Genomic DNA, 144,179 nt, shown 5'->3' with positions numbered 1-144,179 from the left:
ATAGGTGGGCCACCTGCTTCCCTCGGAATTTTTCGCTCACACGTACCGCCGCCGACGATGACGACGCCGGGTTTTCTGCCGTGGCTAATCCCCCGCTGTGGGTGTGTGCCATTCCTCCGGAGGCCAACGCGGTGTCTAGACGCCGTAAGCAGCGGGACCCTTGATGCTGTCGCGCTAATAGCGGCAGCAGTTAGTGCACATGACGAGACATCGTCCGCCTTTCGCCCGTGAATCAGAACGCGAGACCAGTGAAATGTTTCCGGCTGTGCCGCCACAGGCGCCCCTTGGATGCCGGCGGAGTTTACGAGGAGACTAGCTGTATCGAGAGAGCGCGAACGCGCATTGTAAATGTAAAATTGTGGAGTTTAATCGGCTATTCAAGGGATGCCGTAGTGCAGGGCTTCGGTATAGCTTAGTCCACCTGGGGCACTTTAACGTGTGATGACACGGGCGCTTTAGCATTTCGCTTCCATTCAAATGTGGTCGCTGCTGCCAGAATTCGATCCTGAGACATTGGGACCAGCAGCCGAACGCCAAGCCTCTGAGCCAGCGCGGCGGGTCGAATGGGCTTCGATCCGAATTTTTAAAGCCTTTCGGGGCCTCGCATATGCCTCTTAATATTTTGCAGAGACGATCATAAGGGCCCTCACTACGCATTGGGTTTGTTTAATTGAAATGTCCAAACGGTGTCAGGGCCATCTAAGGTTAAAAATTATAGGTTTTGAAAGAGAAAATAAATAGCAAAACAGTCTGAGACTAGTGGGGCCCGCCGTCGCCCAGCTACAACGTTCGTCCATCCGTCCATCCGTCCAAGACCGATTTCATATCCCTCCGATTAACCCTGCCCTGTGCCTGCTGTGGCCACCTTATGCCAGCAAACTTTCCAATCTCGTCCGCCCACCTGATTCTCTGCCGCCCTGTACCACGTTCACCTTCCCATTGTAATCCATACCGTTACTCTAAGGCAGGGGTTCTCAAACTTTTTTGCTTGGAGGAACCCCAAAAGCCTTCAATAAGTTCCAGGGAACCCCCCCCCCCCCCCCCCCCCCCCCTGCTTTCACTTACCAGCAATGTTGTCGAGTGCATTTTTGCAAAGAGAGAGTTGCAAAAGTTAAATGTTTATTGCACAGATTAATACAAATACTAATGTGATGGGTGGTACTGCTTCCCTTTTAAGAGCAACCCAAAGCGTGGCTCAGTAGCATTCAGAGCCAGTCTCATATCAGCTGCCGGGTCAGGGCCGGTGAGGGTTCTCGCGGAACACTAGAAGACAGCCCGCGGAACCCCTGTGTTCCGCGGAACCCAGTTTGAGAACCCCTGCTCTAAGGGACCGTCGGATATCTTGCCTTCGCATTACATGTTCTACCCATTTCTTAATAAGGGAGTATACTCATTGACATCCACCAAAGCGCAGCCATACGGCTACCCATCTACCCATTTCTTCTTCTTGATTTCGGCTATGATATGATTCATTCGCGTTTCTCGGGATTCAGCATCATCTCTGAAATCCTCCTCTTGAAACCACCTCTCAACAGTCCATCTCAACTGCTTCTTTCAACAGCACATCTCCGAACCGAGCGTCAGGATACAGCTGCAGCTGCTGCCCCAGGACCGTTGTGTGAGCATAGCAATGCGTTTGTATTTAGACTGTCGTCTCACAAAAACTTTCCTTCTTCTCCTTAAAAGAATTCTCTGGTTGGCCAGTTACTTGATGACGTCATCATGATGTCGCTACCCACACTGACAAATCTGAAAGCACCGCGAAATTTTAAATTATCACCAAATTCCCTGATTAGTCGATAGAGATCACGCGACTTTGTGACGTCATCTCACCACCTGCCTACCAAATGACGAAGGACCGCAAAAATTTGAAAGTTGGCCCACCCCCAAAATGAAGGTGGATTAGTTGGTTCGATTGGTATAATCCTGTAAGACAACCTGATGGAAGGTCCTCGAGCAGTCTAGAAGGTGGTGACTCGTGTTTACCACGCTTACGAACAAAACTATGGCGCCTAACGCTGTGGCCGACCCATGAAGCAATGACAACGACTAAGTCAAGGCAAGGAGGAGGAAGTTGGAGCGTACAGGTGAATAGCAACCTCTGCCTCCAGATTCATGGCCTATTCCCTTGTGTGGGTACTAGGTGCCATCTTTTGAGAGGCTAACAACAACTCGGAAGCGGAGCAATGCACGGCTGAGAGAAATGAGCAAGGGCGGACGAAGATGACCAAGTGCAAGACTTTAAAATAGACTATGAGAGAGATACTTGCATAAAAATTAGTGAACGGCATGGACAATGTAAAGATTAAAAGAATGTATCAACTGAACAAATGTGGTTTGTGTTACACCAAACCCTAATCAGGCCCCCTAGAAGGAGCGTGTGGTCGAGGAGTGGTCGGGAGTGTAGCTGAAGTTTCGTGCAAACACGCACAGACGCAAGCTGAATGGAGAATGCGCCATTTATTCGGCGAAAAGTCATTGGGACCACAACGTAGACATCAGAACCTACAATCTAAATGCTATCGCATTTCCTTCATTAAGATTGCGTTAAGAAGACCACAGGTTTTTCTTTGCAATGGAGGGATTCGCTCAAATGCCCTTTGTACCGCACATTTAATTTATCCTCTTTTTGTCCATTATTTGTTGAAACTCTTTAAGGTCATAGATCGTAAGGCGCGGCCGAAATACTCGAACGCTTTCCTCATGATCGCATCACATCCCGCGGGCGATGCGCGATATCGGCAAGACGCCGATGTCGCAAGAGCGTCCCGCGTGAGCCGAAGCAGTTTTCCGGCAAAACTACGCATTCAAAAACAAATTTCAGATCATTCCACCGATAAATCAGGAAGCGATCACATTGCGATATTGTGGAGTTGGCAGTGGGTCGAAGAGCCACATCATGTGCACATGAAGGACGTTCAAAACGCACAGGTGAGACTGAATGAAAAGAAAAGAAAGATCAGTGAATTCAACTGCGAATAATAAGTCATCCAGGCAAATTAACCCAGTGGATCTGCGCTGCTTATCGTAGCTGGGTGTTTTACTCTCGTCTGTGATGGGCACCTCGCGCCTATACGAACTGCATTCTCCCAGATAGCTGCATCTTCTTGAACGGGCTCACTTTACCCAGGGGCGTGCCTTTTCTACACTGCACGCCACAGCGAAAGAATCGGTTTGGTTTAGTTTGGTTTATGGGGTTTAACGTCCCAAAGCGACTAAGGCTATGAGAGACAACGTAGTGAAGGGCTCCGGAAATTTCGACCACCTGGGGTTCTTTAACGTGCACTGACATCGCACAGTACACGGGCCTCTAGAATTTCTCCTCCAAAGAAATTCTAGCCGCCGCGGCCGTGATCGAACCCGCGTCTTTCGGGCCAGCAGCCGAGCACCATAACCACTCAGCGACCGCGGCGGCCGAAAGAATCGAAGGCAACCGAAAAGAAAAAAGAAAATCAGCGCGCTCACGCGATTATCCTCCGGAAACTGCAGCTACCATTATTTAGAGGACAACAACAACAACAACAGCAGCCACTGCCCTCCTGCGCGTCTTTTCCAACACGACCGAGAGGCGGCTTTCAGCGACGTACAGGGCAGGCGCGGACCGCGTGTACAGGGTTCAGGGCAGTCACGTGATAGTGGGCGACCGCGCGAGGCACGGAGTTATGCTACCTTCCTCGAACTCCTTCCAGCTTCCTCCGCGGACGCTGGGGTGCGGAGCGTTGGAAACTAGTCCGATAGTTACAGCTACCATACAAGCTGTCCAAGACTGCGCCCTGTACTCTTGTGTTCGCGGCCATGGTACTGTAATTCACTACCTGATTGCTTGCCGTATACCGCGGGCGTGTACGTGTGCGTGTGTCTGCGGGCGTGCGCTCGTGCGTGCGGGTGGGCGCGGGTGCGCGCATTAACCCAGGAGCCGTAAAGACAGCGAGAGGTCTCTTTATTTTCTCTCGATGAGTTTCACACAGGTGGTAGAACAAAATGACTTTCACACAGAAGGTACAAAAAAAAGTGGGACCTTTCATAGAACTCCACACAAGAGCTTGACAGTCCTGTGGCCCCTGGAGACGTGACGCGTGGTCAGGCCTGGATGATTCTCCCGTCCGCGAGCAGGAGCTTGAGCCTGGTGTTTGCGCGACGCCAGCGTTGGTAGGTCATGTACAGCACGCGGAAACGGATGCAGCCGAAGGCGACCCAAACCACAGTGAGGATGAAAAGCGCCGAAGCCAGCGATGCCGCAGGCAGCCACGAGTCTGAGTGGTACTCGAACAGGACGTACATCCACGCCATGCTCAGCACTCCCACGTTGCCCAAGCTGAAAGCCAAGTTAGCCAGGAACAGTGTGGCGTCGTCTCGAGACTCCTGCTCCCAGAACCAGCGCCACATGGCCTTAGTGCGCCGCCGCAGCGGATAGCGCGCGCCGCACAGCGGGCACGCTGCGTCCATCGCTTCCCGGTACAGGACCCCCTGCAAGCAGGACCGGTGCGCGAATGCGTTCGGGCAGCGGCAGGGACACGGGTAGAGCTGTTCCAGGTACTCGTAGCCTTCGTCCGGGCAGATGCAGCACGTTATGCGCCGGGCCGCCGGCGCCTGGCTCGACGATGAAGCGCTAGTTCCGGTGCTACTAGTGCTTCTGCTGCTACCAGCACTTGTACTGGCAGCGTCGTCTGCCTCTTCGCTACCACGATCAGGGTCCATGGCACCATCCGCGACATCATCTCCGCCGAGGTCGTCCAGTGGCGTTCCCACGGCCAGGTTGTCGTATCCGCTGTTCGTATCCGCTGCCTCAGGGCTGACTGGCTCAGAGTGGGCGTCCGCCAGATCTTCTGCGCTGCTACTCGACGCTGAGCTGAGGAAGAAGGCCATCGACTCCGAGGACGACCTGAGCATCTGGAGATATCTCGAGAGGGAGGCCAGAGGGAGGCCAGAACCGAACGTTCGCCAGGCAATGGCCACCGAATGGAATACGTGGCTCGCGTGCGCTTCCTCTTCATTTATCCTCGCGCCTGCGCGAGTGGGGCGCCTTCAAGTGGTGCATATGCGTGGGAACGAGTCGGCAGGAGGACGAAGAGAAAAACAAATGCAAATGCCACGCCTTTCGAGTAGCTAATATATAATGAATAAATTTGGGAAAGCGTAGCGTCAACCACGAGCACACTCCGCTTCCAATGGTGGCTTTCTTGGGGAAACCACTAGAACTTGCACTACACCACCGCTGTCGTGGTGGATGGCGATGAGCATTCCATGGTCAACTGTGTTCGGAGGAGGAGAAGGAGGATAAAAAATTTAGTCAGATTGGTTGATGTGACCCTGGGGCACTGTAGTGAATGGCGCCCGGCGACCTCATAGGCAATTGTCATCACGCGGAGTTGCATATAAGTGTGGCTCTTTAGTTCTCGCCAGGTGACTTGCTGTGGTTTGGTGAGGGATTTATGCTGCGCGGGGTGTTTGAGGCGGGTGTTACCAGAGTGGAGAGGTTATGAAGAAAGGAAAGAGGCGCTGACTCAGGCTTTGGATGGAGGGAACGGATGAAGTGGGTGAAAAGAGTGCAGAAAGAAGCGCGGGAACGTACTACGCACGAAAAGGTGGGTCCAAATACCCACGCACGCAAGTAAAAGATTTGTAAGGCGCCAATTTTTCGCACCAGCCCTCTCTGAAGACAGACAAAAAAAAGAGACAAAATGCTGTATTCTTGTTTATTGCTATATAGGCAGTCCATACATGGCAGGTTGTACTGAGTGTGTGTTCACCGAATCATATCTAATTTTGATGTGTTAGCATTATAACCCCGATGGCGTAAAAATCCATCCGTTCGTCTAAAGCCTCGGTTGGCGAGTGGAAAAGTGAAGAGAGAGAAGCGAGACAAAGATAGGATGGGAGGCAAGGTGGAGAGAGAGAAATGCCGTCCCCACTTTCAGGAGAGAGGCATACGAAGAGGATGGGAGGCGATTTGTAGGGGAGAGGGGTACAGCGTGTCACATAGTGATGGACAAACTAAATCACGCCACCTGCTCGCACGGTCAGAACCCGTCGACGGCAGCGACTGCCCCGTCCGCAGGGAACACTACTGCTAACGCATACCCTCCGCATCAATCGTGATGACCATCGATAACTTTTACTTCGTTTATTGCTTGGCGTAAAATTATGTCCACATTTCGATAGAGGCGAAATGCAAAAACGCCGACGTACTGGGTGATGTTAAAAAAATACCCAGGTGGCTGAAATTAGTATGAATATATTGACATAGTCTTGAAGATCTTGCCCCATGGTGGCAATAAGGAGTGCACAACTCGCGGTTTAAGCAGGAATTTATCTTTTAAATTGGCAGATACAGTCAGATGTGAGTGGGTGGTAGCGCCACGCTGTGCTCTCTTGTTGCGGGTAACCTGGTATGCGCCTGGAGTGAATACAGTCGTGCCTCTTTAAAAAGAACACTTTGTTTCCCGAGCACAACTATCCATAAAACGAGTCCTCCGTTATCGAATCGCGAAGAAAAAAAAACTTGCTAGGGTTGAAGGGGTACCGAAGCAAACTCTGAAAATTGAACAAAAATGCTGAAAATAGATTCTCGGAATGTCATTACACCGAAATCGAGTCGTCACTGCGCATGTTTTTCAGCGGGTGGTTTTATTTTCGATGTTTTATGGGCGCGCACCAAGCCTTCCCGTCCGGCGCGAGGTGAAGAGCGTGACGTCATGACACCCTCGTGCGACAGGCAACCGGTCGCGTTCGAGATGTCACACTGCAGTTTAGTTAGACCAAGCGATAAATACTTGGACATTCGGCGGCGAGATACGCCACCGCGGCAGAGATTCCGCCGAAATACCGAGCGGAAAGCACGATCGGTCAAGGACCGATTTCTGCCGCCGTGACAAATTTCCGCCGATGCGAGTACCAAGTTGTATTACCACGGCAACAAATATGGCGACGCCCTTCGATGCATGACGCCTCGCATCGGACTGGATTCGTCGTTCTTACTGTCTTATTCAGCGCGTTTAATGACCATAAATGGGCCACAGGTCTTTCGTTTCGTCTTCTGTCACCCATCAGAACACGTACTAGTAATAAATTTGCTTTATTTTTTAAATTTAGACTGACGATACCGCCCCCTTTAGGCTTTTCAGGGGCGTAGGTTCCCCTCCTAACCCCCAGATGGCGCAACAAGTCTAAACATAGTCGCACTTCTGTTTTAAAATTGAGAATGATAGAAGTGGCGTAAGGTCCGAAAAAAATAGCTGCATTTAGCGTACGTAAGCGTGCATACGGTTATGGTATGTTGACAGCATCGATTAACATCTTGCCATGTTTGTGTACGCCGTGAGCAGACGACACACAGACGACGACTGGCCGACGCAAAACTGGAAAACCCGCAAGTTATGACGTCTAGTCACAGCTTCCATAGGCGGCCGCCAGGTGCAAGGATACGGTAATAAATCGCGATAAAAACATGCTATCCGCCTTTTTTCCGCTCAAATGCTTGCCGCATTTATCAATTTTAGCAGGCAAGCTCTTGTTTACATGTAAAAGAGCAGCTCCAAAAGTTTGGTTCAGTATCCCTTTAAGGCTTGCTTCTGTCCACACTGGTGACGACGAGGTTGAAATCAGACGTGATTTTGGGCAGCTCCAAGTCCATTTTCCTGGTCACCATTGTGCTGGAAATAGTGCGGTGCAGCTTGACGCTCCTAATGGTCTATGATGTGCTTGATGGCGGCTCATCTCTAAATTACCTATACCTACTACTACGACAATTACCGGCACTCAGCCGGCTGACAGATGCTGAATGCAGCTTTCTACATTGCTCAAGCTACAGAGGGTGTTTTTATCACAGTTATTCATTCAATCATGACATTCACGCAGGCGCTCTGTCCCGTCTACCTTTTTTGTGTCTGTGTGTGTTTCGCGCCCTTAACCGTTTCCTTTGAAAGCGCACTTCCATCGAAAGATGGGCGACATGTCGCATTTGCAAACTGCGCGCCTGTAATGCAAGTTGCGAACCTGGAGTTGGGGGGAGTGAAAATTGTAACTGCCTCAAGATGGTCACCTCCGTGGCGCTGCGAAAGGGAGAGGGATTGAAATAAAGTAGATAAAAGGAACTGGATCAGGGGTGGCAAGGAGGCAAGGGTCGAGGAAGAGGAGACCGCCTGCTGACCTTAGCTGGCGCACCACAGGGGGAAATTACTTTGCACAGTGTTGAGGACGGGAGCCCCAGCTTGCTGTATCCGTCGCGCAGGTGCGTGAAACTGCAGGTGCGCTGCAGTGAAACTTGGCTCCCCTGGAGAACCCTGCATACGTCTATGCAAGCAGGACGTGCTTTTCCAGCGTTCTCCTTCTTCTTCGTTACCTACCCTTCGATATACAAGCTAATACTGTAGACAGAGCTTCCCGCAGCGTGAGTCCAACGAAATATAAGCGGCAGAATTGCCTGCCTGTGCTTTATCCATTGGCACGCCAGCGACCACCAGCCCGGCGTCGCCTATTTCCATTTTTAAATAATTCGTTTAATCGTGCCGCAAACATTTTTTAAGGCCGCCCACGCTTCATTTGTTGTTTAAACCGGAATGCTTCGTAGAATTGCACACGGCAATCCGAAACTACCGAGTGATATTGCATGGCATGGAGGAAGGAGAACTAAGGAGAGGCCCTTCGTATTCCCAATGCATTGGCGAGAATGTGGCGGAAGTGACGTCAAAATTTAGGCTTAAAAAGTCGGGCCACTAGCAACGTTGTCGTTGTTGCTAAGAAAACTCGGGCCACTAGCAACGGCGTACGGCGTCGTTAGCGTCGTTGTTGCTAGGGGCCCGAGTGTTTCTCGGTGGCGGTGGGCGGGCTTTCGGCACGGTGTGTTCGGCCTTGCGTGTTAAAGTCTACATGCCTGGCGTCGTGACGTTACGCACGCATCTAGGATTGCTTTTAAATGCAGCAAATAACCGCTCATTTGATATTTTGTTCGTCAAACTTGGTGTCGTTACGCGGAGCGATCGATGCATTGAAATGAATCTCGCGAAAAGGTGGCACTCCGGAACCGCGCTTCGACACGCGAAGAAGCGTTGATTGTTTTGATCAGCGAACTTGCGCACCTCACCAAACAGCACAGAAACATGAAGCCGCTCTCGGCGATGCTGAGCTGCGTTTCGAAGGCCACACGGCGGGTGTACGGTAGCCCGAGGTCGTCTTTCTTCGCCTGGCGTCGGAAAAGGTTCACCGCACCTGTGCGCCGGTCTGTGTCTAGGTGCGTGTTTGTGGGGAGGAAGGTGTAGGAGTGTAGCGGCAAGCGGCGCGGTTTTTTGATACCTTTCTTTTACGAAGCGCTTGCGAGCCGCGCGCGATCCCCGCCCCGTAGCTCGGTGGAGAAAGAAGATAGTGAGGAGAGCCGAGCCAACTTCTGGTTGCGGAGCGGCTTCACAAAAAGTGACGTCAGGGCCTCTCCTTATTTCTTTCCTTCCTCCATGTTGCATGGATATACTCTAGCTAACAGGGGAGGGCGCTCGCGTCGCAGCGACAGCAGCGCCACGGATGGCGTGTTTGGCCGCTCGCGCGCGGGGGAAGGCTAGGTCTCTTCTGCTCGGCATCGGGAAGCGTGTTGGACGTTCACGCGCAAAGCTCCGCTCTGTGCCGCGGGCGTCCTCGTGTGGAAACTTGTTCCCCTCAGCTCGTCCCGTCGGGCCTCGGATCTTCCCTTTGCCCTACCGTGGGCGAACGTTCGCTCGTAGCCGTGCTGGTGAGTCGGACATCCTAGATTCCTCAGTGTATTTTGTTGCTAGCTGGCGTTATTGTTGCTATAGCAATAAATGCCTTGTTTGTGTCAGCCAGTGTGTCGTTCCTTTGTTCCCGCAGAGCAAGGCCCGCCGTGGTCGGCGTGCGCTCAGTAGCGTACGCGACCACGGGGTGGGGTAAGCGCGGTTTTGAACTGTGTCAGCCGCGCTTAAACGGGGAGAATGGATTTATCTCCCCGATTTTAAACCCCACAGAATATACCGTTAGCAAAGTCCTTCAACTGAAGGACTCTGCCATATCACTGCGCTTCCTCTCCCATCCCATCACAAAAAAGCTACTTGAAAACACAAAGTATATGTTTGTGGTTTCCAGCAGTGGTCTGCTTCTCGGAGCTTTTGGAGTGAGTGAACGCAGCGACAATTTAATGACGCCTGTTTGTGTATTTATGCTCTTTGGTTTGTGTATTATGCAGTTTGCAGTAGCGGGCAACCTGCGCCATTTCAATGGAGCTCCTACGTTCTGCTACAAACGGAGGCTTCTTTTTTCTTTTGTCAAATTTGCTCCAAAGCTGCCCCAAGACGAGCTCTCGCTAACGCCAGGTGGCGGGAGTTTCGGTCCAGTGCGGAGAAGTCTGGGATTCATTGCTGAAGTGGCAGCTAATAAAATCCAGTCCGATCCCGTTTGTTTGATGGGAGAATGAGTGAATGTGGATCAGTGGTGCGGCCTGTGCGCGCTCATGCTTTCCCCCGCGCTTTTATTCCGGCAGGCTCTGGCGGTACATGGGTAGCCGCGGCGTCACCTTTGCGCCCAGTGAGGTGGCACGCGTTCTTCTCGCGCCCTCATCGGCTTTGCCTCCGCCTCTCGACATCGTCACGATGGCACATTTGAAAGTAAAAAGCGAGTCTTTTCCGCATTGGATTGCACCGCGGCGATGTAGTATGACCTGCAGAATTGAAACCTGAACAATCAGAAATAGCGAAAGGTGCCGCGGCTGCTCGCCGTCGAGATTGCCGGTTACTTCTCATCGCTGCACGTCGAAGGAAGTCCGCATTTTTCCCCCGTGTATCTTTTGGAAGGAAAACTGATCAGTGCGGAAGCCCGGGAAGCGCATCGCGTTGCGGGGTACATCATGCTGCCGCGATCGGTATGCGCCGGATGTAGAGTTACTGAATATGCTACCAAAGCAATGTAGCTGGATGGGGTGTTCAGCGCCGCGGCGCGGCCCATTCGCTTGTCGGTGTTCATAATCCTCATACATCACCTCAGAGATTGGTCGACACGGCGTGGCCCAGGCACGTTCAGTAAACTTGGCCTTTATGCCAGACCTCGGAGGCAGTATTTGAGCAACACTTGTTGTTGGGCTAGTTGGTAATACATACTTCTGAAGGAACCAGCGCACAAAACACAACGGACAAGAAAAAGGTGGTACACGACGGACAGGAGCGCTGAACTTACAACTTTATTTCGGAAGTAAAGATGCAACGTATATATACAGCCATGTCAGGGAGGCGTGTCACACAGGGAAAGCAAGAACAAGTGAAATCTACAAGGTCATGATGAGACAAGCGGCACAAGCAAACCAAAAACCTTAACTAATATAACATGTGAAGGTGACCAGTTTCAATGGAGGCAAGAAAAACAACAGGGAAAAAAAACAAGGGAAAAACGCCAGACCTCGTGAAGATGAAAATTGATACTGATAACAAAAACCGATAAAAACAAAAAGGCAAAAGCCAATAAAAGCGATAAAAGCAATAAAGTTAACAGGGCAATGGAAATGAAAAAGATAAAATGCCAACAAGTAACACGGCAAAAAATACTAACAGCTAAAATTAAGAAAACATCGCGGAAAAAACTAACAGCTAAAAGGTAAAACCCACAGAAACATAAGGTTAAGTCTTGTGTAAACAAATAGCGGAATAAAGTTGGCGGGAAAAAGACGGTTGCATAAGGTGGGAAGTTAAAATGCTAGTGCCTCGAATTTTGTGCCAGATAGGCGAGTTCTTTCTCAGGTAGCGACACTGAAGGCTGGCTAATGCACTTTTCTTTTAACGACGCTATCGTGATTGCCTCAACTATTTCACGGGGCCTCGTGTTTCTGATTGTGGCTATTACCCGAGTTTTTTCGAAGTGTGGCAAACATCCTGTTTCTACATCTTTGCAATCCCGACAATGAATACCAATGTGACGGCACTTTTGAACATTTGCGTTGTAATCATGTTCTTTTAGTCTTTCATTTAAACAACGCCCTGTCTGTCCAATATACTGCTTCCCACAGGACAGGGGGATGGAATAGACAACTGAATCGGTACACTGCACAAAATTCTTCTGGTGCCTGATATTGCATGTACTCTCTTTTTTACGAGTTTCATTGACCTTTCTGCAAAGCTGGGAAAGTCGCTTTGGGGCACTAAAGACGACTTCAACTCCAACACGTTTCCCAATTTTCTTAATGTTGTGCGAAATGCGATGCAAGTAGGGCATAACAGAGACTTTCTTTCTATTGGTGTTGTCAGTCGGGGCAGTCGAATCGGGTCGTTTTGATTTTTTAAGCATTGCTTCAGCGACTGAGGCTAAAAGCTTAGTGGGGTAGCCAGCATTTTCTAATCTAATTGTTTGCGCTAAAAAACTACTCTCAATTTGGTGTTCACACGATTTTACCAGCGCATTTCTAAAGATTCCTTGAACTACATTCCTTTTAACCAACTTAGAGTGGGCTGAGTCAAAAGGAAGTACCGGCTTCTGGCCCCTTGGCTCATAAGACCAGCATAGGTGATCACCTATGCTGGTCTTATGAGCCAAGGGGCCAGAAGCCGGTACTTCCTTTTGACTCAGCCCACTCTAAGTTGGTTAAAAGGAATGTAGTTCAAGGAATCTTTAGAAATGCGCTGGTAAAATCGTGTGAACACCAAATTGAGAGTAGTTTTTTAGCGCAAACAATTAGATTAGAAAATGCTGGCTACCCCACTAAGCTTTTAGCCTCAGTCGCTGAAGCAATGCTTAAAAAATCAAAACGACCCCATTCGACTGCCCCGACTGACAACACCAATAGAAAGAAAGTCTCTGTTATGCCCTACTTGCATCGCATTTCGCACAACATTAAGAAAATTGGGAAACGTGTTGGAGTTGAAGTCGTCTTTAGTGCCCCAAAGCGACTTTCCCAGCTTTGCAGAAAGGTCAATGAAACTCGTAAAAAAGAGAGTACATGCAATATCAGGCACCAGAAGAATTTTGTGCAGTGTACCGATTCAGTTGTCTATTCCATCCCCCTGTCCTGTGGGAAGCAGTATATTGGACAGACAGGGCGTTGTTTAAATGAAAAACTAAAAGAACATGATTACAACGCAAATGTTCAAAAGTGCCGTCACATTGGTATTCATTGTCGGGATTGCAAAGATGTAGAAACAGGATGTTTGCCACACTTCGAAAAAACTCGGGTAATAGCCACAATCAGAAACACGAGGCCCCGTGAAATAGTTGAGGCAATCACGATAGCGTCGTTAAAAGAAAAGTGCATTAGCCAGCCTTCAGTGTCGCTATCTGAGAAAGAACTCGCCTATCTGGCACAAAATTCGAGGCACTAGCATTTTAACTTCCCACCTTATGCAACCGTCTTTTTCCCGCCAACTTTATTCCGCTATTTGTTTACACAAGACTTAACCTTATGTTTCTGTGGGTTTTACCTTTTAGCTGTTAGTTTTTTCCGCGATGTTTTTTTAATTTTAGCTGTTAGTATTTTTTGCCGTGTTACTTGTTGGCATTTTATCTTTTTCATTTCCATTGCCCTGTTAACTTTATTGCTTTTATCGCTTTTATTGGCTTTTGCCTTTTTGTTTTTATCGGTTTTTGTTATCAGTATCAATTTTCATCTTCACGAGGTCTGGCGTTTTTCCCTTGTTTTTTTTCCCTGTTGTTTTTCTTGCCTCCATTGAAACTGGTCACCTTCACATGTTATATTAGTTAAGGTTTTTGGTTTGCTTGTGCCGCTTGTCTCATCATGACCTTGTAGATTTCACTTGTTCTTGCTTTCCCTGTGTGACACGCCTCCCTGACATGGCTGTATATATACGTTGCATCTTTACTTCCGAAATAAAGTTGTAAGTTCAGCGCTCCTGTCCGTCGTGTACCACCTTTTTCTTGTCCGTTGTGTTTTGTGCGCTGGTTCCTTCAGAAGGAGGCAGTATGTTGTTCTGGTCCGTCTCATGCGCTGCGATTTGGCGCTAGTTTATTATATTGCGTTTATCAACGCCAAAAGGTACTACTTTTCCTGTGAGCACAACATGACAATGATCAAGTTAATACACTGACTTTGGGTTGCGACGTAGAGATCAGTGTTGAGTCTTTTTAACAGATACAGCTATAACTGCAAAAGCAGCGCTTCGATGTTTCTCACGGTATCTTATTGAATATTCGCAAAAATATTCGATTCGTATTCGATTCAGTTTTTCGCTAAACCATAGTCCTTCAATCTTTTGAAGCATTCAAGGACTATGGCAAAACTATTCGTATTCGATTTGGAGAAAGTGCTAAACTTCGAATATTAGGTCGAGTAGTAAAGTATTTGATTCGATCTCAATGATGAGTATTCGACGTTTCGAAGTATTCGTCTCGAACGAATAATATTTCTGCAACTCTTTTTGCTACGTGTGGTTTCGGTTCAGCGACCTCCTTCGGGGTGGCACCACGGCGCGCGCAACTAAAGCCGAAACTCCGTGCCGCATGCCTGCTCGCCCGCACGGATGCCGCAGCCCGTCTGCGCATGCTCGCGGCAACAGACGTGAGCAGGTGAAAGCGTGGCGCCCAGATCTGCACCTGCCATATGTCTACGGCCTAGATACCCGCGGTGCGCACGCGCCGTAACCGGCATGGCGACGTGTTTCAATGGGCATTATTATTATTATTATTATTATTATTATTATTATTATTATTATTATTATTATTATTACTATTATTATTATTATTATTATTATTATTATTATTATTATTATTTATTTATTTATTAATAAAGTAACAATTGGGGGTACCTGGCGCACACAAGTGCCTAATAGAGAGATGTAGCATAACGCGTCTGCTTACGCGCACTACCAGTGTGCACGCGCTGATTGGTCCCGCAGGCTTGCAAACAGCTGGCTGGTGCCTTGTGGCGTCCTCTGGGAGATCTGCGCATGCGCAGTGGCTCCCCGCGCGAGCGGATGGCGCTATGCTAAATCTGACCAATCGAAGGACGCGCTGCTCCCCTAACTTCCGCGGAACGAGTATCAGCTGACTGCAGCTGCAGCAGCCGCTCTTCTATGCGTGCAGTTCGCTAAACAAGCGCGACGGCGCCATCGAGCACAAAGGGGAGCAAGCACGAGACACATGAAGATAGGCACGCCCCTTTCTGACGCCTGACGCGGGGTGGCGCTGGGCGCACGTATGGTCTCTAAAGCGGACAATGGGGTAATCTCCCCAAGTGAGGGGGCAACACGGTACAGCACAATAGATAACAGCTTAGAACTGACTAGTCTTAACTGGAAAAAGGCGGAAGCAAATATTCCTAAAACCACATCCGCAGGGATATACGAAATTCCAATTAAGCTGATTAATGAACTTGGCCCAAGAAGCAAGGAAGCGCTGATAAAAGCATTGGAGAGAGTCATAACAAATAAGCAAATTCCGCACAGCTGGCGACAGAGTAAAATGAATTTTATTTTTAAAGGGAAAGGAGATAAGATGAATATAAAATCCTTCCGTCCGATTACGATAACATCTGTTATGCACAGGCTGGCAATGCAGGCGGTGAAATTAAAAATGCAGTCATGGGTAGAAGGTAATCTGATTCTAGGAGAACTTCAGAATGGGTTCAGAAGGGGTAGGCGCTTAGATGATAGCCTGTTCGTGCTTACCCAATGCATAGAAATAGCTAAGGCGGAAAACAGACCTCTGTATTTAGCCTTTCTGGACATAAGCGATGCATACGATAACGTAAACAGGGAACTCCTGTGGAGCATATTAAAAGAGTTAGGTATCGGTCATGAGGTAATTGATTTTCTACAGGAAATCTACCGAGATAATGAAGTTGAAATTACATGGGAAGAGAAAAAAAGTACAACTGTGGGGCTGCACAAAGGATTAAGGCAAGGTTGTTCTCAATCACCGCTGCTGTTTATGCTTTATGTGATAAATATGGAAAGAAGGCTAGAAGAAAGTAATCTAGGTTATAATCTGTCGTACAGATTAGGCGGAAATGTAGTTGAGCAGCGACTCCCGGGTTTAATGTATGCGGACGATATTGTACTGGTAGCAGATAGCCAGGATGATTTACAAACTTTGGTTAATTGTTGTGGAGACGAAGGAGACGCTCTAGGATTCAGTTTTCGCGAAACTAAGTCAGGTGTGATGATTTTCAACGATAGAACTGATCAGGTGTTTACAATACAAGGCCACGAGATACCAAAAGTGGCTGAATACAAATACCTCTGAATGTGGTTAAACGAAGGGCAGATATACACGGAAAAGCATGAACAGGCTCTTAGGGCAAAAGGACAAAGAGACGCCGGGATAATGAAACCTAGGGCATTAAGGGGGTACAGCAAATATGAAGTACTGAGAGGTATTTGGAAAGGAATAATGGTGCCGGGGCTTACTTTCGGCAATGCGGTTCGGTGCTTAAGGGCAGAAGTTCAGTCGAGATTAGACGTAAATCAGAGAGCTGTTGGAAGATTAGCACTAGGTGCCCACGGCAAAACCACAAACGAGGCAGTACAAGGGGATATGGGCCGGGCATCGTTCGAAGCACGGGAAGCTAAGGGTAAAATACTATATGAAGAACGCCTAAGGAAATTGGACGATAACAGGTGGGCAGCTATGGTATTTAAATATTTGTACAGAAGGAGCGTTTATTCACAGTGGCGGAATAGAACTAGAAAACTAACCAGTAAGTATGCCGGTCATGAGGACGGAGAAAGAAAGAGCATTAAACGACAGGTTAAAAACGTGGAAATTAAAAATTGGATTAGTGGAAAAGAAACATAGCGTAGAACTATATCAATACTGGAAAAGGCAGATCAGGAAAGAAGTTTTCTATGATAACTCAAGAGGCAGTGCCCTACTTTTTGAAGCTAGGTCAGGGTGTCTTAGAACGCGCAGCTACAAAAAGAAATTTAACGAAGAAGATGACACATGGCCACTGTGTGGTAGATCTGTGGAATCAATTGAACACCTCAAACTCAAATGTGATGGTATCCATCCGGATGTCGATGCAGGCACAGTCACTCTTCCGGAGGTCCTATGGTTTAAAGATAGCAATGGTCATGTAAATAAATCTGCATTGCAAGTTAGCAAAAAGCGATTGGAGGATTAGTGGCTGAAAAGCAGAGATGTCACATAAGGTTAGAAGTGTAAGAAACCGTAGGTAAAGAAGATGGCGGATCTTAATGATAACTGACAACACAGTTTTAAAAAAAATAAAGAAAAGCTGAGCATGGTGGCAATTGCCACCACCGCGTTTCAAAGGGGGCGCTCCCGTCCGTCCGTCCGTCCGTCCGTCCGTCCGTCCGTCCGTCCGTCCGTCCGTCCGTCCGTCCGTCCGTCCGTCCATCCATCCATCCGTCCGTCCGTCCGTCCGTCCGTCCGTCCGTCCGTCCGTCCGTCCATCCATCCATCCATCCATCCATCCATCCATCCATCCATCGATCTGGATAAGGTTTCTTATCCAGTGACTATAGGCGCACGGTGCGTTCGCCTAGCAAGTGTCATGGAGTCACCGCTTCCCAACTACGCAATCTCATTTAAGAGCAATTGTTGGAGGCCCACAAACAGGTCTAACGTTGGCACCACATGTGGGTTGGCTCCCCCCAATTTCCAATGGCCGCTTCTGCAGAAAGTCTGCACAGCTTCAATGGGTGTTAGAGTTTCAGTGCATTCTTTTTTATATATATAATGGTCTTGTGTGTTTGACATATAGATTATTTTGAAAATGCCTACTGTGGGATAACTTTAAAACTATACGGATTCGCTATTATTTTTACAACAGTGAAGAAACAACTACATTCTTTTAGGAGAACAAAACAGGATTATATTCTGAACTGAAATACATAGTACGTCCGAAGTGGACGGAATACAGTGAGCTTCTCCTTGGGCGGTTGGGCCGAGCACTCGACGCTTGGCCGCTGGCTTCCCCCTTTCCCTCTTATGGTCGGCGACTCGACGCTTGGAAGCAGTCCTTTTTCTCGGTTGGGGTCGGCGCGCAAGCCTCTTCAGCTCCGGGACCCCCCTGGGGTGGAGCCGCGGCCTTACAATTTATGGACGCGCCTGTCACAGTCGAGTGGCGTTGAGGGGCATTCTTCCAGGACCGCGTTTTCGTTTCTCCGTGTAACGGGATACGTTGTTTTTGTCGTCGAGGCCCCACTTCGGCTCCGCGCCTTCTCGGAATGCTGCAGTTTGGCTGCAAACACGGACATGTGGTAGCTGCGCCTGGCTTTCTCGTCCGGTTCCACTACACCTACTGTGCCGTTCAACCTTTTTGTGTGCCAGAAGTATTCGAAATTATGTGAAGAAAATTACTATTCGCTTCAAACCAAAAAACCACTATTCGCCCATGCTATACTTCTACACCATGATATACACCAAGCGCACTCTGCGTGTAAAACCTGCATATAATGTACTTTATGTAAAACCTTAAAAATTATTCTTGTTTTCAATCAAAAAGAAAATAATTCATCATTGCCGTATAAGTTTCGAAGAAACAATATGCACAAAACAGACAGCACAGCAGGAAGACAGATGAAGCAAGAGCACAAGCTTTTCTTAAAACCATGCACCAATTAACTAGCCCCTCAGAGCGTATTACTAAGCCGTATAAGTGGTTTACACTAATGCATTTGAGACCTTCCTGTGTTGCTTTTTTGTATTGGGAAAGTGCCTGCTTCTTTTTGGTTGGTTCCTGTTGATTTTTTGCTTTTATTATAAATGCAATCAAATCTTACTTCACACCTGCGTTGAGACTTCTTCTGATTGTTTCTTTATATAATACGTTTGTCCAGTACGTATGCGCTGATCAGCCTACCCACCCATCCACAAGCACTGTATACTTTGGTGTGATAGCAAATGTGTACATGAAAATAAAAAGGGCAATCAAGATCATTATTATATGATGTATAAGAAGAGTAAGAGACGTCATTTTATAAATATGCAAAGCAGGAAAGCCAACTCGATGAGCTTTCAGATGCGAATTTTTGACCTTCGATATTTCGAACCACAATGCCAATTAAGAAAATTAAAAAAACAGCTCACCTTCGATTCTGACGGCCATCAATGTCGCAATATAATCTTGCCTCCTAAAATAAAAAATAAAGAGTTTATTACATAATTTTAGTTAATTAATCGTTTATTATTGATGCATATGAAGTATATAATGGATACCTTGTTGTATAATCCAGCCAAACATACTACACCAATGTATCTCTCGCGGTTTTTAAAATAAAGGTCTGTAGAGGTTAAAAAGATCATCCTGTATATACCAGCAAGTATATCTTCAAACAAGGAAGTTAAATAAAAATGATTTATTTGAACCAACATGGAGTTGTGGAATAGATGTCAATAATCTGACTCCCTGCACCACCTTCCCATGTGCTATGCAGTGTGCCAGTAATATTTAACCGTGTAACTCTTCAGACAGCTTTCCACAACTTAGGTATATGTAAACCACTGTCCATTCAGCACACTATGCATGGCGAGGCAAGGGTCAACCAGAAATGCTGCCAACACACCCTGCTGTTCATGTGCACAGCACACACATAGCCAGTGAAAGGTTTCACTTCAACACATAAAATATGCTTCCAGCGCTGTGATGAAGCAGGTGCATTCTGTAAATAGCAAAATATTGATCGTGTCAGGAAGACTGACTTGCCAAGCATTTTCACCGTCACCGTAAAACTTCTGCAGGAGAAGCGCAATGGCACTTCAGGTGTTTCCACAGCAAGTGCGTTGATTGCTGTCCAGTCCCTGCTGCAAATGCAGCAGAGACTGCGCATAAGAGTGTGGCTTATGCAAAGGATGATGCATTACATTTCAATGACCCTGGAGTTGCAAATCATTAACTTATGCTTAAACTACAATGCTCTGGCGCAAGGCACAGAAAATTTCGCTGGGCAACGCTCAGTGTGCATTACAAACAACCATGCAAGTTTTACGAAAACAAAAATGGCTGTCAAAGATACTGAATTTTTTTTGCGAAAGTTGAATATAAGGCAGCAACAATACAATTATGAATTAATCTCTGCTGATGTATTTCTTTTAAAACAATAAAATGTCCTAAACTGTGTATAACCACGGTTTACAAGCACTGAAGTCTAGCCCAAACATTGTGTTTTGTGTTGCGTTGCATTGTGTTCGGTTTAATGGCGCATAAGTAGCTAAAAGCTCAATGTATAGGAAAATTCTTTTCTGCAGATTTTTGCTAATATGTGAAAAAACATAGCGGTGTACAGGGTCTAAAAAGTTAGTTCGTTCTACCTAGTAATGAGAGAGGAAAGAAATTATATAAGTGGCTACTAGTAAAAGCTTTCACGAAAGCCGGGTAACCTTAATTATCGGCTGTCCTTCACTGGGAAAGGAAATTTAGGTTCCCGACCAATAAAATAAAGACATCAGCCTTCTTCTCAGGATTGAGTAAATGGCTGAAGTGTACCATATAGCAAAGCGAAGCAGCGGATCAAATTTTACAGTTGCTCAAGAACACCTGGTTCTTTTAAAAAGATTAAAACAGATGATGTGTTAAAAATAGCATTTTCACCTAAGAGCAGCGCTGGGTGTAAAGGAATGCATTCATTATAAAACTTAGTAAAGTTATTTCTTCTTAGTTTTTTAAGGTCTGAACAAGAGAATAAAATATAGTTTCTTGTGAGCTCATCTCCACATCTTTCACAAAGAGGTTTGGCTTGTTTCATCAGTAAGAAATTGTGTAATGTGTGTATGTCCAATGCGGAAACGACATAACATTACATCTATAAATCGTTCCTCGTGCTTACAGGTCTTCCATTCACCTAGGACGGGCTTTACAAAGTGCAGCTTGTTGTTAACTTCGTTGTCCCATGAAGCTTGCCATTTTGCTCTCAGTTGATTTTGGACAAACTTCATGCAGTCTTTATGCGGTATGTTTACTTGTTTTACTTTACCATTACGGCCAAGTGCGGCACATGCATAAGCGCTCTCGTTTCCGCTGATTCCCACGCGACTAGGAGCCCAGCAGAACTAAGAAGAACTTCAGAACAGAACTTCTTCCGACTAAGACAAGCTATGCAAACTTTCATGCCGCGGCTATCTTTGAAATATCTCCGTACATCACCAGATGCAACCTAAACGGGCTTTGTCCCAGAAATCGAAAGAAGCGTGTACTGTATACATATATACCTCCTTCCTAGAGCCGTTCCGGTCGTGGTATATACGTCTAAAGCCCCTAGATCAGCAAAGCTGATCAAAGCTGATTGCTTAGTAAATGGCGTCAAAGCCCCATTTACCAAAACAATTCGCCATAAAGAAGCCGAGCACTAGGCCAGGGGAAATCTTGTACCCATTGTATCACCGGTGGGTACCCGGCGGCACTGGCGATCGAACTCCCCACCTCCCGCATGAGAGGCGGATGCTGAACAACCACTAGGCCACAGCTCTAGGGCGTTATATTCCGCATGCCAAACCCTACCTTCTTATAACTTTATACTAGCTCCTCATTGGTCAGACAAAAAAAAGATAAAAAGGTCGTGCTAGAGCGTTCTGATCTATTGCCAAAAAATGCTATTGAGAATACTGCTAAGCCTGTCGAGGTATGCTTTCCTTCCAAGCCACGACGAAATGCGTTCGTTTTCCCACCGAGGGAGAACATGTTGTCATCAATAAAAAGAGCGATTCGAAAAAAGCTGTTACTTTCTCGGAACTGCCTAGCAGTTCTAGTGTGTCTTGCGCAGCCAGGCACAACGTCGTTTCAGCTGAAAACATAAAACTATATATAGGCCAATTGCAGTAGAACGATACATTTAATGCATTTCAATGCAAAATGTATTCAAATTTAAAAAAAAAGCACTACAGCTAACATCTCGCCGCTGCATCCCATTGTCAGTCATGCTTTCTCAGACCCAGCTGAGTTCTCTCCACACTCGTGAAGCCCATCTTCTAAGTATGAACTGATGGAGCCTGTGCAAGTTGATGAGGGCGTGTGGGCCAGAACATCGATGGCAAAACTTCTCGATTGCGACGAGCTCTGGTAGAAGACTGCCTGCCTTCCATCGCAGGAGTACGTGCTGTACTTGTGCACAGAGGTCTTCCAAGAAGCATTCCACAGGTGGCACAGATTAGTGGCTGTCAGGAAGGAGGAAGCCACTTCACGAGCTACGCTCTGCGATTTCAATGGATCGCAGCTCTCACCGAGTGTCAGAGATACAGCCGCCGGTGGCGCGAGAAGGTAACAAGCGAAACTGTCGCTTTTCGAGTCTGTCTCGTTCACCGTAGTCGCGTTCGAGGAGCGACCGAGGGCTTCCTGCGGTAGTGGCCACCTGACGGCGGCAGCAGTCTTCCAGAAAACGGAAAAATCTGGGTAGAACAGCACGCTGTGTTGGGCTTGCAGGATCGTCTTCAGCTGAGTTATGAAGCGATCGGGATCCGAGAGCCCCTGCGGCAGGAAGAAGCCGAAGCTGTAGTTTTTCTTCTGAAACCGTGCGGCTACATCTGCAGCCAGGCCGACGACAAAGTCGTAGAAGCCGCGTGCTGAGCTTTCGCGCCATGGTGCCAATAGACGTACGCCGTCGAACTTGCTTGCTTTCACGGCGTGGATCAGAGCTCGTGCGAACTTGGCTCTGTCCTTGCGAGTGGCCAGGCGCCGCCAGGCCGCGTCGTCCGCCAGCACCCCAAGGAGTTCGCTCGCCGCGCGGCGGCCTTCCGGCGTGGGGCGCGCTTGTGGGGCGTTCCCTGCAATGTCTCGCACTCGGTTGCTGCTTTGCAGTTTCAGATCCTTAGCAAGTGAGTAGCAGCAGTGAACAATGGCGTCACACTGACGGCAGCGCGACCATTCTCGGAGGCTGCTGTTCTCGATGCAGTCCATTTCTTCCAGCTGCGGTGGTTCGCCCGATACGAGACAGATGTGGTTCAAAGTTTCCGTACCACGGGAGACGTTGAGCTCGGAAGCAGCGTCTAGGTACAGACTCCCGGTCGTGGTGACAGGATCGTCGACAAGATCGCCCATGAGGCGGTCTTCAGCTCGGGCTGTGTACCGAGAGGTAGCGGGTGACGACGACGTCGGCCTTCGGGAGAATGGTTGGAACATCGGGCCCGGCCGGGTAACGAGTTCCCCCTCGAACGTCGAGCTGCCAGGGGTGCGGCGTGCAGTTTCGTCCGTGGAGCCCTCTAGCCAGAACAGAACAGCGACGGCCACCACCACCAGAAGAGAGACTGCGACGCACAGGACGCGGCGCAACCAGCTCACGACCAACCGCCTCTTCCTGGTTGGGTCTCTCACTTCGGCAGATCCAGTCTTCGTATCCAAATCCTGCACCTCCAGGGCGCTCCATGAGATCCGGCGTCCCCTGCTAGGACGTTTGCGCTGACCCTGCGTCCGTGTTCGCACGCACTGGTTAGAAAACTAAACGGAACATCAACATCATGTATACGTGAAGAGAAGATCATCATGGCGAGAAAACTGAAGGCGCCGAGAAGCTCTATGAAAAGTTAAAAGCGCGAAATACAGGTTACTGGGATCTCAGAGCAGTCCGTGACTGTCAATAAAAGCGCAAGAATAAGCGTAGCAAACCGCCTTCATCCAACTTTAGTAGGTTCAATGGGAAATGCGACCAATAAAAATAAATCCAAAAAGGATACGTGCGCCATGCACGGGGCATTTTATATTCATAACTGAATACCACACTTCATGTCTGAGAAGAACCAAATTTATGTGCTGTCTTCTTGAAACATCGTACACCGGATCTATGTTTTACAGCCCTAATAATCGGACAGTATAATTTATTTTGTGTCTGCGCCCATCGAAAGGTATTTTCGGCCTTTACAGATTGACATACATCAGGAAATTAAAGTGCCGAGGGAGGACTGTGAACAGGCATCTCACAAGGATATGTAACCGCCAGCTTTTGAATACATATGTAAACTGTGTTACACTTTTGCATACCGCTTTATGTTTCTTCAGATACTGTCACTGCTTTCCGAACAAACTTAGGATATGTTGAGACCGCATGCATGATCCGGCGCATATATCTCAGCCGGATTCAGAGCATGGTGTGCAATGTATCTTGCGGCTGCGCGAATAATCGTGGACAGAATAGGGAAGAAAGAACGAGACAAGGCGCGGACTTCAACTGAGAACCATCTGCACAACGGACCACGTGTGCGCTTCAGTGGGGGGCGTGATGGCTACGTCTCTTCTCCCGCCCGTTTCTTGCCACCCTTGTCCACTTTTTTTTTTTTTTGCGCGGTCAGACACCAACTAGCCCACATGTACGTGTTAACTATATTCAGCACATCGTTTTTGCCAGTATAAAAAAACTCACAGGACTATAGCGACATTCGGTAATGCGAAATTCAGCGCATTTGTCGAAGGGTAGTTTCCCGTATGCTCACACAAGGACCGTGCACATTACTCTCGGCAGCATGTAGTCCCGGATCCTCGTGGCGGCGGCGGCACACAGCACAGCTGACAGGGACCAAAGCGGTATGCTACCCCACGGTGGAGCATGGATCATTCGACCACCCCACCTGTCCTGCCGCAAGGACGCTTTTTGACGACGACAAACACGCTTTTGCCGAAATTCTGTTAATGGCCCCATTTCTGGGTTGAGCATCGGTGGCAGTGATGATGTAATCGCGAATGAACGAGGAGGAAGGCGAGACGGAGATGGCTACAACGTCGCCATCACCGCCGCTTATCCGTCAAACGGGCCATCAACAGCCGCACTGTAAAAAATAAAGCACAGCCCCGTACATACCCGTTCGTCACGCTCGATCATGATGGACCTCGACGAAGGCGCGGAGGAGGGCGCGGCGCCCTCTGCTTGCTCCAGGTGCACAACGGACCATGTGTGAATATCCGTGGGGCGCGTGATGGCGGCGCCTTTGAAGTCGTACAGCTGTCCTGTGGGAGGCGTCATGACCCCTGCGTAGAAGTAGCGGTGGTACCGAGGGTCCCAGTAAAGCGCCAGTTCCTCCTCCGAAGGCACTGAGGGCGACGTCGCATTAGTCGGGGTAGTTGCCATCAGGATGCCGAACCCCAGGAGCGAAGGAAGACCAAGCTGCAGCACCGGCTGCCTCAAGGAAGGCGTAAAAAACGGCCCTGGCGACCGTTTAGGTGTGGCGCATGCGCGTGCCTCGCGTCGCACTCGTCTTCATCTTCCTTTCAGCACTGCCTGGTGCACCTTTCGCTTTGAAATAACAATTATGGGACGTTTCCACCAATCCAACTACAGTATCCTACCTGGAGCGTACCGCGTTCGCCGTATTCGCATTCCATGGTAATATGCCCTTACTCGTACGTAGTTTCTTGTACTGCACTGCCCAAACAATGCGCACTGAACTTTTTCTGAAATTCAGCACCTACGTGTGGTCTTTCTGGGCGCGGTTCCAACGCTTATTGCTTCCGTTCAGTCAAAATACCAAGAAGGCTATTACAAAATTAATTTTAGCAATTTTGTTTGCCGTTGTCCTTCTTCTTTCAACTAGACTGTCATTAACCCGCGTTTGTTCTCTCACCCGCTCCGCCCGTTTCCAATTTCTTAACGTTACACCTATCATTTTTCTTTCTATATAGCTCACTGCGTTGTCCTTAACTTGAGCTGAACCCTCTTAGTTACCCTCGACGTTTCTACCCCATAGGTGAGTACCGGTAATATACAGCTTTTGTATACTTTTCTCGCGAGGGATATTGGTAAACTGCCATTCATGATCTGAGAGAACCTGCCATATGCGCTGCACCCCATTCTTATTCTTCTAGTCATTTCAGATCCGGATCAGCGGTCACGACCTGCCCTAAGTAGACATATTCTCTTACTACTTCCAGCACCTGTTTACCAATTTCTAACTGCTGTTCCCTTGCTAGGTTGTTGAACATTACCTTGGTTTTCTGCATGTTAATTTTTAGGCCCACAGTTCTGCTCTGCCTGTCTAACTCATTGATCATGCTTGGCAGTTCATTTCCTGAGTGGCTTAGCAAGGCAACGTCATCCGCGAATCTCAAATATCTCAGGTACTCTCCATTAACTTTTATCCACAACTCTTCCCATTTCAGGCCCCGGAATACCTCCTGTAAGCAGGCGGTGAATATAGCATTGGCGAGATCGTGTCTCCGTGCCTGACACCTTTACTTATTGGAATTTTATTGCTGAATTTATGGAGGACTATAGTAACTGTGCAATTGTTATAAATATCTTCCAATACTTTCACATAACACTCTTCCACACCGTGATTCCGCAATGCCTGCATGACAGGCGTTGCGGAATCATGCCCTGCTTGTGCAGGCCGTATAATGCGAAGGCAAGATAACCGCTGACCCTTAAGGGTAACGGAGTGGATTCCAAGAGAAGGCAAACGTAGCAAGTGGCGGCAGAACGTTAGGTGGGCGGATGAGATTAAGAAGTTTGCGGGGATACGGTGGCCGCAACTGCAAAGGACAGGGTTTATTGGAGAGTCATGGGAGAGGCCTTTGCCCTGCTGTGGGCGTAGTCAGGCTGCTGCTGCTGCTGATGATGATGATGCTGTCCTTCTGGATATGGTGGGCAGGCGTTGGTTCCTAGCAATGCACACTGTATTGTATCGGCTTCAAGGGCAAATCCACATGAACAGCTCTGCGGGTTTATCGGCAAAACGGTAAACAGCCTGAAGGCCAAACAAGGAACGGGAAAAAAGATCGCAGAATAAAAATACTATCAGAAGAAAAACGCGCACAATTAGGTCCCTTCGGTATCCTATAGCTATCGGGCTCTACCGACGCAGGAAGAAACGCCGCCACTCGTCGTCATTTTTTAAGAGATCACACTCCCATCGAAGATTAGCTTTACTCCGACGGCGGTCAGGCATCATCCCAGGAACGCGGGACAGCAGCAAATTTCTTGCTTAAAGGCTCGTTAACAGCAGAGCTAAAGCCACCGCGATCCAGCAATTTCGTCACGCTTCTCTCTGCCATCCCCACCTCCGAGCCTGTCTATCTCAAGTCATCCGGGTGACAAGACTTTTAAAGCGAAATTAGCCGTTCTACGCACATCCCGTTTTGCCAAGCTCTCCCGTGAGATTTGCGGCGTTTGAGGTATGCACCTCTCGCCTCGAAATAACGCATTGTGGTACATGTAATAGAACTGTAAGGGAAGGATAAGGAAATTTGCTAGCAGCTTTCTGCGGAGGCAGTGCTCCCGCGAGCGCGGTAAAATAGGGGAAAAGGAATGAGGTGAACGATAAACGAACACCACAGTACCCATACCACGCACAGACATGAACGGATAACGGCTTAAATGCATGTACATTATTTTTTTTTTATGCGAAGCATACTAAAATAGCCCAACCCAGCTCCTCGAGTGCGCCGGTGTCGTTACCATTGACCTTTCGTGACCTCCATGTCATACCACGTGATGCGTGACGTCACAGCAGATGAAAAACGGGGGCCCAGCTCGCGTCGTCGCGCGAGGCGTCGCGACCAAGGAGGACCACGTGATGCGTGACGTAACGACATAGGAGAAACGGGGCCCCAGCTCGCACCGTCGCGCGAGGCGTCGCGACCAATGTGTTTCCTGCTTCTGCCGCTAGGTGCGCTGTAGTGAACACGTGATGTGGAGCGGCGGTATACAAGGGCGGAGGGCGTATTCAGAGGAAGGTGATCCTCGTTGCGATTGGCCAACCGAGAACAGACGTCACTGCTCTACTCTACGTCACTCTGTGGGGACTTTTGGGGAACACTGCGCTTCAACCGACAGGGAAAATCTCAACTCTTCTTGAATATCCTTGCTCAATATCCCAAGGTATCCCAAGGTGCATTTCTTGCTCGCTTGTTTTTTTTTTTATTTTCTTGCCTTGAGCATGGAGACGGACACGTGCGATGGCGTTGCTTCAGCGGTTTGCGACAAGGCGTTCTTCAATACTAGTAATTTAAAGACACCCATCAAGGATATTCATGGGGAAGGACGCGGTTGTTGCTGCGACGCGTCTTTTCTTTTTCTCTTTCCTCTGATCTCTCCTCTATCTGCACGCGGCAGCGGTGGTGGCTCGGCTCCAGCCAGTAGGCAGGCCCATGCATCCTTCTCCCAGTCACAACAACATGTAGTAAGGCACGGCCGTTCTTGTGCGACTTACGTCCGAAGCATTTTGTCGCCCTTCGTGACCTGCGACGGCACCACGACTTCGAGGAAGAGGTGGAGAATCTAGTCTTCGACTCTAATAAAGGTAAGAAACGAAGTCTGCATGCACGCACGCTGTGATTAAAGCAATAAAGGGCCAAAGCGGGATGCAGTCGCGCGCTTAGATTACCGATTGAAAAGTTGCAGTTTATTGACTTTTCGAGTGCGCGCATTTTAAGTTTGTAAACACAAAGCGCGTTCTTTTTTTTTTATTTACGGGCTTACACTCACCTGGGGAAACTTGCACGTGGTTTTGTGCACAAAAACTTAGCGATGACATGCACGCTTTTTAAAGAAACCATGAAGATTTCAATGGGCTTGGTCTACTGCGACAGATCTGCAGAGGTAGCCTTTGCGGGCATTCGAGTGAAATGTGAAACGTAACGTACTATAACCTTTGAAAGCCATGACTTGTCATAGTCATTTTGCACTTATTTGTAATGTAAGGTGTATAGTTTGTACAAAGTTTAGGTAGTCATAGTTTTGACTCCTAATCATTCTGAAGTGTTGCATGACTCAGCACTTTACTAGTAACATAAGGTGTGCAGAGTTTGTACAAAGTTGCGTAGTCATGCCTTGCACTCATGACTCGTCATTCTGCAACATAGCATGACTGTGCACTTTAATGCTTTGGCATTCTCGCTTGGTAAGCAGTCTTATGTGTGTCTGCAGAATTTTTTTTTGGTGTCCTAGGTCCTCCATAAGCAAAGTGACAAGCAGTGCACTCTCTTTCATATTTAAAGTGGCCGCTGCAGGAAAAAAACTGGTCCTTGCAGCAGACTCGCTGCTACAGGCCTTGCTTATGCTTTGTTGCAGGCATCTGCAATGTCTCGACAGGACACACAACATTGTCGCGGCATGCACTGGCTTAGCAGCGCTGAAGCCATGGCAATCGCAACATGCAGAAGTGTGTAGGAAGAATGCCCAGCATTGTTCTGCCTTTAGAAGTCAACAGCGCTGACCTGAATTTGTGGTCAAAGGACAGGGCCATGTAAAAGGTTGCTGTGCAGGAATGAGTTTTTGCAGGGTGTAGTAAAATTGAAATACTTCCATGTAACAGTCCGTGTAATAACTTAACCTGAACTTAATAATTTTCTCAAAAAATTGTTCCCCATGCGCTATAGCAGGAAAAAACAGTAAGCGAATGACTGATAAATTTTTAACAATAAAAAAGCTGGGAAATGCAGTTTTGCACTGCAGGCAAAAGGCTAAAAATTTGAAGCTAAATCTGTGATTGTCATGCGCACTTGGCAGAGGCAGAGCGCCAGTAGTAGTGCGAGAGTACTGCATATGTGCCCACTCCATAGCACATGCATTTTTCATTAGTGTATGTAAAAAGTACAAACTTTAATTTGGCCTTGCTTTTCAAAAATGAAAGTAGTGTGATACACAAAAAATTGACAGAGAAGTTTTGCCGAAATTTTATAAACGTGCAAAAGCAGAATTTCATGAACATTGCCTTGTCTTGTTACTTTACTGTTGGCTTTCTAAGGATGCCTTATGCCGTTATTCATGTGCTATCATTGTGTACACGTTTTTATCAAAATGGAGCCCACCTTTGTTCACGCCTCAATTTTTAAAAATTTCTTTTTAGTCATGAGTGGTCATGGACTTAACATCACATGTTGGCATCGTGTCATAACTATGTTGCAATGCTGCTGTGAGGCTGTGGTTGCTATGTCGCCGTTGCTATGCTCTTGGCACAAACCCACATACACATCGCAGGATCTTGCTCGGGGTTTACCGTTCGGAATTGTGCTTTCACACTAATAATTAACTAATACTATGTGGAGTGCTTAGTTATGTTTACAATCTTTCCGTTTCAGGATTTTGCACCTGGAAAGACGGAGAAGAAAGCAAAACTTGCTACCATTTTATAGCTTCTACAGGAAAGAAGGAATGTGCACCAAGGGTTTTTAAACGCTACCTGCACTGCCACCATTCCGGCTCGTACGAAGAGCTTCCTATAGAACAGCGCCAAAGGCAGGAAAAGGGGCAAGGAAGCTGCAAAATCAGCAAACACTGCTTTGCTACTCTAGAGGTCATGGAGAAAGAGGGCAAGGTATATGTAGTGTTTCAAAACAAACACTACGGACACTTCAATGAGGCCTGCCACCAAAGGCTGTCCCAGGATGATGCCAGAGGGCTTGCAGGTTAGCCACTCCTCTTGTACAAAGCATTTGTGCATGCTGTGTTGACTGTACCGGAATGTGAAAACGTTTAGAAGCTACACTCCACCAACCTTTCATAAATGGGAGACGAAAGTGCAATAGAAATGTATTTTAGGGGGAAGATATTGCTCATTAACTCGAGTGATCATTTCAATGATTTTTATTCTTCTGCGATGCATCTATGGCACAAAAGAGGTGGGACAACACGAAAATGCCTATTGTAAAGTGGGAGAAGGCATGTCCCACAAAACGAGGGGGCGGAAGAAGTTATAGTAGGGCACAGCTTAAGAACCCAGTGGCCAATGCCCCTCAAAGGAAGCCTGCCATCCAATGGCGTCGACCGATTCTCATGATGTCATCGTTAATCCTAGGGGGTAGCACTGCAGGAGGGTGGCAGATGAAAGAGGATTAGTTATGGCTTTAATTGGGTTAACTGATGAAAATCAGCTGACGCCATTGACTGGGGGGGGGTCTTCTTTAAGGGCCATCTGCCACTTCGTTCTCGAGTTGTATCTGACTGTAGTGCAATTCACTTGAGCCTACTTGGTCGCATCGAAGGGTGAAAAACAATTGATCCACGGCACATTGCATGCATAGCACAGTCTGTACGAACTTCATGCCGTTTAGTTTAGAGATGCTTTGTGGAAGGGGTCCAGTCTTTCGAACTGAACATAATTAGGAATGTCGTCTAGCACTGAACTACTCCAATGTCTGTTCTTTTGTTTTTCTGCTGGTTTCATTGACTATCCTAGGTCTGTCGCTCAATCGGCTGACGTTGAACTTCATCCGTAAGAAGTCGGCTTGAGCTCTATGAAACGTGTCTTGAATGACTGACAGTTGCACTCGATGCTAGCCTCTTTTTTTTGGCTGCCTGTCAAAAGCGTAGGCATTTTGTTGCTGATCAAAGCAACGCCACCAGTGTAATGGTTGTATAAGGGCCATGTTTTTTCTCATAAGACAGATCGTCTGCAGTGAACTTTCATTAATTAGAATTATTTGGCTGTTTTGGCACTTCATCAGTAACGCTCGCAGGAACGGCTGTGGTTTGAGTGTTCAGCTACTAAGCTGGAGTACCCGGGTTAGAACCCGGCTGCGGCAGCTGAGTTTCGATGGAGGCAAGAGGTGCCCATGTGCTGCGCAGTGTCAGTGCCCAAAGATCCCCAGGCGGTCGAAATTATTACGGAGCCCTCCACTACAGCACCTTTCTCTCTTGCTTCTTTCACTCCTTCTTTCCTTCATGGCATGGTTGAGGCAGTTACTGCACCATTTCCTTTCCTCAAAAACCACTAACATAAAACACAAGCCTGCACAAGAGTTGAAATCGCAAAAAAAAAAAAAATGAACAAGCAGCATTTATATTTCAGTTTATGTATGACTGGCATGCCCTCCAATTGTCTCTGACTTAGCAGCAGTCATTCAGGTGTTGAAACTGAAACAGCATGAGAAAAATATTCACTTAGAAATTATTCACCTGGCGTAAGTGAATTCTACATTGTGACTCGTGCACACTATTGTCTTGTGCACAAGTCCAAAGAAACAAAGTTCGCGTTCAAAAATTTGGTGTCTCTACTCCTTTAAAGGTTGCTGTCAGGCGAATCGGTGCATTTTTTGAATATGCAGAATGAAATGGGACAGGATGAGAAGCACATGTCCTTATTATTTTCTTGTCCACATTTTCAGTGCTGTTATATTCCGCATTTATAACACGCTGTATATAACTTCCCTGTTTTGCATTGCAGTATGCAAGTTTAAACACTCAAGCTCATAAAAATAAAGTCCATCTGGCTTTGAAACAACCATTTTGTTGTGTGCTTTGCAGTGCCACAAAAGTGAAATGAAAGTAAGATGAACTGTTTGTCACCTGTGAAAAGGAACAAAGTGGAAGACGAAGGAATCCGACCAGAAGTATTTGTCACTTTATTACATGGCTGTAGGCAGATGAACCAGAGATGTTAACAGTTTTTTTCTGTACCATTTTCAGGCCGGTTAGCAGAAGGAGTGCCAGAAAAAACCATTGTGCACAACATCCGAGCAGGTACAAGTGGATCAAGCCCACGGATGCAACTTGTGACCACTAAGGACCTCCGTAACATTGCAGATAAGTTTAGGATTGGAAAAACAGAGCAGAGAGATCCAGACGATTTTAAGAGTGTTGAATTATGGGTCGAAGAAATGAGGGCAAAAAATGAGTCGCCACTGTTGTATTACAGGAAGAAGGGTGACCCCAACAGTCATGATGGTGACTTTGAGCTAGCATTAATGACGTTCCCACAACGAGAGCTCCTTTATGAATTGGGGGCAGCGAAACTGTGCACTGACTCCACCCATGGCATAAATAAGTACTAACTCCAACTGACAACCCTGCTCACAATTTCTCAAGATGCCTTTGGTATCCCGTGTGCCTACTTGATTTCAAAAAGGGTGAACACGGGCACTGTGGTGAGGTTTTTCGAGGCCATCAAAGAAAAAAACACAATACCATGTCAGGCATTTATGTCTGATGATGCCCCTGTTTATGGCAGTGCATGGGAGCAGGTGATGGGTCCCTTGAAGAGTCGACTGCTTTGCAGCTGGCAGGTGCTACACAACTGGAGCACGCACCTGAATACAGTCACAAACAAGGACTGCAGGAGTACAACAAGGGACATGCTGCACACTCTGATGAAGTGGACAGATGAGACTGAGTCTCAACAGTTGCTCCCTGCACTTCTTGGTATCCACTCCAAAGAGCATCAGCTTAATTGCCTTTGGCTTTGTCAGAAATTTTGAGAAAACATACGCAAAGAGGGCATGTCAGTGGGCTTACTGCTATCGGCAGTACATTGGATTAACAACAAATAATCACTTGGAGTCAAGGCACTGAAGTACTCTCACTTTGGTGGCAAGGTAAATGGGTGATTGGATACATTAATCAAAGTACTCTTCAATTTCACATCCGAAAAACTTTACAACAGGTGTCAAAGGAGGAGCAGACCACCGCAAATCTGCCCTATTTAGGAAGCATAAAGTGGGGATTGAGCTTTCTAAGTCCAGTACTGAGAGAGTGGGAGATGGCCAGTGGCATGTGAAGTCACAAAGTTTGGTGTACTCCAAGCACACAGTGGAAAGAACTAGCAAATCGTGCAGTGGCTGTGAGCTTCATTGTGAGCAGTGCGAGGCTTGCCACAACATGTACACAAGTACGTGTTGACCATGCAACGCATGTGCACATGTGCAAGCACGTGCATGCTGTTGCTATAATGGAGCTACACTCGTGCCAGATGCGGAGCAGCCAGAAAGTAGCATTTGACTGTGCTGGCATTTGTAGGCCCTGCCAGCTGAAGATGGCAGATTTAAGGTGAGGGATTAGGATTATGTTATGAGCTAGTTGGCAGGCTATTCTGACAATGTGCTTTAGCATAGCAAGCTCAAGACACAACAGGGAAGAGGAGTGTCATTTGCTAATTTTCTTGAAGCCCACATGGTCATGAGAAAGGTGCGCCATCATATCCCATATCAAGCAGCACCATTGATGGTACACTACAGGCCTCTGGTATTTCTTTTCTAGTCATTCCTTTTTCCCAAAACTTTCCTCCTAGGAATGGAGAACTCATCCCGCCACGGCGCCTCAGTGGCTCTGGCGTTCTTAGACTGCTTACACGAAGGCTGTGGGTTTGATCCGGCCATAGTGGCCACATTTCAGTGGAGGCAAGATGCAAAGATGGCCATGTGCTGTGCAAAGTCAGCGTGCATTAAAGGGCCCCAGGTGGTGTAAATTAATCCAGAGACCTCCATTATGGTGTCCCTCATAGCCCATGTGCGCTCCCGAATGTTAAACCCGACAATTAAGAAATTGAGATATTTCAGGCCCCTCATTCCCTACTCAGAATCTGCTTGTGTGAGTACGCCCTCTCTGGCACTGCTCAACAGAGAACTTCTGACAATTGGCAAACATTTTTCATCTTTGGGAAATTAGTGCACTCATTTTCTTGTTCATACCTGCCTTGCATTCACTATAATTTTATTTCTTCGTCATCCCTGCTTGATTTCATTTTGTCTGCATGTGATGCACTCATAGAGGCATGCGCTCTTCAATAAAATTAGTATGAAGTGTCGCTCCATGCTGCATTCCTCTTTGTTGCGTCGTGCTGTCACAGTGCACCGCCCTTTTAGGACATCTTGAGAAAAACAGCGCTTGCAGACAAAGGACCAGAACAAGAAGGACACACAAAAAAAAAACAGCGCAGTTGTGTGTCCTTCTCGTTTCCTTTGTCTGCAAGTGCTGTTTTTCTCAAGATGTACCCCAACCAACTCGCCCAGCAACACACCTTGCCTTTTAGGACAGTTGACAATATGTGGTTCTACAGTTCTGCAATGCATATGAGAAAAAGTATTCTTGACAAAAGGCTAAGCCGTAGCTGTCATCTTGCACACTGAAAGCTGCAGCGCAAAACTACTATTCATCTTATTTTGCAAAGAGAATACTGCTGCAACAGAAAAACAGTATTACTCATTTTTCAGAACATTGCTGGTGCAATTTGTGACACGAACTTATATTGCCATGGTAGAAACAGCCGTGAATAGCCTTCCCTCACATGATAAAGCACTTTATAAATGAACTTGCTTGGCTCTTACACAGTGTCTCTCCACCAGCCTTCCAAGCAATGAGCCTTCTGTTGTGTGATGGGAACACTGTGCCAACTTTGTTGCCTAGAAATTCTAACATGCCCCTATTTGTCGAGAAGGCAGCTTAGATGAAACATATAGTGCCCAGTTAATGTCATTTCCTTTTTACTCATTAATGAAAAATGCTTCAAAGCCCAACTGCAACGAAATTATAATTTGGCTAGAATGCCTGTTAATGTGCTGGGTGTGTCATAAAACTAATAGTAACAAAGTTTCATGCTTCTGAGAAAACTGACACTGTTGCTACAAGTGTTTAAAAAGCTGTGTAGTAGACAACGTGGCATGTCCATATAGGCAGATACGGATACCCGAGCGCCATACGGCCTCATGTCTGGCCCATTGGGAATGAACAGATTAAGGACAGTGTAGAGTGAAAGGCTAGGGGCTAAAATGTGGCTTGGCAGTCATGGGTATGGTGCTGCGCCAAAGTTGTTAGGAATTTGTTTCAATCCTGCAGATGCTGATTTCTGTTTCCATTCCAGGTTTTTGTACACCATATTTACTTAAATAATGGATGCATTTGCATAATAAATGCTTTCCCTACATCAATCATCAAAATCTGGGGAAAGTTCAACTGACCACACCATGTTTTACACCATGTAATAAATGCACCAAACTTACCATTCTAATTTTTTCCCATAAGAAACTGCATCCATGATGCAAGTAACTGCAGTATTACAGGTTACAGAATGAAGCACTGTCAGCTGTATTATGTGGCCACAAGACTGCCTGGCGCCATGTGAAGAGGAATGCTCCCAAGGCTCATCACATCACATTTACTCCAGTATCCACATATGGCACCCGTTTCATCCTGCACGTCACATTCACCTCGGGCTGGTGATAGCCTGCCAGCTAGATTAAGAATGTCACAAATAAAATGTCTACCTAACTGAAAACTGCGGTTGTATATATCGGAGATTTTTATTGACTTGTGGCAGTCTACCTGGACAGGTTATGGTAATGCAAGGCAGCCCATTATGCACAGCATATGAGTGCATAGGCGCCACAACTTCGCATCTTTTCCAAGGGTTCATGTTTTGCACTATTGGGTGTGACCCGACCCATCTTTCCACAATCCTCGCGTAGTTAATAATAAAGAGCTCCTAATCCTTTTTTGACAGTCAAAATGTATTTTCCTAGGCATATTGGAAATCTTCAATTTGTATTTCTCCACAGATTTGGTACTTCTGAGAAGTTGGACGGTCATTTTATAAATGATATATTTTTAATAAGCTAGCAGATACTATTCTTGATTTAAACATTTGCAGGCATATATACGCTGCCATTGTTTGCCTTGATAAATACTGTGTCCATTGTGTAATCATAATACAAACACGTTAATTGATTCTAAAGGATGTTAATGCTGCTTAATTACGCTGTACAAGCCCAGCTGTGGCTTTGGAAAGCTGCCCTTCCTTGGACTCTGACATTAAATACAACTTGTACTTGGGAAAGACTAATCTTACTGTGAGTGTAACGACAAAATTAAACAAATTCCATTAGACGCTGGTATGACCCCGCCTGCGGCAGTTGTATTCCGATGGTGACACACAACAGGCCCAGATGCTGTGCGATGTCGGAGCACGTTAAGGGCCACTGTTGGTCGAAATTACTGGATCCCTCCACTGTGGCGCCCCTCATAGCCCGAGTCGCTTTGGGACGTTAAACCCCATAAGCCAAAGTTAGCATTATGTTCCTGCCGGACCGAGCAGCCGCTGACAGGGTCAGACTGTACGAATGGGTACCATCAATCACTACGTGACACCCCCACTCCACTCACCCGATGAAATCCCATCCATCAGTGACACATCCACTCCACCCTTCGACTCAGATTTGCAACCGCTTGCCAACCGCCTCCTCCCACCCTCTCTTCTTCCCTCTTCCCTGCAATTTCGTGAAGGTGGATTTCACTCCCTCCACTCTGTCACCTGAGGCTTCAGACCGACGGATTATTCCAACATGGGGGGTTCTGATGCTGATGCACTAAAATGATATTTTTGAAAGACAGCTACAGTTTGTTACATGTTAAGGAAAAGAGTACTCGCTGTACCATGCAAAATGCGAGATCATTCCCTGGTGTGCACACACTGCATCACAAGGAAGTATATTTGGCACCTAAATTGAAATGTGCAGTATAGCGAGCAGTTAGCACCAGGTGCTGTACACAGACACGAGCACAAAATGAACACGCTTATTACCAGGCCCTCTCTGTGCACCCTCCCTATACATAGTGCGAAGACTGCTTTTGAAGCTAAGGTTGGTCACATTGCAAAGAAATAAAGACAGCATGAACATGAGAACCGGACACACAGCACTGACAGAAATCTCGACAGTCGGTGCTGTGTGTCTGGTTCCCGTGTCGTCCCTTTTCTGTTCGGCGACCAACCTTAACTAGAACAAACAACTTGCCCGAACCCTTGCTTTTGAAGCATTGCATGCAGTAAGTAGCACGCAGTACAATGCACAGACTGAGCCATGTGTGTTATTGTATCGGCAGTAAACCACGTGCAAACGTGCAAAAAAAAAAATCAACAGCCAATAACTACAGTCGGTAAAGCGAAATTTGAGCACAGCTCTTCACATATTTTAGTTTTGCAGTATGCTGAAGTAAAGAATTCCAGAGAGCCACCTGCCCCAGCGAGAGGCAGTGATAGGTGACATTTGGCCCTGAGCACTTGGCTATCACATACTTTGTATAGACAAGTTCTGTCCCGCCTCATACGAACACCAAAACACTTTCTTGAATATCTTTTTCAATGAAGGCAAATACACTGGCTTACACAAACATCGAAATTACTTGCTATTACATCTTAATAAAGTGTTCAGTGTCACACTATTACGATGCTATATATCAATTTATGCATGCCAGCACATCATCTCTGGCTGAGAAAGATCTGACAAATCTTGCTTTTTGACAGTATGTGGGCACAGAGTCATTGATTGCAAAGACCAAATATGACTATACCAGCAGAAAGAGAACTCAGAGGATTACCTTAGAACTCATGTGCCTTTGAAAACATGCAGTGAACATGGAAACAATTTTATTTTTAAGGTGCGCCGCCCAGCGTATGCACATGCGTTCAGAGCACTCTTTCTGCGCCATGAAGGACGACTCGGCCCCAAGAGCAGAAGTACACACTGCCAGTGCATTCCAGAACATTTAATTCAGATAGGTACTACATGAGACGTAAGCAACGTATCTGTAGCGTTCGCACCGTGCAGCTTTATTGCTCCGCTCTGTCCCGAGCATTTTTCAGTCCACTGAGGTGGTTGCGAGCCACAGGTGGGTTAGTCTTGCGATTATTCTGCCGGCAATTGCTTCTCTCTGTGATCTAGCAGATCTACGCCACCTCGCACCCACAACAGTCGTCAACTGGTACTGTCACTATTCGGTGTCCAGATCAGTCTTGAAGGATCGAAGGCGGGCTGGAAACGACATGCTGCAATGTTCTCCAACCCTTGCATCACGAGAAAGTCAATGTGACGACATATCACAGCCCACGCACTGCATCATGATGATTATAACAAGAGTTATATGCACAGATATTTTCCAGAATGAGCTGGAAACACCCAGATCAGGGACGCCAGTACTGGACGGCGCGGGCTTGCGTCCTGCTCACTCACCTTTAGGGACGCATGGGAGGTAAACACGCATTCCATAGGCGGTCTACTGGTCACAAACAAAAAAGGGGCAAATTTAAAGAACTACACACGCCACAAAGACGAGACACCGACGAATACTTCACTCGCAACAGCCGCCGACCGTGATTCGAACGTACGTAAACAACCGCCATGTTGTTGTTTTTTTCTTATTTGCTAACTGACTGTAGGGGGCGCTGTAAGAGCGCTAGCATCATCATCATCATCGCGCGTTCCCTCAAAGAAAAGTAAATATAGATAGCCGAAACCAGCAATAAACTAGAAAAAAAAAAGCATTAAACGTTAAAAATTGCAACATAAATAAGAAAGTCATTTATGCAGTTGACGAAAATCAACACACTCATTCAAAGGAAACACCAATAAAATTGATTCATAAAAATAAAACGAAAATATAAATATGCATGTTTTCTTCTCCTTGGTTTTGACTAAAGCTAGGACGTGCGACTATTTTTTGGCAGTTTTCTAAATCGGGTAGCTCAGTGCGACCATAAGAAAATTAAGGCAACAAAACTGAAAACGTAACGGGCACTTAAGGGTCAACATTGCATCGTCAACAATATGTACGCTTTCTCTCTTGTTGCTCATCCCAAGCTTATTAATTGAATGCATGTCAATTTGCTGTTTCAAAGCAGAACGGTCTTCTATCATTGTAGCGGATTGAACCGAACCAAATGTACTGTCATGAACAAAGCGGTCACATAACTTTCACTTATGCAGCTCAAACTCACATTATTTATTATTTGAGTGTAGTTTTAATGACATGAAACCACAAGTACCATTATAAAAGGTATTTTTCATCAGAGCACTTCGGATGGACTAGAAGCCTTACTCCCAACAGTGTACAATAAAGCCATTCACACAAATCATGTTGGCAGCAATGCTGAAACTGTGTGCGTCCACCTTACTTGAAACTGCAACGGATGCAAGACAGACAAAATTTTACCATTCAAAATCATAATGTGCCGAGATATTGCTGCAATCTTGAACGTAACCACGCTTGCCATTACAATCAAAATGACTCAACAGCACATGCAACATGAGAATTTTTTCTTCACAGACATTTTGACACTACATTTAGTTCACTATTTATGCAACTTCCGTTTATTTACACGATGGACACGAATATTCACATGCACGCCAATCTTAGCATGAGTGCCATGCGTACGTAATTGTCGATATGCACCCCGTCACACATTGTGCATTTGCACATAAAAATACTCATGAAAACTCAACAAGTGCTCAGCAATTACTGCAGCTTAAATGGTAAAGCACACAGAACACGTCAAAGTTATGGTATGGTATAGAATATGGGGTTTAACGTCCGAAGGCAACATGGGTTATGAGGAATGCCATAGTGCAGCGCTACGGATTAATTTTGACCACATGGGGCTCTTTATCGAGCACTGATGTCACTCAGTACACAGGCGCCTAGCATTTCGCCTCCACTGGGATCGAACCCGTCCTTGGGAACAGCAGCGGGCACCCTAACCACTCAGCTATTGCGGCGGGGCAACGGCTAACCACATTATAAGCAACCAAAAGTCCAGGTCTCTGCTTTATGTCTTACATGTTGCCTAGGTATCGTCTACTTTTACTATATCTGCAATCTAAAAATTAACGATAGACAACTTCCCCACTCCATCTAAATTACTATAATTGTCCCATGCCCTTCTTGGTTTGCTACACACTTTTTTTTTTTTATTCGAGTAGTCTGCCGTGAGGCATAAGTTGAGAAAAGGGGGAGTGGAATGTAGGTTACAGAAAGTTAGAAGGAGTGGAGACCAGTTTCGGCGAGGTACTCGCATAGGCTGCTGGTGAAGTGATTGTCCATAGTCCACTTCACATAGTCCCCGTCGCGGTTCCACCACAGGCCAACCTGATAATTTTTGGCTAGTTTTATCAAGGTGTCATACAAGTGTAACAGCTGCCACAGTATGAATTGTGGATTCTAAGAGAAAAAAGAACTCACAAATTTTGCACTAATTTGAACAAAAATATTCAGCCAATATATGCACAACAGGCATACACCAATAACATTTCTACCGCAAAACCGTGAACCCACCGTACCGAGGGCCAGTAATAGAAAATCACTGGCCGCCGCAGTGCCTCAGAGGTTATGGTGCTTGGCTGCTGACCTGAAAGACGTGGGTTCGATCCCGGCTGTGGCGGTCGCATTTCGATGGAGGCAAAATTCTATAGACCCCTACAAAAATTCTATTAGTCACCCCTTGTCGTGCTAATATGCAGGTACCAATTATTTCTGTAACATACCTCTTATCATTTCTGTAATACCCATTACTAGGTCTTCAAGAAAACAATAACCTGAAATGTAGCAAAGAGCTGATGGTTGTCTTTTCATAGAACATTCTTCACAGCAGCTCTGCTTCTGAAAGGAGCACCTCATTCTTTGTGGACTCAACTAGTTTTCTTCTATTTTAATCACCATGAGGTCAGAGTACTCCAGTAACACTCTGACTCCTGATATGCTACACTCTAGTGAGCCAGTTTCACAACTCATAAAAGAATGATGAACTCAAAGGTCTGCCACAAACATGTCATGGGCTACATCTTTAATGGAGTAGAGAAACCAAATTTTTGGATGCACATTTCTCTTTACGCTGATGCACTAGGCAATGCTATACACAAGCCACCATGTGGATTTTAACTTTGTCAGCTAAATAATTTACAATTTAATTTTTTTCTCGTGTTATCTGGTTTCGGTTTTTAACAGCCGAATGACTGCTCTGAAGTCAGATACATGTTCAGGTCACATGAGGCATGCAAAAAGAGATATAATCGCTGCCTGTTCACTTTATGTGACTCCAACTCTTAGACAGGTTTGTGTACGAGTTGATGCAAATAACAGTGAACAAAGCTACAACAATACTGCTGTCTTTGTATGCCTCACATGACCTGAACACATCCCTGACATCACAGTCGTCGTTCGGTTGTTTAAGCTAAAGCAGTGCGAGAGAAAAAATGCAATTATATATATATTGCCTCTTGTCGCAATCCATGCAGCTGTCTAGTCTTTCTAAAGTACTGCGCATCATTCTAACCGAAAGAAACAACTAAAATTTTGTTGTCTCTACTCCTTTAATACCTACTTGGCCTTGACAATATAAAAAGCACCTAAACATATCAGCGAACTGAGCTGCCAACCTTCAAAAATGTATCCACAAGCTCTTTTCACATTGTGCTTTTAAATATGTTGCCTCATACTCGTGATATACATATGTTCTGACTGTGCACATATACAAAAACAGTAATTCAGGAACCAGCAGACCCACCCATTCAGCAGCATGGCAAGCGAAGAATGAAAATTAGAATGCAGCTAGAAAGAAAAGGCACAGAGCTTTTTCAGACCTTCTAATTTGAATACTTCAAACTTATGTGGCCAACTGTAAATGTTTCCTTACTGAAATCCCACACTCCTTTAGACGTTTGCCATAAACCAGAGAAAAATTTGTCAAAATGCTTCCCTCTAAAAGGAACAACCAAATATAAGCAGACAAGCCATGTTTACATCTCATGCATTTTTAAGCTCTTCACTGTATGCAGAGAAGCATGTCACATGCATGGCGTGTTGATGTTTGGTTTATGCTGCTTCTTAACTTTATATTGAAAGGTCATGGCTACTCTTTTTTTGTGTGTGTGTCCATTGCCCCACAGAGCTGCCATCTATGGAGCAAGCTTATTTGCATTTAAAGGTCGCTTGCCTAGTCACTGCTGACTCCACAAAAAACAGATTTTCCCCTCATAACTGGCAACGTGCAGTAAAAGCAGGCGTGCAATTAATGTGACACCTCATACACTTCATAATGATGCAGTGGCCTACAAGGCCAAGCCAGCATGCTATTCATGTATGCGCACAAATTATATTCACTTATACAATGCTAATGTCAAAAAGAAACCCTTCTAGCTACAAATGCTAGCACAAAGTTAACGCAGCGCATTACGGCATGCATGGCATCCAACGTCCCTGTACAACATACTTTTACTAATAAGGCTAAAACAGTGCACCTGCACAAGGATGAAGGAAGATGAGACAAAACGCAGCATCTTCCTTATGCAGGTGTGCTGTTTTTGCCTTATTATGTCATACCAACTTGCCCATCAGTCTGTGTTTTCACTAACTGGTGCAGCAGAAAAAACAGCTAGCTGTGAAATTTGGAATGCATTCATGGTGTCTAGAAATTGAAGCTCAGAAAATGTAACACACAGAAAGTGCAAGAAACTGATCATCCCGAGTGTTTACGTTTCTCTCTGTGTTGTGTTTTACTTACCCCTCAATAACCCAACATCGTTCCCAAACAAACCCAAGGGCCACACTGGCTACGCGGATGCTGAAAGCCTAAGTCAAGCCTCCCACTTCATCACAAACCATTACAGAAATGACAGAGCAAGCAAAACAAGTTTCGGCCTTGTCTGGCTTTATTCCAATGCTGAACGTTACAAGAAATACACCAAGAACCACACGTTCTACTTAATGAGTATAAAAACACTTCACCAAATAGATAAAAGAAAAGCAGCTTTCTACATATTCAAAGGTTCGGTGGTGTGACCATACTACGACATTCGCTAAATGCCTATCAGCGAAGAAAGAGGCGAACGGATCGTAGTTCATGTGGCACGATGCGTCGCGTTAAGTCTCTCCGTGGGCAACGTTACGGCGTCGTACAAAGCAGCTGTGGCCGACCGTGTGCTTTGCGCAACATGGGTGTCAACGCGAAGTAATCCATTACAGCTTGGCTAGTTGGTGGGTAGACACTGCAGGCATATTAAACATTAAGACGGAAGATGTGTTGTCCTTTCAAAGGCTAGCGTGTAGTACGTCCAGTCCGCCTTCCTTCCGCATTTTAATTTTTTTTTAGCATAGCTTGTCGCCGGTGGGCATACATGCAGGACTCCAGGAACATAGTTTATATGTACCGCAACTGCCAAATGGCGCGCAGTATCCACCATTTTTATGCATACGAGCTCATCCTATCAGTACGTACAGGTCAGAATCAGTTACGCGCAACACACGGAAACATAATTTTCGACACTCATCCAATGCTTCAAACTATTGCCTCCTTCTAGAGGAGGCAATGTTCAAACACGAGATACAATACCGAAAGGTGCCGAAGAGAACTGAAGTGACCTCAAATTCAGTCAAGCACCGCCTTGCAAAACGTCTCTAGGGGCTTCCGATATCATACCACGGCTGGAACAGGTCGCACTGCAAACTTGCATAATAAAGACAACACTAGGGCACTGGGGCACAAGTCCGGACGTTAGCGCGGTCAATATTACTCGCCATTGCACCAACCTTTGATGACTTTCACGGCAGCACTTACTCCACACGTCAATGCACCGCGCGGTAAACAGCCATCGCAGCCATGTCAACAAACCACCGTGGCGTCGGCGATGACAGCGATGGTCACCGTGGCAACCGTAAAGACGCCAGCGACCTAGAAACTATGGCTAGGGACGTTTCAAAATTTTGCGACGCCATTTTTACCTAATTTTGCAACAAAAAGTACCCAGAAATGTACCTAAACAAACGCCATTTTGGAATGACGTCATTAAAAGTCACGTGACATGAGGATCGTCTTCCTCCATTTAGCCTTACGCATACAAGGGGGTGCGCCTGCCTCTGCTAGGCGTACACGGGATAGAGATGCCTCCTGGAGACAGGGCTGCTCGTTGGAATGAGAAGCAAAAGTTGCGGCGTGCTACAGAGACTGATGAAGAGCGTGAAGAACGTCTAGCCAAGCGGCGTGCTCGATATGCAACTCGGCGACAATATGCTTCGCATCTGACTAGGCTTAACCTAAGCTAAGCCTCAGCCATTTTTTTGCCCGAAAACGAATTGAATAACGAAAAAAAAAGTGAAGGGGACACTTAAACTCCGCCAAGGGTATGACGCCATATCGTTAATGATTTATTGCCCATATGAGCGAAATCGGTCTTTGTCAATAGTTTACATTTATAGATCGCGGGTAATCCTCATACCACTTCTGTCGCAGTTGTGCAGGGTTTAAGCAATAAGCCACGGACCCGGCAGGTGGCTGTTCATCAAACAGAGCCAGCGGTGGGGCTTGCGAGACCGGGTTGCTATAGTGTTCATACACAGGGCATTTCACCTAAGACTTTACACAATTTTTATAAAGAGGCTTTTTGAGTTAGAAAAGCGGTTTTTCTGCATAGCATTGTCAGCGATGTAGCACACCAGAAACCATATAAGTCGTGCTGACTAGCAGGCTGGTTAACTAATACTCAATAGCTGACTTTTTAGCTATTACAGTTAGGCTCTTTAATTATCGAGAGGCGTGTAGCCCACCGCAAGCAACATCTATGGCTGTATTTAGAATTACGAAAACGCGATTACCCTCGGCGCAGCGACCCAAAAAATTTTGGCTATTTCGATGAATTATGTACATTGGAGAGGTTGCTTCGCCTGCAAGCTTCTCGAATGAACACGTATTTTGACACGATGTAGCCATCATTTGTTGGGCCACAGCGCCGGGGGTAACCGCGTTTTTGTAATTTTAATTACTGATATGGATATTGCTTACAATTGGCTACACGCCTCTCAATAATTAAAGAGCCTAACAGCGATACTTAAAAAGTTAACTTTCGAATATTAGTTAACCAGCCTCCCAGTTAGCTCGTCTGAGCTGTGTTCTGATGTACTACACCACTGACAATGATATGCCGAAAAAAGTGCGCTTCTAACTCAAAAAGCCTATTTTTAAAAAGTGTGTAAAGTCATGGGTGAAACATCCTGTACATCGTCACGGAGGGATACACAAGAAGGTATATGCACGTTGCCCTTGCCAAGCAGCTTCTTGCGACCACTGTTAATTTAACTGTCATCTGCTACGGCGGGCACTTTGCCCACATTCTCATGGGCAGGCTGCCACGATGGGCAAGCCATGATGACGTCGCAAGGTTGCTTCCCTCAGGACTTTTCGCTCACACCGCCGCCGACGATGACGACGCCGGGTTTTCTGCCGTGGCTAATCCCCCGCTGTGGGTGTGTGCCATTCCTCCGGAGGCCAACGCGGTGTCTAGACACCGTAAGCAGCGGGACCCTTGATGCGATCGCGTTAATAGCGGCAGCAGTTAGTGCACATGACGAGACATCGTCCGCCTTTCGCCCGTGAATCAGAACGCGAGACCAGTGAAATGTTTCTGGCTGTGCCGTCACAGGCGCCCCTTGGGTGCCGGCGGAGTTTACGAGGAGACTAGCTGTATCGAGAGAGCACGAACGCGCTTTGTAAATGTAAAATTGTGGAGTTTAATCGGCTATTCAAGGGATGCCGTAGTGCAGGGCTTCGGTATAGTTTAGTCCACCTGGGGCACTTTAACGTGCGCTGACACGGGCGCTATCGCTTCCATTGAAATGCGGTCGCCGCTACCGGAATTCGATCCTGAGACATTGGGACCAGCAGCCGAACGCCAAGCCTCTGAGCCAGCGCGGCGGGTCGAATGGGCTTCGATCTGAATTTTTAAAGCCTTTCGGGACCTCGAATATGCCTCTTAATATTTTCCAGAGACGATCATAAGAGCCCTCACTACGCATTGGGTTTGTTTATTTGAAACGTCCAAACGGTGTCGGGGCCCTCTAAGGTTAAAAATAATAGGTTTTGAAAGAGAAAATAAATAGCAAAACAGACTGAGACTAGTGGTGCCCGCCGTCGCCCAGCTACAACGTTCGTCCATCCGTCCATCCGTCCAAGACCGCTTTCATATCCCTCCGATTAACCCTGCCCTGTGCCTGCTGTGGCCACCTTATGCCAGCAAACTTTTCAAGCTCATCCGCCCACCTGATTCTCTGCCGCCCCCAACCACGTTCACCTTCCCATTGCAATCCATACCGTTACTCTAAGGGACCGTCGGATATCTTGCCTTCGCGTTACATGTTCTACCCATTTCTTCTTCTTGATTTCGGCTATGATATGATTCATTCGCGTTTCTCGGGATTCAGCATCGTCTCTGGAATCCTCCTCTTGAAACCACCTCTTAACAGTCCATCTCAAGTGCTTCTTTCAACAGCACCTCTCCGAACCGTGCGTCAGGATACAGCTGCTGCTGCTGCTGCCCCAGGAACATTGTGTGAGCATAGTAATGTGTTTGTATTTAGACGGTCGTCTCACAAAAACTTTCCTGCTTCTCCTTAAAGGAATTCTCTGGTTGGCCAATTAATTGATGACGTCATCATGGTGTCGTGACCCCAACTGACAAATCTGAAAGCGCCGCGAAATTTTAAATCATCACGAAATTCCCTGATTAGCCGATAGAGATCACGCGACTTTGTGACGTCATCACCACCTGCCTACCAAATGACAAAAGACCGCAAAAATATGAAAGTCGGCCCACCCCAAAAAATGAAGGTGGATTAGTTGGTTCGATTGGTATAATCCTGTAAGACAACCTGATGGAAGGTCCTCGAGCAGTCTAGAAGGTGGTGACTCGTGCTTACCATGTTTACCAACAAAACTATGGCGCCTAACGCTGTGGCCGACCCATGAAGCAATGACAACGACTAAGTCAAGGCAAGGAGGAGAAAGTTGGAGCGTCAGCGGTACATCGCGAAAGCGTAGCAACACAGGGAGGAGAGAGAGACCTATGGAATGGACAGCAATCCAACTGTGCCTACTGGAATCTCTACTGAGCAACAACAGCAGACTGCGTCACCAGCCAAACGCCGCGGCCGATCCAAGAAGCATCAACCCGTCGGAGGAGTCGCCGCCGGTATACCGTGAGGCTGCGAAACCGACGAGCCGTTTTGTCTACCGAGGAGAAGGGCCGCTATGCGGGTGCGAATGCGCCGACCCATGGGAGACGCTACGAGGAAGACTCGGAACTACGGACAACCCAAAATTGATGCCGATTGTGAGCATCGCAAAGACAACGACGAAGTCAATGCAAGGAGGAGGAAGTTGCAGCGTACAGGTGAATAGCAACATTCCATTCAGCCCGAGGACATCATCATCATCATCAATAGCAACCTCTGCCTCCCGCATGGCCTCCATGGCCTCCCGATTCATGGCCTATTCCCTTGTGTGGGTACTATAAGTGCCATCTTTTGAAAGGCTAACAACAACTCGGAAGCGGAACACTGCACGGCGGAGAGAAATGGGCAAGGGCGGACGAAGATGATCAAGAGCAAGACTTTAAAATAGACTATGAAAGAAATACTTGCATAAAAATTACTGAACGGCATGCACAATGTAAAGATTAAAAGAATGTATCAACTGAACAAATGTGGTTTGTGCTACACCAAACCCTAATCAGGCCCCCTAGAAGGAGCGTATGGTCGAGGAGTGGTCGGGAGTGTAGCTGAAGTTTCGTGCAAACACGCACAGACGCAACCTGAAAGAAAAATGCGCCATTTATTCGGCGAAAAGTCATTGGGACCACAACGTAGACATCAGAACCTACAACCTAAATGAATCGCATTTCCTTCATTAAGATTGCGTTAAGAAGACCACATGTTTTCATTTGCAATGGAGGGATTCGCTAAAATGCCCTTTGAACCGCACATTTAATTTATCCACTTTTGCTTCATGCTAAGTTGAGCTTCTTTCAAGTAAGCGATCGCAAGCCGCGGCCTAAAGATTCGAACGTCTTCCTCGTGATCGCATCACATCCCGCGGGCGATGCGCGCTATCGGCAAGATGCCGATGTCGCAAGAGCGTCCCGCGTGAGCCGAAGCAGTTTTCCGGCAAAACTACGCATTCAAAAACAAATTTCAGATCATTCCACCGATAAATCAGGAAGCGATCACATTGCGATATTGTGGAGTTGGCAGTGGGTCGAAGAGCCACATCATGTGCACATGAAGGACGTTCAAAACGCACAGGTGAGACTGAATGAAAAGAAAAGAAAGATCAGTGAATTCAACTGCGAATAATAAGTCATCCAGGCAAATTAACCCAGTGGATCTGCGCTGCTTATCGTAGCTGGATGTTTTACTCTCGTCTGTGATGGGCACCTGGCGCCTATACGAAGTGGATTCTCCCAGATAGCTGCGTCTTCTTGAACGGGCTCACTTTCCCCAGGGGCGCGCCTTTTCTACACTGCACGCCACAGCGTAAGAATTGGAGGGAACCGAAAAGAAAAAAAGAAAGAAAATCAGCGCGCTCACACGATTGTCCTCCGGACTCCGGAGACAGGAGCTACTGCCCTCCTGGGCGTCCTTTCGAACACGACCGCCAGGCGGCTTTCAGCGACGTACAGGGCTATTTCAGAGTACCGCATTTCTTTTCCCCGCGCCGCCGACGCGGTCATTGGCCCAACCGTACCACGTGATCTTGGGGTGCCATATACCTTCCAAGCGCCGGTCGGGCCGGCTGAGAAGAGCGCAGGTTCCCGACGTTTCTCGTGTTGCAACTGTCGCTCTCGTGTTTGATGCTGGAAAAATCATGCCTGGCTGCTGCGCCTTCGGATGCAGCAACCGAACCGAGTCCGGAAAGACTTTTTTCTTGATTCCGACCGGGAAAAATGACCGAGAGCGTCGTTCTGCGTGGTTGCACAGAATCGGCCGGGAGAACTTCAAGCCTTCAAAAAACACACGCTTGTGCGAGGTAAGTGCACCTTGCTTGTGCTTTTTGGTGCTGTTTTAGAATGTAAGCGCAGTGCACGCGGTGTTAGCGATAGGATGCTAAGAAAATAGGAGTTCAAATCAAGACCGTCGCGCATGTCGCGCAGGGATCGTTCGCAGCTTGCCCTCTTGACGCGGGTACACGTGTACGCGCTTGTTACTCAACACACGCGGCTCTTCCGACTATTCCGTGCTTGTGGCACGCAAAGGCACATTTATCGCGCGAGAATTCCACGTCCTAACGTGCACCAAGCACTCGCACGATCTTTCCGCGCCTCGAGTCATTCGACCCATGGCACTTGTTTTTCGCGGACCGTGACGATCGCAGTCAATAAAAGCATGGTCGGGCATGTCTTACGTTCACATAACGGCCGCTTTCTGTTCAGTTGTGTTGGGACTGGTAGAAAAATAGAAATGGGTCAAATGATAGCAATCCTTGAAGCTGCGTGTTTGCGGCGACATGCGTGTTTACGTCCAAAATGAGCTATTTAAGTGTCACTGCGTAAACTTTGAAACCTTTATAACGTATTCTTTTTCTTCGCCTCTTTATTTGGGTGTTTCAGCTTATTGTTACAGCTATATTACATGTTTTTCTTGTTCCACATATTTGAAACAGGGCTTCACTCGAAAAAGTCCTGGGAGCCTACTTCGGCAGCCCAGCATTCAGGTGACCAGCATCACTCTTTAACTGTACAACAAACATTTGCAGGACCACTTTTGTGCTGAAGACTTCGAGAAGCCCAGAGTGGATGGGAAGAAGAAGCTAATGTCAAGTAGTTTCGTCCTGCTTGAACGAGACGGCAGTCCCATGGCGGTCCACGATGCTCACTGCCCAAAAGCGCGAGCTTGTCTCTTTGCTGCTCGGAGTGGCGAAATGTTTCCTTCGTGGCTTGCTCCGCGGAAGGGGAAAAAAGGCGTGCACAAGCTCCCGATAGCGGCGCTAAGATGCTGCTCACAATCATAGCACAGTTCCTGCAGCAAACGCAACCGCGGAGCAAAACAACCGCCGGCTGCATTACTTTGCACAAAATAACAATATTTTTTCTCTTCTGAGCAACCATTGTCTCCGAGCACGAAGTATTTGCGCTTCAGTGAACACTCAACCCGATACGTCACCGATTATCAAGCTCTTCCAACACGGCGACCTCCCTGCGACGCAGTCGGCTTGGAAGGTAAATGGCAGCGGCCGCTCAGTGTTGCCAGTCAAATTCCGACCTTTGCGGTACTCTGAATTTTTTTCCAGTTACAGGGCAGGCGCGGACCGCGTGTACAGGGTTCAGGGCAGTCACGTGATAGTGGGCGACCGCGCGAGGCACGGAGTTATGCTATCTTCCTCGCACTCCTTCCAGCTTCCTCCGCGGACGCTGGGGTGCGGCCCGTTGGAAACTAGTCCGATGGTAGTACCTACCATACATGCCGTCCATGGGTGCGCCCTGTACTCTTGTGTTCGCGGCCATGGTGCTGTAATTCACTACCTGATTGCTTGCCGTATACCGCGGGCGTGTACGTGTGCGTGTGTCTGCGGGCGTGCGCTCGTGCGTGCGGGTGGGCGCGGGTGCGCGCATTAACCCAGGAGCCGTAAAGACAGCGAGAGGTCTCTTTATTTTCTCTCGATGAGTTTCACACAGGTGGTAGAACAAAATGACTTTCACACAGAAGGTACAAAAAAAAGTGGGACCTTTCATAGAACTCCACACAAGAGCTTGACAGTCCTGTGGCCCCTGGAGACGTGACGCGTGGTCAGGCCTGGATGATTCTCCCGTCCGCGAGCAGGAGCTTGAGCCTGGTGTTTGCGCGACGCCAGCGTTGGTAGGTCATGTACAGCACGCGGAAACGGATGCAGCCGAAGGCGACCCAAACCACAGTGAGGATGAAAAGCGCCGAAGCCAGCGATGCCGCAGGCAGCCACGAGTCTGAGTGGTACTCGAACAGGACGTACATCCACGCCATGCTCAGCACTCCCACGTTGCCCAAGCTGAAAGCCAAGTTAGCCAGGAACAGTGTGGCGTCGTCTCGAGACTCCTGCTCCCAGAACCAGCGCCACATGGCCTTAGTGCGCCGCCGCAGCGGATAGCGCGTGCCGCACAGCGGGCACGCTGCGTCCATCGCTTCCCGGTACAGGACCCCCTGCAAGCAGGACCGGTGCGCGAATGCGTTCGGGCAGCGGCAGGGACACGGGTAGAGCTGTTCCAGGTACTCGTAGCCTTCGTCAGGGCAGATGCAGCACGTTATGCGCCGGGCCGCCGGCGCCTGGCTCGACGATGAAGCGCTAGTTCCGGTGCTACTAGTGCTTCTGCTGCTACCAGCACTTGTACTGGCAGCGTCGTCTGCCTCTTCGCTACCACGATCAGGTTCCATGGCACCGTCCGCGACATCATCTCCGCCGAGGTCGTCCAGTGGCGTTCCCACGGCCGGGTTGTCGTATCCGCTGTTCGTATCCGCTGCCTCAGGGCTGACTGGCTGAGAGTGGGCGTCCGCCAGATCTTCTGCGCTGCTACTCGACGCTGAGCTGAGGAAGAAGGCCATCGACTCCGAGGACGACCTGAGCATCTGGAGATATCTCGAGAGGGAGGCCAGAGGGAGGCCAGAACCGAACGTTCGCCAGGCAATGGCCACCGAATGGAATACGTGGCTCGCGTGCGCTTCCTCTTCATTTATCCTCGCGCCTGCGCGAGTGAGGCGCCTTCAAGTGGTGCATATGCGTGGGAACGAGTCGGCAGGAGGACGAAGAAAAAAACAAACGCAAATGCCACGCTTTCGTAGTAGCTAATATATAATGAATAAATTTGAGAAAGCGTAGCGCGGAACATGAGCTCACTCCGCTTCCAATAGTGGGTTTTTTATGGAAACCAATTTTACTGGAACTTGCACTGCACCACCGCTGTCGTGGTGGATGGCGATGGGAATTCCATGGTAAACTGTGTTCGGAGGAGGGGAAGGAGGAGGAGGATAAAAAATTTAGTCAGATTGGTTAAAGTGACCCTGGGGCACTAGATGGCCGGTAGTAGATGGCGCCCGGTGACCCCACGGGCACTTGACATGTAGAGATGTGAAGGCCTGAAAAAAACACTGCAATTTTGGGGAAAAAAAAAATGTTTTTTTTTTCGTTTTTTTTTTCAGACGAGAAAAAATGGAAAGAAACATCGAAAATTTCACGCTGCAATTTCAAGGTCTTATGATTGCTTGCTTTCGCTTAGGTTTTTGTTTTTCGTTTGATAACCATTACAGTGTGCATCGTTGAACGATTGGAGAGCAGTCGTCATCGCCCGTGCCAGGTAGTGCTTTTAAAATGTTCGTGGTGTGAGTACGCGGGTTGAAGGCCAGGTCACATATAAGATCCAGGTTTGACTTAAAAACACACTAATACTTGAACTCACGGCTGAAGTAGAAAAAAATGGCTGGAAATTTTACAGCGCGACACACACGGCATAAATAACATAGGCTGCTGTGCACGTAAGCGGTTTTAGCCAAATACATGCCTAGCTTCTTGATTTCCAACGTGGCGGAGTACAGGACATCCGCAGGAATTCGATCCAGGACAGGAGTCTGGGACTCAGCGAACCACATGGCCCCATCTACCTGGTGGCAAGGCCTTTGCCTCAACCAGCCGCTAACTCACTGGCTTGTCGACTGTTGCAGATGCCACAATCAGTCGCCAGCTGCGAACGAAACTGGTCACGTTTCGGAAACGTGCGAACAAGGATTCGCAACTAGCTTTCAGGGGAACGCGTTCGAAAGCTCGCGTATGTGCAGTCAAACCTAGCTGTGGACATAACTTCAATCCCTGCTGCTGCGCGTAGTGCCGCATCCAGCGACAGTGACTCTGAGTCCGATATGGAGTGACTTATGGATCAGTTTTCATGTTCCCTTTCTTGGTGCAATAGAACAAGAAGTTCGTTCCACAAATATGATATTTAGATCTCCATATTCGCCTGAAGTGCAAATCATTATTTATCTTCTCGGTGCAATAGAACAAATTTGTTTCACAATATGACATCTATAACTGCATATTCGACTGAACTTCGGAGCATTATTATTGATCGTTGCGCTGTTGCAAATAAATCTGATTTTGACACGTTTTGCAAAATTTCCAATTTTTCATGAAAAAAAACCCTGAAAAGAATGGTTTTTTTCATGCTGTTCAAAATTTCTTGAAATTTTACATCTCTATTGACATGACGCGGAGTTGCATATCCGGGACGGAGCTGAGCAGTGTCGCTTGCCACTCATCGGAATTAGAGAGCTGCAGCGCCCTAGGGAGACGTCCGAAGGATGCGAATGATGAATGTGGGATAGTGTTGCCAGCGGAAAGTGGCATAGTCGACATGAGAGATAGTTTTGAGTGTGGTAAATGCGGGAGAGGTGTGAAAAAGTGTGGCTCTTTAGTTCTCGCCAGGCGACTTGCCGTGGTTTGGTGAGGGATTTATGCGGCGTGGGGTGTTTGTGGCGGGTGTTACCAGAGTGGAGAGGCTATGAAGAAAGGAAAGAGGCGCTGACTCAGGCTTTGGATGGAGGGAACGGATGAAGTGGGTGAAAAGAGTGCAGAAAGAAGTGCGGGAACGTACTACGCACGAAAAGGTGGGTCCAAATACCCACGCACGCAAGTAAAAGATTTGTAAGGCGCCAATTTTTTTTTTCTACCAAAGTTGGTTTATTTAGGAGCATCAACACATTTCTAATGAAACTTTAAATTTCAACTGTACATCACAAGGAGATTACGAGTATGTGATGCGAATGTTAGCCAACAGTGGCAGTTAACCTGTAGGTATGTTTAGACACGCTGGTTAGAATGTACGAACTTGAACCCCGTGTGAACATGGCAACACGAACACTCTTTGCTGGCTGAGCTGTTTGCAACTGAGTTTGCCCCTGAAAGGGCGCAGCTGGGTTTGCAGAGCCTCTTCCAAGTAGCCGGCCGCCGGGCCGGGGGACGCTTGTACCGATCCTTGTCCGGCGGTGGGTTTCGAATCAACCACCTCACACAGTTGACGCTGACGCACAAGCGACTAGGCGCCACCCGTCGCTTCCCAACACTCTCCTAAATGTGGAGAGTATTTCTCCCTCTCCACTCGGCCACCAGTTAGCTGGAGGCGCTGCGGACGCCGACAGAGTGAAACTGAGGAACGAGATCATAACTATACCGCTATAAAAATTGTCATTTTTTTTCTCTCTCAAGGCTTTTATACAAGGGCCTCTGTTTTCGGGTTTTATTTTCTTCGGAATCTCGGTAGTAAAAAATCTCTACCTCTCCCGTAACCGGGAGTAGAGCAAGCATGAAATGTTTACGGGCATAACTCATTGGTTGTAGATGGCACTAGTCAAAATCTTGAAATGGGTCTAGTGTTCACCACACCACCCCACACCACACTCTTCTTGTTGCGTCGAAGCGATCGCCTGAAATAGTGCGGGCTTAGGTAGGCAGTCGCGAACCGTGGCGGCCTTGTCGCTTTCGGGAGCGGCCGCATAATCATGGCGTTGTCGGCAGGGGCGAGCAGTCTTGTGCTGTGGCGTATCACTCGCAAAGCGATCGCTTTCCGCAAGACGCTTCCTACCTCTCCTTTCATCAGGCTCTATTGCTCTTAAGCAGCTGTGACGGTGGCGGCATTGAAATGCGGGACGATGCAGAAGCGTACGCGGACACGACGAGACGCAGGCCTGACAAGAATGTATATGCAGCGCGTTCGAATACTCCGCGAGCGTGTATACATCTGCCTGCCAAAGGGGGAAACTTCATGAGCTGAAGGCCCAGCGGCCGGTCTTTTACATGGTTGAGTGTGGGACCGCAGCGCCATCCTTGGGGACGGCGCGGAAGCGCGGCCCTCTCTCTTAGAGAGTCTCGTTACATCTCGTACGGTGCCCGGATGCTCTCGTTTCAGTGCCCGGATGAGTTGAATTCAGTGCCCGGATGTTGGCTCTCGGTCTCGGCGTGACGTCACCACACTGCCGACAACGGGAGCTAAAAGCATTTCATGCTTAATACCCGGCGCGATTTCTAAAGGCTGAAGGCCTCGCCTTCTTAGGAACGGAGTTCGCGAATCATCTCGCCTGAGGAGTGGCACACCCACAGTCAGCATAAAAGAGACTAGTTTATTCCTTACCAAACCAACGATTTCAACGGGGCACAACAGTGAACGTAGCAGCGGAGCAGAGCATGCGGTCTAGGCTCTCGAGAGCGCAATGCTCGGACTACAGCATAACGGGCGCTAAGACCTGAGCGCGACAAAGCAAACACACTCAGTCGCGAATGGGACAAAGCGGCACATTTAAAGGGGGGCTTGAAGCGGCATAAGGAACATCCCTGCCTTTCTCCCTCTCTGTATCTCTCTCTCACGCCAAACAGCTGTTCCATCTTCGGAGACGGCGCTGCCATCTTCTGTCTCCCTGCGGATAAGGTGCCACCCCGTCGTCCGTGCACTTGCATCGTGGCGGCTCGTGCCGGCCGCCGGAAGCGTGACCGCGCCCCAGCAGCGCTCTCTCCAGAATCCCCCCGCCATGCCTCCGCCGCCCTTATCAAGACAGCGCACGGCGATCACATGCCACAACTTCTGTCATGCGCAGTTGCGCTAAACCCATGCGCACCTAGAATTGACTGTAAGGCAGCGCGCGCAGTTTTAATGGACAAAAAGGGGCTATAGAGCCCCACAAGGTGAACAACAGGTACAAATCGGGTTTTCCAAAGAATAGTTCCATTATTTGGGTTTTTCCAAGATATTTCTGGCAAAAATAAAATTAGCCCTGTGACCATTCGTTTCATTAAAACAGACAAAATGCTGTATTCTTGTTTATTGCTATATAGGCAGTCCATACATGGCAGGTTGTACTGAGTGTGTGATCACCGAATCATACCTAATTTTGATGTGTTAGCATTACAACCCCCATGTAAAAATCCGTCCGTTCGTCTCAAGCCTCGGTTGGCGAGTGGAAAAGTGCAGACAGAGAGGCTGAATGCAGCTTTCTACATTGCTCAAGCTACAGAGGGAGTTTTCATCACAGTTATCCATGCAATCATGTTATTCACGCAGGCGCTCTGTCCCGTCTACCTTCCTTGTGTCTGTGTGTGTTTCGCGCCCTTAACCGTTTCCTTTAAAAGCGCACTTCAATCGAAAAACGGGCGACATGTCGCATTTGCAAACAGCGCGCCTGTAGTGCAAGTTGCGAACCATAACTAAGGGTTGGAGTTGGGGGGAGTGAAAATTGAGGGAATGCGCAGCGCTGTAACTGGCTCCAGATAGGGGTCACCGCAGTGGCGCTGCGCAAGGGAGAGGGATTGAAATAAAGTAGATAAAAGGAATTGGATCGAGGGCGGCAAGGAGGCAAGGGTCGAGGAAGAGGAGTCCGCCTGCTAACCTTAGCTGGCGCACCACAGAAGCAAATTACTTCACACAGTGTTGAGGACGGGAGCCCCATGCTTGAGTTATCCATCGTGCAGGTGACTGCTGTGTTGTTTGAAGTCTGGACAAGCACACAACAAGTGTTCCAGAGTTTCACAAACGCCACATGTGCATCTCGCACATACTGACTCGGTCTCACCGTGGGGACGGTGTTGCCTACCTGCCGCCCAGACGCAGTCCACACTGATGCGCAGGAGGAAGACACGGTCCCTTCGCGTGAACCAGCGAGGGTGAAGCGGAGGCGCTGCCCCAAAGCCACTCGTGGGTCCCGGTGATGCAGCTGTGCGTCTCGGCGCACGATAAGGCGCGCTGAATCATACGACGAAATGACCGTAGATGGGGGCACCGATGGATGGTGCGCATGATGTGCTAATGCATCGGCAGCCTTGTTCCCTTCCACGCCAACTTGGAAGGGACCCACAGAAAGGCCACTTCACAGCTTCGTAGCTGTGCAGATTGGAGGTGATGGCTAGGACGATGTCGGTGCCCTTTTACATACGGAGCAAGGACCGCAAAGCCGCTCTGGAGCCTGTGAGGATGGCAGCCTTACGGCACTCCGACAGCTCCAGGAGTAGGTTAGGGGCCAAAGAGAAAGTAGCCAGCTCTGCAGTCGTGGAGGAAATAGGGAATGCCAGCCTGCACTGCCTGTGGGAGCCCAGCCATGAGGCAACACATGATGCGGTAGTGCAGCTGCCGCCATCAAGCACAGACCCATCCGTGTAGTTGATGACGGGGTTAGCCAAGCCTCCGTGAGCTTGGCTACAACCTCCAGTGGAGGGCACACTTACGCCTCTTGCAGGTGACATCAGACAGGCTGGCGGCGATGAGAGGCGGCTTGCTAGAGTGGGGAAGCCGCAGGTGGTAGCCAGGAGCGGGCGCCGGTCCTATCATCTCCAGCAGCGGCTTATAGCCACTCTGCCAACCCGCCACAGAGGTTGGACTCGGAGGGCCGGGCGAGAAGAGGGGCACACTCTGGCTCATACGCTCAAAATGATTGAGCAGAATTTGGGCGTGCTGAAAGAGACGGGCCATTAGCGCGTTTATGTGCAATTGGCGCCCAGCTGGACAGGCAGAGCGATGGTCTGCGTCAATCCTACACCACTGGCAGGGTTTGAGGGACACGAGGGTGCGGGGCATACAACACCTTAGACGCGAACCATAAATGAGGCGGCCACACGTGAAAAAAATTCGGGGGGCACTTTGGCTCTCTAAAGTGCTGCAAGGCGAAAGCGTTTCCTGGCGAACTGTTTGTTTTTATTTACGTTTTCATTTTTCATATTTTATTTTTTATTTTTGCCCCTTTTTATCTTTATTGTTTTTTATTTTCATACCTTATTTTTTATTTTGTTTCTATTTTTGTTTATTTTCGTATTTTTATTTTTCATTTTTCCTTTTCTTGACTGTATTTATTTTATTTTATTTATGAAACCCATGCACTCACTAGATGCGCCTTTATTCATTCTCGAACCTTGAGCCTTCGTGGCGGAGTTGCAGCGTCTCCGCTTCAAATGCCAAAGGCCCTGGTTCGATTCCCACCCTCGGCGCAGTTTCTCTATAAGCAGTGACGCCGAAAAGCGGACAAATCTGCCGACACGGCTGCCGACGCGTCTGCTAACGACAGTATGAAGCATTAAAGGCTTTCGCCTTAATAGTCACTGAATGTGGAGAGTGACAGAAATGCAAGAAAAACAGTACATTTTCTAGTGTGAAAAATGAACACGACACGCTATTTCGCTCGTCAAACAGCGACGATCTTCCCTGTCGAGTGCGCAAGGAGCGCGTTCCTGGGGAGTTTTAGAAATTTTTGAGCAACCAACTGAGCTGAAATACAGGAAAACGTCGTTAATTCTATACTTGTTAATTCGGAAACCTGGATAGTTAGGACTGCTACGTGGTCCCGGCCAACGTCCAGGTAAGCCTAAGACGTCGGACGCTATAGTTGATTCGGCGCTCCCGACAGGGGGCCGTGTCGCGGTATGAACGACATAGCGAGTGATCCTGCTAATATCCTGCGCCATGTCAAATATTATGTCAGAGAGGTGACCGCGCAACTCTGACGTCAGGCAGAGGCAGGCGTGACGACGTTCGGAGGGCCTCGGCGCCTAAAAAATTGTATGGCCGCATAGTTTCGGTTTCGCTTTTCCGAATTTCGCTCGACACCACGGCGATGGCGGTCCGATTTTGCATCGGCCAGCCAGCTGAATACAGTTTTTCGCAGTTTCGGATGCTGGTTTGTGCTTCGCTGGGCTTTTCACTTTTTCACGAGAGGGCGTCTCGCCGTTCCGGCACCGACGCGTTTCCCTCGGTTCCGTCTACATGAATTTTCCGTTATTTTATTAGGGCGAAACTGCGTGCTCGCCACGCGCTGTCCGAAGCCTCCGTTAAGGAGGCTTTCACCATTCTAGTGCAGCTGTGCGCTAACAATCCCGAGAGTGTGCACGCAGGAAAATGCATCTGGCGTTATTCAGGGAAAATCGTGGCTTCCGCGCAGTTTTCATCTGAAAATCAGACGACCACCGCCCTGGTTTACGATAAATATATTAGGATGGAACGGATCCTGGATTTTCTTTCTCTTTTTTTTTGGGGGGGGGGGGGGCATTCGTGAAATCAGAGCTTCGGATAATTTGGACATACTTCCTAGTCTCTTGTAGTCCGAATTAACGATCGAGATTTTAGTTTATGCTCTTTTTTGCCACTTAAAGCTTACGTGAAACTAGATTCGCGACTAGTCAGTATTCCACACTACGTAAGCTATCAAAACACAAGCATGTCGCGAAAGCGCAGAGAAATGGACGGGGAAAGCGGCGGCCCGCCTACGCTTCGAGGGCTTGCCGACAGGCGGCGCAGCCATCGGCGTTCACAAGACGTGCATTCATTCACTCACTGGCAGCGACGAAACTCAACAAAGGTGTTTATATCGCAACATAGGCATTTTTTTTTTTTTTGCTCGAGCTTGGAAAATAGGAACACTGCTTGTCATTCTCTAGTCCTTTAAAAAATATTAAATTCGGTAGTGGGAATGGCCAGTATCGTTCTGGAGCGGGCTTTATGGCAGGCAAAAAGTCAGTTGGGTGCAGGTTCCATCCGTTTTGTAGCAGATATATGCACCTCAGAAAAGAATACTATTAAGAACATTTATAGCCATCTGTCTGTAAAAATGTGTCCTACAATTACCCCTAATGAAAAAATACAGCTAAGCACAGAACATCAGATGAATGTTTTCAGATGAATGAATGTTTTCTGCTCAATAATAATTCATCTGGAGCCTCGTTGTGTGTGTGTGTGTGGGAGGGGAGGGGGGGGTTGAAATGAATCTTGGCTCCCCCTAATAGAGAACCCTGCATACGCCTATGCAAGCAGGACGTGCTTTCGCATGTTCGCATGAATCGAATAGAGTATATTCAAAATTATTCGAAACGAATCGAATATGTCCAATTTTTCTAATACTCTTCGAATTATTGGAACGAAGTTCGAATAAGGCGTGCCGTATTTTTCTTCCACGGCTGTTCGACATCGTCGGTCGGCCACCTGGCATCCGGTCTAGAAGAGCCCACCGCGGGGTGGGGAACACCACCACCCCAACCCGCGCCTGAGTTTACCTCCTCCTCCTTTCCACGACTATTCCAAAAACAGGAGCCATACACGCCACATATCATGCTGCCGCCAATATAACCTCCTTGGCTGCCGCGATCGGTATGCGCGAGATGTAGAGTTACTGAATATGCTACCAAAGCAATGTAGCTGGATGGGGTGTTCAGCGCCGCGGCGCGGCCCATTCGCTTGTCGGTGTTCATAATCCTTATACATCACCTCAGAGATTGGTCGACACGGCGTGGCCCAGGCACGTTCAGTAAACTTGGCCTTTATGCCAGACCTCGGAGGCCATGCCAAATATGTTGTACTGGCCCGTCTCATGCACAGCGATTTGGCGCTAGTTTATTATCTTCCGTTATCAACAGCAAAAGGTACTACTTTTCCTGTGAGCACAACATGACGATGATCAAGTTAATACACTGACTTTGTGTTGCGACATAGAGATCAGTATTGAGTCTTTTTAATAGATACAGCTATAACTGCGAAAGCACTTCGATATTTCTCACGATATCTTATATAATATAGTATTCGATTCGTATTCGATTCGTTTTTTAGCTAAACTGTTCGTATTCGATTTGGAAGAAGTGTTATTTGCACTCCCCTATTTCTATTCGCACACCCCTATACTGCGAATATTCCATAACTTCGAATATTAGGTCGAGTAGTAAAGTAGTCGATTCGATCTCAATGATGAGTATTCGACGTTTCGAAGTATTCGTCTCGAACGAATAATATTTCTGCAACTCTTTTTGCTACGTGTGGTTTCGCTTCAGCGACCTCCTTCGGGGTGGCACTAAAGTCCCTTTATGAGCTTTTCTAAAAAAAGCTAAGTACCGAAAACGTTTGCGGCGCCGCCGACGCACACTATTGGACAGCGCCCACTTCCGGTTGAGAACTGGTTCCGTTCCGCCATGTTCTTCCTAAGTCGTCCGGCTGCATAGTTCGACGGCGCTTGCACGCTACGTTTCTTCATGACGCGAGAAGCGCCCGGACTAACCTCGACTGATCGAAGCCATGCAGAGCTGCATCTACGTTTTTCCAGATTACTGTAGATGATCCTGACCTGGTTGTCTCGAAGTTTCCTTGCCGGCTTTAAATTGAGCGATGTCGCGAGCGGCGGGCATTTCGTAGTTCGGCGACTGACGAGCACGTCTGTTGCTTACGGCGCCGCCGAGTGATTCAGTTGTTTTGTGGGCGCAAGTCAGCCCAAATAAAGAGCTTCGTTTGCAAGTTTAGTTGCTGTCTTCCTGACCGCTGAACTGCCGTCACTACAACGTGACAGTATAGTTGGACTGGCCACGGACATTCAGCGGAGGTGACTTTTTTTATATTTGTCGCTGTTTGCTGGAAGTCACTTTAGTTTATCGGACGCTTTTTTTGTGTCCGCAGCAGCACATGAAATGCCGGGCTGTTGCGCCCTCGGGTGCTCAACCCAGTCAGGAAAAGGGCTGGCGTTGTTTTCAGTGCCGCTGGCGAAGAACGATATTGTGCGACAGAAAGCGTGGCTCCACAGGATTGGGAGAAAAAATTTCAAGCTGACGAATTCTAGCAAGTTATGCGATGTAAGCTCAATTCCTGTTTTCCATCGTTGAGATTCGATGCTATAGTAGCAAACTTTGGCTGGCGAGTCAGAATTGCCCAGCTCGCACTATGCTTGACGATTGTTTGATTACGCGCTGCTGTCCGCCTTTGTCATTTCGTAAACATGCATGTCAGTGCAAGTTTGCGCGCGTATTTCAGCCTACGGCTCAATTCCGGCACCTACTGCAGCTGGCCCATTGAGATCAAGTAGCCAAAAACTTTTCGCTCAGTAATGCGCCCTGAAACCGTAGCCTCTTGCGAAGTGTTCTGCAGTACGCCCCGCCAATTCTTAATAGTACCGCGCGACCGTCGACCAGCCGGCTTGTCAGCGCCTGATGACAGCGCTGAGCGGCAAAACGAGCGAGAAACAGTGCATCTGAAACAAATGCTCTTATTCTCGCTTGATTCGCGCTCCGCGCCATGATAAGGCGCTGACAAGTCGACGCTCGCGCGGTACTATTAAAAAATTGGCGGTGTGTACATAACTCGCGCTCCAATTAGATGAATTTACATGTGTTCACACTCGCGCATAGCATGTCTGATTTATTGGGGTGTTAGCTGCACAAGTGTTCTACGTGCCAAAAGTTTGTGACGCGGGCGCAAAGGAATTTTATTGCTGTGCGAAACCAAGGGTCAGTCTCAGCGTCCAGTGCCCATAATATTTATTTCATTCTATTCCCGCCATACAAGTAATCCACGAGGCAGCACCGCAATTATTTCGCGCATACCGGCCCCCCGCAGACATCGGCTTCCCTGTCTGTCCTAGAAATTCATGAAGGGACTTGAGTGTGCTCACCTGCACAGCTGGGTTTTTGTATTTTTCATCTTCATATATATTCCTAATACGACTACCCTTCTTTAAAGCTCCATTTTACTGAAGATCAATTCGAGCCCATAATTCTGAGGAAGCTTGGCATAAAGAAACTGAAATGCACTGCTGTCCCGTCAATATTCTCTCACCGGCCAGCAAAGCTGCCCCGCAAACCGCCGTTGGTAGTCTTTGCAATAATATGCTATATATAAAGTTGCACGCGTGTCCGTGTTCTCTCGCGAACTGGCCGCCGCACCACAACTGCAGTTTCGCCGTCTCCGACAAAACTCAACGCAAATCACATTCGGAGCGCATTACTGGTACGTTTCCCTTGTTCTCATACCAAGCTCATTTACTACATTTTTCACTGCCCCTTACAGCAAAGCCGCGACTCTGCAAGGTCCGCCGTTCCAGTGCATACAACCGCGCCGCCGGAACGCGTTAGGAAGAACATGGCGGACAACGCGAGCCGCAGGGGAAAGGGCGGTAGGAGAGGAGGGACTTGTCGCTACTTAGCAAAGCTGATCTAGGGACTTTAGGTGGCACCACGGCGCGCGCAACTAAAGCCGAAACTCCGCATGCCTGCGCCCCCGCACGTATGCCGGAGCCCGTCTGCGCATGTGAGCAGGTGAAAGCGTAACCGGCATGGCGACGTGTATCAATAGGCATTATTATTATTATTATTATTATTATTATTATTATTTATTATTATTATTTATTTATTTATAAAGTAACAATTATGGGTACCTGGCGCGCACAAGTGCCTAATAGAGAGATTTAGCATAACGCGTCCGCTTACGCGCGCTGCCAGTGTGCACGCGCCGATTGGTCCCGACGGGGCAGGCTTGCAAACAGCTGGCTGGCGCCTTATGGCGTCCTCTGGGAGATCTGCGTATGCGCAGTGGCTCCCCGCGCGAGAGTATGGCGCTATGCTAAATCTCTCTAATCGGAGGACGCGCTGCTCCCCTAACTTCCGCGGAACGAGTATCAGCTGACTGCAGCTGCAGCAGCCGCTCTTCTACGCGTGCAGTTCGCTAAACAAGCGCGACGGCGCCATCGAGCACAAAGGGGAGCAAGCACGAGACACATGGAGATAGGCCGTGGCCGCCGCGATCTGCTCCGGCGGCGGCGCGCGCCGTTGCTCCGGCCGTCCCATTCGGCGCCTCGCCCAGCAGAAGAGTGTAATCCACGGTGTAATGCTGCTAGTTCCCTAAAACGCCGCGAGGTGGCGGTCTTAGCCTAACATAAAATCCTTCCGTCCGATTACGATAACATCTGTTATGTACAGGCTGGCAATGCAGGCGGTGAAATTAAAAATGCAGTCATGGGTAGAAGGGAATAGGATACTCGGAGAACTTCAGAATGGGTTCAGAAGGGGTAGGCGGTTAGATGATAGCCTGTTCGTGCTTACCCAATGCATAGAAATAGCTAAGGCGGAAAATAGACCTCTGTTTATAGCCTTTCTAGACATAAGCGGTGCATACGATAACGTGAACAGGGAACTCCTGTGGAGCATATTGAAAGATTTAGGTATTGGTGATGAGGTAATTGATTTTCTACAGGAAATCTACCGAGATAATGAAGTTGAAATTACATGGGAAGGGAAAAAAAGTACCACAACTGTGGGGGTGCACAAAGGATTAAGGCAAGGTTGCCCTCTATCACCGCTGCTGTTCATGCTTTACGTGATAAATATGGAAAGAAGGCTAGAAGAAAGTAATCTGGGTTATAATCTATCGTACAGATTAGGCGGAAATGTAGTTGAGCAGCGACTCCCGGGTTTAATGTATGCGGACGATATTGTACTGTTAGCAGATAGCCAGGAAGATTTACAAACTTTGGTTAATTGCTGTGGAGACGAAGGAGACGCTCTAGGATTCAGTTTTAGCGCAACTAAATCAGGTGTGATGATTTTTAACGATACAACTGATCAGGTGCTTACAATACAAGGCCACGAAATACCCAAAGTGGCCGAATACAAATACCTCGGGATATGGCTAAACGAAGGGCAGATATACACGGAAAAGCATGAACAGGCTCTTAGGGCAAAAGGACGAAGAGACGCTGGGATAATGAAACATAGGGCATTATGGGGGTACAACAAATATGAAGTACTAAGAGGTATTTGGAAAGGAATAATGGTGCCGGGACTTACTTTCGGCAATGCGGTTCTGTGCTTAAGGGCAGAAGTTCAGTCGAGATTAGACGTAAATCAGAGAGCTGTTGGAAGATTAGCACTAGGTGCCCACGGCAAAAACCACAAACGAGGCAGTACAAGGGGATATGGGTTGGGCATCGTTCGAGGCGCGGGAAGCTAAGAGTAAAATACTATATGAAGAACGCCTGAGGAAATTGGACGATAACAGATGGGCAGCTAAGGTATTTAAATATTTATACAGAAAGAACGTTGACTCACAGTGGCGGAAAAGAACTAGAAAACTAACCAGTAAGTATGCCGGTCATGAGGACGGAGAAAGAAAGAGCATTAAACGACAGGTCAAAAACGCAGAAGTTAAAAATTGGATGAATTCAATGGAAAAGAAACATAGTGTAGAACTATATCGATTCTGGAAAAGGCAGATCAGGAAAGAATTTTTCTATGATAACTCAAGAGGCAGTGCACTACTTTTTGAAGCTAGATCAGGGTGTCTTAGAACGCGCAGCTACAAAAAGAAATTTAACGAAGAAGATGACACATGTGCAGTGTGTGGTAGATCTGTGGAAACAATTGAACACCTCATAATCAAATGTGATGGTATCCATCCGGATGTCGATGCAGGCACAGTCACTCTTTCTGAGGCCCTAGGGTTTAAAGATAACAATGGTCATGTAAATAAATCTGCAGTGGAAGTCAGCAAAAAGCGATTGGAGGATTGGTGGCTGAAAAGCAGAGATGTGGCATAAGGTTAGAATAGTAGGAAACCGTAGGCAAAGGTGATGGAGAATCTTAATGAGAATTGCCAACACAGTAAACAAAAAAATAATAAATAAAGAAAAGCTGAGCATGGTGGCAATTGCCACCACCCCGTTTCAAAGGGGGCGCTCCTATCCATCCATCCATCCATCCATCGAGCGGCGCTCGTCCGGCACTGTCTGCACTTTCAGCCGCTGCACCAGCTTTGTTGGCGCGCTTCGACACTGAATGACTAGGCATACGCAGGCAGTTTTTTCTGACTCGTTCCTGAGGTGACAAAGAAGTTGAGGTACATTGTTAAACAGTTGGGAATGTCTTCTCCATGCAGCTTTTGTGGTAATTTAAGAGTTGATGGGGGCAACACATATGCTTTCACCTTGCGACATGTCGTCTAAATTGCTTGCCATCGCGCTGAGTTTTTTTCTTCACATCCTTGAAAGCGATTCCCACTCGTTCACCTACTCCACCCATGAAGTGCAACAAAAAGCGACCACTATGCTTTATGTTAAAGCTATAATAACTGAGTGGCAACAATGCCATGATTTGAAAATTTTGCAATACATTAGTCTAGGTCGGGATCATGGTCGGGATACTTATATGGGCATTTTCTATCTCACTGCAGCGGCCGCCATCAGGTATCACAAATGCCAGCATTGCTTACATATAGCATGGGTTCGTGGCGAGATCTCTTGAAGAACGTGCAGCTCCTGGCCTGCCCTTTACCAGTCGGATGGGTCTAGTCCGTTGCTGACTCATTAGCCTACAGTCAAGGGGGGGGGGGGGGGGGGGGGGGGATTAACCTACCCAAAATCAGAGTTCGTCAGTGTTCTGGTGGCCACTAAGAAGGCTTGATATTGCCCCGCCGCATATAAAAATAAGCAACGTGCGGCAGCAGCTGGCTGCAGCTATTACTTTCGAGGATCTGGCAGTGCTCCCTTTTTGTTGGCAAAGCAAGGAAGGACCACGCCGCAAGCACAGTATATCTGTGGTGTTCGATAATTTCGTGAGGCCACTCGATCTTATCTAACGTAGGAGCTACTGTCACAGACTATAGGGCAGCATATACCGCAAAAAAAAGCTCGCCAGCCAGCCGCTCCACAGGAAAGTGCTCTGTGTTTAGAATGAACACTATGCGAGAAACATTATAGATCTGGTTTAATCTGCGTAATTAAATCAATCAGGCTATATGCGACAAAAAACCTTATGCACTGCAGGCTGTTGGGCACGGCCCTGCCCAACATTCGACAGGGAAAAAGGAATTGACTGATATCTACAAGCGCCGAAAGCAAACGTTTATTGGATGCATTAAAGTTCAAATGAAATACCATTGCTACACAGGAAAACCGACAGAACGCTAATCTCTCTATATAATTTAAGGCTCTAAACTAACGTTTACGTGGATAGCAAAATTAAAATTCACCGCTGTGCTCAAATGTAAAGTAATTCATGTTTGGTGCCATATACAACTGCACAAATAAAAAAAAACGCTCTTATGACGATCTGCTTTATCTCGGTCCTAAGTCTGCTTCCGAATTTAGGAAGATATTATACCAGTAAGCTATCTTGTCCTTTGCCGGCGTTCCTGTGCGGTAATTTTCTAGCGCGCATCGCACACAGGCCTGCGACAGCTTTCCAGTGACTTTAGCGCGCATTAGCGCGCATGGGGTAAGCGCGCCACCGTGCGGCGAGAGGAGCGGTAACACCGCTCTCTCAAATTACGCTCTCCTCGTGCGAATGGGATGGCCGGAGCAAAAGCGCGCTGCGATCGCGGCTATCATGCCCATTTCTGACGCCTGACGCGGGGTGGCGCTGGGCGCGCGTAGCCTCTAAAGTCACTGGAACTCTTAGTAGTCTCTGGATAAGGTTACAGTGTAATAAGGTTTCTTATCCAGTGACTCTAGACGCACGGTGCGTACGCCTGCGTACGTCTAGCAAGTGTCAACATTTAAGAGCAATTGTTGGACACCCCACATACAGGTCTAATGTTGGCACCACATGTGGGTTGGCTCCCCCCAATTTCTGATGGCCGCTTTTGCGGAAAGTCTACACAGCTTCAATGGGTGTTACAGAGTTTCAATGCATTCTTTTTATATATATAATGGCCTTGTGTGTTTGACAAATAGATTATTTTGAAAATGCCTTCTGTGCCGTTCAACCTTTTTGTGTGCTAGAAGTATTCAAAATTACTTGGAGAAAATTACTATTCGCTTCAAACCAAAAAACCACTATTTGCACATGCTATACTTCTACACCATGATATACACCAATTGCACTCTGCATGTAAAACCTGCATATAATGTTCTTTATGTAAAACCCTTAAAATTTTTCTTGCTTTCAATCAAAAAGAAAATAATTCATCATTGCCATATAAGTTCCAAAAAAAGAAGACGCGCAAAACAGACAGCACAGGAGAAAGACAGATGAAGCAAGAGCACAAGCTTTTCTTAAAACCATGTACCAATTAACTAGCCCCTCAGAGCGTATTACTAAGCCGTATAAGTGGTTTAAACTAATGCATTTGAGTCCTTCCTGTGTTTACTTTTTGTATTGGGAAAGTGCCTGTTTCTACTTCATTGGTTCCTGTTGATTGTTTGCTTTTGTTATGAATGCAATCAAATCTTGCTTCAAACCTGCGTTGATACTTATTCTGATTGTTTCTTTATATAATACATTTGTCTAGTACGTATGCGCTGATCTGCCTACCCACCCAGAAGCACTGTAGGTGTAATAGAAAATGTGCACATGAAAATACAAAGGGCCATCAAGATCATTATTATATGATTCATAAGAAGGGTGAGAGACGTCATTTTATAAATATGCAAAGCAGGAAAGCCAACTCGATGAGCTCTCAATGCGAATTTTTGACCTTCCATATTTCGAACCACAATGCCAATTAACGAAATTAAAAAGACAGCTCACCTTCAATCTTGACGGCTATCAATGTCGCAATATAATCTTGCTCCCTAAAATCTAAAATAAAGAGTTTATTACATAATTTTAGTTAATTAATCGTTTATTATTGATGCATATGAAGTATATAATGGCTGCCTTGCTGTATAATCCAGCAACATACTACACCAATGTATCTCTCATAGTTTTTAAAATAAAGATCTGTAAGGGTTAAAGAAATCACCCTGTATATACCAGCAAGTATAAATTCAAACAAGGAAGTTAAATAAAAATGGTGTAGTTGAACCAACATGAAGTTGTGGAATAGATGTCAATAATCTGACTAGCACCACCTTCCCATGTGGTGTGCAGTGTACCCGTAATATTTAGCAATGTAAATCTTCAGACAGCTTTCTACAACTTAGATATATGTAAACCACTGTCCAGTCAGCACAGTATGCATGGCGAGGCAAGGGTCAATCAGAAATTCTGCCAACACACCCTACTGTTCATGTGCACAGCACACACATAGCCAATGAAAGGTTTCACTTCAACACATAAAACATGCTTCCAGCGCTGTGATGAAGCAGGTGTATACTGTAAATAGCAAATATTGATCGTGTCAGGAAGACTGACTTGCCAAGCATTTGCACCGTCACCGTAAAACTTCTGCAGGAGAAGCGCAATGGCACTTTAGCTGTTTTCACAGCAAGTGCGTTGATTGCTGTCCAGTCCCTGTTGCAAATGCAGCAGAGACTGCACATAAGAATGTGGCTTATGCAAAGGATGATGCATTACATTTCAATGACCCTGAAGCTGCAAATCATTAACTTACGCTGAAACTACAGTGCTCTCGCTATAACGCACAGAAAATCTCGCAGGGCAGCACTCAGTGTGCATTAGTTACAAGCATGCCAATTTTACGAAAACAAAAATGGCTGTCAAAGATACTGAATTTTTTTGCGAAAGTCTAATACAAGGCAGCAACAATATAATTATGAATTAATCTCTGCTGATATATTTTTGTTAAAACAATAACATGTACCTAACCTCTGTATAACCACGGTTTACAAGCACTGAAGTCTAGCCCAAACACTGTGTTTCGTGTTGCGTTGTATTGTGTTGGGTTTAATGGCACATAAGTAGCTAAAAGCTCAAGGTATAAGAAAATTCTTTTCTGCAGATCTTTGCTAATATCTGAAGAAACATAGCAGTGCAGAGGGTCTAAAAAGTTAGTTTGTTCTACCTACTAATGAGAGAGGAAAGATATTTTATAAGTGGCTACTAGTAAAAGCTTTCAGGAAAGCCGGGTAACCTTAATTATCGGCTGTCCTTCACTGGGCAAGGAAATTTAGATTCCCGAGAAATAAAATAAAGACATCAGCCTTCTTCTCAGGATTGAGAAAATGGCTGAAGTGTACCATATAACAAAGCGAAGCAGTGGATCGAATTTTACCATTTCTCAAGAACACCTGCTTCTTTTAAAAAGCTTAAAACAGAAGATGTGTTATCAATAGCATTTTCACCTAAGAGCAGCGCTGGATGGAAAGGAATACATTCATTATAAAACCTAGTAAAGTTCTTTTTTCTTAGTTTTCCAAGTTCTAAACAAGAGAATAAAATATGGTTTATTGTGAGCTCATCTCCACATCTTTCACAAAGCGGTTGGTCTTGTTTCATTAGTAAGAAATTATGTGTAATGTGGGTATGTCCAATGCAGAAATGACATAAAATTACATCTATAAATTGTTCCTGATGCCTACATACAGGTCTTCCATTCACCTAGGATGGGCTTTAAAAAGTGCAGCTTGTTCTTAACTTCGTTGTCCCATGAAGCTTGCCATTTTGCTCTGTTTATTTTGGACAAACTTCATGCAGTCTTTATGCGGTATGTTTACTTGTTTTACTTTACCATTACGGGCAAGTGCGGCACATGCATAAGTGCTCTCGTTCCCGCTGATTCCCATGCAACTAGGAGCCCAGCAGAACTTTATTGTTCGTCCTTGTGCCTCAGCTTTTATCACATTATGTATTATGTTTCCTATTCTGGGTTTGACTGCATTTCTGGGGTTTATTGCTGTAATTACACAGAGGGAGTCAGTGTAGATAACATTGTTCTCTGTTTTTCTCCATTATTTGACCTACAGGTACAGCAATGGCGAAGCATCCTGCTGTAAAAATTGAAGTGCACTGTGCCAGCCTGACCACTCTCTTCCATTTCCCTTGTATTATCGAACTCCCTATATATAGAATGCTGTTTTAGAACCGTCTGTGTGGAAATCAGTGTAATTCTCGTATTTTTCACTTACTGCAAAAAACTCTTGCTGAATATATTCCTGTAGGGTTCGCCTTTTGCGAATGTGTGTCAGTGAGAAATCATATAAAGCAGGAAATGTGTACCAAGGCCGCAACAGATCGGGTCTCCAGGCAACATCTGGAAGCGCGTCTAGTATGTTTATTTCTTGGCATTTTTCTTTGAAGCGGAGGAAGAGTAGCCTGACAGCTTGAGGTTTGCTGGTAAAGAATATTCTGGATGGGCATTTAATAGCTATGCGGTAACACAGATGTTTTGGTAGCGACCTTATTTTCAGTACATATGCACAGGTAAGCATTGTTATACTGTTTTTGAGGGGTGGCTCATTTGTGTCTATGTGAAGACTATTTACAAGGGATGTTCTGTGTGCCCTAGTTGAAAGACGCAATTCAAGGTTTCATACTGGATCTAGGTTTTTAAGGTATGATGGCCTTGCAGACCCATATACTACGCATTCATAGTCTAAGGAAGAGCGCACTACTGACCGATAGATGTGCAATAGGCACATCCTATCAGACCCCCACCAGCATTTTTGTGACAGTACTTTGATATTCAATGACTGGGCTGCTTTCTTTTTTAGGGTCTTTATGTGTTTATGTGCAGTAGGAACGTGACCTTTTTTGTCAAAAGTTAGGCCTAAAAATTACTGTTCTTGTTTTACTGGAAGTATGGTTTCATTCAAATGGAGGGTGGGATCAATCTGTAGTCCTCTTTGGCGAAAAAAAAGAATAGCAACTGTTTTTTGTGAGGAAAACACTAAAACCGTTTCTGTCTGCCCAAATTGCTAATTCGTCTCTCACAAGTTGATAAGCTAGAAGATGTGCATGCAATTTGAAGGTCATCAACGCAGATCGAGTACATAATGGACTGTGGAATTAATTAAGCTGGCTAAGGAATTCACTTTTACTATAAACAGTGAAGCACTTGAAATGCATCCCTGAGGCACACCGTTCTCCTGATTGAAATTCTTCGTGAGGGTTGCACCGAGACGAACATGGAATGAACGGTTGGACACAAAGTTGCTCAAACATTTCAGCATCCTCCCATGGATGCCATGCTCTGCCAGGTCATGAAGAATCCTGAACCTCCATGTTGTGTCGTACGCCTTTTCCATATCGAAAAAGACAGCAAGGCAGTGTTGTCTGTGTATAAACACCTCTTGGGGTGTGTTTTCCAGGCGGACAAGATGGTCGACTGTGGAGCATGCTTTTTTAAAGCCACATTAGCGGACATCAAGAAGCTCACCGGATTCTAGATTAAACATTAACCTAATATTGAGAACACTTTCAAAAGATTTGCCAAGACAGCTTCTAAGCGTTATAGGCCTGTAATTACCTGGGGAGGTTGGTGGCTTTCCTGGTTTTAGGAGTGGAACAATAATGGCTTTTTTCCAAGCCACTGGTATTTTTCCTAGTACCCATATTTGGTAAAAAATTGTAACAGAACTTCTACAGAGGGAACTTCAGATAGATAGGACAGCATTTCATAATGAATTTCATTGGGGCCTGGTGCAGTTTGTTTAACTATAGAGAGTACTCTCTGAAGTTCTTGAAGTGTAATCAAATTATTGTAAGGCTCGTTTGTGCTGCCTGCCGTAGGGAGCCTTTGTTTTTCGGTTGTTTTTGTATTTTAATAATGACTGTGTGCAGTGTGAGGAACTAGAACCTGTAGAAAAATGTTGACCCAAGATGTCAGTTTGTTCTTTAATACTTGTCTGCATGCTGCCTGTCAGAAGAGGAAGTGTGAATGGGGAGTAGATGCCATTTATTTTTCTAACCAGCTCCCACATTTCTTTTTTTGTGTTAGTGTGCAGTTTATGAAAGACAAATAACTTTGTCAAGTTTTTTCGGCATATCGGGTTGTAGCTTTTGCCCTTTTTTTTTCCTTTAGCTTTTCACTCTTGTGACTTGGATACCTACGAAAAACACCCAAGGCTTTATTTTGTTGTTTTTTCACTTCCCTACCACCATACCTTGCGATTCTGGCGCACCACTCTTGTGGACTGGGGAATAGCTAGGCGTGCAGCATCGATGATACACTTCATGAGAATTTCATTTAGTTCATCTATGCTAAGTGTTTCTGAGAAAATGCTTTTTAAACTGGCTTTTACTCTGAATAATGCCCAGTCAGCTAAATGGTCATGGTTTAGTTGGGATGACTGCAGGTGACGATGATAGGATGACAAAAACTGGCACGTGATCACTCCCATATGGGTTGTCTAAAACATCCCATTTAAAATCGCTAAAAACATGGTGAACTAAACGGCAGGTCTAAACAGCTCATTTTCCCAGAGGTTGGGAAAGAGTATGTGGCTTTTTCCATATTTAAAAGCCATACAATATTTGTGAGAATAAAATCTTTGATTATTTGACCCCTAGAGTCACAGCGTTCGCTTCCCCAAAAAGGGGAGTGAGCGTTAAAATCCTCAACTACCAGATATGGCTCTGGAAGTTCGTCGATCAGTTCTTGTAGATCACGGACTGTTAATGTTAAATGTGGAGAAAGATATAAGGAACAGACTGTTATTGTTTTGTATAGCTGACGATGCTGACCGCAACTGCCTCAAGTTTTGTTTTGATTTTGACTTCTTGAGCAGGAACGCCGCTTTGAATGACAATATCAACGCCTCCAGAGAGTCTATTTGCCTGCTCGCAATTGCGTCTAAAAGTTTTATAATGTTTCAGGATATTCATGTGTTGTGGACCAAGATTGGTTTCCTAAGACATAAGCTAGAGGCAACATTGACCCTAAAATATGTGTTATGTCGCTGTAATTTCGCAGCAGTTCTCTACAGTTCCACCGAACTAGAACAACTTATGTTTATGTTCTGGGGTGGGAATAAAAGAGGGTTTACTTCTGCTCTGGGCCCATTATCAGGGTTCTGTCTCTTTTTCGCTCAAGAGAGTTGTTCCGCCGCTGTAAAGTAGGCGGGCTGTAAGTTACATAAGACAGTGTAAGACAGTGGGGAAGCCTCGGGTGTGTCGGTTTCAGGCCTCCCATGACGGGGGGGAAGTCCTGCAAGATGCCGACCCATAGACCAGCGCTCCCTACTTTGGAGATGGCAGAGCAGCCTTCGCTGCCCCTGCCTGGGACATGGATGGCCCTGCTATAGGCTCGGTGAAAGTGGCCTTGGCAGGTGTCAGAGTGCTGCGTGGTGCACCGACCCTGCTCACCACATCAGCGAAGTTGGATTTTGCTGTGAAGGAGAATGTGTTCATAAGTGCAAATTGCCTCCTCGCTTCTTTAAATGAAATGTTTTCCTTGGTCTTCATAGTGATTATTTTTTTTTTCCTTCTTCCAGGACGGACACGCCCTGGAGTATGAAGCATGGTCCTTCACAGTTAGGGCAGCATAGGGCTGCGCAACATTCCTCACAATGGTGGTCCTTCAAAGCGCATTTCACGCAAGTTTTGCGGCCGTGGCAACTCTATGAGCTGCAGCCAAACCTTTGACAATTGAAGCATCTTCAGGGGTTAGAGATGTAGTGCCTCACATTTACTTTAAGGTATCCAACTTCGATGGTTTCAGGCAAGGTGCTGGTGTTAAACGCGAGGACCATGTGTTTAGTATCATTTTTTGTTTCCTTTAGTATCCTTCAGTTTCCTTTGTTTAGTATCTATTACCTTGTGGAATTTGATCCTATAATCGTCAATCACATTTTGGTTGGTGAGCCCTTGAAGCATTTTTTTGGTTTCTGCTAGACGGATAAGTCAATTTCAGAGATTACACCTCGGACTGTGTTAAGAGATCGATGGGGAGTCACAGAGACAGGAATATCCCCTATAGACATAATATTTGAGAGTTTCGAGCACTGGAATGGATGTTGTCGTGGAGTTTTAGCAGTAAATCGCCACTGGCCATTTTTGATACCTTGTAGCCAGGGCCCACGGCATCTGGCCCAAGGAATCTGTTAAGCACTTCGACACAACAAAAGGGGATATTATTCTCGCTTGTTTTTCTTTGCTTTCACTATGGATCACATGGAACTTTATGAATGTTGCTTTCTTTTTCGTAAAAAAAATCTGCTGCATCGTTCTGCACTCCTTTTGTTCGCTACACACTTGAAAACGCAATCGCTCAGAACTGCATGAGAAGCGCGTACGAGTGCCTGAAACGATGAGAAACATCGTTTTAGAGCAAAACAAGCCAATCTGAACACTTTCACTGCACAAAGAAGAGTGCGGTCATGTTTGGAAAGGGGAGGAGCCATGAAATGTGTTCAGTCACGGTGCCAGCCGCCCAACGTGGAGCCCAGGGGGACGGGACAGCAACTTGCACGCAAGTCTTGCCCACGCCAGCTGTACACCGCAACTATGAGAACAAAGAATAACTGCGCAAAAAGGACGAGACAAGAGACAAGAAGAACCACACGGGACAAACGCAGCAAGAATCCCGAAGAAGCCCAACACCTCCAGCGGGTGCAGATTCTTATTTATTTATTTATTTGTACATACTATCGGTCCAACCTGGACAAAGACAGGAGTGGACACAACATCAAACTTGTGGCATATGCAGACCAGTAGGAACAATATGCAGACCAGCAGGAACAAGATGCAATCAATACAGCACAATCAATAAAACATTGTTAACAAAGTACAGTCATAAAATACAGGTGAAAAATTGCAGGTAATAAAAGATTCCCCTTTTTTGACGTGGTCAGTGACCCAAGTTTACATTCTAAAAGATTCCCTTTATATTAAAATTGCTTTATATGTTTAGCAAGACGGACGGAAAACCGTTCTCGAGATTGTGCATTTACAACTTCGTTTGGCAGCCCATTCCACTCGGACGCTGGTACAGGAAAAAAGGAATATTTGAAACAGTCCTTGTGAAATTTCTCTATTTGGACATGTCTACTGTTTATTACGGCTTATGCGCAGGCAGTAGCCCAACCACCTGACCTTGCAAGTTTTTGCGGCGATGAGGCTAGTGCACGCAGCGCTCTGATCTTCGAAGGAAAGGGTTTCTTTTTCTTCTCCCTTGTCCCGTCCTATTTGTGCAGTTATTCTTTGTTCTCATAACGTCGTACCAACTAGCCCCTCACCGCACTCATCTAGAGTACACCGCAACTATAACCAAACATGACGCAACTCAGGATAGTTAGCCACACAAGATTAACCCTCGCCGCCAGGAAAGGAGGAAAATCCAAGAAGTGAATAGGAGACAGCAGAGTCGTGAGAAAGAAGATAGGAAAGTAGAAGATGGAAAGGTGGACAGGAAAAGGCGACTGCCGATTTCACTCGGTCGGTTCAGGCCGGAGGTGCCGTCTACGCGAAACAGGGGCCAAAGTGGTGTGTTGCCTCCACCGAGGGGCCTTAAAGGGACCCCGCGATGATTTCCTCAGTACCAGTTAATATCGTTAAATAGATTCGTCATGCTTTCCAGAGACCAGAGCAAAAAGAATTATTGAAATCGGAGCATGCAAACGAAAGTTATTCCACTCTGAAAATTCGAAATGAAAAGCTCAGACTAAAACGCACTTCACTCGCCCATTTCACTCACCCAGTGCCGAGATTGGGCGCTACCAATCAGAACCGCACCTAGCGCACACGCAGCGGAAGCGTGCATGCAGTTGTTGCTTTGTCGGGGCTGTAGACAGCCGAGCATTTTGACGGCGTCTGGCCCCCGTGTACGCGACGCCATAGTCAGGGCAGGGGTGACTAACAACAAAGGAAGGTCGGAGTGGAAGGCTGTGGGCAGTAGCCCCCCCCCCCAACTCGACTGTGTCGACTGGCTTTTTTTTTTCACTGCCGTCTTGGTATGGTCACGGCCGGTCTCGACGCGCGCGCTTTCTGTTTTGAGCCAACGTTTTTTGAACAGCGCTAGCCGCCACCAAGGTTTGAAGCGGAATGGAAAGTGTCGCCCCTAGATGTATTCTTGTTAGTTTTCGTTCGCTTTCCCTGCTTCTTTCCAGTTTTTGTGGCATGCAAAAAGCTTTCAGTGCTCAGAGACATAATATTTTGGATTCATTTCGCAAGTATAAAGGAACAATATGCAAACTGGACGCCCAACCAATGAGAAATGCAGCGCCCTATCTGGATGCCACCTCATTTCCGCTGCCGCAAATGGCCGCCGCGTTGCGACACCATCGGCTCGAAACAAGCATTTCTAGCGAAGATTAAAATATCAAATATTATGATTTCGGTGATCTCATTGCGCGTTCGGGACTCACAATGTCCCTTACTCTGCATACAAAGAATAAAGACCCCATGCTTTATCTACGTCGCAGGGCACCTTTAAAGGTCCAAACGCTTGGCATCGGCTCAACCACAAGGATCCCCTTTTCCCCAGACATGGCCGAGCCACGCACGGCTAAGCGCGGATGCTCGGGTCCGTGGTGACACACTGCTCACCATCATCACCCTATGGGGATGCCCCTGCGGATGCTCAGGAGCCCATGGTGTCACAACTCACAAACATCTGCACGCTGCAGACGCTCCTGTGGGGAAGCACTGTGTTTTGCAGTATATTTCTTTGCATTAGTCATTCAGTATTGAAACTTGCCTAGTTTGTCTGATATTAATCAGAAGCTCTAGACCCATAAAAACTAGGTCTGAAAAGAAAGACCAGCCAGCTGACAAGATAGGTACAACTTAGGACTATGTGACTAGAGTGGTGTTGCCATCTGCCAATCAGAAATGACGGAAGTACTAGTACACTGTGCAGCAGTGGCAGAACTGACCATTGCAACTATTTCAGCAAATGGCAATTCAGATCATTAAATAGTAGGTGGCTTCACTTTTTCCAAGCATGGCTTAGCCCAGTTTCCAGAGTTCAATACGCAGTAGCCGTTTTTCTATTGGTCTTGGCCAAATCAGCCAAGTTTTGAAACCAAATCAGTAATTTAAGAAAACAAACTGTGACACACAATTTCTGTGTTGTGATTTGCACGCAAACAAACCAATGGTACATGTGAAAGAGCCCATAAGGTTGTTGGTGAAAAGAATGTGCACAAATATTATTTGTGAAATGAAGATGTGTTGGTACCAGCTGACAATACAGCTGCACATCAAGCAGCAGAAATTACTTTTTCGCGTTCCGACTTAGGACGCTAGCCATAGCCACACACAGCCAGTCTTGATGGCACACTTCTAAGCAAAAGAAAGTATCGAACAAGAAAAATAATGATAATGTAGGACTGCTTGAATCTGAGCTAGAAGGAGCACATTTCTGAAGATGTCAGTGGAACAAAAGGATATATACAAGAAAGACAAACAGCGCACAACTCTAATTAACAACTAATACCGTATTTACTCGCATATAGGTCGACCACGAATATAGGTCGACCATGAATATAGGTCGACCCCTACACATTGGGCTCGCCAAGAAATAAAAAAATTGTTCGAATATAAGTCGACCCATATCTTTTGAAAAACATGCACATACGACGTAGGACAAGCACACACTTCATCTGACTCTCTGAAAAGCGAGCAAATATACAGAAACCTAGGCACGCGCAGAAAGAAACATGATGTACAATCAACAGAACCGTTCAAGATAGGAGATCACAGCTTTAAAGAGGTTCACAGATGTATCGCTGACACAACTTTTTCCTCTTTTTCTTATGTGGTGCGCCTCCAAAACCTCTCATGATTTACTAGCACCGCTCCTGTCCAGAACGCCAAAATATACTGCTTTCTAAGCTGTCTACCACGATAAGACCACACAAATGAGCGAAAGAGAAATGCGGGTACTCATAGCAATTCACTGGGTGCACCCGCATGATGATGTTGAAGACCTGCGTCACGAATATAGGTCGAGGTGCTTTGGCAACGAATATAGGTCGATAACTAATTATGGACAACATTTCTGAAAAAAAAAAGTCGACCTATATGCGAGTAAATACAGTAATTAATGCTGGAAGAAATGCACATATACACATAAAAGCGCCAAAATTTCTCTTTTCCAGTAAAACCTGCATCATGCGTTGTTCACATTTGGAGTGCAAGTCTTGCACGTGAATATGAATGCTTTATTAATAAGCGCAATGGAAAGCACACATCGGTACACTTTGAACAATGGGAAACAGCCCCTACTTCGTGTGCCATCCCAATTCTGCTGCTATTAAACACCATGACATCACGCAGTTTAACGATGCACCGGTAGTCTTGGTGGTGTGTTGCCAGGTGGCTTGAAGGGGATGCAGCATGCTCTCAGTCCTTGGCACATGTGCGGTCATCTTTTTGTGCTGCATGGCGCAATGAAATGTCCCTTCTGCAGATAGAACATTCAACTTTGACATTCCATGTGCAGCCGTGTTGAGGCGTAAAAAGATGACCGCACATCTGACAAGAGTTTCCAACATCATGCCATGTGAATAAGGCATCAGTTATCCCTCAGAGGGACACTCTTTGGCCACCTGACAACACACCACTGAGACTGTCAATGTGATGTTCAGCTGCATGACATCACGCTGTTAAACAGAAGAAATGAGATGGTACAGAAAGTCGTGAAAGTGTTTGCCACTTTTGAGAGTAGGCCTATGCATGTTAGCATACGTTCCATTGCACTCACTGCTAATGCACTCTCAACCCTGCACAAGACTTATACTGCCAATGCAAAAAATGCATGATGCGCATTTTATTGAAAGAGCAAGAGAAATTTTTTGTGCTTTTATTACAAATGTGCATTCCTTCTGGATAAAATTATAGTTGTGCCCATTCTGCCCTATATGTCTCTCTAGCAAAAAACAATAACGGATAATGAGTACACAGACTTCTAGGTCCTAACAAGTTGCACTAAGCAATGAATGTGCAGACAAGCAAAACTCCGCTGGCCATACTTTGTTTTAGTACGCCCACAAAGCACGCAGCACTTTTGCTCCCTTTGCATACAGTGTACACTGAAGTCAGTTCATTGCAAAAATATGCACCTGAGCACCAGTTATCTGTACACTTTCAACAACCCTTCGAAGAAGACAGAGATCACTTCAAATGAGGAACACAACACAGCAATAGTGCTTTTATTGCATTAACTTTTCTTCTCACACGTGGTGCAGTTCTCACTGCGGAGGAGCTCGCTTTCTTGAGCACCGGTGTAGAGGGAAGCACCTGTTTGAGCACACGAGTGCTCGCACGGGCACCTGGTAGTCATATGAGGGGGCCCATATCAGCTGACCAGAGTGTCCAATGATCATGTGTGGATTCACTCTGAAATGCACTTTAGTTGCAGTCGCTGGAAACACTGGATGCTGGCAACTGAAGCATGGGGTGGCGGTGTGCAGCAGCTGTAACAGCGATCGTGGCACATCCTCAGCAGTCAACTTCATGTAGCTGAAAGGGATAAACCAGTCAATGTCAGTACTGGCTACTATGACAGAAACCTCGTTGCCAGGATCAATTTTTGGGTCACTAAAGGTAGCAATAAATGAGGCACACACACAAATGTACTTCAGCACTAAAATAAGAGTTGGCCGTAACTTGCCTTTTCCTTCTGGAATGAAGCACAACAGTTAATGTTCACTTAGGTGGAATTTTGAATGTCACATTCAGAGTGGTAACCTAGTTCTGGCAAGTGCCACCCACCCAACTCCAGAGGAAGTAGGATTGGTTGGAAGCTGACATGAGAGTGGCCATGGCAGTCACCAGCGCTTCACGCAGCCCACTCTGTTGCAATGAGTCATCAGCTCTCTCTTATGATTGTATCTGCCTGTGCAAATCCCACAGGAACACCACATGTCAATATAAAGGCAGTCATGTTTTCACAGAAGATCTGTGCTACTCCAGGTGTTGCAGACATTTCAAGGACCTGTTCCAGGTGCCAGCAGCCACAGCAGATTGGAAATTGTTGACCTCAAAAGACCTTTACGGAGGTAACCATTCATATTTGTATCCAGGTTAGTAGCCGCATGGTCTCCATGACAGCCAAGCCCAGGATTTCTCATTGTTTCAAACCTTTAGTAGCTGACAAACTTTGCTTCCATGCTTCACTCAATGCAACCACACAACACTCTTATTCCTGACAGAGAAAGGCAACCAAAATTTCAGTGTTCTTGCTAACTCCGTCTGCATTTCCACCCAATGCCAACATTGTTTCGGTGCAATTAATCAAGCTAAACATTCTTTACCAGCCTAGACAAAAATATATAACATGAGAATGCAGCACCTCAGCATACTGTCTGCATGGCAATCACTCTTCCAACCTAAGTGCAAACCCATGGAAATGTAAAATGTTACAACCCTTTCTAATTCCCAAGGAAGGCCAAAACCACAAAACACTTTCAGGCTGATGAACTTGGAAGACGATATTGAACTGTGCAGGCATAGTCACCATTGCTTTATGTTTTTGTGATTATCATGTGAAAATTCTCGTCCATCACATATCGGCCCCTCAACAAAACAGCACTCGTTCCACATGCGATCGCACACACCACATACACTTTCAAAACGGATTGTTTGTGGAGCGCCAATGAAATGTAAGAGTGGCCACTCTATGTCCCCAAAGTGCATGCTTCTCGGCCTCTCCAGTTGCGTTTCAACAAGCACGCAGTTTGCAGGCTTGTGTGTGCAGAAATGCATGGCCCCTTTTCGCCTTTAGCATTCTGACAAGCATCGAATTCACAGGCCTTTGATTCTTTACTGGTGCAGCGCTGAACATTTAAATGAGTACAGTGCTGTTCCTGTGAGCTGAATCAAACCCTCAGCAAGTTATTCGACAGCAATACAAACGCACAGACTGCATTGCAGGGTGTATCATGCATGGTTTTCATTGAAAGTAGCCCAAAATCAATGTCATCATTTCCAGTTTAGCTTACAAGGGCCATGCTGTTTACCATTTGTTGAGACAGACACACGAATTGAGAGTAAAATTATAATTTCCATACCAAGACATTTACCACTTGTTAATATTTGCAGATCTACCTGAATGACCGGCAGAACACGTCTTAAAAAGTTTCACTACAATTTTAGCATGGCTTCAGCAAGACTTTTTTCCCATTGTTGGCAATGATTTGGCAAAACCCTTTCAAAGAACATGCTGTGGACATAGAAAGCATTTCACACCTTAAAGTGCCTTCAATGCCGCCATTATTCTACTGGCCACAAGAAAAAGCAAGACTGTTGCTAGTAAATAATGCCCATAATTTCTGCAACCTGTCTAATTTTCTAGACAGTAGATTAAAGAGAAAGAGCATGCATGGTAACAGGGCACAGTTCTGCCTCACATACGGCATGGCATGACGCAAGGATACGTAGTTTTTATATTCTTCAGTGTAGAGTGATGAAATTTGGCATGTTTATTCAGAAGAGCACTAATGATTTAATACAAAAATTTTACTGATATATCTTCAGTATTTTTGGCATTATAAATCTTTACGTACCTCATTGCTATACCGAACTTGCAGAAAGCCTGGCGCGACAAGAAAACATGGCAGGAGCCTGCAGTCACTCTTAAATTTTAGCTGCCAAAGGAATGGATCATACAGTGACAGTCTCAAATATTTTTATGACCCTGATTTTGTTCTACACAGAACATTATATCCATGCTTGCATAATGCACTCGTCACATCACTATAGTTGCAGAGTAAAAAAACAATAAGGTAGTAATTGAAAAATGTAATGCATAAAAAATTTATCAAGGAACATACTTTAACAAACTGCATGAAAATCCATGAAGCCATTGTCGTGCTATGCTTTCCGCAGGCAGGGAAGTCTGTTAAAAAAAACTTGAGAAAACAGGCACTGAAGTTGCACAAGATCGTGGCCATCAAAATACCTCAGAACTGTAATGTTTAGTGTCTTTGGCTCTGTCTGTCTGTGTGTGTGTGTGAGTGCATGTGTGTGTGTGTGTGTGTGTGTGTGTGTGTGTGTGTGTGTGTGTGTGTGAGTGAGTGAGTGAGTGAGTGAGTGAGTGTGTGCGTGTGTGTGAGTGTGTGTGTGTGTGTGTGTGTGTGTGTGTGTGTGTGTGTGTGTGTGTGTGTGTGTGTGTGTGTGTTGGGGGGGGGGGGCTTCATATATCTCTGTCCTTGAATTTATTCAGCCCTGCATGCCGTTTTTTTTTTCTCTGGTGTTTCCTTTCGGTTAATTTCGGCTAAGGGTGAGTGGTGCGAACTCCCACTCTGTCGCCAATACAGCACGAAGCGAATCGCATACACGGGATTCTTCGTTCTAACCCGTTTCCAGGGCGACAAAGCATTGTTACAAGTGTCCCTGAATAGTGCAGCGCAGGCTAGACAAATGTTCGTCGTCATCCTGACAAGTCACGTCCGTACTGTTTTCGAAGAAAAAGATTTTGGAGTGTGATTAAAAACACCTTACGGGTACCAGATATGACGCTTTCATCTCCCCGTCCCACCTTACTTACTCTGAGTGCACGTTATTTTGGGAGGACTTCTCCTATGTGCTGGGTTTCTCTCTCTGTTTCAAATATGCATTTTACACTGCTTCTGACAGTAACACAAGATTTACTTCCAAGAAAACATACACTGATAACTGAGAAATACAATATTTGGTTCGCTCTTGAAGAATGCTTCAACACATTTTTTATATGTAGACAGAAAATAAACAGTCACGATTATGTGGGTTAGAGCCCTTTGCTACTCTGATACTGTTCAAAATAGGGCATGATGCAGAGTGATAAGTTGTAGGTCGGAAAAAGACAAAGTGCAATGAAGCACCGCAGCAAATTCAACAGAGGCATCTACCCTCCACCTATGAAATTGCGAGTTAACTTGAGTTTTAACAACTGCTCATTAAATGGCAGGACCAGTCCAAGATCTTTTTGAACCAGAGGATACTCAGGAGTTGTAAGGACTAAGCACAAAATGCAACACGAGTATCTTCAGACGTTGCAAGGGGTGTGTATAGGGGCTCACCCGAGTATACTCAGGCATGGCACTCAAAGGAATAAAGAACCCATTTTCTATCATGCAACATGCAGAGTTCACTGCAGATGCACACAGTTCTGTAGTTCACCAGCCTGCTATTGGATAGCACTGAGCTCGTAAGCAGATTGAACGTGGCAAGCCGATGGTGACATGAGGGCAACTGTTTGCCACAGATGTAGGCGCTGGACATCTGGGGCAGGTTATAGGGTTCTTAAGTGCCAGTCCCCGGCTTAATTTTACAGGTACCACAAACCATAGCCCCCAAAGAGGTTTTTTCAATATCCGAGGAAGGCTACAAAAAAGGAACCAGACCTGCAGAAGGGACTAGGAGATGTGTGTCCCATTGGAGAAGATAGCAACGAAAAAGACAGAAGAGTGAGAGGCTGCGAGAGTTTCAGCCAAGGGACTTGTGATAACAATGGTCCATTGAATCGTGCCTGCCACCAATGCTTAATTGCACCAGGAGACATTTCGAAGTGTAAGGATACGCGAAGTCTATGTATCTGTTGACAGATTCTTGATGCATTAGTGACATCCAAGATGCTTCAAAAGCCTGTGCAGATGTACATTTATTTTACCTCAGGCAGAGAGCCAACAACTTTCACCACATCGTTTTCTGGTATTCAATGTTCTGCTCAATACAAGAACAGTTTAAGTATAAACCTTCACACAAAAAGCATGTGCTGCTCTTGCTTCCAGTCATCTGCAAAGTTTATTGAACAGCATATGCCCATTAGAGATTGCTAGAGCAATTACACTGCCTCATGAAAGTTGCAGTGGTCCCCATAGAATCCACTATATTCTGTCTACACTACCATTCTCCAGAGAGTTTTTTCAATTTATTTTAGTCCATTAAGTTTGGGGATGAGCATCATAGACTTCACTGCAGGCCTTCCATAGCGGCTCCAATGGTTACGGCACTTTGCTGCTGAACTCGAGGACGTGGGTTCAATCCCAGCCAAAGCGGACGCGTTTCAATGGAGGCAAAACACAAAAGGTATGCTGTGCTGTGCGATGTCAGTGCAACTTTAGAGAACCCAGGTTGTCTACATTATTCTGAAGCCCTCCACTATGATGCTCCTCTTTTTTTCTCTCTTCCTTCTTTCCCTCCCCGTTTGTCCTTTCCTCACAGCATAGTGTCCACTAAAAAGTCAGACAGTAACTGCACCCTTCCCTTTCCACAAAACACTCTAGAAGAGCTGATCCAAAGCGAGTTGTGAAACTTTCAGTGCAGCTTCTTCATGTGATAAGTCAGCATTTGTAAGAAAAGCAAAAATTCTTACCCTTCAGACACAACAACTCGGGCCGCCAGCTCAAGCAAAGTCCACGGCACCTGCCATGAAGCATCAGAGTACTCCAAGGGCTTCCTAACATTTGTACTCAAAGGGTTGTCAAAGATGGAGAAGAAATCCAGTTTCCGATTCAGCAGGCTGGTTGGCAGAAACTGCAAAGTTACATATAGGTATCACTCATCACAGGCTCATCAATGAAGCACACCTTTAAATGCAGAGGGCTGCTTTTAAGACTGCAAAAGAAAGGATCACAGAGAAAAGTAGTGGAATGAACAGAAACAGACTATGACGAACACCAATGCAGTGAACTTATTCAGCACCAGAAATTTTGCCCGAGTCAGAAAACAAGCACTTCACTAAAGGTAGTAGGGACAGTTAAATGGTAATTTTTTCACTATGATGCAGATAAAAAACTCATGATAACTATGCTCAAATATTTTTAAATAAAAATTGCTTGAGATTTCCTATATTCGAAAGAAAAAGTTGGCAAATTGGACTGTAACAAGCTCAGAGATGAGAAAGATTAGCTAGCGTACTTTCTTATTGCTAATTTGCCTTTTTACAATTCAACAATGAGAAGGGACAGTAGTAACTTTTCTTTCTACCTCTTTATGCATGTGGTATACAAGTGATTATTGCATTTGCGGTCATTTGTGCAGTCAACTGAATGAAATACTGCAGCATAAAAACTGCATATCCAATGTACCTCTTTGCAAAAGAGCAGTCAGCAGTTACTGAGAAAGCTTCGTTTTTCTGACGTGAATACAGATAAGCACGTTCTTCACTGTCATGGCTGTCATTTTCAAATGGTTTATGGTATATGGGGTTTAACGTCCCAAAGCGACTCAGGCTATGAGGGACGCCGTAGTGAAGGGCTCCGGAAATTTCGACCACCTGGGGTTCTTTAACGTGCACTGACATCGCACAGTACACGGGCCTCTAGAATTTCTCCTCCAAAGAAATTCTAGCCGCCGCGGCCGGGATCGAACCCGCGTCTTTCGGGTCAGCAGCCGAGCACCATAACCACTGAGCCACTGTGGCGGCTATTTTTCAAATGCTTTGCCCCATCTTAAACAGACCCCGAAATGATTATGACGGTCACACTGTAATGTTTAGTTTAGATTGGTTTGGTTTATGGGGGTTTAACGTCCCAAAGTGACTCAGGCTATGAGAAACGCCACAGTGGAGGACTCTGAATAATTTCGACCACCTGGGGTTCTTTAACGCGCACTGACACTGTGCAGTACAAGGACCTCTAGCATTTTGCCTCCATCCAAAAATGCGACCGCCGCGGAACCTGCATCATTCAGGTCAGCAGCTGAGTGCCATAACCACTAAGCCACCGTGGTGCCTCAAGAGTAGTGATGCAAAATTATCGATAGTACTATCGATACTATCGATAGTTGAGTCACTATCGAACTGTAAGTGGTAAAAAAAAACTATCGGTAGCACACTATCGATAGTACTATCGATAGCCGCATCGATACTACTTGCTATACATAGTACCATCCATTTTATAAGATCAATCACGCGTACCCACTGCATCCTCAACTTGGTTTCCAGAGTGTGTGGTATGGAGGTGATAGTATGAGTTGTTAGGACAGTGTGGCAGCGGAGGGTCGAGTTCCGGGTGATGTCACGAGAGGGTGCTAGTGGATCGCCAAGTCATCATCATCAGGAGGCGGAGCGGCGGCGGCAGGAAGAAGAGAGAAGTGCAAAAAAGGTTGTTGGCGTGGAGCCCGTGTGTTTGGGAGTTGTACGAGTGTGTCACCGCCGAAGTGCGAGAAGTGAGGGCTTGTCCGGGATCCAACCGCAACATGAACTCCATCGCCGTTCCCGAGGACCTAGTGCAGCTCTTGGCGAGCCAGACGGACGGATCTGCACTGCAGCGGGAGAGCGTTGCCGTGCTTGTTCGGGAGCGCCCAATTCCGGTTCACAGGAGGCTGTGGCGGATACGATGGTGATGGCTGCGGTACGTCCGCCTAGTGATGCTGTGCCGCGGATTACCTCGTCACAACTGCAGAGATTCACAGGATTTAACGATCTCCAGACACCCAAAGAATTCCTTGAACGTCTGGAGAACTTTTGCCTGATAACCGGCGTCGCCGCAGACAAAAGACTCACTCAGGTTGTGCCAGCCGCACTAGATGGTAGTGCAAAGCTGTGGTGGCGTTTTAAGGGACAGTTCACCACTTGGGACAAATTTGTGCTCGCATTCAGCGCGGAATTCACCTCCATCGATGCCAAACGCCGCCTGAAGGAGGAGCTCGACAACAGGACACAGCACCCGGAAGAAAATATGAAAGAATTTATTTATACCATATCGGCTTACTACGAGTGGATCGGCGGTGACGTACCAGACTCTGAAAAAGTGACCCGTGTCCTCCGACAAATGCACTCACAGCTGCAAGAACTGGCGGAGGGCATGCAGTTCGCTAACCTTGCGGAGCTGGCGAAGGCGGCCGACAGCCTAATGGAGCGGGGCTTGGCGTCGAATGCAGTATAGGCCACCTCCTCCCCCGGGCAACCAAGTGGCCAGGCAGTTGGCCTGCCGGCCAGCCTCAGCCACACTTGGCGTTCCAGCACTGCAGCCTGCTCTGACGGCAGCACCCTCGACCACGTATCAGTCGGCAGCCGCAGCTGTACACCAGCCCGCCCCAGCATCACCCGCATACCAGTGGCCGCTTCACCCCGCAGCCATCCAGCCATCGTTCCACAGGGATCAGCTACACCCCCCAGTTATGCCAGCGCTATCTACAGTACCCGCTGTTCTGCCCTTGCCTCAGCCCCAGAGGACCTGGACGGAGTCGGCCACGCTGCTTGCGACTGGATGCCGAACCAAACCACCAGGTTGTTACCGCTGCGGGCGGTCAGGCCATTTTCAAGCCCAGTGCCCGAGAAAGGGACGCCAGTAGACACTGCCCCGGCGGGCATCAACGACAGTGCACTGCAAGTGGCAAGTACAGCCGGTAGGAGGGAGCCCCTTTTGGATGTCCGGATCGGATCAACTACATTCCAGGCACTGCTCAACACTGGTTCCAGTGTTAGTCTACGGGGGCTGCGGGTGATGGTAGCTGGTACTGGGGCCAAGTAAAAGAGAGAGAGGCGGACACTGCGTCTGGCAACAGGTTGGTCCTAGTCCACCACATCGCTCAGGTGCAAAATTGGTTTGGTTTGGTTTATTGGGGTTTAACTAAAGCAACTCAGGTGCAAAATTAAGTGGGCGGCCAGTTGTCGCAGACAGCGGTTCTTGTGTGTCCCGGATCTCTGCAGGGACATCGTGTTGGGAAGAGACATTTTGACGGTGGCTGCCATTTCTATACACGTGGCACTAGGAGGATGGACGGTGGGGATGGAGCCACAATGCATTGTACCCTTTGTCAAGGCCGAGATGGTGATGGTGAGAGAACCCCTGCTTGAAGAAGAATCTTACTATTTGGACAGCATCTTTACAGAACAAGCCACCCTCGCTGCCAGTGTGGAGCATGCAGTGTTCACAAATGACAATCACTCGGACAACATGACTACGTGTTTGGAGAGGGTGCATGGAGAGGGTGCTAAAGATCTTCAAGCTAATTTTTACCACGACTCCTGGCTGCACCGCTCTTGCTGAACATCGCAATGACACTGAAGACAGTCTGCCAGTTTGCTGCAAACTGCGACCAGTGAATGCGAAGTAGCAGAAGGTATCTGAAAACTGCATTGAGGATATGCTCCAACAAGGCCTCATACGCCACAGCACAAGCCAATGGACCAGTGCTCCTGTGCTTGTGACGAAGAAGTCTGGGGACTATCGCCTCGCAATTGACTACCGCCTACTCAGCTCGCGTACCAAGGTGCCTGCCTATCCCATGCCGCGGACAGACTGGCTGCTGGCACAACTTGGTCGCGCACAGTGATTTTCAAGCTTTGACCTGTCCCAAGGGTTTGTCCAGATACCTGTCCGGGATGAGGATATTGCAAAGACTGCATTCATATGCCACCAGGGAACATCTGAATTCACTAGAATGGCGTTCGGTATGGCAGGTGGTCCAGCCATATTCCAAACGTTGATAGATAGGGTTTTGGATGGCATAAACAATGTGTATGCCATGGCCTTCTTGGACGATGTCCTGGTGCATTCCGAGACCCTGGACAGCCATGCCACACATGTCCATAAAGTGCTGCGACGCATCAGCTCCGCAGGTCTTACCATTAACCCTAACAAGATTCAAGCGTGCCGTCGGTCACTAAGTTCCTGGGCCACGTAATCTCCTCAGGACAGTGCTGACCAGGTGATGAATAAGTATTAGCTGTACTGGACTAGCCTCGTCCAAACATTATCAAGCAGCTACAAGCATTCCTGGGGTTAGCAGGCTACTATCGGAGCTTCACCCCTCAGTTTTCAATTGTTGCCCGGCCTCTTACTGATCTCTTGAAGAAGAGCCAGCACTCGCTATGGAACACAGAACAGGAGGAAGCATTTGTTACACTGAAGGGATCATTGGCCCACAATGTGGTGGCAAGCCTTCCGGACTTCAATCAAGCCTTCGTTGTTGAAACAGACGCCAGCAGAACAGGTATTGCGGCCGTGCTTCTACAGGCAGGCCCCAACAACCAGCTGCGACCAGTGTCGTTCATCATTCGAGTGCTGACAGAGGCCGAGAAGCATTACACTGTCCAAGAGTAGGAGTGTCTTGCAGTGGTTTGGGCAGTAGACAAGTTCAGACCCTAGGTGGAGTTTTATCGAGTTTGAAGTGCACTGCGACCACTCGTCACGGGCATGGATGTTCACCACTAACCAGGCTTCGCCAAGAGTCAGATGCTGGATGCTCCAGCTACAAGGTTTCAAGTGCAAAATCAAGCACAGAAGGGGGCTTGCTAACATTCCTGCCAAGGCTCTCAGAAGGGCACCTCTTCCCCGGCCAGACATTCCAAGCCCTAACCTATTTGAAACGCTCTTCCCGATCGCTACTCCAGAAAGAGAGTCCCAGATCAGCTTTGAGACAACAGCAGGGCTCTCTGCACACGAAGACATTTCCGTTCTTAGTGATACCCAGAAACTAATTGACAACCAGCAAAAAGACCCCCGGCTTAAGGATGTTTTGCAGGGCAGAGGGCTCCCTAACAAGGACCCAGACCAACGTCTCCTGCAAGACCTGGCAGAGGTGACAGAGCTCGAATTGCTCGTTCAGCACAGGGGCACCAAGAAGGTGCCTTGGCTTCCGGCTCAGCTGCGGCAGCTTGCCCTCAAGATGGCACATGATCATCCTACAAGTGGCCATGCTCTATGATATTTTTTTGCCGTGTTATCCCCACCCCTCATGTAATGTCCCGAAAGGGACCTTTGAGGAAAAATAAATAAATAAATAAATAATAAATGCTGGCTTCAAAACACTAAACCGAACATCAAGCCACTTTGTCTGGCTGGGAATGCGAGCTGATGTGTCCAAGCACATGTGATGTTGCGAGGTACAAAGGCCTGTCGTCAGAAGCCTGAAGGCCTCATGAGTAACCAATGGGCCACTGCTCCCATGGAAGAACTAAGTGTGGACATAGTTGGGCCACTGCCCCCTTCACCACGGCAGCACAAGTGTCTACTTGTTGACTGACAAATTCACAAAGTTTATTGAGCTATTTTTTCTGCGTGCGGCGAAGAGCAAAAATATTCTGGACTGCACGGTTCAAGTTTTTTGCCGGCGCGGAACTCCTCTTGCAATATCCAGTGACAACGGGAAACCTTTCGTGAGCACAGTGTGGCATGGCCTCCTGAAGCATTGGGGCATAAAAGATCAACACACTGTGCCCTACAGACCTGCCGGACAAATGGTGGAGCGCCACAACGGCACAGTGAAGGAGTGCCTCCAGGCCTATTGCACCAAACACAGAGACTAGGATCAGCATATCACAGAGATTGCTTTAGCCCTACGCACAGCTGAAAGTGTAGTCACGGGCTGCACCCCTGCCTTGCTCTGTTACGGCCGCGAACTTCGAACCCCGTGGAAGCCAACAGACTGCAAACAGGACGCAGAACCACCTGTGACAGAGTACCATGCTTCTGCAGCCGAGATAAGTCGCTGCTTTCACAAAGCTCTTTCCTTCACTAAGACGCACCAGGAAGCACCGCCAGACAAAAACAGAAGTTCTGCTACGACAAGCACAGCAAGCAAGTCACAATTCAGCAGGGTGACCTGGTTCTCCTCGATAGCCACATGATCAGCGACGCTGCCAAGGGCATATCAGCCAAGCTTGCACCACGGCGCGCAGGCCTTTACCGAGTGGCTAGGTGCACAGGGGACAACAACTTCTTTCTGAAGGACCCCACAACTGGGCGCCGCCATGGCATTGCCCATGCTGATCAGCTCACACTGTACCACTCGGAGGCACGAGACTCACCAACCAGTTCACTCATTGAGGGGGGAAGACCTGTAAGGACAGTGTGGCGGCGGAGAGTCTAGTTCTGGGTGATGTCATGAGAGGGTGCTAATGGATTGCCAAGTCATCATCATCAGGAGGCAGAGCAGCGGCGCCGGGAAGAAGGGAGAAGTGCAATAAAGGTTCTTGGCGTGGAGCCTGTGTGCTTGGGAGTTGTGGGAGCGTGTCACCGCCGAAGCATGACAAAGTAACTGACAGGACTCGCCCATTTTCGCAGCCTACGCGTCACCGCGGGCTCTGCAGACATTCGCTACGCAAAATTACTGGATAAAGTGTTAGTGTCGCGACTGTCCCACTTGAGAAAGAATGTGCGCAAAAAGCATTTCTGCAGCGGGTACGTCGACAAGACGATGTCTGCCGTGCACAATGGTGTCGTGTCAGCCAGCACAAGTTGTGCTGATTGTTCTTTCATCAGATGCAGTTCCAGACATTTTTCCAAACTGTCCCAGCTACCTTTTAAACTGAACTGTCCCGATTTTGTGTCTCGGTTTAAAGTGGTGGCCATTTTATTTTAACTTTAGTATGTTCTCACAACCGCACCAGTTATCTTTAAAATTGGTTAACTTGTGTAGAGGACGGCGAATAGAGGAAAAAGGCACCTGACATGCCCAGTGCATATGCCATGCTATCACGAGCCTATAAATAATGAGATGCACAGCAATTAACGTTCACTCGTCTTGTTTCAGTGATAATGCCGTCGAATGCCTTCATTACGATGTGGTGCATAAACAGACATATTTATATTTTATGTCGAACTGCTTCCTGTAATCTGTGATTTTGTGCTTATATTTAGCTTTTATCTAGCTCGTGTATCAAGATGTCCTCATCTAGTATTCTATTGGAAATACTTCCGAGGTCGAGCGATAAACCACTGCAACGTTTACAACCTCACCATCGACAAAATGTTTGATAAGCATCGCATTACATTTCCATGCACTGAACACAAGGTAGATATGACCATGCAAGTTCTAGACTACTATGTTGCAATGGAGATGCGACAATTCAGTAAACAAAGAAGATCGGACAGCTCAATGTTGTGCAACTTGAGAAAAGCTTTACTTATGAGCATGAATGTATCGACAAACATACTCCGGGTCCTTTACTGCAGAATTAAAGTTTTCATTCATCCACAAGATATTTCATAAATGCATGAATTGAGTATTGCTGGTAGTCAGTTATCACAAATGCCGCCGTGGTGGCACAGGGGTTATGGTACTCGGTTGCTGACTGGAAAGACGTGGGTTCGGTGCCGGGCCACGGCGACTCTATTTCAATGGAGGCAAAAGGCCCGCATACTGTGCGATGTCAGCGCACGTTACAAGAACCACAGCTGGTCGAAATTTATTCGCAGACCTCCACTACGGCATCCCTCATAGCTTGAGTCTTTTTGGGACGTTAAGCCTCATAAGACTGTGAAACCAATCAGGCATCACAAATGTTTTTGCTATATCGCTGCCCAACAAACGCATAATATGAACAGTTACTATCGACAGTCTTGCTATCGATAGTCTTGCTATTGATAGCGGTACTATCGACAGAATACTATCGATAGCAATAATATTGATAGTAATACTATCAATAGTTTTTTTACACTACCGATAGTTTCAAAAAACTATCGATACTATCGACAGTCAATTTCCCGATAGTTTTGCATCACTACCCAAGAGTCCATTTCAATTTCAAATCCCAAAACTGCTACGACTCGGGGACATACTAAGCCTCGTTGACAAAGGTTTTAGTGAAGCGTGGTTGCTGCTTCATCTAATACCCCTGCCACACGGCAAATTTAATGTCATTCTCATTGAATGACATTCGTTCGACTTAATGTCATTTTTTCTGCGCGCTGCTGCATGGCCAAAACTAATGTCATTTGCAAATGATGGCGATTGTGATGGAAAGAGAGTACAGCATACAAAAATTTCGATGTATGCTTCAATAGGTTGCCAAAAGTATTGCTTTGCGAATGGAAACTGATTTTAAAATCTTAATCCACATTTCAATAACGTGTTGATCACTGCTAGCCACCACGAGTCCAAGCCAAGCCAAAGCTCAGCCAGCGGTGGCAGGCAAATGGCAGACGTCACTTGTGGAATGCTCCCTATGGTGAAATTGGACAGTAAGCTCTGCGTCCGCAAAAGCTTTGCGCATGCTACGGGCACTACGGACGCACCTTACGCGCACTGCCACCCGTCCTCACACTGACAGTTTTGGTTGGGAGCACGATGGTTGGGAGTGGCTAGCGCAGCGCCCAAGAAGCATAACAAACTGTGGCGCCATCTAGTGACAGCAAATGAAAGCTCCTGAACTCTGTGCCGAAGAAATGTTTTTCTGTTTTATTAACGACAATAATGGATGCATTCGAAGGCTTTGTTTCTTTTAAGAGTAAATCAATTTGATCAATTGAAAATGTAGATTCTAGTGCAAAGTTGGAGAAGCACTTCGCCTGGGGCCATTGTTATGACGACAGTGTACGCCGTACATAGTTAGGCATAACATCAAGAAATTCTTCAATTTACCTCAAAAACGATCAATATTTCACACCTATATATTACAGAGGGATGAGAATACACAAAGTAAAAGCGAATACAACCGTTTAGAGCGAGCTATCGCGTCGAAAAATGGAGCGGCGACACAGTATTTGGTTTGAAGTGGATGGGCAGGGCGCCGCCATGTCAGCGTTAACCACGCAAGCCACGCAAGGCTGGTAGCGAGAGTGAGTTTTGTTTTTTCCAATGCTATTTGACATTTTTATATATATAAATGAACGACCACACAATTATAGAGACACAGAAATATTACAGTGCTTGTGACGCTTTTGTAAATTTTTTTTCAGCGTATATTCTCACCGAATCTCTGGTGTCGAGGTAACACATTAGCTCGGAGATCGCTGGCTAATGAGTTCTGTAAACTCATTCGATACCTAATGTCGTTTTCATCGAATGACATTATATTTTCTCGTGATGTCATTTTAAACGAACGTCATTCGATGGGAATGACATTAAATTTGCCGTGTGGCAGGGGTATAAGATATCCAAAACAGCACAGCACCGTCTAGTGATAAAAGCTAAAAGTACATCATCGGCAATGCGAAGGGAGCATTGCTTTCCATCAAATGAGGGACTGGAGAGAGAGTTAAGTATATACAAGTTGAGAAACACTCCTGATAGAAAAAAAAAACAACACAAAAAAAATTAGTGATATTTTATCGACATGCGGTCACGTGGAGGGATACACTAATAATTGAAGGTTTAATCGCACAATGGCACTTCAGTTGGTTTTATATGATTTTCAGTGCCAAATTAAAATTATAAATCCTTGCTTCTTTGCTACTGCAGTGCTCAATCCTTACAACACGAGGCACCAACTTTTCGTTTCCACGATAATCTCATGGCATTTTTTTGTTGGTGGTCAGTCCCTAGCTTAAACGTTTTCATGGTGCAGTGATGAGTGATGAATACAGATCGCTCGTGCACTTTTCCTAACCTCAGTAAATATAATTTCATGGTCCTCTTAAAATGCACTGTGAAGAAGCCTTTTTGGCACCTGACTGACTGCTTCTATGCTTTTGCTCTTTGTGTGGTGCACCTCCAGGGTCGGCTGGCTCTTGCGCATTGCCGTTTTCAGATGCTTTGTCCCCACTGCACTGACACATTGCAGAGACACCGCTCTGGTGGCTAACTACCACTGGGCTTTTGCTGGTGCCGTGTGCCTGCAGGGTCAGCCTGCTTGTATGTTTCTGCACGTTTGGATGGTTGCTGAATGTATCACACAATCAGCATTGGCGAAATTTTTATGATACTTACCTGGAAATCACATTATCTGAATCATATTAACCAGAATAAAACAGCTAGTGTAACCCTAAGGCACATTTTTATTACTTGCGATTTTGAGCATATGAACCATGAATATCGTTTTTCATTTCATTGTATTGCATTTTGTTTTGTTGTATTAACGTATTATTCTCAGCTGTATTTGCTTTGTCCCCCCCCCCCCCCCTCCCCTTATGTAATGCCTCAACAGAGGCCTTGAAGGGTAGAATAAATGATGATGATGATGAAATTATCTGAACCAGGAACCTATCAATGAGGTTCTACTGTACACACAACACCATCAAAGCCTATCACATACAAAACAAAAAAGAATCATATGTACCAGTGAGTCTACCTCTGTCTGAAACAGAGCCACCCTTCTGACAAATCCACCAAATGTGCAACTTCATTTCAAGCATAACATTTGTGCATGTGCTACTAACTTACATTTTGTTTTGCTGCTATGCAGCGCTAACGTGACCACTGCATGTGTGTGAACACTGTATAGACCTTTTCATGACAGCCGAGAGCGTGGGAGTGCTTAATCCTTAACTCTTTCTGTACTACAAGCACAGTCCAGTGTACAACATGGCATCACTCCTCGACCTGTTTACGAAAAGGTCTATAGTTTCTAAATCAAATGTGTAGCTGTCAACTAATGTCTGTCCACCCCCTGCTTTCTGTCCCTTGTTGTTGCAGTCACCGTTAGATGGTATACCCTGCCTGAAGCAAGCATATCAGCAAAACACTTACCGTAAGAGCATTGGCAGTTAGATCAAGTGTCCGCAGGGAACACAAACAACCAATGCAATCAGGGAGCTCATGAAGACGGTTGTGTCCAACTGCCAGGGACACTAGCTTGCGTGCACTGCACAGTGTATCAGGGAGAACTGTAAGCTGCACAGAGGAAGTTTAAGGGTCCTTTGTTATGCTGTGACACAATTATGGTTTGAAAGCCTAAAACCATTTTATACAGAACAACTAAGGCATAACACTTAAGGGGCTTCACTAATCAACTCCAGTGTTACACTAGGCACATTGTAACTCCCAGTCCAGAAAAAATTACACTACACACCAAAGTAAAAAAGTAATTACGGAAACAGTACCATGATAGGTATCTATAAGCTTTATAGATCTCATTCATGCATTTCATTTCCTAAAGCCATGTTGATCCAAAGCTGAATACACATACTACATTTTAGAATACAACACATTTTACAATAGACATACATACATTTTTTTCTGCTATGCATCTAAGTGACATAACACATATGGCACACCCTATACAACACACATATACACTTATGCATGCAAGCACACAGAGAGAGCGAGAGAGAGAGAGAGAGAGAGAGAGAGAGAGAGAGAGAGAGAGAGAGAGAGAGAGATATCTGCTCTATTCAAGAGGTCACATTTAAAGGGATATAGACAGGAACTTTTTATGTGATTGAGTTTTTCCCTTGAAAGATCCCTACAATCACAGAAATCATGCTAAGCGAATGAACCGCAAGCCAATTTTTACAACAGGTTTCAGATGAGGTCGGTGCCAATGCGCAGCACTTGTGTGACATCACATTCAACCTGCTGCAGCATTGGTGGTCACATGGGCTCAAAAACATCCAATATAAGGAGAACTTCGTCTGCTCATGCATCCACCATGCAAGCAGCCTGTCAGATTCCACATCATTTTTGTTCTGTTCAGATTGCATTTCAGTTGACGTCAATTTCTGTGCAGAAGGAAATGTTAAAGCTGCTCACCAGCCAATAATAAAAATCATATTAAATTACATTCCACTGAATGCTAGCAATTGAGACTTGCTGAGTGGCTGGAGGAAACAACTAGTATATCCTTTGTTGGTCCTTGAAATTTCGTATCTATATCCCTTTGATGCTCGTTCAACCTGCTTTATAAGTTGGCTTTTCTTGAATACACACATTGGATTTACCAAAGATTGAGGCTTTCCAGTTTGCATGACAGTAACACTGCCACGTGTCATGACTAAAGACTGAACCAGCTGTTGAACTCTATTGCCGCACTGAATGGCACTAGATCTAAATGATTTCCCAAAGACCTTGTTCACACTGAAATTATCATAAATGTTTTATTATTGTAATCAGCAAGCCACTAAAGAAAAAAACATAACTTGGCTGAACCTCTGCTTCTGTACCTTAGTAAACTAGCCGTTCCAGACATAATCCAGAACAACTGCATGATCAAGAAGCAAACCAGATCTTCTTGGAGTCAAGAAATGCTACCAAAAGATGCACTGATATATGAAAAAAACAAAAAAACAAGCTCAGCGATTGCTTCACTGATTACTTCTAATAAAGATGTGAATTTGTTAAACTGCTTTTATTTACACAACCATGTTCATTTAATACCGTACAATATTTGAATTTAATGTAACTATGGGCTAAATTTTGTACTGCTAAGGATAATGAGCTAGGGGTAATGAGGTATGACATTTCCTTTCATGACTGATGGCCTGTTTCATTCACCTAACCTGCAGGGATATAGCAAAACAAAGGAAAGAGGGGAAGAAAATGCTGAAGCAGAGGTGTTTAATATGTGGGCCATCATAGGACTGCCCCAAAGTCGCTTGCCTTGGCATCAATGTAATCAAGCAGTGACTTATCCATACACACATGTACAGAATCATGACCAGCAGTCTGGCTTGAATCCAGAAGACAAACTAACATGTACAGATGGTACAGAGTAAGTAAGGCTTGTGTGCTGCCTCTCGGTGATATTCACTTTTTAAACATCTTTACATCGCAAAAAATTAATGAGCCCAATCGATGCAAGTTAAGAATTGTGTTAGCAAAACCCAGTGCAGTGCCAGAAAACCTAACCCTGGGAAGAGATGATATGCTCGAAGTCATAACTTCCCTGAACTGAGAAAATTTAAGTCATGCAACAATTCTGTACACAAGCTTTTCCCAAAACTCTTCAGGGAACCCAGCCTCCAGCGATTTTTTTTTCTCTCTAGCCAAAGGCAGTTATTTGCTGCTATTCAACCCAATTCCATCGTTAAATACCCAAAATTCTTGAAAATAACTTCACCTGGTTCCTGGAAACATCAAGGTACTCGAGTGTTCCACGGAGTCGGCCTTCAAAAACGTCAGGGTTTAACTGCATGATACAGTTCTTCGACACTGTTAAGATCTTCAGAGGCAAGCTACTCAGCTGGGTAGGCAGTGTCTGTATTTTGTTGTCCTTCAGGTTCAGGACACACAGGTTTGCAAGTGCCAGTATGTCGCTGCGAACTTGGAACAAGTTGGAGCCCTGAAGAAAATGACCAGTGTGCATCTTGGTATGAATGCCACGCCTTCAAAATCGCTTACAAGTCCCACAAAGCAAGCCTTACAAAAGGTGACAACATAATGGTTCAATGTCAGTCAAGGCTGTCATATCAAAACACACTTATGCAGTTATAGAACACAAGCAAGAGGACAAGCAGGTTGTGCAAAGGGTCCCACTGCAGCATGTAAATTGCTACACTTGTGTTTTTTCAGAAGACAGCTAGTACAAGAGCGAAAGCAACCATCAAGAAATTTCACACTGTTGTGGAATGCTTTTGTAGCACTGATTTATCAGTTTGATAACTCACATTCACAGACCTATTCTGATATGTGCTTAAATTCCATAAAAAATTACCGAAGGTTCATTTTTCACAACACAAAACATCAATGAAAATGAAATGAGTTTAATGCAATTTAATAACCAGCTTTCATTCCTAAACATGCAAATTAATTACTACAAGCTGCAACAGTTATTTCGTGTATATGAAAAGACTGTGCATTAGAAACACTGATTTTCCACAAGGGGAAACATGCTTTGTCTCTCATAACTGTTTTTCGCTGCATGCCTGACAAAGTGTTCCTTTTGTTCTGCTAGACAAGTGTACCCTCTTCTGCAGCATCTACTTACCTGCTGTACCAGAAAACAAAAATTTAGTTTAGCATGGCACCAGCCCCATTTGTTGCCTCTGTCAGCCATGCTGCATGTTCTTGTGTTTCATCATAGACGAACATAACTTGCCCAGCTTGCTATCTGGCATTAACTCGGAAGCGTCGTCTATTCAAAGGCCATTGCATACATGCACAAGTGGCATTCTTGGGAGCCAGTGTGGGCCCACATGGTGAACATGTCCACTAAGATGACACGTAAATTTGCTGCCCGCAACACACCAGTAGAAGAGAATAAAAAGCATAGCTTAGCTTCCCAGAGGGCATGACTGCAACACAAAATAAAAATGCAGCAGTGGATTCAACCTGCCTCAATCGTCAAACTTGTCAGCGTGTTCGGGAATCCTTCAGGTGGGTAGTGATGTTCACCGCTCACAGTCAATGACTTCCTGGTCCGGGTGACCTTTGAAGGGGGTTCCGAGAACAGATGCTGGTCAAGCTTCTCCCCAAGCTGCACCCGACGCAGCAGGGAAAAGAAAGAGTGCAGCTGTGTAGATTCAGCCTGTGTCAAGGAAAGAGAGAACCACTGATTCTAGCGCCTGGCGAGTCCTCGTTCAAATAAAAATGGCACTGAAACATCCTCGGCTGCACTCGCCTTTTTTGGTCTCCGAGTTTTTCCCCTCACTGCTAAAGAAGGAGCCCAGCACATGTGACGCATGGACTCCTCAGCCTACCAACAGCCACTGCTATATGACTTTTCATACCTCCTCTGCTGACAGTGTGCTTGTGAAGGATGCACTCCTCTCCTCCTACACAAGGAACCTGGCTAATGCTGGCATTTCATTTCCAGCGACAAGAAGAAAACCACCTGGCATAATACAAAGGGTGTCCAATAAGTTTTGTATTGCCTCCCAAGCAGTAGGTTCTTTAGTGGGCGATGGAACTGAAAGATGTTACATTTATATTATAGTCTGAAATGATCCCCATTCCAGAAGAGCATCATTTTTTGATAGGTGCCCACCAGCAGTGGTGCACTTCCGTGCCCAGTGCACTGATCTCCAAATGATGTCATAGAAGAATGAGGGTAGCTGCTTTGGCTCATCCATTTTACAGCCCAGACATTGCACCATACGATGGTTTATGGTTTATGGGGTTTAACGTCCCAAAGCGACTGAGGCTATGAGAGACGCCGTAGTGAAGGGCTCCGGAAATTTTGACCACCTGGGGTTCTTTAACGTGCACTGACATCGCACAGTACACGGGCCTCTAGAATTTCTCCTCCAAAGAAATTCCAGCCGCCGCGGCCGGGATCGAACCCGCGTCTTTCGGGTCAGCAGCCGAGCACCATAACCGCTGAGCCACCGCGGCGGCCATTGCACCATACGAATTCTTGTTCTTTCCCAAGATGAACAAACATCTGAAGAGTACACATTTAGTGCAATAAGAAGAGGTCGCCAATGCACTGCGCCACAGTTGTTACCAACAGCTAGCCACACTCTTTTACAGTGGTATACAGAGAGATGAAGTGCATAGGTAGAGTGCATAAGAGGTCATTCCAAGCTTTGATTTTAGCGTAAAACCTCTCAACTCCAAAAAAAGTTACCAGGAGGCAAAACTTACTCCACACTCTTTATAAATTATATGCCATGGAAAGTGGCAGGTGAAAGAAAGGAGCACAGTGATGGACCCACAATAAGCGCTTCAGGGACTGTTTCAAAGGCAACATTTAATGCTTGCAGAAAAGTGCGTGGAAGCTGGGAATATGGAACACACTTACAATTTCTTGTACAGCTATGGCTGGCCTAACAAACAGCAGCTCCATGCAGCTCCTGCTCTGTTATGTCCCAAAGAAAAGGCATCAAAGTGTACTAGCCACATCATTAGTTTACACATAGGTCACCAAAAACCAGCTCAAAATAGATCTAGTTGCCTCACTCTTGCTCACTTCTCCACTTTAATCTCATTCTGAACAAACCTGAGGCAGGCATGATGCTGGCAATAGAATCATAATCACTTTAGCAAAGGAACTCTCAACAAGAAATGTTACAACTTGTAACTGGTTAAAAGTTGGCTGATCAGTGAGTAAACAGATATGCTTGCAAGCAAGACTGAAAATGAAAAAGTGAAATCTGCTAAAGAACTAATTATTTTATTTATGAGTAATGTACTCCAAAGATCAAGCACAGGGGTAAAACAGACAAAAAAAAATACTTGTAACATAGATAAGGTACCGATATAAAGAACCTGGATTTCTCACAAGCCACACATGCAAGTAGTACAGCATAGCAGCATCCAGACAACGAGATGACATCTGACAAGGAGTTGGCGGCTTTGAAACCAAATCAGACGGATATAATTTTAATGTCATGAAAAGGTATTAAGACATCAATGCTCCATGCCATTAATGGAGCAGGCATGTTTAGAAAACCATGCCTCTGAGAAGATGCTAATCATGTACAGTCAGCGTCAATTGAAACGCGAACAAGCCAATTGAAACGCGAACAGCACAAATCGCAGATATTATAATAGGGAGGCAAAATACATGAGCAGTTGATTTTGCCATCGAAGCCGAAAAGACCGCTCTTCTGAAATCTTAATAGCAAACGCCTGTATTTCACCTCCAGCCTCTAATATGCTTGATTTTTTGTGCTCGCGTTTCAGGTGTTTTGTTCGCATTTCATTTGACGCTGATAGTACATCGTTGTTGTGCGCTCTTTTGAATCTGATCCACGTGCACCTGAAGTGTGCATATTTTTCAAGCTGAAGTTTTAAAGGCATCGCAATTCTTCAAAACATAATACCTACTGGAGATCTCCAAGGAACACAAGCAGTACTGCTGGTTTAAGGTAAGTAAGGCTTTTTAGAGGCTTTTACAGAAAGCCTTCACTTCCTTGTTCTTTTACAGATTCAATTTTTACCAAGACATTTCATTATAAATCTGCATTTGTAGCATTCCCATGCCTGTTCCATGACCTGCTAACAGGGGTCCCCCTGGAGCCCTATCGTATTTGTTTCTTCTCCATCCATGTTGTGTCTCCCTAAATACTGCTCCCGGTTTTAAGCCAGCCAGTTGCTCACAGTGTCTGACCTGCAAGTCAGTGGCAAGAAATTCTGTGTGCAAGACCAAGAGTATAACCTCCTACCTTCCCATATCACAGGTTATGAGTCAATATCAGAGGCAGGTGAAGAAATGAAGTGCTCACAGGCACGAAGAGAGGTACAGTCTTTGTCAAAAGTAACCAGGCTGCATGGTTTGCTTCTAGCTCGCACAGTGGAGCCCTTACAGCTTCCAATGGTCGTCAAAGGCAGGGACTGGCGGTCTTCTTACCTTCCAACAACTTTTGACCTTTAGGAAAGCCACAGGGGCTCCACTATACAAGCTAGAAGCAAATCATGTGGCCTGGTTACTTGTGACAAAGACAGTACGCTGCTTCACAGATGAGGTGGCTCGTAATCCATAATTTGTCTCATTACACCCTTTTCTGGACTTCACCAACAACAATGTCCTGTCGTATGTCATATGGTTGTTATTTGTCTTGAAGATAGCTATTGCACTTATTGTTACATCATGCACTGATCACCATCATGGCCAAACACAGCTACCCTATGTAAAGATGAAAACCTACAATTCTGCGTTGAAAATTGTCTGACCCTTCCTGCGCCATTTCACACTAGCAACGTTTTATCACCAATAAGGTGTCATATCCATTGCTATTCAGTAACAGCTAGGAGGTGACAACTGTTAGCTGGAAGGTTCCACATTACTAACAGCAGCTGCTAATGGCATCAGAGCGGCAGAAAAAGCAGGCCAAGCATTCCTGCACAGTTGTCCAACTCAGCAAGTAATAATCACATTACACACACACAAAAAAAAAGCCCAAAAAGCAGCCGACAGGTGGAGTGCCACAAGCACCCACAGTGTCAGTGACTGCTCGTAGCCTCCAGTGCAGTAGGAAGGGAGAGAGCAGAGGGGACGTCTAGGAAATTTTCGCTTCTGGATAACAAATAGACTGAAAAACTCTTGTGGCAATTTATTCCACAAGCAGTAGCCCTCAATACCATATTCAGAAAATTTAGTCAAACAAAAGGTTTTAGCACCAGTGGAGACATACTGGACCAGTCAGGCACCTGCTGCACACATGTAGTGGCACATATGACGTGCAGGGGCCACCTGGCCACTGCATATATGCAGCAGACAAACTGGCTGGTTTGGTATATGCCTACGCCAGTAAATCACCACTGTGTAACAACTCTAATGTGCTTCAGGACCCCTTTAAAGGCAACACTGGCATATAGGTAGCACTCAATACAATGACACCAACCTGTATTTTAGGAGCTCCCTATCAACAAGCACTGTTCAAACTCATCTGCAGGAAAAGCCTTTTCTCGAGTGACAATGTCTAAAATGAAGTTCACAACCATGAACTCACCAATAATTAACAATGAAGACCTTTCTCATATGGGTTTCGATTGGCAGTTGGCATCTATACAGTGCCTCAGTTTATTAATTTGCATCAGAAAAAATACACTTTGAGGAAGCAATTTGCGACGAAAGTCTGCGGCGAATTTAAAAAAAGAAAGGCGGGAGCTGGGACGTTTAATCTGATTTAAATTATAGAAATCGGTCGCACAGGACAATAATTCGAAGCTTTTAACAATGCTCGGAATGTGTAGATCGAGTTCCCGCGGTAAAAAGAAGAGTTCAGATTCCTCTTTAGTCCACCGTTAACTGAAAAAAAAATCAGTATTCTTGGCATGCAAAGCCAAGCTTGCTTGCTGTTAAGCATGAGTTACACTGAAAGTTCCAAATTACCTAAGCAGGGAAGCCAGGGAATTGCTGGATAAGCAGCGCAGTTATGCGATTTGAGGTATTGCTCCACGAGCTTACACGCCTCTGCAGACGGAGAAGATGGTGCTTCACTTGTTCACTATCATCCCTCACTTAAAGCAGTTAGTCGGTTAAGTACGTTTATCAACTGTGTGTAGGACACTGACACAAAACCGTGCTTGCACATCAAAAAAAAAAAAATCATATTCTGGCTACCATGACAATTGAGCAGCAGTTCCATCACTGTCATCAACATGAGAACCACGTGATGCACACCACCCTCTCACTCAACCTAGTGCGACAACCCACCGATAACATGTCAACCCAGTTCTTAGATGTAGACTACCATTTGTGTTTCTGTATGTCGGCTGTCTCATTTAATTTGCATCACTTTTATAATGATGACAGCAATACCATCTACAAACTCAGCTCCAAGTAATATCACTTGCACGATTCATCATCATCAGCTTGACAACGCCCACTGCAGGACAAAGGCCTCTTCCATACCTCTCTAATTAACCCGTCCTTTGACAGCTGCGGCTACCTTATCCCTGCAAAATTCTTAGCCTCATGATCTCACCCCCTTTGCATACACAATAATTACATGTAAACAAACTGTTCATGCTGAAAAAACACCGAGACAGATTCTAAATGACTTTTGACCAAATAAAATTGCCACATAAGACTGCCACATTAGATCACCAAAAAAAAAAAAAAAAGTCAGCAACTCATTCGTCGAAACTAATACCAGCCAAAAAAAAAAAAAATACTAAACTTGCGTTCTGAAATAAACACTGAAAAATGTCTGCAAAATTTTAAAAAATTAAAGAAAAGGAAAGTCCAAACCCCCCCCCCCCCCCCCGGGACTATACACTGAAAGGGCACCGTGATGTTTTCCTCAGTGCCGAATAATCTGATTAAATAGATTCCTCATGCATTCCAGACACCAGTGCAAGAAGAATTATTGAAATCGGAGCATTCAAATGAAAGCTAATCCAATTTGAAAATTGAAAATAAAAAGATAAGGCGAAAATGCGTTTTGCTAGCCCATTTCACTCGCCCAGTGCTGAGATTGGGCACTACTAATGAGAACCATGCCCAGCACACAGGCAGCAGAAGCTTGCATGCTGTAGACGGGACAGGAGTGACAAACTCAAGACAGGAAACTCCCTGGTGTTTCTTTGTTGGTAGGATTGGAAGGCTAACGCTCCTCGCTCCCCCCCCCCCCCCCCCCCCCCCCCCATTCTACAACCTTGCCTCCTGTCTCTTGTCTGGCTTTTACCTTCACATTTTTGGGAAATGCGTCGAGCAACTGGCTTTCCTTTTTTAGAGCGCAGCTCTTTGGCGTCCGTTCCTGGGTTTCGCGTCGTCGTCGGCGTCGGCCTCGTAACCAGCTCCGCCCCCCTTTCATCCCCCCAGCACTATCGGCGTCAGCGGCATCAGTCAGTCGCTACTATCTCTTCCCTCCTCCCTTTATCGTGTTGTCCGCTTGCTGCGCGCGCTTCTGCCCCCATCGTTTGCCGCTGGGTGTACACGCCGCCCCCCTCCCCCCTCTTCCTGCGAGTCTCCGGTTGTCAAAGCGCCGGCTCGAACTTAATTCCTTTCTTCGCTCCTCCTCCAATGCAACCCCTGTGCGGTGGCAATCAGAGAGCCAGATCGATGGCGGCGGATCTGTATATGTGCACCGCCCGAGCCGAAATTGCGAATACGTGTGAAAAATAAAAAAAAAATTCTGTGATAGCGCATACATGTGTTGCTCGATTTCTTTGCCTCAATCTATCGAAAAGGTGAAACAGCTTATTTGCTGCGCTCAAATTTCACATTAGGAAGTAACGTAATCGTCGGTAATTTTTTTTTTTTATTTGCTGCCTTCTAGATGTGGTTTGAACAACAGCACTTGTGTCCATGAAAGTCTCAATCGAGATGATAAGTGTTGCCCCTAGCTAACACTTCTTAGTTTTTGTTCAATTTCAATGCTTCTTTTTAGTTTTTGTGGCTTGCAAAAAGCTTGAGCACTCAGAGACATAATATTTTTGATCAATTTCATGAGTACAAAGGAACAAAGAAAGTGGATGCCCAAACAATCCGAAAGGCAGAGCCCAATCTCGATGCAATCAGAAAGGCAGAGCCCAATCTCAATGCCACCTCACTTCCGCTGCCAAAAATGGCCACTCTGTCGGCTCGAAAAAGCATTTCTGGAGAAGATTTTAAGTATTAAATGTTACGATTTTAGCAATCTCTTTGGGCATTCAGGCATGACAATGTCCTTACTTTGTATACAAAGAATAAAGAACTTATGCTTGATTTATGTCGCAGGGCCCCATTAAGAGCCCCCATCCTAGTGTTATTCAGAAAAACTTTAATGACTCCCAATATAATGAAATTTTCCACTTTAATGCACAACTTTCCCTCCCCAGACACCCTTATCACTGTTTGTTTTCTCAAGCAAAATTCACAATTTGATGGCATAACTAACGGCTCCTTTGGGATTTCAGACTGAGAATTGTCTACATAAGAACACCAGGTTTGAGCTGGTCCAGACAAGTCTACACTCATATAAAGCCAACACAAAAGTGCCATCATGCCTAGCAGAAGCATACCTAACTTGATGGAGATAATGGTGGAGAAGGTACAGTAAGGTGGAAGTAATCGTAATACCTGTCACTACTACCTACCTTGCTAATGATCACATTATGCTTCGGCTCCCGCAACCGAATGGTCGCTTTTCCTTCCCTGACAAATGTTGTGAAGAGTCCTTCAATATTGCCATCAACCTGCAAATAAATCACAGTTCAAGGTCAACAAAGCAGAAAATTAAAAAGCTTCCAGAATTTTCTCCTCCCTCAAGAAGAGAACTGACAGCGGCGCACGACAAGGTGGCAAATTTCGAGAATTCCAGCACCTCTGATACCTGTAGCCCTAGTGACTCAGGCCAACCTGGATCCCTTTTTTATTCGCCGCAGGGGTGAACACGGGCGCTTTTGGCTGCAAGGGCCACTACCGCACCTCTTGCATTTCCTCATGATCAAAGAGCTCTGGGAACAAGGGGGCACGCTAAGTGAATAATCAAGTAGGGCGAGCAGAAATCTGCACTTCATCAGGTAACTTTATAGACAGAAGGAAAACTGGGAGGTTGCAGCATTATATTAGAAAGGTGACAAGGTAAAGAAGAAAAACCATTATCCATGCTCTGTCATTTCCATATACAAAAATCGCTCGAAAAAATTATTCATAATCAATTATCCTCATTCTGCTCAAAATTTGAGCTCCTGCGATAGGCTATAGAAGGTTTTAAAAACAATAAGCCTACAGAGCTGCGCTGCTTGATTAAAAAGAATACCTGTTACAAAACATTCAACATAAACTTTTACCAAATGACATATAGGTTGATTTCCCACAAACTTTTGAGCACATCAACCATACACTTCTACTTGAAACACTTGAATGGTATGGAAATCACGGGCCTCTCATTCAAAATCATAAAATCACATCTAGCAGACAGGTGCCAATTTGCTTGTATAAATGGTTTGAATTCTCAGGAAATGAAAATAGCCACAGGTGTTCCACAAGGAAGATTTCTTGGGCTGTTTCTTTTTAGCCGTTATGGTAATGACATTATCTTCATTCAGTAGCATGTAAAATTCATAATATATGCTGATGATATAAGTATATTTACACTATCAGTTTTACCAACCGCATTAATTAGTATGGCAAGTGATTGTCTAATTACATTGAGCATTCCGCCAAAAGAGAAGTCTACAACTTAGTGCTAATAAAGCAAAAGCTCTCATCTTTCACACTTAAGGCACACAAGTACCCTCAAATTTGATCTTCATCTTTAAATCTACACACACTGACTTCATGTTTCCAACTTGCTTAAATGGAATGGCCATATAAATTTTGTTGCTAAAAAAAAAATTAGTCATACAGTAGGATTCAATCATCAAAATCACTACAATTTTCTACTTTCAGAAAAATTATTAATTTAAAAATCACTGTTCGCTTGCCACATTACTACTGTCATATGTACGGGCACAACAACTCAGTCTAACCTCATTAAGTTATTGTTAGAGACGCGTCATAACATCATATGAACTCCAAGGCACGTCGACCCCAGGGGCAACCAAGTAGCTTGCGCCATCACTTCAGCCCAAACCAACCGAGCGGCAAATAGCGAACAGGAACCCACACACTGGCCCCTCAAATGCACTCCACTACCCTGGAACATCTCCGAGGAATGCGCATGTCATACACAAAACCTCACCCAAGGCTCAAAAGGGAACAGTCAGTTCACTGGAGACAATTACACGCACACGCACACGCACGCGCACACGCACACACACACACACACACACACACACACACACACACACACACACACACACAGAATCACCATATTCTAAACAAAATTCACCCAACACAATACCAAGGCGTATGTCTCTGGTACAGGGACAACCGACTTTACATCATACCACATGGGACCAAAATACAGAATGCTAACACATAGGAGTTGGAGGCAGCGCTGTGCAGCCACAGCCTGGAAGAGCAGTGAACAGCGGAAACTGATCGACTGGGCCAAGACCGCCGCATCAGCCGCAAGGCTCCGCCCATCCGCAACCAAAATTTCCAAGCAAAATAAGTTTCTCTCCCTGTCTTTCTCTATTGCAAAAAAAAAAAAAGAAATGCCATGGACATTACTGGAAATTCATCGTACACAGGACATACCACCATGTTCTTTCAGAAACAGAAGTTCCTAAAAATTGAACAGGTGTACAGATATAATTTGTTGTGACAATTTTGTTATAGGAATAAAAAAAAAAAACACAGCACTAGCAAAAATCTCAAATCTACACCAAATAATGCTTCGCATTATGCACAGCACACGGAATTCTGGCAAATAACTCGAACTAGAACAAACCAAGGGCTATGTATCGCCACGGATTACCTGCACTCCTGAACTCTTTCGTTAAGTATTCTTAGCTTAGCACCCATAAAATTCAAATTCTTCCTACACTTTCTTTTTTTTTTTTTTGCAGACGAAAGGCCATCCCGTGCTTTAGCACAGTTTATTAATTTTACTGCTGTGTGTGCATGTGTTTCAAAAAGTTTGCATGCGAAAAACAATGCCATGTTCAAGTTTCCAATATTTTTCTGCAGAAACAAGGCAGTACCACGGTTTATCACGGTGTAATAATTTCACTGATATGTATGTGTTTTTAAAAGTTGTCATATATATAAAAAAAAAAATTCATTGCCAGAGAGACTGTGCATACATTTGCTCCCGTGCTGTGCTTGTAAAAGGAGTCAAGGGCTACTCAAGCTGCCCCCATGCAGCTTTTTTTTTCCTCGGCCTCCTCCCCACAAATAAATGAAAATAAGCAACTGAACTGATAAAAACTGAATTGAAAGCTCAGAAAACTGTAGCGCATTAATCAAAGAAGGAATTTTTTATATTCCACATAGAGCGCAAAATGGTAGAAGGAAAAAATGTGCTTACACGGCGAAAAACCCACTGTTCCCTTTATCTTCAACAAACTAAAAAAAATTGAATCTGAACCTGCCCCTTGACTAGACAGCAACTCTGAAGCATTTTAATTAGTATCAGTAACTAGCAGTACTTCTCTCCTCCTGTGTTCAAAACATAATCTTGTGCACCCCTTTTCAAAAGCATACACGCCAGCGAGTGGATACTACGCCATGTAGTGGTGCTCTTTTGGTATACCAGGAGAACCTACGCCTAAGCAGAGTAGGGACGATAGTTTAGCCCAAAATGAGAGATTTCCAGTGGCAACAATGCAAAACTAGCCACACTGTATGGCTATAAAGAAAACCTAATGGCTTGTATATTTTTGATAAAGACTATCCTTTCATTGTGGCCGTACCATACCACAGCTGACGCTTTGACATCTACAACACACATCTTTTATATCTACACACTATGTTTTCGTAACAGCCTTGAATCTAATGCCACAAGTTCCAAAGATCCGCATCCCATATTAATGAGTTCACCGAAAAACCATTTAAATGGTTTATTGAAAGCGACTCAGGCTATGAGGGACGCCGTAGTGAAGGGCTCCAGAAATTTCGACCCCCTGGGGTTCTTTAACGTGCACTGACATCGCACAGTACACCGGCCTCTAGAATTTCGCCTTCATCGAAATTCAGCCGCTGCGGCCAGGATCGAACCTGCGTCTTTCGGGCCAGCAGACGAGTGCCGTAACCACTGAGCCACCGCGGCGGATAAAAACCATTTAAAAAGTCAGCCTTTGATCTTACCTTTAACCTGCTATCTCAGTAAGATACACTATAGAAAATGTGATTCAATTGATTCAATGCCCATGCAATTTAACCTGCTTTTGCTAAAGAGAAGAAAAATGCCTGCCAGATCAGTAATGAGTACAAAACCTGAAGACCAGGCAGCACATTGCACTGATAAACAATGCTAAACATCAGCATTTTGTGCTAGCCTCTGCGAATCAGTTCTGCCTGTATCACAATCGTTTGCAGTGCTGTGAAGGCTACGGCGATCTGAGCCAATCACAACGGCATGCACGGCACAAATGTATTAGTCCATGTCCCTCACCCGGCAACTGGTAGTGCCGCCGCAGGAAAGGAAAGAGCACCAGTGTACAGCTGCTGCAAATGCCATGTTTACAAATGACAGCGCACCACTTTGCAGCAGGCCTCCGTAGTGCTGTGTTTGTGCGGTCTTTCAGTGATAATTGAACCGGTGAACGAAACGCTCATTATACTTTCAAAGCACCAGCCTAAGCTACCTTTCATATTACTGCTAAAACTGTTTGAAAAATAGAGACAACACTGTAAAAATATCTGAGGGACTACTTCTCGTCTTCCTTCACCCTGATTGAATGGGAGAACTCCGCATTTCAATGTGCTGCAAACAACTTGTGAGATGAATCAGAGCTCTCAACTGTTATGCAGCAAACCAGTATACTACCATTTCTAAATAATTATAACATAGAGCTGCACATCGACACCACATTTGTCACTGCCTAGCATTGTGAAAAAGAACGCAGTGTTCCTTGTTTACCATGCGACTCTCAACCACACAAACGACTGACTGACTGACTGAATCCTTAGCTAAGGCCATATTGCTGTGTAATAGGTGAACCACTAAATGTGTGCTGCCAACAACGACCTCAATGAAGACAGCATAACACTGTTCAACTCGCTACCAGTACAGTTCAGTCTCTTGGGCAGAAGATAAGTGCCTCCTGTGTTTTCCTGCACTGATCAGCTCGAAGTTGGAAATTTCAGCAAATGAAACCAGAACGTACGTTTTAAAAGCGCACGTTTTGATTTCACCAAAACTAGAAATTCCCATAACTAAGCGCACTCACGTCAAGCGTGCTTAACATGGCTACGGGATCGTGGAACGTGGATATGGGTCGATGGTCCAGACGCAAATGAACGACATTATGGTTGAAATAGTGCGGCTATTATTCATTCGCAGCTAAATACATTTTTCAGTCTGCTTTCCAGTTGCAACTGCTTCTTGGTAAAAGTTGTCGTGCACTGAATTTCAGAAATTGTAACTATATTCGCAACCATCACATCTGTCTTTGTCTGAGCACTTAATCAAGCTACAAGCAAGATAAATGTTCTTTGAATGCAAGAAACGAGTTTTAAGGACCGCATGGCCACCTCTGCGTACAGTGCGATAAATTTGGTATTTTTGCAGCTGCTTACCCCGCTTTACGCAGGTTTATGCACGAGACAGTATCCTGTATAGATAAAATCGCTGCACGCAAATGAAAGATTATAGCCAAAGTAAAGAGAGAATGAGTTCCGACACTCACGAAGTTTTCTTCCTAAGAGTGACTAAAACATGAACTTATTCGCGAAAGACGCGCCAGCGTCCCAATCATTGCCTTACCCTGTATCTTGTCCCAGCCGGATTTTTCGTGGTGCCAAGGAGAAAGAATACTGCAGACTTCTTGTCTTCTGGGTTGCGATACAGAGTGAGGGTCGTGAAAGCGGCTTTTCTGCGTCTCCCGCAGTTAGTAGGATGTATCATTCGATACTCGATTTGGGTCTCGCAGTCCAGCCTCATCTTGAGTAGAATACACGAGAACTACGCTTAAAAAATTCGGTGCCAGCGGATTTCGTGCAGTGCTGTTTGCATAGGCTATTGGTTTAGCAAGCTTTTAAAATTAGGTACCGTAACCACCACGTAAGCTGCAAAATCGACTCGCTGCAAAATCGACTCGCGATGCTTTAGAACATAAAGGTACGGGTCGTGAGCACTACTTTGAAAACGAACGCAATTGGGCGCGTTTCTTCGCCAGGGTTACCAGATGCGCCGATGCGCCGTGGCTAAGAAAAAGTCAACGGAGTACACCAAATGTGGAGAAATGTCTAAAATTTTACCATCACATTTCAAATTCATTCAGAAAGAAAAAATAGTTTCAAAATACTTTTAGGTTACGTCCTGTAAGGCGTAGACAACATGTGGACGTGCGTACTTTTAAGTTATCACACTGATCTCGTCCTAGTAGAGCTCAGCATTTTTTACTTACCATCAGCTACAACTTAGAGCTTCGAAAAGCATGCAAAACAGTAATAGCCGGCACCCAGATGAATAATTCATAATTACATAGTTTCTGTACCTGCCGCGGCGACTCAGTGGTTAAGGCGCTCGCCTACCGAGCCGAAGTACCCGGGATCGAACCTGACCGCGGCGGCCGCGTTCCGATGCAGGCGAAGCGCAAAAGGCGCACGTGTGCGGTGTGATGTCAGTAATATCTGTGCACGCTAAATATCCCCAAGCGGTCGAAATTATCCCGGACACTTCGGACACCACCACTACGGCACCTCCACTCCTACCTTCCTCCCTTCCCTTACGACCCGGTACAGGCGCCCACCGAGGTATGCGAGACAGATACTCGGCCATTTCCTTTCCTCAAAAACCAATTGAACCAATTTACCAATTTATAGTTTTTGTTTTGTTTCGGTTTTGAACGGAGGTTATATGCGGTATATACAAAAAGCATTTTGGCCACTCTTTATTTTACAGTGCACTCGTAGTAAGCGTAGCACAAGAAAAAAAAAATCAGAAGCAGCGACGCAAAGCAAGTAGCATAAAGAAGAAAGATTTTCTTTGTAAATGGCAGTGGCGGCGCTACTCGGACAAGCATCGTCTGCTAGGCACATGCTCGGGATTAGCGTAGTTTTTCAATATTACTTCAGAATGCAGGCGCAAATGCCCCTTAAAGGAAGCTCTCCAGCCAATGGCGTCGACCGAATGTCACGAGGTCGCGGTTAACCCTATTACACGGAGGCACCTGCCAATCACCTGTGATTTCACCCTAGGGGATTAATCTCGACTTCTTGAGAACTGGTTGACACCATTGGGTGGAGGGCCTCATCGAGGGGCAATCCCCGCTCCGTTCTTGAGTCGTACTCGGCTATATTAAAGTTGGTGCTGTGATTGTTCATCCACATTGGAGTTTCTCAATATTACCGAGGGAGAAACAAGGCGGCACTGCACTTCATCTAACATATGGAGCATAGAGCTTCTTAATATTACCTAGAGCAAGAGCAGGCAGTGTTGCGCTTCATCCACCATCGAGAGGAGCAGGAATGCTCTGAAGGCGAGGTTCCGTATTTAGCTTGAGTATTGTTCGGCACGAAAATTGAATTCAGCCATAAATACGATTCTTCTCGTGGCAAACCTCGAAGAAATACTACGAAAGTACCAATACCATCATAGCACTCCTGTTAAATTCATTGAAGAAATGAAAAGCTCGCTATAAAATAACTTGATCAGCGAGCAGAGGAGAGTTTCAGTTTTTGGCATTTTAAGTCTCAAAGCAACTAAGGTTATGAGGGACGCCGCTGTGGAGGGCTCCAGATGATTTCGACCACCTGTGAGTGGTTCTTTAATGCGCACTGACATCGCACAGTACACGGGCCTCTAGCATTTTGCCTCCATCGAAATGTGACAACCGCGATTGGGATTGAACCCGCGTTTTCCGAGTCAGCAGCCGAGCACCATAACCACTGAGCTATCGCGGCGGCATACACACAGGAGAGCCGGAGAGCAACATGGAGCAGCTGCAGTTCATAGTGGACCACAGCCCCTATCAACTGCAGCTGCTCCATGAGAGCGGGCAGTTAGCACCCTCTCTATATTTCATCACCTCCCCCCTACGGGCATGCTCCTTGGCGAAAGATATTTATTTATTTTACTCTCAGGATACAGAGTATGTTACAGAGGGGAACGGAAATTCACAGCAATATACAAGATAAAAAAAAGGTAGGGGGCCAAGCAATGATCCTTGAGAAGCCATAGAAAAAAGTAGTACAGTATAGGAATCAGCATCATTAATGCTGAAAAATTCAACACGAGAAGAAGGAAATCCACGGATCCAGTTAAGCACTGCAGGGCAAATGTTCAGCACACTTAGTTTATGCAATAGCAGCGAGTTATTAATTTTATCAAACGCTTTAGCAAAATCAAGAAATGTGCAGTCAGATGAAAAAGCAGAGTCCAAAGAGACATGCAAGTCATAAGTGAAAGAAAGTAGTTCAATGTCACAAGAGAAAAACTTCCGCAAGCCATGCATCGTTAGAGAGGAGAAATTATCTTGCAAAAAATTAAGATGTGCAAATATATGTCCTATTATTTTGCATGCTCTCGATATCAAAAATATATGGGTCAATGGATAAATGGATTCCGCTTATCTCCGGCTTTATGTACTGATATGACCACAGCAGTCTTCCAGTCTTCAGTAGTACACCATGACGATATGACTGTGAGAACATGCATTTCATGATGATAGAACTATACTCTTAAGCATTCCTTAAAAATTTGCCATTTATTCCACTAGAAGATGTTAGTTTCAAATCATTAATCGGTATGATGCCTTGCAAGTCAAACATGGTGGGATTCGCGAAATGATTGCAATGTTGGAGATCGGGACGGTGAATAACATTGGATGAATAAGGAAACAACGAAAGTATAATTTAGTACCATAGCACAGAGGTGGTCAGGAGCAGGTTCGCCGGTGGGTGCAATAACGACCCTTTGTTGGTGTTTCCAGGTTTCATTATGTTCCAGAAGCGCTTTGGATTAGTCTTCAGAATGTTTAGGAGGGTTACTTTAAAGAAGATGGATTTAGTAGACTGCAGTGCTCGTTAATAAGCTGAAGCAGCTGTCTTGTGCGCTGTTCAATGGGTAGGTTTTAATGAATACTCAGCAGTTCGAAAAAGTTTATCTTTTGTAAGAAAATCATTTTAAATATCTGTTATACCATAGAGCATGGCTATTGAAGTACACACGCGGGAAAGGGTATAGCACGATGAATCAGCTAAGACACCTTATTTCAGTACATGTACCAATTTGTTTCTACTGAGCGCTCCAGATAGCCTAGTGAGAAAATATCTAAAAAGGAGCCCGGTTATTAAGGGCTAAAAAGTGAGCTTTCTTATAATCGCTACTGATTTTGGAGTGTTTTGACTATGGTGAATGCGATAAATCAAACGTGAAATGCAAGATATCATGATTGCACAGGCCAGGCATATGTATTACGTGTGACATGATGGTATCTCCAGATGATGTTAGTACAAGATGTAGACAGGCGGAGAGGCTATATACTAAAGGCCCCACCTTCTAAGGAACGGGTCCGTGAGCCATGGTCTTGCCCGACGAGTGACATGTCCAGTCTTCTAAATACGCCGGTTTATTCCGGATACACAAAAAGCAAGTTGCAAGGACACAACATTGGACGACAGCATTACACTTTCAATATAAAAAAATTTTAAACTCTCTGTGTGCAAGAAACAATAGACCATAAAAACATTCTCACAACAAGGTAACAATTTAAAATTTAAAGAAGGTATATGAACTCTTCATGCATCTTTGAAACTATAAACGAAGACACAAACAGGACTCAAAGAGCAGAAGTTGTTATGACGAAGCGGCAACACACGGAATTGAGGGCCGATTTTATGGAAGGGACCAATTTGAGCTCATAGATAGTGGCAGCTTGAAGAAAGCTGACGTGTTATACAAAGATGAACTTCATTGTCCTTTACATTTTACAAAGGCTATCGTACAATCCAGAATGTGTTTCTTCGCACAGTAGACCTCCGAATAAAGTCGTCCGCGATGTCACTGAGATTTATTTTGCGCGCGAGCTCTATGGCCCATGGAAAACTTATGCTGCCCCATGATCCCATCGCTCAGTCTCCGGGAAGGGGGAGGGGGGGTTTGAGGCATGAGGCTCAAGCCCTCCAGCCACCCCCCACCCTACCCTGAAGTCGGCGCCTATGCCCGAATCAATTTTAAAAATACACTTTTTGGGCTAGAAGAAATTTTTTTTTGCGGCACAGCACTGTCAGCAGTGTAGCGCATCAGATTACAGCTAAGACGTGATACAGCTGCAGCTAAAGTGAGGGCTAAATATGGCAAATTTACTACCATATGTTTGCTGGCAATTCCTATTGAAATAATTTACCATGTGAAATTAAAGCATCATTCACTGTTCACTCATTCCATCATCGCATTAAAGCATATTCCAGCGTAGTTAATCTAATAGTTTATTTACTTCCTGTGTAGTTAACATGCTTAAAAAGTAATAATCCATGTTCATACTTTTATTTTGTCTGTATTATACACCCAAGCTGACACTGTATTAATACTTTTTGCTTTCTTTTTATTGACAAATATTATTGTTACCGCTGTATGTTTTGTAGGTTGTATTTTTTTTACAGATTATTTGACACACTGCACCCAATTGCTTGCGATCTTGCCCCCCTTGCTTTGCTCTAGAAGGTCTCCCCGACGGCCATGTACTGTGGGACCTCCTTCTGTACTAATTTTATTGCGTTGACTGTTAATGTGCACGTTAATGAATAACCTGAACTTGAGCGTGCTAACTAGCAGACTGGATTATTAATATTGAATATTTTAACTATTCCTGTTAGGCCTTTTTTTTTACTGATAAGCTTGAAGCCAACCTGGATCCCTTTTTTATTCGCTGCAGGGGTGAACACGGGCGCTTTCGGCTGCAAGGGCCACTACCGCACCTCTTGCATTTCCTCATGATCAAAGAGCTCTGGGAACAAGGGGGCACTCTAAGTGAATAATCAAGTAGGGCGAGCAGAAATCTGCACTTCATCAGGTAACTTTATAGACAGAAGGAAAACTGGGAGGTTGCAGCATTATATTAGAAAGGTGACAAGGTAAAGAAGAAAAACCATTATCCATGCTCTGTCATTTCCATATACAAAAATCGTTCGAAAAAATTATTCATAATCAATTATCCTCATTCGGCTCAAAATTTGATCTCCTGCGATAGGCTATAGAAGGTTTTAAAAACAATAAGCCTACAGAGCTGCGCTGCGTGATTAAAAAGAATACCTGTTACAAAACATTCAACAGAAACTTTTACCAAATGACATATAGGTTGATTTCCCACAAACTTTTGAGCACATCAACCATACACTTCTACTTGAAACACCTGAATGGTACGGAAGCACGGGTCTCTCATACAAAAACACAAAATCACATCTAGCATACAGGTGCCAGTTTGTTTGTATACATGGTTTGAATTCTCAGGAAATGAAAATAGCCACAGGTGTTCCACAAGGAAGCATTCTTGGCCTGCTTCTCTTTAGCTGTTATGCTAATGACATTATCTTCATTCAGGAGCACGTAAATTTCGTAATATATGCTGACGATATAAGTATATTTATACTATCAGTTTTAGCAACCGCATTAATTAGTATGGCAAGTGATTGTCTAATTACATTGAGCATCCGCCAAAAGAGAAGTCTACAAGTTAGTGCTAATAAAGCAAAAGCTCTCATCTTCCACACTTAAGGCACACAAGTACCCTCAAATTTGATCATCTTTAAATCTACACACATTGACTTCATGTTTCCAACTTGCTTAAATGGAATGGTCATATAAATTTTGGTCCTAAAAAAAAAAATTAGTCATACAGTAGGATTCAGTCATCAAAATCACTACAATTTTCTACTTTCAGAAAAATTATTAATTTACAAATCACTGTTCGCTTGCCACATTACTACTGTCATATGTACGGGCACAACAACTCAGTCTAACCTCATTATGTTATTGTTAGAGACGCGTCATAACATCATATGAACTCCAAGGCACGTCGACCCCAGGGGCAACCAAGTAGCTTGCGCCATCACTTCAGCCCAAACCAACCGAGCGGCAAATAGCGAACAGGAACCCACACACTGGCCCCTCAAATGCACTCCACTACCCTGGAACATCTCCGAGGAATGCGCATGTCATACACAAAACCTCACCCAAGGCTCAAAAGGGAACAGTCAGTTCACTGGAGACAATTACACACACACACACCCACACACACACACGCACACACACACGCACGCACGCACGCACACACTCAGAATCACCATATTCTAAACAAAATTCACCCAACACAATACCAAGGCGTATGTCTCTGGTACAGGGACAACCGAATTTACATCATACCACATGGGACCGGAAAAATACAACCACAGCTCCCAAAATACAGAATGCTAACACATAGGAGTCGGAGGCAGCGCTGTGCAGCCACAGCCTGGAAGAGCACTGCACAGCGGAAACTGATCGACTGGGCCAAGACCGCCGCATCAGCCGCAAGGCTCCGCCCATCCGCAACCAAAATTTCCAAGCAAAATAAGTTTTTCTCTCCCTGTCTTTCTCTATTGCAAAGAAAAAAAAGAAACGCCATGCACATTACTGGAAATTCATCGTACACAGGACATACCACCATATTCTTTCAGAAACAGAAGTTCCTAAAAATTGAACAGGTGTACAGATATAATTTGTTGTGACAATTTTGTTATAGCAATAAAAAAAACAACACAGCACTAGCAAAAATCTCAAATCTACACCAAATAATGCTTCGCATTATGCACAGCACACGGAATTCTGGCAAATAGCTCGAACTAGAACAAACCAAGTGCTATGTATCGCCACGGATTACCTGCACTCCTGAACTCTTTCGTTAAGTATTCTTAGCTTAGCACCCATAAAATTCAAATTCTTCCTACACTTTCTTTTTTTTTTTTGCAAACGAAAGCCCATCCCGTGCTTTACCACAGTTTATTAATTTTACTGCTGTGTGTGCATGTGTTTCAAAAAGTTTGCATGCGAAAAACAATGCCATGTTCAAGTTTCCAATATTTTTCTGCAGAAACAAGGCAGTACCACGGTTTATCACGGTGTATTAATTTCACTGACATGTACGTGTTCTGAAAGGTTGTCATGTAAAAAACAAAATATTTTTTACACTGCCACCAAGACATTTCCTCCAAAGCTGCGCTTGTAAAAGGAGTCAAGGGTTTTCAAGCTGCCCCCATGCAGCTTTTTTTCCCTCGGCCTCCTCCCCATGAATAAATGGAAATAAACAACTGAACTGATAAAAACTGAATTGAAAGCTCAGAAAACTGTAGCACATTAATCAAACAAGGAATTTTTTATATTCATTCCACACAGAGCGCAAAATGGTAGAAGGAAAAAATGTGCTTACACGGCGAAAAACCCACTGTTCCCTTTATCTTCAACAAACTAAAAAAATTGAATCTGAACCTGCCCTTTGACTAGAAAGCAACTCTGAAGCATTTTAATTGGTATCAGTAACTAGCAGTACTTCTCTCCTCCTGTGTTCAAAACATAATCTTGTGCACCCCTTTTCAAAAGCATACACGCCAGCAAGCGGATACTACGCCATGTAACGGTGTTCTTTTGGTATACCAGGAGCACCTCAGGCTAAGCAGAGTATGGATGATAGTTTAGCCCAACCTGAGAGATTTCCAGTGGCAACAATGCAAAACTAGCCACGCTGCATGGCTACAAAGAAAACCTAATGGCGTGTATATTTTTGATAAAGGCTATCCTTTCACTGTGGCCGTACAATACCACAGCTGAAGCTTTGACATGTACAACACACATCTTTTATATCTACACACTATGTCTTCATAACAGCTTTGAATCCAATGCCACTAGTTGCAATGCTCCACATCCCATATTAATGAGTTCACCAAATAACCATTTAAAACGTGTGCCTTTGATCTTATCTTCAACTTGCTATCTCAGTAAGATGCACTATACAAAATGTGATTCAGTGCCCACGCAATTCAACCTGCTTGAGCTAAAGAGAAGAAAAATCCCTGCCAGATCAGAAATGAGCACAAAACCAGAAGACCATGCAGCACATTGCACTGATAAACAATGCTAAACATCAGCATTTTGTGCTAGCCTCCGCGAATCAGTTCTGCCTGAAACACTATCGTTTGCAGCACTGTGAAGGCTACGGCGATCTGAGCCAGTCGGAACGGCATGCACTCCAAGAACGTATTTGTCCATGCCCCTCACCCGGTGACTGGTACCTCCACCGTTGGAAAGGAAAGAGCACCAGTCTCCAGCTGCTGCAAATGCCATGTTTACAAATGACAGCGCACCACTTTGCAGCAGGCCTCTGGTGTGCTGTGTTCGTGCGGACTTTCAGTGATAATTAAACCAGTGAACGAAACTCTCAGTATACTTTCAAAACAACAGCCTACCTTTTCAATTACTGCTAAAACTGTTTGAAAAATAGTCGCAAAACTGCAAAAATATCTGAGGGACTACTTACCGTCTTCCTTTACTCTGATTGAATGAGAGAACTCCGCATTTCAAAGTGCTGCAAACAACTTGTGCGATGAAGCAGAGCTCTCAACTGTTATGCAGCAAAGCAGTATACTACCATTTCTAAATAATTAGAACATAGAGCTTCAAGTCGTGACCACATTTATCACTGCCTAGCATTGTGAGAAAAACAATGCACTGTTCCATGTTTACGATGAGACTATCAACCACACAAACAACTGACTGACTGAATCCTTAACTAAGGCCATATTTGTTGTGTAATAGGCAAACCACTAAATGTGTGCTGCCAACAACTACCTCACTGAAGACAGTATACACTGCTCAATTCGAGACCAGTACAGTTCAGTCTCTTGGGCAGAAGATAAGTGCCGCCTTTGTTTCGCAGTACTGCTCAACTGGAAGTTGAAAACTCAGCAAATGAAGCCAGAATGTACATTTTGATTTCACCAAAACTAGAAATTCCTATAACTAAGCGCACTCACGTCAAGCGTGCTTAACATGGCTACGGGATCGTGGAACGTGGTTATGGGTCGATGGTCCAGACGCAAATAAACCACATTATGGTTGAAAAAGTGCGGCTATTATTCTTGCTCCGCTAAACACATTTTTCAGTCTGCTTTGCAGTTGGAACTGCTTCTTGGTAAAAGTTGTCATGCACTGTCGTGCACTGTTTTCGTCTGTGCACTTAATCAAGCTACAAGCAACACAAATTTTCTTTGAATGCAAGAAACGATTTTTAAGGACCGCGTGGCCACGTCTGTGCGTAAAGTGCAATAAATTTGGTATTTTTGCAGCTACTTATCCCGCTTTACGTAGGTTTATGCATGAGACAGTATCCTGTATAGATAAAATCATTTCACGCAAATGAAAAAATTACAGCCAAAGTAAAGAGAGAATGAGTTCCTACACTCACGCAGGTTTCTTCCTAAGAGTGACTAAAGAATGAACTAATTCGCGACAGATGCGTCCGCGTCCCAATCATTGCCTTACCCTGTATTTCTTCCATGCCGGATTCTTCGTGGTGCCAAGGAGCAAATATATTGAAGACTTCTTGTCTTGTGGACTCCGGTAGAGCGTGAGAGTCGTCAAACTGGATTTTCTGTGCCTCCCGCTGTTATTAGGGTGCATGTTTCGATACTCGATTTCGGTCTCGCAGTCCAGCCTCATCTTGAGTAGAATGCACGAGAACTACGCTTAAAAAATTCAGTGCCAGCGAATTTCGTGCAGTGCTGTTTGCATAGGCTGTTAGTTTAGCAAGCTTTTAAAATTGGGCACCGTAACCTACCACGAGCGCAGCAAAATCAACTCGCGACCCTTTCGAATGCCGGATTGAGGGTCGTGTGCACTTCGAAAAGCATAACGGCGCGCTTCGTCACCAGGGTTTCCAGATGTGCCGGTGCGCCGTGGCTAATAAAAGCCAACGGAGTACACCAAATGTGGCGAAATGTCTAAAATTTTACCGTCACTTTTGAAACTCAATCAGAAAAAGCAATATTTTCAACAGACATTTAAGTTACGTCATGTAAGGCGTGGACAACGTGTGGACGTGTGCATTTTAAGTTTTATCACTGATCTCATCCTAGTAGAGCTCACCAGTTTTTGCTTACCATCAGCTACAATTTAGAGCTTAGAAAAGCATGCAAGACAGCATTAGCTGGCACCCTGATGAATAATTCATAATTAAATAGTTCTTGTACCTGCCGCGACGGCTCAGTGGTTAAGAAGCTCGCCTATCGTGCCTGAGTACCCGGGTTCGAACCTGACCGCGGCGGCCGCGTTTTGATGGAGACGAAACGCAAAAAGGCGCATGTGTGCTGTGTATAGTGAACTAGAATACTTCTAGTACACTATAGTGCTGTGTGATATCACTAATGTCAGTGCCCGTTACAGATCCCCACGTGGTCGAAATTATCCCGGAGACCTCCACTATGGCAACTCTTTCTGATTTCACTCCCACCTTTCTCCCTTCCATTACGGTTGTTACGGTGCGGTTCAGGTGTCCACGGAGATATGTGAGACAGATACTGCGCCATTCCCTTTCCTCAAAAACCAATTGAAAAATTTCCGAATTTATAGTTCTTGTTTCCGTTTTGAACGGTGGTTATATACAGTACATACGAAAGAGCATTATTTTGGCCACTTTATTTGCTTTGATTACAGTAAACTCGTAATAAGCGTAGCACAAGAAAAAAAAATCTGAGGCTGTGGCACAAACCAAGCAGCATAGAGTAAACATATTTTCTTCGTAAATGGCACTGGCGGTGCTACTTGCACCAGCATCGTCTGCTGAGGACATGCTCGGGATTTAGTTTTTCAAATATTATTTAAGAATGCAGGAGCAAATTCCCCTGAAAGAAAGCTCTCCAGCCAATGGCGTCGACCGAATGTCACGACGTCCCGGTTAACCCCATTACACGGAGGCACCTGCCAATCACCTGATTTCACCCTAGGGTATTAACCTTGACTTCTTGAGAAATGGTTGATGCCATTGGCTACAATGCCTCTTCGAGGGGCATTCGCCGCTGCGCTCTTGAGTCGTATTCGGCTATATTAGAGTTGGTACTGTGATTGTTCATCCACATTGGAGTTTCTCAATATTACCGAGGGAGAAAGAAGGCGGCACTGCACTTCATCCAACATATGGAGCATAAAGCTTCTCAAGATGATCTAGAGCAAGAGCAGGCAGCGTTGCGCTTCATCTACCGTCGAGAGGAGCAGGCATGAAAATTGAATTCAGCCATAAATACCAATACTCTCGTGGCAAAACTAAAAAAAAATACTACGAAAGTACCGCTACCATCCTAGCACTCCTGTTAAAATTAATGAAAAAATGAATAGCTCGCTATAAAATAACTTGATCTGCGTGCAGAGGAGAGTCAGTTTTTGGCGTTTTACGTCCAAAAGGAACTAAGGCTATGAGGGATGGCACAGTGGAGGCCTCCGGATAATTTCAACCACCTGTGAATGGTTCTTTAACGTGCACTGATATCGTACAGCACACGGGCCTCTAGCATTTTGCCTCCACCGAAATACGACCGCCGCGATTGGGATAGAACCCTCATTTTTCAAGTCACCAGTCGAGCACCATAACCACTGAGCCATCGCGGCAGCATGCACAGAGGAGAGCCAGAGAGCAACATGGAGCAGCTGCAGTTGATAGTGGACCATGGCCCCTATCAACTGATCAACTGCAGCTGCTCCGTGAGAGTGGGCAGTTAGCACCCTCTTTATTTTTCATCACCTCCCCCCTACGGGCATGCTCCTTGGCGAAAAATATGTATTTTACTATCAGGATACAGAGTATGTTACAGGGGGGAACGGAAATTCACAGCAATATACAAGATAAAAAAAGGTAAGCGGGCCAAGTAATGATCCTTGAGGAACCACAGAAAAAAGTGGTACAGTATAGGATTCAGCATCATTAATGCTGACAAATTCAACACAAGAAGAAGGAAATCCACGGATAAAGTTAAGCACTGCAGGGTCAATGTTCAGCACACTTAGTTTATGTAATAGCAGTGAGTTATTAATTTTATCGAATCCTTTAGCAAAGTTAAGAAATGTGCAGTCAGATGAAAAAGCGGAGTCCAAAAGGACATGCAAGTCGTACGTTAAAGAAAGTAGTTCAATGTCACAAGAGAAAAACTTCCGCAAGCCATGCTTCGTTAGAGAGGAGAAATTATCTTGCAAATATATGTACTATTATTTTGCATGCTCTCGATATCAAAGATATATGGGTCAATGGATAAATGGATTCTGCTTATCTCCGGCTTTATGTACTGATATGACCACAGCAGTCTTCCAGTCTTCAGTAGTACACCATGACGATATGATTGTGAGAATATGCATTTCATGATGATAGAACTATACTCTTTAGCATTCCTTACAAATTTGCCATTAATTCCACTAGAAGATGTTAGTTTCAAATTAATAATCGGTATGACGCCTTGCAAGTCAAACATGGTGGGATTCGCGAAATGATTGCAATGTTGGAGATCGGGACGGTGATTAACATTGGATGAAGAAGGAAACAACGAAAGTATAATTTAGTACCATAGCACAGAGGTGCTCAGGAGCAGGTTCGCCGGTGGGTGCAAGAACGACCCTTTGTTGGTGTTTCCAGGTTTCATTATGTTCCAGAAGCGCTTTGGATTAGTCTTCAGAATGTTTAGGAGGGTTACTTTAAAGAAGATGGATTTAGTAGACTGCAGTGCTCGTTAATAAGCTGAAGCAGCTGTCTTGTGCGCTGTTCAATGGGTAGGTTTTAATGAATACTCAGCAGTTCGAAAAAGTTTATCTTTTGTAAGAAAATCATTTTAAATATCTGTTATACCATAGAGCATGGCTATTGAAGTACACACGCGGGAAAGGGTATAACACGATGAATCAGCTAAGACACCTTATTTCAGTACATGTACCAATTTGTTTCTACTGAGCGCTCCAGATAGCCTAGTGAGAAAATATCTAAAAAGGAGCCCGGTTATTAAGGGCTAAAAAGTGAGCTTTCTTATAATCGCTACTGATTTTGGAGTGTTTTGACTATGGTGAATGCGATAAATCAAACGTGAAATGCAAGATATCATGATTGCACAGGCCAGGCATATGTATTACGTGTGACATGATGGTATCTCCAGATGATGTTAGTACAAGATGTAGACAGGCGGAGAGGCTATATACTAAAGGCCCCACCTTCTAAGGAACGGGTCCGTGAGCCATGGTCTTGCCCGACGAGTGACATGTCCAGTCTTCTAAATACGCCGGTTTATTCCGGATACACAAAAAGCAAGTTGCAAGGACACAACATTGGACGACAGCATTACACTTTCAATATAAAAAAATTTTAAACTCTCTGTGTGCAAGAAACAATAGACCATAAAAACATTCTCACAACAAGGTAACAATTTAAAATTTAAAGAAGGTATATGAACTCTTCATGCATCTTTGAAAACTATAAACGAAGACACAAACAGGACTCAAAGAGCAGAAGTTGTTATGACGAAGCGGCAACACACGGAATTGAGGGCCGATTTTATGGAAGGGACCAATTTGAGCTCATAGATAGTGGCAGCTTGAAGAAAGCTGACGTGTTATACAAAGATGAACTTCATTGTCCTTTACATTTTACAAAGGCTACCGTACAATCCAGAATGTGTTTCTTCGCACAGTAGACCTCCGAATAAAGTCGTCCGCGATGTCACTGAGATTTATTTTGCGCGCGAGCTCTATGGCCCATGGAAAACTTATGCTGCCCCATGATCCCATCGCTCAGTCTCCGGGAAGGGGGAGGGGGGGTTTGAGGCATGAGGCTCAAGCCCTCCAGCCACCCCCCACCCTACCCTGAAGTCGGCGCCTATGCCCGAATCAATTTTAAAAATACACTTTTTGGGCTAGAAGAAATTTTTTTTTTGCGGCACAGCACTGTCAGCAGTGTAGCGCATCAGATTACAGCTAAGACGTGATACAGCTGCAGCTAAAGTGAGGGCTAAATATGGCAAATTTACTACCATATGTTTGCTGGCATTTCCTATTGAAATAATTTACCATGTGAAATTAAAGCATCATTCACTGTTCACTCATTCCATCATCGCATTAAAGCATATTCCAGCGTAGTTAATCTAATAGTTTATTTACTTCCTGTGTAGTTAACATGCTTAAAAAGTAATAATCCATGTTCATACTTTTATTTTGTCTGTATTATACACCCAAGCTGACACTGTATTAATACTTTTTGCTTTCTTTTTATTGACAAATATTATTGTTACCGCTGTATGTTTTGTAGGTTGTATTTTTTTTACAGATTATTTGACACACTGCACCCAATTGCTTGCGATCTTGCCCCCCTTGCTTTGCTCTAGAAGGTCTCCCCGACGGCCATGTACTGTGGGACCTCCTTCTGTACTAATTTTATTGCGTTGACTGTTAATGTGCACGTTAATGAATAACCTGAACTTGAGCGTGCTAACTAGCAGACTGGATTATTAATATTGAATATTTTAACTATTCCTGTTAGGCCTTTTTTTTTACTGATAAGCTTGAAGCCAACCTGGATCCCTTTTTTATTCGCCGCAGGGGTGAACACGGGCGCTTTCGGCTGCAAGGGCCACTACCGCACCTCTTGCATTTCCTCATGATCAAAGAGCTCTGGGAACAAGGGGGCACGCTAAGTGAATAATCAAGTAGGGCGAGCAGAAATCTGCACTTCATCAGGTAACTTTATAGACAGAAGGAAAACTGGGAGGTTGCAGAATTATATTAGAAAGGTGACAAGGTAAAGAAGAAAAACCATTATCCATGCTCTGTCATTTCCATATACAAAAATCGTTCGAAAAAATTATTCATAATCAATTATCCTCATTCGGCTCAAAATTTGATCTCCTGCGATAGGCTATAGAAGGTTTTAAAAACAATAAGCCTACAGAGCTGTGCTGCGTGATTAAAAAGAATACCTGTTACAAAACATTCAACAGAAACTTTTACCAAATGACATATAGGTTGATTTCCCACAAACTTTTGAGCACATCAACCATACACTTCTACTTGAAACACCTGAATGGTACGGAAGCACGGGTCTCTCATACAAAAACACAAAATCACATCTAGCATACAGGTGCCAGTTTGTTTGTATACATGGTTTGAATTCTCAGGAAATGAAAATAGCCACAGGTGTTCCACAAGGAAGCATTCTTGGCCTGCTTCTCTTTAGCTGTTATGCTAATGACATTATCTTCATTCAGGAGCACGTAAATTTCGTAATATATGCTGACGATATAAGTATATTTATACTATCAGTTTTAGCAACCGCATTAATTAGTATGGCAAGTGATTGTCTAATTACATTGAGCATCCGCCAAAAGAGAAGTCTACAAGTTAGTGCTAATAAAGCAAAAGCTCTCATCTTCCACACTTAAGGCACACAAGTACCCTCAAATTTGATCATCTTTAAATCTACACACATTGACTTCATGTTTCCAACTTGCTTAAATGGAATGGTCATATAAATTTTGGTCCTAAAAAAAAAAATTAGTCATACAGTAGGATTCAGTCATCAAAATCACTACAATTTTCTACTTTCAGAAAAATTATTAATTTACAAATCACTGTTCGCTTGCCACATTACTACTGTCATATGTACGGGCACAACAACTCAGTCTAACCTCATTATGTTATTGTTAGAGACGCGTCATAACATCATATGAACTCCAAGGCACGTCGACCCCAGGGGCAACCAAGTAGCTTGCGCCATCACTTCAGCCCAAACCAACCGAGCGGCAAATAGCGAACAGGAACCCACACACTGGCCCCTCAAATGCACTCCACTACCCTGGAACATCTCCGAGGAATGCGCATGTCATACACAAAACCTCACCCAAGGCTCAAAAGGGAACAGTCAGTTCACTGGAGACAATTACACACACACACACCCACACACACACACACACGCACGCACACACACACGCACGCACGCACGCACGCACACACTCAGAATCACCATATTCTAAACAAAATTCACCCAACACAATACCAAGGCGTATGTCTCTGGTACAGGGACAACCGAATTTACATCATACCACATGGGACCGGAAAAATACAACCACAGCTCCCAAAATACAGAATGCTAACACATAGGAGTCGGAGGCAGCGCTGTGCAGCCACAGCCTGGAAGAGCACTGCACAGCGGAAACTGATCGACTGGGCCAAGACCGCCGCATCAGCCGCAAGGCTCCGCCCATCCGCAACCAAAATTTCCAAGCAAAATAAGTTTTTCTCTCCCTGTCTTTCTCTATTGCAAAGAAAAAAAAGAAACGCCATGCACATTACTGGAAATTCATCGTACACAGGACATACCACCATATTCTTTCAGAAACAGAAGTTCCTAAAAATTGAACAGGTGTACAGATATAATTTGTTGTGACAATTTTGTTATAGCAATAAAAAAAACAACACAGCACTAGCAAAAATCTCAAATCTACACCAAATAATGCTTCGCATTATGCACAGCACACGGAATTCTGGCAAATAGCTCGAACTAGAACAAACCAAGTGCTATGTATCGCCACGGATTACCTGCACTCCTGAACTCTTTCGTTAAGTATTCTTAGCTTAGCACCCATAAAATTCAAATTCTTCCTACACTTTCTTTTTTTTTTTTGCAAACGAAAGCCCATCCCGTGCTTTACCACAGTTTATTAATTTTACTGCTGTGTGTGCATGTGTTTCAAAAAGTTTGCATGCGAAAAACAATGCCATGTTCAAGTTTCCAATATTTTTCTGCAGAAACAAGGCAGTACCACGGTTTATCACGGTGTATTAATTTCACTGACATGTACGTGTTCTGAAAGGTTGTCATGTAAAAAACAAAATATTTTTTACACTGCCACCAAGACATTTCCTCCAAAGCTGCGCTTGTAAAAGGAGTCAAGGGTTTTCAAGCTGCCCCCATGCAGCTTTTTTTCCCTCGGCCTCCTCCCCATGAATAAATGGAAATAAACAACTGAACTGATAAAAACTGAATTGAAAGCTCAGAAAACTGTAGCACATTAATCAAACAAGGAATTTTTTATATTCATTCCACACAGAGCGCAAAATGGTAGAAGGAAAAAATGTGCTTACACGGCGAAAAACCCACTGTTCCCTTTATCTTCAACAAACTAAAAAAATTGAATCTGAACCTGCCCTTTGACTAGAAAGCAACTCTGAAGCATTTTAATTGGTATCAGTAACTAGCAGTACTTCTCTCCTCCTGTGTTCAAAACATAATCTTGTGCACCCCTTTTCAAAAGCATACACGCCAGCAAGCGGATACTACGCCATGTAACGGTGTTCTTTTGGTATACCAGGAGCACCTCAGGCTAAGCAGAGTATGGATGATAGTTTAGCCCAACCCGAGAGATTTCCAGTGGCAACAATGCAAAACTAGCCACGCTGCATGGCTACGAAGAAAACCTAATGGCGTGTATATTTTTGATAAAGGCTATCCTTTCACTGTGGCCGTACAATACCACAGCTGAAGCTTTGACATGTACAACACACATCTTTTATATCTACACACTATGTCTTCATAACAGCTTTGAATCCAATGCCACTAGTTGCAATGCTCCACATCCCATATTAATGAGTTCACCAAATAACCATTTAAAACGTGTGCCTTTGATCTTATCTTCAACTTGCTATCTCAGTAAGATGCACTATACAAAATGTGATTCAGTGCCCACGCAATTCAACCTGCTTGAGCTAAAGAGAAGAAAAATCCCTGCCAGATCAGAAATGAGCACAAAACCAGAAGACCATGCAGCACATTGCACTGATAAACAATGCTAAACATCAGCATTTTGTGCTAGCCTCCGCGAATCAGTTCTGCCTGAAACACTATCGTTTGCAGCACTGTGAAGGCTACGGCGATCTGAGCCAGTCGGAACGGCATGCACTCCAAGAACGTATTTGTCCATGCCCCTCACCCGGTGACTGGTACCTCCACCGTTGGAAAGGAAAGAGCACCAGTCTCCAGCTGCTGCAAATGCCATGTTTACAAATGACAGCGCACCACTTTGCAGCAGGCCTCTGGTGTGCTGTGTTCGTGCGGACTTTCAGTGATAATTAAACCAGTGAACGAAACTCTCAGTATACTTTCAAAACAACAGCCTACCTTTTCAATTACTGCTAAAACTGTTTGAAAAATAGTCGCAAAACTGCAAAAATATCTGAGGGACTACTTACCGTCTTCCTTTACTCTGATTGAATGAGAGAACTCCGCATTTCAAAGTGCTGCAAACAACTTGTGCGATGAAGCAGAGCTCTCAACTGTTATGCAGCAAAGCAGTATACTACCATTTCTAAATAATTAGAACATAGAGCTTCAAGTCGTGACCACATTTATCACTGCCTAGCATTGTGAGAAAAACAATGCACTGTTCCATGTTTACGATGAGACTATCAACCACACAAACAACTGACTGACTGAATCCTTAACTAAGGCCATATTTGTTGTGTAATAGGCAAACCACTAAATGTGTGCTGCCAACAACTACCTCACTGAAGACAGTATACACTGCTCAATTCGAGACCAGTACAGTTCAGTCTCTTGGGCAGAAGATAAGTGCCGCCTTTGTTTCGCAGTACTGCTCAACTGGAAGTTGAAAACTCAGCAAATGAAGCCAGAATGTACATTTTGATTTCACCAAAACTAGAAATTCCCATAACTAAGCGCACTCACGTCAAGCGTGCTTAACATGGCTACGGGATCGTGGAACGTGGTTATGGGTCGATGGTCCAGACGCAAATAAACCACATTATGGTTGAAAAAGTGCGGCTATTATTCTTGCTCCGCTAAACACATTTTTCAGTCTGCTTTGCAGTTGGAACTGCTTCTTGGTAAAAGTTGTCATGCACTGTCGTGCACTGTTTTCGTCTGTGCACTTAATCAAGCTACAAGCAACACAAATTTTCTTTGAATGCAAGAAACGATTTTTAAGGACCGCGTGGCCACGTCTGTGTGTAAAGTGCAATAAATTTGGTATTTTTGCAGCTACTTATCCCGCTTTACGTAGGTTTATGCATGAGACAGTATCCTGTATAGATAAAATCATTTCACGCAAATGAAAAAATTACAGCCAAAGTAAAGAAAGAATGAGTTCCTACACTCACGCAGGTTTCTTCCTAAGAGTGACTAAAGAATGAACTAATTCGCGACAGATGCGTCCGCGTCCCAATCATTGCCTTACCCTGTATTTCTTCCATGCCGGATTCTTCGTGGTGCCAAGGAGCAAATATATTGAAGACTTCTTGTCTTGTGGACTCCGGTAGAGCGTGAGAGTCGTCAAACTGGCTTTTCTGTGCCTCCCGCTGTTATTAGGGTGCATGTTTCGATACTCGATTTCGGTCTCGCAGTCCAGCCTCATCTTGAGTAGAATGCACGAGAACTACGCTTAAAAAATTCAGTGCCAGCGAATTTCGTGCAGTGCTGTTTGCATAGGCTGTTAGTTTAGCAAGCTTTTAAAATTGGGCACCGTAACCTACCACGAGCGCAGCAAAATCAACTCGCGACCCTTTCGAATGCCGGATTGAGGGTCGTGTGCACTTCGAAAAGCATAACGGCGCGCTTCGTCACCAGGGTTTCCAGATGTGCCGGTGCGCCGTGGCTAATAAAAGCCAACGGAGTACACCAAATGTGGCGAAATGTCTAAAATTTTACCGTCACTTTTGAAACTCAATCAGAAAAAGCAATATTTTCAACAGACATTTAAGTTACGTCATGTAAGGCGTGGACAACGTGTGGACGTGTGCATTTTAAGTTTTATCACTGATCTCATCCTAGTAGAGCTCACCAGTTTTTGCTTACCATCAGCTACAATTTAGAGCTTAGAAAAGCATGCAAGACAGCATTAGCTGGCACCCTGATGAATAATTCATAATTAAATAGTTCTTGTACCTGCCGCGACGGCTCAGTGGTTAAGAAGCTCGCCTATCGTGCCCGAGTACCCGGGTTCGAACCTGACCGCGGCGGCCGCGTTTTGATGGAGACGAAACGCAAAAAGGCGCATGTGTGCTGTGTATAGTGAACTAGAATACTTCTAGTACACTATAGTGCTGTGTGATATCACTAATGTCAGTGCCCGTTACAGATCCCCACGTGGTCGAAATTATCCCGGAGACCTCCACTATGGCAACTCTTTCTGATTTCACTCCCACCTTTCTCCCTTCCATTACGGTTGTTACGGTGCGGTTCAGGTGTCCACGGAGATATGTGAGACAGATACTGCGCCATTCCCTTTCCTCAAAAACCAATTGAAAAATTTCCGAATTTATAGTTCTTGTTTCCGTTTTGAACGGTGGTTATATACAGTACATACGAAAGAGCATTATTTTGGCCACTTTATTTGCTTTGATTACAGTAAACTCGTAATAAGCGTAGCACAAGAAAAAAAAATCTGAGGCTGTGGCACAAACCAAGCAGCATAGAGTAAACATATTTTCTTCGTAAATGGCACTGGCGGTGCTACTTGCACCAGCATCGTCTGCTGAGGACATGCTCGGGATTTAGTTTTTCAAATATTATTTAAGAATGCAGGAGCAAATTCCCCTGAAAGAAAGCTCTCCAGCCAATGGCGTCGACCGAATGTCACGACGTCCCGGTTAACCCCATTACACGGAGGCACCTGCCAATCACCTGATTTCACCCTAGGGTATTAACCTTGACTTCTTGAGAAATGGTTGATGCCATTGGCTACAATGCCTCTTCGAGGGGCATTCGCCGCTGCGCTCTTGAGTCGTATTCGGCTATATTAGAGTTGGTACTGTGATTGTTCATCCACATTGGAGTTTCTCAATATTACCGAGGGAGAAAGAAGGCGGCACTGCACTTCATCCAACATATGGAGCATAAAGCTTCTCAAGATGATCTAGAGCAAGAGCAGGCAGCGTTGCGCTTCATCTACCGTCGAGAGGAGCAGGCATGAAAATTGAATTCAGCCATAAATACCAATACTCTCGTGGCAAAACTAAAAAAAATACTACGAAAGTACCGCTACCATCCTAGCACTCCTGTTAAAATTAATGAAAAAATGAATAGCTCGCTATAAAATAACTTGATCTGCGTGCAGAGGAGAGTCAGTTTTTGGCGTTTTACGTCCAAAAGAAACTAAGGCTATGAGGGATGGCACAGTGGAGGCCTCCGGATAATTTCAACCACCTGTGAATGGTTCTTTAACGTGCACTGATATCGTACAGCACACGGGCCTCTAGCATTTTGCCTCCACCGAAATACGACCGCCGCGATTGGGATAGAACCCTCATTTTTCAAGTCACCAGTCGAGCACCATAACCACTGAGCCATCGCGGCAGCATGCACAGAGGAGAGCCAGAGAGCAACATGGAGCAGCTGCAGTTGATAGTGGACCATGGCCCCTATCAACTGATCAACTGCAGCTGCTCCGTGAGAGTGGGCAGTTAGCACCCTCTTTATTTTTCATCACCTCCCCCCTACGGGCATGCTCCTTGGCGAAAAATATGTATTTTACTATCAGGATACAGAGTATGTTACAGGGGGGAACGGAAATTCACAGCAATATACAAGATAAAAAAAGGTAAGCGGGCCAAGTAATGATCCTTGAGGAACCACAGAAAAAAGTGGTACAGTATAGGATTCAGCATCATTAATGCTGACAAATTCAACACAAGAAGAAGGAAATCCACGGATAAAGTTAAGCACTGCAGGGTCAATGTTCAGCACACTTAGTTTATGTAATAGCAGTGAGTTATTAATTTTATCGAATCCTTTAGCAAAGTTAAGAAATGTGCAGTCAGATGAAAAAACGGAGTCCAAAAGGACATGCAAGTCGTACGTTAAAGAAAGTAGTTCAATGTCACAAGAGAAAAACTTCCGCAAGCCATGCTTCGTTAGAGAGGAGAAATTATCTTGCAAATATATGTACTATTATTTTGCATGCTCTCGATATCAAAGATATATGGGTCAATGGATAAATGGATTCTGCTTATCTCCGGCTTTATGTACTGATATGACCACAGCAGTCTTCCAGTCTTCAGTAGTACACCATGACGATATGATTGTGAGAATATGCATTTCATGATGATAGAACTATACTCTTTAGCATTCCTTACAAATTTGCCATTAATTCCACTAGAAGATGTTAGTTTCAAATTAATAATCGGTATGACGCCTTGCAAGTCAAACATGGTGGGATTCGCGAAATGATTGCAATGTTGGAGATCGGGACGGTGATTAACATTGGATGAAGAAGGAAACAACGAAAGTATAATTTAGTACCATAGCACAGAGGTGCTCAGGAGCAGGTTCGCCGGTGGGTGCAAGAACGACCCTTTGTTGGTGTTTCCAGGTTTCATTATGTTCCAGAAGCGCTTTGGATTAGTCTTCAGAATGTTTAGGTTTGGTTGGTTTATGGGGCTTAACGTCCCAAAGCGACTCAGGCTATGAGAGACGCCGTAGTGGAGGGCTCCGGAAATTTCGACCACCTGGGGTTCTTTAGCGTGCACTGACATCGCACAGTACACGGGCCTCTAGAATTTCTCCTCCAAAGAAATTCTAGCCGCCGCGGTCGGGATCGAACCCGCGTCTTTCGAGTCAGCAGCCGAGCACCATAACCGCTGAGCCACCGCGGCGGCTCTGAATGTTTAGGAGGGTTACTTTAAAGAAGGTGGAGTTAGTAGTAGACTGCAGTACTCGTTAATATACTGAAGCAGCTGTCCTGTGCGCTGTTCAACGGGTAGGTTTTAATGAATCCTTAGCAGGTCGAAAAACTCTATCTTTTGAAAGAAAATCATTTTAAATATCTGTTATACCATGGAGCATGGCTATTGGAGTACACACGCCGGAAAGGGTATAAGACGATGAATCAGTTAAGACACGTTATTTCGGTACATGTACCAGTTTGTTTCTACTGAGTGCTCCAGATAGCCTACTGAGAAAATATCTAAAAAGGAACCCGGCTATTAAGGCTAAAAAGTGAGCTTTCTTATAGTCGCTACTGATTTTGGAGTGTTTTGACTATGGTGCATGCGATAAATCGAACGTGAAATGCAAGATATCATGATCGCACAGGCCAGGCATATGTATTACGTGTGACATGATGGTTATCTCCTGATGATGTTAGTACAAGATGTAGACAGGCGGAGAGGCTATATACTAAAGGCCCCACCTTCTAAAGAACGGGTCCGCGAACCATGGTCTTGCCCGACGAGTGACAAATCCAGTCTTCTACATACGCCGGTTTATTCCGGATACACAAAAAGCACGTTGCAAGGACACAACATTGGATGAAAGCATTACACTTTCAATATAAACATATTTTAAACTCTTTGTGTGCAAGAAACAATGGACCATAAAAACACTCTCACAACAAGCTAACAATTTAAAAGTTAAAGAAGGAATATGAACTCTTCATCCATATTTGAAAACTATCAACGAAGACACAAACAGGACTCAAATAGCAGAAGTTGTTATGACGAAGCGGCAACACAGGGAATTGAGGGCCGATTTTATGGAAGGGACCAATTTGAGCTCATAGATAGTGGCAGCTTGAAGAAAGCTGACGTGTTATACAAAGATGAACTTCATTGTCCTTTATATTTTACAAAGGCTATCGTACAATCCAGAATGTGTTTCTTCGCACAGTAAACCTCCGAATAAAGTCGTCCGCGATGTCACCGAGATTTATTTTGCGCGCGAGCTCTATGGCCCATGGAAAACTTATGCTGCCCCATGATCCCATCGCTCAGTCTCCGGGAAGGGGAAGGGGGGGTTTGGGGCATGAGGCTCAAGCCCTCCAGCCACCCCCCACCCTGCCCTGAAGTCGGCGCCTATGCCCTAAGCAATTTTAAAAATACACTTTTTGGGCTAGAAGAAATTTTTTTTTGCGGCACAGCACTGTCAGCAGTGTAGCGCATCAGATTACAGCTAAGACGTGATACAGCTGCAGCTAAAGTGAGGGCTAAATATGGCAAATTTACTACCATATGTTTGCTGGCATTTCCTATTGAAATAATTTACCATGTGAAATTAAAGCATCATTCACTGTTCACTCATTCCATCATCGCATTAAAGCATATTGCAGCGTAGTTAATCTACTAGTTTATTTACTTGCTGTGTAGTTAACATGCTTAAAAAGTAATAATCCATGTTCATACTTTTATTTTGTCTGTATTATACACCCAAGCTGACACTGTATTAATACTTTTTGCTTTCGTTTTATTGACAAATATTATTGTTACCGCTGTATTTTTTGTAGGTTGTATTTTTTTTACAGATTATTTGACACACTGCACCCAATTGCTTGCGATCTTGCCCCCCTTGCTTTGCTCTAGAAGGTCTCCCCGACGGCCATGTACTGTGGGACCTCCTTCTGTACTAACTTTATTGCGTTGACTGTTAATGTGCACGTTAATGAATAACCTGGACTTGAGCGTGCTAACTAGCACACTGGTTTATTAATATTGAATATTTTAACTATTCCTGTTAGGACTTTTTTTTTACTGATAAGCTTGAAGCCAACCTGGATGCCTTTTTTATTCGCCGCAGGGGTGAACACGGGCGCTTTCGGCTGCAAGGGCCACTACCGCACCTCTTGCATTTCCTCATGATCAAAGAGCTCTGGGAACAAGGGGGCACGCTAAGTGAATAATCAAGTAGGGCGAGCAGAAATCTGCACTTCATCAGGTAACTTTATAGACAGAAGGAAAACTGGGAGGTTGCAGCATTATATTAGAAAGGTGACATGGTAAAGAAGAAAAACTATTATCCATGCTCTGTCATTTCCATATACAAAAATCGCTCGAAAAAATTATTCATAATCAATTATCCTCATTCGGCTCAAAATTAGAGCTCCTGCAATAGGCTATAGAAGGTTTGAAAAACAATAAGCCTAGAGAGCTGCGCTGCTTGATTAAAAAGAATACCTGTTACAAAACATTCAACATAAACTTTTACCAAATGACATATAGGTTGATTTCCCACAAACTTTTGAGCACATCAACCATACACTTCTACTTGAAACACTTGAATGGTACGGAATCACGGGTCTCTCATACAAAAACACAAAATCACATCTAGCATACAGGTGCCAGTTTGTTTGTAGACATGGTTTGAATTCTCAGGAAATGAAAATAGCCACAGGTGTTCCACAAGGAAGCATTCTTGGCCTGCTTCTTTTTTGCTGTTATGCTAATGACATTATCTTCATTCAGGAGCACGTAAATTTCGTAATATATGCTGACGATATAAGTATATTTATACTATCAGTTTTAGCAACCGCATTAATTAGTATGGCAAGTGATTGTCTAATTACATTGACCATTCCGCCAAAAGAGAAGTCTACAAGTTAGTGCTAATAAAGCAAAAGCTCTCATCTTCCACACTTAAGGCACACAAGTACCCTCAAATTTGATCTTCATCTTTAAATCTACACACACTGACTTCATGTTTCCAACTTGTATAAATTTTGTTCCTAAAAAAAAAAAAATAGTCATACAGTAGGATTCAGTCATCAAAATCACTACAATTTTCTACTTTCATAAAAATTATTAATTTAAAAATCACTGTTCGCTTGCCACATCACTACTGTCATATGTACAGGCACAACAACTCAGTCTAACCTCATTAAGTTATTGTTAGAGACGCGTCATAACATCATATGAACTCCAAGGCACGTCGACCCCAGGAGCAACCAAGTAGCTTGCGCCATCACTTCAGCCCAAACCAACCGAGCGGCAAATAGCGAACAGGAACCCACACACTGGCCCCTCAAATGTACTCCACTACCCTGGAACATCTCCGAGGAATGCGCATGTCATACACAAAACCTCACCCAAGGCTCAAAAGGGAACAGTCAGTTCACTGGAGACAATTACACACACACACACACACACACACACACACTCAGAATCACCATATTCTAAACAAAATTCACCCAACACAATGCCAAGGCGTATGTCTCTGGTACAGGGACAACCGACTTTACATCATACCACATGGGACCGGAAAAATACAACCACAGCTCCCAAAATACAGAATGCTAACACATAGGAGTCGGAGGCAGCGCTGTGCAGCGACAGCCTGGAAGAGCACTGCACAGCAGAAACTGATCGACTGGGCCAAGACCGCCGCATCAGCCGCAAGGCTCCGCCCATCCACAACCAAAATTCCAAGCAAAATACGTTTCTCTCTCCCTGTCTTTCTCTATTGCAAAAAAAAAAAAAGAAACGCCATGCACATTACTGGAAATTCATCGTACACAGGACATACCACCATGTTCTTTCAGAAACAGAAGTTCCTAAAAATTGAACAGGTGTACAGATATAATTTGTTGTGACAATTTTGTTATAGCAATAAAAAAAAAAAACACAGCACTAGCAAAAATCTCAAATATACACCAAATAATGCTTCGCATTATGCACAGCACACGGAATTCTGGCAAATAACTCGAACTAGAACAAACCAAGGGCTATGTATCGCCACGGATTACCTGCACTCCTGAACTCTTTCGTTAAGTATTCTTAGCTTAGCACCCATAAAATTCAAATTCTTCCTACACTTTATTTTTTTTTTTTTGCAGACGAAAGGCCATCCCGTGCTTTACCACAGTTTATTAATTTTACTGCTGTGTGTGCATGTGTTTTAAAAACTTTTCATGCGAAAAACAATGCCATGTTCAAGTTTCCAATATTTTTCTGCAGAAACAAGGCAGTACCACGGTTTATCACGGTGTATTAATTTCACTGACATGTACGTGTTCGGAAAGGTTGTCATGTAAAAAACAAAATATTTTTGACATTGCCACCAAGACATTTCCTCCAAAGCTGCGCTTGTAAAAGGAGTTAAGGGTTTTCAAGCTGCCCCCATGCAGCTTTTTTTCCCTCGGCCTCCTACCCATGAATAAATGGAAATAAACAACTGAACTGATAAAAACTGAATTGAAAGCTCAGAAAACTGTAGCACATTAATCAAAGAAGGAATTTTTCATATTCCACATAGAGCACAAAAAGGTAGAAGGAAAAAATGTGCTTACACGGCGAAAAACCCACTGTTCCCTTTATCTTCAACAAACTAAAAAAACTGAATCTGAACCTGCCCCTTGACTAGAAAGCAACTCTGAAGCATTTTAATTGGTATCAGTAACTAGCAGTACTTCTCTCCTCCTGTGTTCAAAACATAATCTTGTGCACCCCTTTTCAAAAGCATACACGCCAGCAAGCGGATATTACGCCATGTAACGGTGTTCTTTTGGTATACCAGGAGCACCTCAGGCTAAGCAGAGTATGGATGATAGTTTAGCCCAACCTGAGAGATTTCCAGTGGCAACAATGCAAAACTAGCCACGCTGCATGGCTACGAAGAAAACCTAATGGCGTGTATATTTTTGATAAAGGCTATCCTTTCACTGTGGCCGTACAATACCACAGCTGAAGCTTTGACATGTACAACACACATCTTTTATATCTACACACTATGTCTTCATAACAGCTTTGAATCCAATGCCACTAGTTGCAAAGCTCCACATCCCATATTAATGAGTTCACCGAATAACCATTTAAAACGTGTGCCTTTGATCTTATCTTCAACTTGCTATCTCAGTAAGATGCACTATACAAAATGTGATTCAGTCCCCACGCAATTCAACCTGCTTGAGCTAAAGAGAAGAAAAATCCCTGCCAGATCAGAAATGAGCACATAACCAGAAGACCATGCAGCACATTGCACTGATAAACAATGCTAAACATCAGCATTTTGTGCTAGCCTCTGCGAATCAGTTCTGCCTGAAACACAATCGTTTGCAGCACTGTGAAGGCTACGGCGATCTGAGCCAGTCGGAACGGCATGCACTCCAAGAACGTATTTGTCCATGCCCCTCACCCGGTGACTGGTACCTCCACCGTTGGAAAGGAAAGAGCACCAGTCTCCAGCTGCTGCAAATGCCATGTTTACAAATGACAGCGCACCACTTTGCAGCAGGCCTCTGGTGTGCTGTGTTCGTGCGGACTTTCAGTGATAATTAAACCAGTGAACGAAACTCTCATTATACTTTCAAAACAACAGCCTACCTTTTCAATTACTGCTAAAACTGTTTGAAAAATAGTCACAAAACTGCAAAAATATCTGAGGGACTACTTACCGTCTTCCTTTACTCTGATTGAATGAGAGAACTCCGCATTTCAAAGTGCTGCAAACAACTTGTGCGATGAAGCAGAGCTCTCAACTGTTATGCAGCAAAGCAGTATACTACCATTTCTAAATAATTATAACATAGAGCTGCAAGTCGTGACCACATTTATCACTGCCTAGCATTGTGAGAAAAACAATGCACTGTTCCATGTTTACGATGCGACTATCAACCACACAAACAACTGACTGACTGAATCCTTAACTAAGGCCATATTTGTTGTGTAATAGGCAAACCACTAAATGTGTGCTGCCAACAATGACCTCACTGAAGACAGTATCCACTGCTCAACTCGAGACCAGTACAGTTCAGTCTCTTGGGCAGAAGATAAGTGCCGCCTGTGTTTCGCTGTACTGCTCAACTGGAAGTTGAAAACTCAGCAAATGAAGCCAGAATATACATTCTGATTTCACCAAAACTAGAAATTCCCATAAATAAGCGCACTCACGTCAAGCGTGCTTAACATGGCTACGGGATCGTGGATATGGGTCGATGGTCCAGACGCAAATAAACCACATTATGGTTGTAATAGTGCGGCTATTATTCTTGCTCCGCTAAACACATTTTTCAGTCTGCTTTGCAGTTGGAACTGCTTCTTGGTAAACGTTTTCATGCACTGTCGTGCACTGTTTTCGCCTGTGCGCTTAATCAAGCTACAAGCAACACAAATTTTCTTTGAATGCAAGAAACGATTATTAAGGACCGCATGGCCACGTCTGTGCGTAAAGTGCAATAAATTTGGTATTTTTGCAGCTGCTTATCCCGCTTTACGTAGGCTTATGCATGAGACAGTATCCTGTATAGATAAAATCATTTCACGCAAATGAAAAAATTATAGCCAAAGTAAAGAGAGAATGGGTTCCCACACTCACGCAGGTTTCTTCCTAAGAGTGACTAAAGAATGAACTAATTCGCGACAGATGCGTCCGCGTCCCAATCATTGCCTTACCCTGTATTTCTTCCACGCCGGATTCTTCGTGGTGCCAAGGAGCAAATATATTGAAGACTTCTTGTCTTGTGGACTCCGGTAGAGCGTGAGAGTCGTCAAACTGGCTTTTCTGTGCCTCCCGCTGTTATTAGGGTGCATGTTTCGATACTCGATTTCGGTTACGCAGTCCAGCCTCATCTTGAGTAGAATGCACGAGAACTATGCTTAAAAAATTCAGTGCAAGCGAATTTCGTGCAGTGCTGTTTGCATAGGCTGTTAGTTTAGCAAGCTTTTAAAATTGGGTACCGTAACCTACCACGAGCGCAGCAAAATCAACTCGCGACCCTTTCGAACTCTTTCGAACGCCGGATTGGGGGTCGTGCGCACTTCGAAAAGCATAGAGGCGCGCCAAGGTAGATGTACTATGGTAGCGTAGGCTCCATAGAAGCCCATACGTTCAAAACATGGCGGCTTGTGGTGCGCAGCCAGCGCCGTCTTCGAAATGCGTGGACAACTAAAAACTGACGTCATAATTAAAACAAAAACGCGACGTCGAAGTCACGTGTTTTAGTGACGTCATATATGTGACGTCAGCGTCAGGTGCTGCTTGGCGGGAAAAATAAACTGCTGAACGCCGCGACGCTTCAGCGCGACACCCGACACGAGAACGAAGAAAGAAGACACGAGTGCCGACCACCAACGCTATTTTTAGGTAGTCAGTTCTCGTTGTGCCTTTTTCCTTCGTCCTCACCTCAGGTGTCGCGCTGAATGTCGCAGGTGTCGCGCTGAAGCGATGAAATGTGACGCCGTCAGACAGGTTATCGCTCGCACATCGTGCAACCGCACACCTCTTTTTTGCGTACGGGGGCGCCATGGCCACAGACGATGCCCTTTGGGGGCAAAAGCGACAGAACCGCACCCAACGGTACGAAACTAAACAGAAGCGCTGGCAAAAGGCAAAAGCGGAAACTGTACACGAACGATGCACACCAAGAACTCGAGCAACAAGCAACGAGGAAAAAGTAGGGCTAGCAGAATCGAGTTTCAAACAAAAGCAAGCAGAATGGTCAAAAGATATGACCAGGGTATTACATCAGAGCACCGTCAACCTTGGCATCGTTCCGCTGCCATTGCCGCTACTCTAAGCGAACGCTGTCATAAATTTTTACTAAGCAAGCGCTACACTTTCTAACAAAATGCACACAACTAAAATATTTTAAAAAGGAATCACTGCAATTGTTTTTGAATGCTTTTGAAACACAAAATATGTCCTAATTATTTTCCTCTTCTAGTTGTTTGTCCACTCATTTCATTTTGGCGCTTTAGTTCCACCCATAATTTGATGTCGCTAGCACTTGGTTCTGTACCGCATTCGGGCTCCGGCTTCGCGACCTATTTCAATAGACCTTGGGCGCGCTTCGTCACCAGGGTTTCCAGATGTGCCGGTGCGCTGTGGCTAATAAAAGCCAACGGAGTACACCAAATGTGGCGAAATGTCTATATTACCACCCATCACCTTTGAAACTCAATCAGAAAAAGCAATATTTTCAACAGACTTTTAAGTTACGTCATGTAAGGCGTGGACAACGTGTGGACGTGTGCAATTTTAAGTTTTATCACTGATCTCATCCTAGTAGAGCTCATCAGTTTTCACCACCTAGTGGAGATCAGTGGTTTTCAGGTTTTCACTTACCAGCAGTCACAATTTAGAACTTAGAAAAGCTTGCAAGACAGCATTAGCTGGCACCCTGATGATTAATTCATAATTAAATAGTTCTTGTACCTGCCGCGACGGCTCAGTGGTTAAGGCGCTCGCCTATCGTGCCCGAGTACCCGGGTTCGAACCTGACCGCGGCGGCCGCGTTTTGATGGAGACGAAACGCAAAAGGCGCATGTGTGCCGTGTGATATCACTAATGTCAGTGCCCGTTAAAGATCTCCACGTGGTCGAAATTATTCCGGAGACCTCCACTAGAGCTGTGCACGGGCTCGGGCCGGCCCGAAAGCCCGTACCCGGCCCGGCCCGCGGGCCCGGGCCGGGCTCGGGCCACGCGGTATATTTACATGTCTCGGACGGGCCGGCCGGGCTTCGCGATCGCGATTGCTCCTGCGTGGCTCCAGCCGCCCTACTATTGCAAGGTTCGAAACTAATCTCCACATGAGTGGTCTCACGAGCCCGAATGACACTGCACAAAGGAAGGTGAGGTGTGTCGAACCGAAGGCACTGGCAAAAGTACCCTCCGCCACGCGTTGACGGGGACCGGGTGGGAGGGGGGTCATTATCACACGTACGGGACAACAGGATTCTCGCTCGTGTGGCAACAACGACGTGTTGTGACCATTATCTCCTTGGTCGCCATGGTTACCTGCGTCAGCGCATAGTTTGGTTGCCGTCACGTGAATGCACGGAGGTCGCGCGACTCGATTCGTCACGGAGGGCAGCGAAATCGGGCATCAAACATGTCGCTGGCGACTCATTGGGGTCGCCCCCTCCGTGACCATTCGAGTGCCTCCGAGAGTCACCAGAGTGAAATTATATCTTTCTGTTTCATCGTCACTTCAATTTCAGTTTTGCAGGTTGGAACGGGCCAGGGCCGGGCCTTAACTCGGGCCGGGCCCGGGCGGGCTTAGGTTTCTTCAGTGTCGGGCCGTGCCGGGCCTCCGTCAGTAGTGCAGGGCTCGGGCCGGGCGCGGGCTAAAATTTTCGGCCCGTGCACAGCTCTAACCTCCACTACGGCACGTCTTTCTCATTTCACTACCACCTTTCTCCCTTCCCTTACGGTGCGGTCCAGGTGTTCACGGAGATTTGTGAGACAGATACTGCGCCATTTCCTTTCCTCGAAAACGAATTGAACTAATTTGCCATTTATAGTTTTTGTTTCGGTTTCGGTTTGAACGGTGGTTATCTGCGGTATATACGAAAGAACATTATTTTGGCCACTTTTTTTATTTGATTACAGTGAACGCGTAGTAAGCGTAGCACAAGAAAAAAAATCAGAAGCTGCGACGCAAAGCAAGCAGCATAGACAAAAAAGATTTTCTTAGTAAATGGCACTGGCGGCGTACTCGCACCAGCACCGTCTTCTAGGGACATGCTCGCGATTAGCGTAGTTTTTCAATATTACTTCAGAATGCAGGAGCAAATGCCCCTTAAAGGAAGCTCTCCAGCCAATGGCGTCGACCGAAT

At 45.4% G+C, this 144,179-nt stretch overlaps 2 protein-coding genes across 10 annotated transcripts in view; both read right to left on the bottom strand.

Annotated features, from left to right (window-relative positions):
* The window catches only part of LOC149352214 (uncharacterized), a 49,693-nt gene extending 5,521 nt beyond the window's left edge, over nt 1-44,172 (bottom strand). Inside the window, exons 1-4 of one of the 5 annotated variants that reach the window (XM_089581382.1) lie at nt 43,875-44,172; nt 38,528-43,791; nt 24,678-38,408; nt 20,745-23,290 (exon numbers count right to left, since the gene is read on the bottom strand). In XM_089581382.1, the coding sequence (XP_089437508.1) occupies nt 21,809-23,290; nt 24,678-24,944 (1,749 nt within the window). In that variant the 5' untranslated portion in view covers nt 24,945-38,408; nt 38,528-43,791; nt 43,875-44,172 and the 3' untranslated portion in view covers nt 20,745-21,808. Of the gene's footprint in view, nt 1-18,987; nt 19,032-20,744; nt 23,291-24,677; nt 38,409-38,527 lie in introns of those variants that run through there. The other 4 variants (XM_089581381.1, XM_089581384.1, XM_089581385.1 and 1 more) reach the window with 4 other exon arrangements.
* Nucleotides 44,173-79,585: 35,413 nt separating this feature from the next.
* On the bottom strand, nt 79,586-141,407 carry LOC149352213 (leucine-rich repeat protein 1-like). 5 transcript variants are annotated; one of them, XM_089581377.1, is made up of 7 exons: nt 141,015-141,407; nt 106,399-106,497; nt 99,266-99,457; nt 98,051-98,272; nt 95,743-95,886; nt 84,758-84,918; nt 79,586-79,923 (listed from the first exon to the last, which is right to left on the bottom strand). In XM_089581377.1, the coding sequence occupies exons 1-7, from the start codon at nt 141,189-141,191 to the stop codon at nt 79,653-79,655; spliced, it is 1,266 nt and encodes a 421-aa protein (XP_089437503.1). In that variant the 5' UTR covers nt 141,192-141,407; the 3' UTR covers nt 79,586-79,652. The 5 variants fall into 5 exon arrangements, with proteins under 5 accessions (XP_089437503.1, XP_089437504.1, XP_089437501.1 ...); XM_089581378.1 differs by lacking the exon at nt 141,015-141,407 and adding an exon at nt 131,099-134,461; XM_089581375.1 differs by lacking the exon at nt 141,015-141,407 and adding an exon at nt 121,371-123,187.
* Nucleotides 141,408-144,179: the final 2,772 nt, after the last annotated feature.

Source organism: Amblyomma mixtum, chromosome 3 (genome assembly GCF_055824585.1).
Source record: "Amblyomma mixtum isolate Tamu chromosome 3, ASM5582458v1, whole genome shotgun sequence".
Taxonomy (NCBI): domain Eukaryota; kingdom Metazoa; phylum Arthropoda; class Arachnida; order Ixodida; family Ixodidae; genus Amblyomma; species Amblyomma mixtum.
This window is presented reverse-complemented; position numbering and strand designations above follow the sequence as displayed.

What these genes read in the sequence shown, in the direction of transcription:
- LOC149352213 (XM_089581377.1), bottom strand. Translation starts at nt 141,191, where the DNA reads ATGAGGCTGGACTGCGTAACCGAAATCGAGTATCGAAACATGCACCCT. An exon ending in TTGATGTTTCCAGGAACCAG is followed by an intron (nt 95,887 to 98,050) that starts GTGAAGTTATTT and finishes TCCTCTGTGCAG; the next exon opens with CTTACAGTTCTCCCTGATAC. An exon ending in TAACTGCCAATGCTCTTACG is followed by an intron (nt 84,919 to 95,742) that starts GTAAGTGTTTTG and finishes GTAACTTTGCAG; the next exon opens with TTTCTGCCAACCAGCCTGCT.